This window comes from Lepus europaeus, chromosome 15 (assembly GCF_033115175.1).
Source record: "Lepus europaeus isolate LE1 chromosome 15, mLepTim1.pri, whole genome shotgun sequence".
NCBI lineage: Eukaryota > Metazoa > Chordata > Mammalia > Lagomorpha > Leporidae > Lepus > Lepus europaeus.
This window is the reverse complement of record NC_084841.1, coordinates 36,246,533-36,390,711: the sequence shown is the minus strand read 5'-3', so window position 1 is coordinate 36,390,711 and position 144,179 is coordinate 36,246,533. Positions and strand designations below refer to the sequence as shown.

The following is a 144,179-nucleotide window of genomic DNA, read 5'->3' as shown; positions in this document are numbered from 1 at the left end:
TTAAGCTCTAGCCTTCTATTTATATAGCCTGGGAGTCATGGTGAAGATGAGAGTTGATGAACTACATTGGTCACCTATCTGACATCTCCTAAAAACTATTTAGAATGTGAGTTTCCTAATGCCTATTATCTACAATTTTGAGGATTTAGCTAACACACAGTGGAAGTATGATATCCTTTTTGATCATGGACTTATTTGTATATTAGTAAATAAGAGTAGACTTAATACTATTTTAAAGCACAAAGCTCACTTTTTTTTTGCACCACTGAACTATTGCCTTAATTTTAGAATGACATTTCTGTTTAAATGAAACATGCCTCTAACTGTACTGATCCTATATGCAGGTTTTTGGTAGAACAATTTTGAAGCACTTCCAATTTTGTGAAACCCATAGTGCTTACAATTCAGAATTTTCCATCCCCAACTACTTCTTTCACGTCATAGGAGATCCATTTCATTTAAAATAAAGAAAAGATTTTAAATTAAGTCACAAAAGATCCAGAGAACACTAAATTCAACACAGTTCTTCTTTAAAACCACAAATGATTAAAAAAATTCATTTTGCTGACTTCAGTTTGTATTACATTCTTAATTTTATTTAAATGTAGGTATTTTGTAATTTCCAATTCCTTTCATGCAAAAAAAAAAAAAGATGTCTTGAGGGGATGATGAACAGAGTTTCATGAAGTTTATGAATTATGCATATCCTGCAAAAGTTGGTTTTTGAATCACACCAAACCTTTATGAACAGCATAAGGTACACCTGATCTAATATGGACGCTCAGGTAATAATCTATCATCAAGTTGTGAGTGTAAAACAGAACCCCAAGGAATTCACAGCTTTTATGGTACAAAGGCCATTATAAATGGAAGAAGAGAATAGATTTCCCACAAGAAGCCCCATAAAAATTTTAGTTTAGCACATTAGTAATCTTATTTCAGGTTTTATAGGGGATTAGTTTCCACTTTTACAACAAATCTTACAGTAAACTGAACTCTCAGTAATTGTACGTTAATTGACTTTAATATGCCATGTGGCACCTACTACATTCTGTGAGATCTCCTTTTAAATTATCAGTCCTCAGTTGATAATATATTATTTTAACCACATAATTGCTTACTGAACCCTCAGGTTTACCATCATTGCTATCATGCTAGATGGAGATGAGTAATACATACAGAAGATATTTCGGGAGAAATCTTCAGGAAATATGGAGTTCTATGTTAGAAATGAAATGATTTGTTTGTAGCCTGGTCTTATCTATGCTCCTATCTTATAACTGAGGATTTTGTAGATAGAGGATTACCTAAATAAACAGAAGTACAGGGAAGGATTTGGTTGCTGCACTAGAGATTATTCTGCCAGATTGATTAACACCTAGAGTATACTGCACAGAACCATTTGGAAGTCAGCTGAATTTATACATAAAATCAAAATCTACTGGGAAGAGAACACTGTCAAATAAAACTATAAAATATAAGTGAAGAACAGCAGCCATTATAATAAAATAAGTTATAGAGACAGTACAGAAAAAAATTCATAGTTAAAAAAGACAGAAATGAGGGTTAAAACATAGTATAATGCAAGTATAATGCAAGATAGGAGTATAGTTAGTGTAGAGATAGAGTATAATGCAAGATAGGAAAACATTAAGATTTGTTGTTTAGAACTCATGGTCGCAACAATGAAGATGAGTGCTTTTTTCAAGTAAGGACTTAGATGAAGAGATAGATGTATTCTTCAAGTCACGAAGATATAATTTTGTGTAAAGTTCTTTAGTTCTGCTTATGATACACAAAGAAAAAGCCGACTGAAGATAATAGAGTGAGAACAAAGTGAAATGGTAGAGAGAATGTTCTATAGCTTACTTACTGAAAGAAGATTTTGTTTCAGCTATTAAAACTATGAGTGAAGTCTAACATCTTTTCATTTTATCGCTGTTTATAGTCTTTGCTTGTTTTCCTGATAGACTAGGTCTTTTTACTTTTTATTTGTTGAACTCTATTTAGTGGAGTCATTAAGCATTTGACTATAATGTAAATTAAAAATATGCTATCTCAAAAAATAAATAAAATATTAAGTATATTGAAGATAAAAGTACTAGAATGAGCTTGGATCTTGGAATTGTGCCAATGAATGGTCCCAACACAGGAGTCTTGGGTTAGACCTTATTAGGAATAGTGTTTTCCTAAAAAGTTAAACTCTGTAACAGGAGGAAGAATCTGGGTCTTAGTTGAAAGGAAAACAGTTCTGAATGGCACATTTAAAAATCAAGACAAGACAAAAAAAAAAAAAAAAGAGTGGTCAGAAGCCGGAAGGATTAAAGGTGAGCTAGTGTGTTATGGAAAAGTTGGTGTCAAGTAATTAGTGATTAAAGCAACAGAGTAAGACAGTATTTGGATTACAATAGTAGGGGATGTTTAGTGCACAGGAGGTGGGTGTGGGCAGGTGGCGGTGGCAGCAGTTTGGAGTTAGCACAGATTCAGAAGGGAAGAGAAATAAAATGGTGTTGGCAACTTTCAGCTTTTCTGGAGTCTCTTAAGTCTCATTCTGCATGGGAAAAGTGGTTTGACACAATCGATGTAAATTGCAGATTTCAGAATCAAATAGTCTTCACATAAAACATGGCTCTGCAGGGTTCAATGATGTTTACAAGAATAATCTTTACACTCCTCATCTGTAGAATGGGAACTACAATAATAGTACTTATACTACTATGATGTCAGGGAGATTAAACAAGATGATAAATTTAAAGAGCTGTTCCTTACACATAATGATCCCTTTGCAAATATCAGTTTACTCTTGTCACTAATATTCAGCTTAAAGTTGATTATCTGATGAGCTCTTTATTTTGCCTTGAAGTAACTTGCTTTCTTCCAGAAGCCCATCAACTTAACTGTCAAGGAAGACTTCTTGGGAAAGTAGAAATGAGAGAATGTTTGGAGAAAGTGGTTCTGTTAGGCTGACATAGCAGTGCTTCTCTAACCCAATGTTCTTAGAAAACACTTGAAAATCTTTTTAATTTCCTCATTCTGATTCAGTTAGCTTAGCATTAGGTACAATTGTAATTGTCACTCTATAAATGCTAGTTGAATATATGAATAAAAAGGTCAATAAATTGATGAGTGATAGTGGATAGAATAGGGAAAATAATTTATAAAAACCAATTTAAATTTGTCAGATATATCAAGTAAAAGAGCAGTTCTGAAAAAAAATCATTGTTTATCTGAAAGTCAAATTTAAATTGCATGTTTATCTGGAAAATGTACAGTTAAGAGAATAAAAGAAAAACCAAAGGACAATAAATAGGAAATTATGTCTTTACAATAAAATATATAAATTTTCTTCCTGGGCTATTTTGACAGATGTAAGGAAATTAACAATGTATGTGTTTAAAAGACAAAAGAATACTTCAACAGAATAAAGGCAAATCCTCTTTTAAAATACAGTTTGGTTTTCAGAAGTCTTGCTAGACTCAGAGATGTTATGACCTATCCCATCATGTGTGTATGTGGGTGTATTTTGGGGTAAATCCTAAAACAGCTTTTAAGTGTTTGCTATATTTTGTCCTTCTGTACTTGGAGGTCATCAGGGGGGAGTTGTTGCTGTTGGTTGAAAGCCTTATGCTTTGGGTTTCATGGTGAAGTCTTAACTAATACTACATTAAAAGTAAAATAAGCACTTATTCATAGGACAACCACATCAATCAGCAATTATTTTACTTACTGAACTGAAAACCAGATACTTGGCTGTCCTCTAAATATTAACAAAATCACTCCCTACTGCAAGCTGGAGATCTCATATTGATCCTTGAATACTCAATGTTGCAATTAGCAAGTATAAAAGAAGTATTAACTGTGAGATTGCATGTCTCCTTAATGCCATAAAATTCAGAAATATTAACACCCAACCTGAACTGTTCACCTTTTATGTATCTGGAATTTAGTATGGTCATGGTATATAATGTACTCAATTATTCATTAAATGAATCCAGTTTTAGCCCAAGTGAAACAAAATTGGAGTGTGACTAAGTTTTCTGTTTTCATTGACTTCTCATTAGTTTTTCTGTTCCTTCAAACACTCTTAGGTATTACATGAATGAACAGATGAAACTCTGGTACCTAAGTTTTTTTTTTTTTTTATTTCTGGCATCACAGTGTTCTTATGAAGATTAAATGACTCAACACAGGTGCTCAGTTTGACAGCACATATACTATAAACGTGACACAGGTAAAGTGCTTGAAATAGTGTCTGGCCAATAGTAGATGTCATCCATTGTTGTAATTGTCATAATCACCTTCATCATCATCATCTGCATTAATATCTATCCTTGAACCTGTTTTCCAATAAGACTTTCAGACTTTCTGTTCTTATAATCAGTCCTCCAGGTAGAAGCCTGATCTCAAGTTGTATGGACTCTTCTTTGGAGTTTTTTTTATAGAAAGCTTTTATTTGATAAATATAAACTTCATAAGTACAACTTTTGGATTATAGCAGTTCTTTCCCCCATACCCACCCTCCCACCCCCAAACCATCCCACCTCCTACTCCCTCCCCCATCTCATTCTTCATTAAGTTTCATTTTTAATTATCTTTATATTCAGAAGATCAACTCTATACTAAGTAAAGATTTCAACAGTTTGCAACCACACAGACACACAAAGTATAAAGTACTGTTTGAAGACTAGTTTTACTGTTAATTCTCATTGTACAACACATTAAGGACAGAGGTCCTACATGGGGAGCAAGTGCACAGTGACTCCTGTTGTTGATTTAACAATTGACACTCTTATTTATGACATCAGTGATCACCCAAGGCTCTTGTCATGAGCTGCCAAGGCTATGGAAGCCTCTTGAGTCCACAAACTCTAACATTATTTAGACAGGGCTATAATCAAAGTAGAAGTTTAGAAGACACTAGACTGAAGAGTTTCCTTGAGAAGTGCTGTCTCTCACCCGTGTTTGTTTGATTGTTTATTTTTCCTCCTTTTCTCTTCTTTAGAATCCTCTTCTGATCATCAACTGTAGTCATTTAACTCTGTTTACTGGATCTCTTATGTCTCCCGATTTTTCATTTTTCTTCTAAAAGGTTACTGTGATGTCATTGTCTCAGCTGTTTTTAATCAAATTACCCCAATTGAAACTGGAAAATGATCTTACAAACTGGCTTTTACAGGCTAGATCTGTGCACAGAAAAACATAGTTTATACTATGCTGACTGTTAACAGTTATATTAAAACTCCTGTAATCTCTTGTTTGAGTACACCCAGATTAACAGACCCCGATTAAATGTTTAGGCTACGTTATGGTTTGTAATAACTAGTATACTAAGCTAGTTAACATTCTTTTGTGTATACAATATCCTTCAAACTCTGTTTGACCAGAATTACATTCATAATGATAGTTAACATAAACCCTAGAAACTTTTTTATTTATGGTTATATGAAGTTATTAAAATTTCTTCTTTCATATTGACAAAATTGCCCTCCTAAATGACTTTGCCAGTGGTTGAAGATAGCAGACTATCTCCATTGTCTGGAACACTATTGCAACTTCTGACGTCATGTTCCAAACCTGCCAGGAACCCGTGTTCTACTCCATTGCTTCCTTGCAGCCTCCTAGAATCAAGGGATGATGAGCCACCCGCCATCTGCCAACTTTACTTACTTAGCTGATCCTTCACTTTGTTTCACAAAGTATTATCACTTGCAAGGAATATATGAACATAGGTAAATATTTTTAAATATTTTTCAGTGCCAATGAAATTCACCCTTTTACACAAATAGGTAATTGAATGCATGTCATACTGCTTTTTAATGATCTAAATAATCTGACTCAATCTGGCTCTCAAGCTTCTCTCTTCAGAGTTTCAAAAATATAGATGTTAGTTTCCTCTCCAAAAGGTAAATGGAAATTTTCATGAGTGGAATTTGGAAATTACATGTTTAAGGAGACTTTATTTTTTTAAAGATTTAGTTTATTTTATTTATTTGAAAGAGTTATAGAGAGATGCAGGTAGAGAGAGAGAGAGATCTTCCATCCACTGGTTCACTCCCCAGATGGCCACAATGGCTGGAGCTCCGCCGATCCAAAGCCAGGAGCCGGGAGCTTCTTCCAGATCTCCCACGTGGGTGCAGGGACCCAAGCACTTGGGCCCTCTTCTACTGCCTTCCCAGGCCATAGCAGAGAGCTGGATCAGAAGAGGAGCAGCCAGGATTAGAACCAACGCCCATATGAGGTGCCGGTGCCTCAGGTCAGGGCTTTAACCCTCTGTGCCACAGCGCCGGCCCCTTAAGTAGACTATAAGACATACTGAGGCTCTCTTGTGAAATTCTTCCCATTTTATCTTAATTGAGATATAATTCACCAAACTAGTAATATCATTTTATTGCAGGGTGAAAATACTACTTGAAATGTACCTACGGAGAAAGTAAAACCAATGCCAAGAGAGGAAAAAGAGGTATGTATCAGTCTTACTCTATTGTATTCTGGCACATCATCTAGTAGGGACTACCTCCTTTTGGTCGCCAGGGAAGAATGGTAAAATGGTAATGTTGGAAACTTGCCTCTGGTAATTAAAATATCCTCTATGTGAGTAATATTAGACTTCTTTGCTTTTCAAATGCTTTTGGTCTTTTTTTGTCTATGAATTACGTTCTTTGAAAAGGGCCAACAAACCTAAAGCCCTATTATGTAAATAGAGTTCTTTGAGATAATTATTAGTAATAATTCTCAATGTGATGAAAAGATGTATTCATTTGAATTTTAATATACTTTAAAAATAACTTTCAGCTTAAGGAAAATGGAATATGTAACTGTAGTTTAGAAACTTTTTCTTAATCCCAAACATATTGTATACATTTCAAATAATGCTAGACAGAGATACCATATCATGATGTTTCAATTAGACATCTTAATTTTAATAAAAATCAGAGAATTTGCTAATAATATGCATCATGATTAAGCAGGTAAAGTTTCAAGCAGTTTTGGAGCCAAATTTTCAGAAGAGCCTTAGTAGGGGGGAAATATCTTTTCATGGAAAGGTTGTACTCCTAAGTTCAAATCCCTGTGACTTTGTCTCTGACTCATATAATGAACACTCAGATGTATATAGCATAATGATAACGTATAGTGGAATGTGGTCCATTGATTCCTAATATCTACTCAAATATAAGTCAATTATTCAGGAGTCTGTTTTCCAGTTTATGAATTATTTATTTTCTTCATTTTGAAGAGGTCATTATAATTGTGAAGACCAAGAGAGTAGTGACGCTCCAGAATTTGAGGATAGTGTTTGTAAGATATTTAAACATGGGATGGAGGAACTGGTTACAAAACCAAATAATTTTGTTTAAAAGAATTATGTATTGGGACCAGCACCGTGGCTCACTTGGTTAATCCTTCACCTGTGGTGCCAGCATCCCATATGGGCGCTGAGTTCTAGTCCCAGTTGCTCCTCTTCCAGTCCAGCTCTCTGCTGTGGCCCAGGAAGGCAATGGAGGATGGCCCAAGTGCTTGGGCCCTACACCCGCATGGGAGACCAGGAGGAAGCACCTGGCTCCTGGCTTCGGATCAGCGCAGCGCTGGCCATGGCAGCCATTTGGGGAGTGAACCAATGGAAAGAAGACCTTTCTGTCTGTCTCTCTCATTGTCTATAACTCTACCTGTCAAAAAAAAAAATATATGTATTTAGATTTTATTTGAGACAGGGTGAGAGTTCTCATTTGCTCATTTATTCCCCCAAATGCCTGCAATAACCAGGGCTAGATCAGTCTGAAGAAACAGAAGCCAGAACTCAATCCATGCCTCCCCGTGGGTGGAAGGATGCAAGTAGTCCAGCCATCACCTGCTGTCTCCCAGGCTGCATATTCACAGGAAGCTGCAATTGGGAGCAAAGCTGGGACTCAAACTCAATTACCCATTTACAGGATACAGACATCTTAACTTGCATTTTCATAGCTATGCCAAATTCCTGCTCCCCAAATAACACTGAATTTAATGAAAAACCAAAGCAAAATACTTCAAAATTTCAAAGACTTATTCTACATGTATTATTGAACAATAGCACAAAATGAACTCACCAATTCCCTTGTGCTTTTGGTTGGAAATGAAATATAACTGATAGATTCTTGACAACATTATATATAGAAGAGGTGCTGATATCAAGAAATGTAGTCAGAACAGTTATTAGATACCATTAAGAACCAAACCAAAGTTCTAACTATCATTATTGGATTTAGCCTCCCTGAGCTCACAGAATTTCAGTATCATTGAACTTTCTCCAGACAAATACTATGTGATTTGGCTCCCTCTGTGGATTATATTGAGACATAAGCAAGAGATGTGATAGAATTTAACCCAATATAGAATAGAAAATTCTGAACTCAGCATCAAAATACTTTCAAAAATTTGAGAAAATTTTATATCATCAAAGGGACTAAACTACTAACGATAGTCACCACTATCATCAAAACAAAATTTGTTGCTTTATAGATATAAGGCAAATAGGTAACTGTATTAATAATAAGTACCAATCCAACTCTGGAAAATTCTGTGTGGCTAAGATTTCTGTGAACAATCTTCAGCTAAAAGTTATAATTAATTCAGTTCTTTGGAGTGTTGGGAGGTTTTGGAAGATCATACTGCCACAATGGCAACAAATAATCAAATGAAGTTGTGAGATTGTATACTACCTAAGGTTTAAGACTGTTTTCATTAAGGCATCTTATTAGCGTCCTTCTGAGTTCCACTAAACATTAAGAAAGATATATAGTTTATAACCTGATTGCCAATAGAATCAATGTAATATTTATTGCAATACAATCCCACTGGACTTAATTTACATAATGGATGAAGAATAAATGAGGTCATTTCTGGGCAGCGGGGAATGGAGTGGCCAACAGCCTGCAGAACAGTATGTCCAAGTTTCACTGTGACTTCTGCGATATGTACTTCACCCATGACTCAGAAGAAGACCTCCTCCTCCACTCTCTGCTCCTCCTCCTGCACAGCGATGATCTCCCCCTCCTCCGAGTCTCGTGGGTCCTCCTCACCCTTGAATGGTGCACACACCTATAAGGGAGGCCCCTCCCACGATGCCAATGATGGGCCTCCTCCTCCTGGGATAATACCAGGGATAATACCATATCCCTCCTGGAATAATACCAAGGGGACCCGCTCCTGGAATGAGGCCACCTATGGGAGGCCATATGCCAGTGATGCGGGGACCCCAATGATGAGATCTCCTGCCCATCCCATGATGATGCCCACTCGTCAAGGAATGACTTGGCCGGACAGATCAGGGTAGATGGGAAGCCTCTTCCTAGCAGTTCTGTATCACTTGTTCTACTTCACCAGCACCATGGTGCTGGGACTCTGGGTGTTTCCTAACAGCATGACAAAGAAGACTGTTCCCCCTTCCTATCAAAGGAGGAATAGTTTGGGAGGGAAGAAGTGGAATTTTAAAAAGTGCAGTTTTCATTTGAATTGTGAAATGTGAAAATAAAATTGTCAGCTCTTTTAGTTAAAAAAGATGTTCCTTTTTTCTTCCCCTCTGTATTCTTTCTATATTATATAGAGATGAAACCTTAAAAAAAAGAATAAATGAGTAACAGTTCTATTTCAAAAACTCAACACCTCCTCCACCATCATAAGAAAACCAAGATCTTTATGGTACTTTTTAAGCATGTCCAGGTTATCTTCCAGAAATGTGGGCTGAATTGTGTGGGATTGGGCTCAGAGCACTGATATCTTTTTTCTATTATTAAAGATTTATTTTATTTATTTGAAAGAGTTACAGAGAGAGAGAGAGAGAGAGAGAGAGGTCTTCCATCCACTGGTTCATTCACCAAATGAACAAAACAGCCAGCGCTGAGCTGACCTGAAGCCAGGAGCCAGGAGCTTCTTCCAGGTCTCCCAAGGACTTGGGCCATCTTCTTTTCCAGGCCATAGCAGAAATCTGGATCAGAAGCGGAGCAGCCCTGACACCAACCGGTGCTCATATGGGATGCCGGTGCTGCAGGCCAGGACTTTAACTCGTTGCACCATAGTACCAGCCCCAGCACTAACATCTTTTAACAAGTTCCCTCGGTGATACTAATGCCTAGGTTGAGAATCTCTACTCTAAAGAAATAGATTTGTTTGTATCACTGGAAGACTATTTATGTTTTTTCAGCTTATATGTTAATTCCTATGGGCCAAGGAAGAGATTCACAATTTAAATATTTACAGATCACAGAGCTGTTTTTCAAATCCCAGAGAGCTATTTCCATACTTTGCCTTTGATCACACATGCATTTGTTAGAGAGTTAGCTGAGGTTAGGGACACATGCAGCCATTTCAGAAGACAACCTCTGAAATTATGTGTATTAGACTCTCGAGAGAAACAACATCAATAGGAATATGCTCTGTGTGTGTGTGTGTGTGTTATTAGTGAGAGGATGTATTTTAATGAATTGGAGCATGTCACTGTAGAAACTGTTAAATTCAAAACCTAGAAAGTAGACTGTTTGGTTTGATACTTGGGAAAAAGTTGATATTTAGTCTGAAGATAGTATATAGCCAGAATTCTCTTTCCGAGGACTGACTTTTTCCTCTGAGGCTTTCAACTGATTGGAAGAGGCTCATCCATATTATGAAGGGCCTCTTCTTCATTCATTACCTACTGATATAAATGTCAATCTCATCTAAAAAATTCATTCACAAAAAACATTTAGATTGATATGCGATCACATATTTGGCTGTCATGGCCTAGCCAAGTTGACACAGATTAATGACCATACAATATAAATGGTCACACAAATGAAGGATGAAGCTACTTGCTTTTTCTTTTTCTAGAACTGAATGCATAAGCAAACTTGAGTGGAGCTACTCCCTAAAACAGGCTGTCATAGAGCTGAATGTTCTCTGGAAAGACCAGCACAAGGATGATAATAACATCTTTGTTTTCTGCTGCCTGCTTAATATCTCAGTTCACACTCCTGCCAGAGTGCTTTTACACTTACTGTAAATGCTGTCTAGAACACTCATCATATGTGTGGCTCCTGCTCACTTTCACATTTCCTGACACTCACTGTTAAGGAACCCTTTTGGTTTTCCTCCCAATATCAATTTCAATATTTATCATCACACTTAATTGTCATGTCCTCTATTTACCCTACTGAAAAATAGGAACAGGCTGAAAGAGAGATTTTACTCCTTTATCTACTATTGTATCTCCATTGCCTAGCACCATGCCATAGACATAGCAGATACTCAAGTAATACTTCTGAATGCCTAAGTGACTGAATGGGTACTTCAACTTCTGCCACTTTACCACATCTGTTAGTAATAGAGTGATCTAAATGCCTTGATTCAGCTGAAGCATAGATTCTATTGCAAAATGCTAGCACTCTCAAAAAATGTTTTCAGTTGTCATCAGCACAATGCTCATTTATCCATTGATTCAAATATTTGTTGACGTCTGAATTATGCCCAATTGTAAAACAGCATAATATAAGGCATTCATTTTTAACCGATCTAAGAAACATCTTAGATCATGTTATTACTAGTATTTAAATATCATTTCCACCTCCCATCTACTCATTCAGAAACACAAATGTCTAGGGAATTCCCACTTCTTCAACACAAAGGATTTTCTTAAATGCACTACAATGTCATTTTGAACTGTATGTAACTCCTGATAATCTGCTGCTACTCCAAGATCTACCTTCACCACCATGGCTGTCTGATTATGTCACACAAGCCTCTGATCCTACATTTTTATTTGCAAAATTAATATTCTCTATCCTACAGTATCACAGTATATCAGTGGTCTTCATATTATTCCATCCCATTATATTAAACTCAATTGGAAAAAGAACACCTTTCATAACAAGATGGTTTAGGCATCTGAGATAGACTAAAAATTATACCAAGTAAACCCAAAAGTATACCAAGCTGAAATCACAGAATATTGCATGTCTATGTGACAGTACTGAGAGAACAGACTGGTGTGCAGACATCTCTATACAGGACTCAGAAAGATCAACTTTCTGCCTTCTTCAGCTTCAGACTTCCACAGTTCCCTGGACAAAAGTTCCATTATAGGCAACAAGAAGACATAAAAAAGCATAGAGGAGCATTATGTATGAGTTTTGTGAGCTAAGTCTGGAATAGCAGCATCACTTCCTGTCACATCTCACTGGAAAAAGATCAGTCATGTGACAGCATCTGATGACAAAGTGAGTTGGGAAATGTAATATTACATGGGAAGTCACTTTTCAGAAACACCTCATGAACTTTTGCTGGATAATTGGCTATGCCTGCCATAGGCCATAAGTATTTCAACATTTAGTGGAATATTCTTTCTTGTCCCTAGAATCTTCCATGTTTCTAAGGTAGATACTAGGCTGGGACTGGTTTTAGGACTTGGCACCACACCACACTCAGAAGTACCATGCTGACTTTTAGTCCACGTTTCTGAGCCTGAAAACTTCTGTTGAGGGTCTAAATTCTCCCTCTAACTTGGCTTCTAGAGTCTTCTACTGAACCACTAGTTTGTATAAAGCACAGTTTTCCACCTCCAAAGAGACTCTGCAACCATCCAAAGAAATATCTTGAGGAAAATAGATATTTTTTGGTGATAGAATTGCTTTAAACTATCTACAAGTCACACCCTACTTGAACTCCAATACATTCAGGATCTTTGTTAGGAATTTGGGATGACCATGGATATTATTTGTAATTTATACAGCTATAGAGGCTAGAGAAAAAATTCCAGATAAGAGGTGTGTCTTCAGCAAGGACAAACAGGAATTCATTCACTTATCAAATAAATATAGCTCTGAGATTCAAAGAAAAAAAAAGATACTGTAATTTATAAACTAGACATAATATTCTTTACATTAACTAGAGAGTACCTATGGTAGCCACTATTTGTTTTCTCTTAGTGATTTTCATAGAACTGATCACAAATCCTATTTCACAAAAAGTTGTGAGAATATGTCTTAGAGCTCAAATAATTGGATGCTTTAACATCCTGATTTTATTGATGAAGTTCTTTTGGGATCAAGGTCAGAAGTAAAATGAGAATAAACACAAATACATTACAAAAATTTTTGAGATGAAATCAGAAAATGAATAACTAAAAATAGGACTTAAATAAGGATAGTAGTCATTTATTTAAGAATTGAAACTATAGGAGAGAGTCCAATGCTCATAAAGCTGAGTGTTCAAAACATTGGTTAAGAAATGGCAGTTGGGAAAGTCCGTGTGTGGCAACCCTCCAATCCTTCCCTGAAGGGAAGCTGTACAGGCCTGGCCCAGCTGGCTCAAGTTGAAAGAGCTGCTTCAGAAGGTAGAAGTGCCTACTGCTTGCATCCGTGGTGCATGGCACCAGAGTCCAAATGCCAAAGTGGATTCCAAGAAGAGATGCCAAGGATCAGTTTACAGAAATGTGTCCAAATGTGCTGTCAAACCAAAAAGCTCTATAGGTGAAGACAATACATTCAAGAATCCAGAGAAAGCTATACTAAGAAACAGTTGATCACAACTGGGAACTAAAGATATAAGGACTAGGATCTGATTCCTTGAGCTCTCCTCATCTAGGTTGTGTGTAAGGTAGGGCAAGCACAGTATATTTAAAGGATTTAAAGAATCTGGTGAACAACTTGGCTTTTAAAAATTGGCTAGAATAGAAATTAATTTTAACATGGAAGATTTCTAGGAACGTGTACTATGTGGTAACAAACATAACATGAGCTTAAAGAGCTGATAGGTCTTGGCTCTTCCAAATAATATTCTTTATTGTTTTGATTTTCAAAGAGATTTTTTTAATTTCTGCCTCCAAAGGTCACTGATATACAATAAGAAATGATTTTCAGAAGATTGATGTAAAATATTAGATCCTTGGGGTCAGCATTGTGGCATATCAGGTAAAGCCTCCAGATTCCATATGGGTACCTGTTTGAGTGCTGGCTGCTCCAGTTCCAATCCAGCTCCCTGCTAATGGCCTGGAAGAGCAACAGAAGATGGTCCAAGTCCTTAGGTCCCTGCACCTACATGGGAGATCCTGGTTTTCACCTGGCCCAACCCTAGCCAGTGCAGCCATCAGGGGAGTAAACCAGGGGATGGAAGATATCTCTCTCTCTTTCTCTAACTCTGACTTTCAAATATATAAATAAATCTTAAATATATATATAAATAAATACATAAAATAAATCTTAAATATATATAAATAAATCTTAAATAAATCATATATGCATATATTATATATTACATTATATATTATATGGAATTATATATTATATATAATTCTATATATTATATATTACATGATATTTATATAATACTATAATGTAGTTTCATATAATAAATATTATATAATAAAAGTTATATAAGATTCATATAGTTATAATTATAATTATATATAATGATTATATAATTATATGTTATACATATTATATATCATATATTATTATATATTATACATCATATATTATTATATATTATACAATATATTATATATACTATCTAATGTATTATATATCATAGTATATATATCATATATTATATAGTATATATTATAGTATATATCATATATTATATAATAATATATAATATTATATATACTTATATAATTATTATATACTATATTATAATATATTACATATTATACAGATATAATATATAATTATAATCTAGTTATAAATATATGATTATATATCATGTATAACATATATATTATAAATATATGTATATATATGTAAAACCTTTGCAGATTCCCAATTTAATCAATCTCCTTTGGAAAGATTTTAATGGGTTGTCATTCTGCAAAAACAACAGAAAGTTAAAGAGTGAGGGTTTGGTTATGAAAGGTTGGGAATAATAGTTTATTTGGAACGTAATTGTTTTCAACTGAGTTTCCCTGAAAGAAACTCAGGTATAAGAATCCCTGTGTTAAGTGATTTATTATGAAGAAGGCATGTTCAGGAAAAACCAGTGTGACAGTGAGAGAACAGGAAAGAGAGGGGCCAACCCAAGCGAGGATGTGATTGAAGGCCAAGTCCCCTGCCCTGGAATATAGCTGCAACTTGATGCCAACCAGGTTTCTTGGAGTGTAGACTGCACAGGAACTCAGAGTTGTTCTGCCTCAGGGCAAGAGAGAGTTTTCATACTCCTGTGTTTCACCAGAACACCGTGAGAAGACGTAAATGCCAGACACTTCTCTCTCTTCACAAGCAAGCAAAGGTAGTCCTCTTCTGAGCAGTTGTAGGTTACAAGTTGTTGGGAGCAAAAGTACAACCATCTTTGGGTCAGGGCTTAGTAAATCAGTAAAAGGTACCTGAGGGACTCTGGCAAAAGATGCACAATGCTGGGAGTGTTATAGGTAATTTTAATTTGTATAGTTGTCTCAGTCCCTTTGGGCTGCTATAAAAATACTTTATGCAGGTTAAATTTTAAAAAGCAAATACATATTGCTTATAGGTCTGGGGGTTAAGGAGTCCAAGATGAAGATGCCAGTAGATTCTGTGCCTTTGCATCACAAATGGTGCCTTGTTGCTGCATCCTCACATGGCAGAATAGGCACCGGAACTTTGAGCCTGTTTCATAAGGGTACAGTTCCCATTCATGACGGTGGAACCCTCATGTCTTAACCACTTCCTAAAGCTCCTCGGAAAACTGTCACGTTAGGTATTAGATTCCAATATATGGATTTTGAAAAGGCACCAATATTCATTCAGACCATAGCATATGTGAACTACACTCCATTTCACAAAATCATGCAATTAAATATTCCTTTATAAGAAAATCATATTTTGGGACTGGTGCTGTGGAATAGTGAGTAAAGCCACAGCCTTCAGTGCCGGCATCACATATAGGAGTCCGTTAGAGTCTCAGCTGCTCCACTTCTGATCCAGCTCCCTGCTAATGTGCCTGGGAAGGCAGCAGAAGATGGCCCAAGTCCTTGGACACCTGTACCCACATGGGAGACCTGGAAGAAATTCCAGGCTCCCGACTTCAGATCAACCTAGCTCTGGCCATTGCACCTATTTTGGGAGTGAACTAGAGGATGAAAGATCTCTCCCTATCTCTCTGCCTCTGCCTCTACCTCTCTCTCTAACTCTGCCTTTCAAATAAATATTTTTAAAAAAGAAAGTCATATTTATTAAAACAATTATGGGAAAATGTTTAAGCCAATCAGAACAAAACTTCGAAATCAGGTAGTTTACTTGATAATTACAACCAAAATAAATCCAGAAGCCTAGAGATATAAAAATTACAAAAAGGAAATGTAATAAAAATGATCTGGAATGACATTGAATTGACCTCTCAACTTAATTTTACAGTGACCGAACAGAGTATAAATTCACCCATCACCTTCAAGACATAATGGCTTGAATTAGATTAAAAAGAAAAGTAAAACAGGTAAGATATAAGGATGGTGATTACATTATGTAAAATGCATTATTCATGGAATATTGCACAAATAAGATTTAACATTTTTTTTTTTTGACAGGCAGAGTGGATAGTGAGAGAGACAGAGAGAAAGGTCTTCCTTCCGTTGGTTCACCCCCCAAACGCACTGCGCCGATCCGAAGCCAGGAGCCAGGAGCCAGGTGCTTCCTCTTGGTCTCCCATGAGGGTGCAGGGCCCAAGCACTTGGGCCATCCTCCACTGCTTTCCTGGGCCACAGCAGAGAGCCAGACTGGAAGAGGCGCCCCAACCGGGTCTAGAACCTGGGGTGCCAGCGCCACAAAATGCTTTTATAATTAAGAAGATGTAAGACATTCAGGAAGCATTTGATAGACAGGATTTAATCTCAATTGGGTTTATCTATCTAAACAAAAGCTAAATATGACCATAATTAGAACAAAGAATACTCCCCAAATGTAATTATTGAATATATATATAAAATCTTTCACACTGAAAATATTTATCATGGCTTTATTAAAAATGAATGTTTCTAGCAAGTGTCTATTCAAAAGCAATGTGTGCTTCTCATCATAATTGAAGCAATGCAAGCACATGAATTGAAAAAAATTATAAATCTACAAATTCACCTCCACTTTTATACCCTCAATTAATCAATTTTTAATTGTTATTATTTATCCTTATGTATATACTCATTTATATAAACGAATGGACACATATATAAGATTTATTTTTGTTTATAAAAATGATAACAGTATACTCAATAGGTTTTATCTCCCCTTTCTCACTTAACACGATTACACTTAACAAGACTATTTTTCAGGTATACATATAAAATATTTATATATTTATGTAAATATAAAATATTCGTATACATATATAATATGTGGTTATATGTATGTAAATATGTACGCATATTAACATATTATGTATATGTTATCCTATTATATGAAATATTTCTACATAGCCTATATATATAATTATTTCAGTATCAAATAAAAGAAAATATTCAATGATATGAATGACACAAAATGTACTAAATTATTTCCCTATGAATGGTAGGCATGGGATTCTTTTTCTGTCACTATACAACATGCTACACTGAAAACTCTTGCACTTACGCACTTACATAGCAATGTTTTATTTCTAAAGGATAGGTACACAAAAGTAGGATTCCCAAGTCCAATAATATGTAATTTTTAAACAAATAGTAAAAAGAAATTCAATTGATGACCTAGTTTCCTGTTACATTGAGAAAATAGAAGCAATCAGAAGATAGCTTTCAGAAGTTGCCTCAGACAAAGATTCCACTGCCATACTGTCTCATATACCGTGTCCTCTCATCCATCATCAATGAACTGTCCATTCTCCTCTCGAATTCCAGTCTCTCCAGCATTACACTGTCTCATTCTTTCTTGAGGATGTTTGTATTTCAGCAGTTCTCCCCTTCCTTCTTTGTCTCCCGCACTAACTCTATTTTTGCTTTTCCTCAAGACTAAAAATTTTAGTGCCATCAGCAAATCAGGTTGATTGTACCTGAATGTATTTCCAGGGTGCCACCACTTCTAACATCACAAACTTGGGACCACGATATCATCTGTTTCTTGGAGTGTGCCCAGTTTTGGTGTTTTGTATTTGGTCTCATGGGATGTTAGGAACAATTCTCTGATATTCTATTGTCTGGAAAAGGTTGTAGAAAATTGGCATCATTTCTTGGTTTAAATGTTTAGCATAATTCAGCAGTGAACCCATCTGAACTTTCTGTTTTGCAAGCTAATTACTTATTCATTCAATCTCTTTAATAGATATAGATCTAAGAGGTTATGTAGTCTTTTTTTGCATGAGTTTAGGCACCATGATATTTTTCAAGAATTGGTTCATTTAATTTAAGTTACTGAATTGTGGGCATAGAATTGTCCATAATATTCCTTTATTTTCCTTTTAATATTCATGGGATCTATAATGATTTCTTCTTTTATTTATGATATTAACCATTATATTTGCAGAAATTTACCCATTTTTATTAATCTCTTAAAAATTATCTTTTGGGTTCATTGATTTTCACTATTGATTTCCTTCTTACAATTTCATTGATTTTTGCTCTAATTCTTACGATTTCTTTTTTTTCCACTTATTGTGAATGTAATTTACTCTTCCTTTACTAGTTTCCTAAGGTAGATGTTACATGGGTTATTGTAGATCATCCTCTTTCTCTTATATATGCATACTTTATCACTGCTTTTGCCCTATCACGTAAAGGTTGATGTTGGGCCAGCACTGTGGCATAGTAAGCTAAGCTTCCGCCTGTGGCACCAGCATCCCATGTGGGTGCCGGTTCGTGTTCTGGCTGCTCCTCTTCTGATCCAATTCTCTACAAATGGCCTGGAAAGCAGAGGAAAGCCGAAGAAGATGACCTAGATGCTTAGGCCTCTGCACCCACATAAGAGACCTGGAAGAAACTCCTAAGTTCCTGGCCATTGTAGCCATCTGGGGAGTGAACTAGTGAACCAGTGGATGGATGACCTCTCTCTCTCTCTCTCTCTCTCTCTCTCTCTCTGTAACTCTGCCTCTCAAATAAATGAATAAATATTTTTTAAAAATTTGATGTTATTTTTTAAAAAATTTATTTAACAGGTAGAGTTATAGACAGTGAGAGAGAGAGAGAGAGAGAGAGAGAGAGAGAGAGAGAGAAAGGTCTTCCTTCTATTTGTTCACTCCCCAAATGGCCGCTATGGCCAGAGCTACATCGATCCAAAGCCAGGAGCCAGGAGCTTCATTCTGGTCTCCCATATGGGTGCAGGGGTTCAAGCACCTGGGCCATCCTCCACTGCCCTCCTGGGCCACAGCAGAGAGCTGGACTGGAAGAGGAGCAACTGGGACTAGAACCTGGCGTGCATATGGGATGCAGCACCGCAAGGTGGAGGATTAACCAAGTGAGCCACAGCGCCTGCCCCTGATGTTACTTTTTAATTTTAGCATTATGTAATGTTAACTGCATATTTTTAAATATGCCATTTTTGACTAAGAAAAGCCCTTTCTAGTTTTATTTGCTGAGAATTTTTTTTAAAGATTTATTTATTTACTTGAAAGACTTACATAGAGAGAGAAGGAGAGGCAGAGAGAGAGAAAGAGAGGTCTTCCATCTGCTGGTTTACTCCCCAGATGGCAGAACGGCTGGAGCTGTACTGATCTGAAGTCGGGAGCCAGGAGCCTCTTCTGGGTCTCTCACATGAGTGCTCCGGCCATTGGGGTCATCTGGGGAGTGAACCAGCAGATGGAAGACCTCTCTCTCTGTCTCTACCTCTCTCTGTAACTCTTTTCAAATAAATAAAATAAATCTTTTTTTTAAAAAAGATAATATGTTGAGTATAGCTTTTTAAAAGTCCTTTCTATATTAATTCCAAAGTTAGGGTCATCCTGATATTGACATACACTGATTGTTCTGTTTCTTGAAAAAAGGTCAAACTTTTTTGATTCTTCATATGTTGAGTGAATTTTGATGTATACTGGACGTTGTAAATGATATATAGTGTATTCTGTCGCATTCCTCTGAATGATTAATTTGAATGGACCCTAATTGTAAACTCTATAGTAGCTCAAATCTCAGATTAATTCTTTTATCTTTAGCTGGGATTCGTTCCACTAATACATGTTTCCATGGCTAGCCAAATAATTTTAAAGAAGTTATATAAAAAGTATGGGGCTCCCATTCTCTGACTCTCTCTCTCCACTTCTAAGTATTGCCTCTCACTTCCAAGTTGTCAAGATGCCATCTGTGTTTTGGGCTAAAAAGCCTGTGGTCTTCTATCAGAGATTTAATCACCCCACTTGGCCACCAACCACAGCCTATCTTCAGGATTCTCCCTTCACAGTCTGCCACAGCTCCAGGGACATCATCTATATAACACTGTGGTTGGCCTAAGAAAAAAGACATCTCTTTACATTTCTCAGTAAAATTACCAGAAGTCTTCCCTTATAACAGAACTATGCCACATATCCATTTAAAAGTCAGTCACCAGGGGCAGGTGTAGTGGTGCCATGGGATAAGACACCTCTTTGGATATTCATATTCCATATTGGAATGCTTGGTTGAGTCCTGGATACTCTGGGCTTACTATCCAGCTTCCTGTTAATGTGCCAAGGAGGGAACAAATCATGGCCCAATTCCTTAGTTTCATGATATCTATGTAGATGTACTGGATGGAGTTGCTGGCTCCTAGCTTTGGCCTAGCTTATCCCCTGTTATGGTGAGCATTTGAGTAGTGAATAATGGATGAAAGATCTCTCTCTGTGTGTGTGTGTGTGTGATTCCACTTTTAAAATAAATAAATATTATCTTGAAAACAAACCAAAACAGAATAATCATTAGCAAAGACTGTATGTGGTATATGATGTTTGGCCCAGTAAGCTATATGGCTTTGAGAAGGATGAGTGTACTGAATAAATAAGAGACTTTGTCATAAAGGGAAAAGCTGGTAATAACTCTAACAAAAGAAGCCAATAGTCTGAATCATAAATTTCTGCATTACAAAATTTCAGGATACACTATTCACATAGACTAACACAGGAATTGTGGACCCTAGAATTGTGCAATGTATGTTGTTAAGTTAATTACTAGCTATTTTATAAAAACAGAATTGGTATATTGATTCAACTGTTCCTATCACCCAAATAAACATTCTCACAGACATTGCAGAATAGTATTTTTTTCTTTTTTTTAAAGGTTTATTTTTATTTGAAAGAAAGAGTTACAGAGAGAGGTAGAGACAGAGAGAGTTCTTCCATCCGCTGTTTCACTCCCCAGATGGCCACAATGGCCGGAGCTGGGCCAATCCGAAGTTAGGATCCAGGAGCCACTTCTGGGTCTCCCACATGGGTGCAGAGGCCCATCCTCCACTGCTATCCCAGGCCATAGCAGAGAGCTGGATCAGAAGAGGAGCAGCCGGGACTGGCGCCCATATGGGATGCCGGTGCTTCAGGCCAGGGTGTTAACCCACAGCACTGCCCCTGCAGAACAGCATTTGACCAAATACATGTATGCCTAATGGCCTAGTCAACTTTATGCATAAAATTAATCACCACAAAAACATCACCAGGTGATGATAAAAACAAAATTGTCTGTTTAAAAAAAAAGTATTTCTAGAGGAGGTCAGGACCAAAATAGACAATGACGAAGTTCAAGAGAGAGTGCTATGAGAAATGAAATCACCTTTCTACACACATGAAGGGAAGGCCCAGAAGTCTTCCCGTGGTATAAGGCCCCAGAAATTACCTAGCAAAATATTTTTTTTGTCTATTCATCCATTATTTTGACAATATCTTGTTACTCAGTTCTTACCGATGGAGAATTTCCAACTGTCAATCATTCCTATTTGATTGAGGAATCTCAGGTATTACCAGTATCAATAAATATTCAGTGTGATCTCATCCCAACGGGATTACCTACTGTTACTCTTCATTTCTTGTCTTTAACCAAGAGCTGTGGGTTTGATTTCCAACTCCTTCCCACCCTAAAATACCTAGATTTATGCCACTGTCTTTTAATAGAAATGTTCAATGTTTTTTTTAAAAAAATCTATTTAGTCTGAATTGCTCTTACATTGACTCACGAAATAACTCATAATTTTTCAGAAAAATAATTTACATTCTGTTGTCTTAAAATATTGGGACAGTTAAAATAATATTGGAAAGTAGGACATATGATTTCCAAATGGTCTGTCATCAATTAGTTGGATCATCCTGGACAAATAACTTTTCTCGTATGGATCACAGTTGCCTCATGAGCAACTGTAGGGGAAAACAAATTAAAATAGAGTTTGGTGTTAGATAGGCCCTTCAGTGCCATCATTTTGTGATTCCACGAAATAATAAAATAATAAGGCCAGGCTTTGAATGCTTAATACTTTCTATTTCTACTATTGCCATATTGATGTGTTGGTAATTATGTATGTTACTAATCTCATAGGTTAGAGAATTTTAGAGCCAAAAGCTAACTACCCCATTGCCTAAGTATTATCTATAGGCTACACTCTTATTACTGTCAGAACCAGAAAAACAATGTAGGCTTCCTAATTTCGGGATCTAGTTCTCTTCCTTCCTTTATATTTATCTGAAAATGTAACAATTACATTATTTAAGCTTGATAGATATTTTGAATTTTATTCATTTTCAATTTGAACATTACAGAAGAGCCTTTTAATACAGGCAACTCAAGCAAAGGAGGCACTGATTATTTCCCATCTCACTTGCTTCCTGGAGACACTGAATACATTCTTCAGAACATGAGAATCTAACAAATGAAGATGGAGAAGTTGTACATTCTCCTCTAAGAAATAGTCCCAGGAAATATTTTTTTTTTTTTTTTTTTTGGACAGTCAGAGTGGACAGTGAGAGAGAGACAGAGAGAAAGGTCTTCCTTTTTGCCGTTGATTCACCCTCCAATGGCCGCCGCGGTAGGCGCGCTGCGGCCGGCACACCGCGCTGTTCCGATGGCAGGAGCCAGGTGCTTCTCCTGGTCTCCCGTGGGGAGGTGCAGGGCCCAAGAACTTGGGCCATCCTCCACTGCACTCCCTGGCCACAGCAGAGAGCTGGCCTGGAAGAGGGGCAACCGGGACAGAATCCGGTGCCCCGACAGGGACTAGAACCTGGTGTGCTGGCACCGCAAGGCGGAGGATTACCCTGTTGAGCCATGGCGCCGGCCTAGGAAATATTTCTTTTTAAGAGAATAAACCCAAAATAATATCCAGCAGCACATAATATGCACAATATTTATTAGGGCACTCACTAACTTACTTCAAAATGTTATTCAATTTTTTTTTTTGTGACAGGCAGAGTGGACAGTGAGAGAGAGAGACAGAGAGAAAGGTCTTCCTTTTGCCATTGGTTCACCCTCCAATGGCTGCCAGGGCCGGCTTGCTGCAGCCAGTGCACTGCGCTGATCCCAAGGCAGGAGCCGGGTGCTTCCTCCTGGTCTCCCATGGGGTGCAGAACCCAAACACTTGGGCCATCCTCCCGGGCCACAGCAGAGAACTGGCCTGGAAGAGGGGCAACCGGGACAGAATCCGGCGCCCCGACCAGGACTAGAACCCGGTGTGCAGGTGCCGCAGGCAGAGGATTAGCCTATTGAGCCACGGCGCTGGCCTCAAAATGTTATTCAATTTAAAACACATTATTTTCACAGTCTATGCATTAAGACATTTTATTATGGAAAAATTCATAAGAAATCTACTAATTAAAGATTCTATCTCCTAAACAAAGACATATTAGTTTTCCTAACTTTGACGGCATCTGCAGGACAGCACTGGAAGTAAAACATTACAAAAACAAATTAAGTGATACATTAGCAAGTGATCTTGAGGGTGTCACTTTTGGAAAATGTGCTGAAGAGGGTCACCCGCTCCCTTCTGTCATGGTCTTTCCTATCTCCTCTCGGGAACGTTGTGCTTCTGCAGCTGTGACCAGTGCCACATCCACGTCTCTCCGACAGAGGCAGGTGCTTGGTTGAGCTGTTAGTCTTACAGCTGTTTTGAGCAAAGGCAGAGTTGTGGATGGAGCCCTTCAGCTTGCTGGGGGAGAGCTCTCTTCATCTCCCCTTTCCTAAGCCCTTATAAGGAGCAGCAGCCCTATGACAAACATTCCAGCTTCCCTCAGCCCCTGCCAACCTGACTGCTGATTTCCACCTTCTGCTCTTCCTGGTGGAAACTGGGAGATATAGTGCTTTCTCTTTCCTCTCCACCAGCATAGTGTCCACCACAAATTTTCAATTTTCTCTGTCACACACCCTTCCTCAGTAGTGTAGTTTTGGAAAATTCATTTTGTAACAATGACAATTCAATCAGGGAAAATAAATATTCCCTCCCAAATGTTTTTGACACCAGAAAATGACATAAAATGAAAATGGCTCCACATCTTCATACAGCAATCAATTTCTTCCTAGAACATTTATCTACTGTCAAGTGGATATAGTTGTGTGTTATTTTCAGTAGGCCTAAAAGGATAGTGTTTATCAATAAAACGTTCCTAAGTACCAAAACTAATTATACTTTCTATTGCTAAATCTGGAAGTTGCTTTACTTTAAAAAAAAAACTGAGGTTTCTATCTTTACCAAATATGTGGCTTCCTTACTGTCTGCATTTCATTTCCCTTGCTTATTTACCAAAAGATAAACTAGTCACATTTTCCCCCTGGCTTTGCTCAATCATAATTTTTTTAACCTCACAATTTTATTTTGGACTTTGATAATAGGAAAGCCTGTCTTCAGGTTACTACATTTGTTCTAATTTAAAATTTTGCTTAAGTTAAAAATATATAAACTAAAATTCAGCTGACAATCTCAAAATATGAAAACAGAATTGGAAATGGCAGTAGAGTTTGTTACCTAAAATTCTAACTCTTAACTAATATTTTTACCTCACAGCTTCCTTTATTCTCAAAAAAATAAAAATGAATTGGAATCATGCCTCAGGTTTTCAGTGCTCAGACTGGGGATCTTGCTATAAAAATCTCTATGGAGAGGGCATTTGGAGCAGCGGTTTTAACAGTGTTTTCTGTGTTGCCCCCACCCCATATCAGAGTACCTGCATTTGACTTGTAACTCTGCTCTCCTTCCTGATAATGCAGACCTGGAATGCAGCAGATTATGGTTCAAGTACTTGGGTCCTTACCACCCATGGGAGAGACCCGGATGGAGTTCCTGGCTCCTGGCTTTGGCCTGACTCAGCCCTTGTTGTGGGCATTTGGGGACGGAATCATTAGACGGGAGACTGCTCTACCTCTCTGTCTTTCAAATAAAATAAATGAATAAATAATAAGAAACATTCTTCACTGAAGGGAGCTTCAAAGGCTCACGGAGATTGTGCTCAGTTAGCATGGACAGTTTGTTCTCTACTAATTACACAGAGCCCACGTGCAGCCATCCGGCTTTATGTTTCTAAGGAAAACAACCAAATTATTTTTTCAACTTGGTGCAAAATTATCCCAGGAGTTGGGTCTGTGCATTAAGAGAGAGAAGGCTAACTTGTCACGAAGAGCACAGATGCATGTCGGGGGCGAGGCTCCCTCCACTGTTACTGCTGTAGGGACAATACTCCAGCAGAGGAGTCAGTGGTGCAGAACAAACCTCTGCATTTGGGAGCAGAACCGAGAAGTGGAGGATCTGTTCTTATGCGTTCAGAACCCAAACCTTTCTGGAATAAGCAATAAATCAAGCACCTGAAAGGGAAAATTGTAATGCAAAGATCCACTCTCCTAACCTCATAGTCTCCCAACACTGATAGCCCCTAAATTTACCAACTGGTACATGTATTTGTGAAGTTCAAAATACTTAATCTAAGTACCTGGAGTTCTACTGGGTGTTCCCCAATAAACCCTTTCCCTTACTCCAGTGTTCGGTGTGTTTTGTGATGGCTAACATTAATCTGTAACAGCTCCCAGGATTGTGTTGGAAGATGGGGATAAATGCTAACTCTGCCGCTTGGGCATATTGCAAGTTCCAGGACCTGAACTTACAAATGTAAGGTCTGTGACCCTCTCTACCTCCCCACATCTTGACTAGAGAGCAAAGAATTCACATTATCTGCCCTTATAACACTGAAATGTTTTTATTATATCAAATATTCATAGTAGCATTCCACTGATAATGGACTATTTTGTTCTAGTAAGCAATTCTTTCACTAGGATTACTTCTGTTAATCTAGAAGTCGACCACTGAAGCAGACAGAATCTACCACCAATTCATATTGATAATATTTATCTGTTATGGGTAAAGATCAAACAGTGCAAAGGTGGTCTATCTGTGTCTTGGTACTTCATTATTATTCTTTTCAATCTGATCTCGAAGACTTTGTTTTCCAAAGATGCTAAATAAAACTAGACATTGAATAAAAATCCTTAAAAGTGTGTGTGAACAATACCACCTAAGTAAGTAAACAAATAAATCCAGGAATTATTATCTAGTGCTGTAAAACAGGAAGAATAAACCCAAATCTACATACAAGTGAGCTTGGCTTCCTTGGTTAAAGGCAAAAGAATATTTCTTTCCCACAAGATATTCAAATAGTTCTAAGTCCTTTTATCCCCCTGCCAATAAAAATTCAAATGTTAAGCCAAAATATCCAAACCTCTACTGATAACTGAAATAAGAATTTGAAAATCAAAATTTAGAAGCAATGGTGTAGGCAGGAAGGAGTCATTGCAGATTATTGAGTAGAAATGAATTTGAAAAATGGCGTGTTTTTGAAACATTAACCTGAGAGTTGCATCCTGATGCTTTAGCTCGGATTCAAGGGATTTACATAGCCCAGTATGTTCTCAGCTATAAGGATATGATCCCCTAAAGGTACTCAGTGGAATAAACCTTCAGAGTGTTCCTAACATCACATGCCTAATGTCCCAGAAACTTACGTTTCCTTTCTGCCTTCCTCAGGATGAGCCACTATTACTCTTGAAAGTGGATTATATCCTTTCAGCCTGTTAGGGCCAAAACCTTTGTCATTTGTTAGCTAAGTGAGTAGGGAGCAGATTATCACTATGGGACTTGCCATCTTAGGCTATAAATGTTCAAAATCCTGCAATTGCTCAAAGTGTTAAGATGATCTGAACCTTGTGAACTCCAGGTTATTCTGATTTTTGTAACAAGCCATGAATCTGTAAAAGTTGTGTCCAGACAGTGATCAACCCACAAGGGTTTTGTGGTTTTGACTTAACCACATACACATATGTGTATGTGTATTTTATCTTGAGATTTTTATAAAACATAGATTTCATGCAAAACACAGAATTCAGGTTTGCTGACTTCTCTATTTTAAAGAACTTGTCTTGAAATGAAAACAAAAGATTCAAACAATACTTCTCAATGGGCTAGAAAACTTATCTCCTTTTCTAAGCCACACTATAAGCAAAGGTTAGCATGTTTACTCAAATAAAAAGATGATTTTAAAGATTCATTTTAGAAAATCTTTAGGTTTATTGAAACCTTTTTCTAAAATTATTTATGTAAAAGTATCCCATTGAACACTCAGCAATCAAAATGCTTTACTCTTCAATTTTAGACTTCAGAATCATTAAATACAGAGCTTTGCAGAAATCAATGCAATACTTGATCGTGTCATATGGCATTCTGTTTTGTACAGTTGAAAGAATCTAACATATCACCAAGCAAGCATTAACTGTTTCATAATGCACTTTGTGTTAAATTGCACTTCCCTGATGCTCTGCATACATACAAAAATCACATTATTATGCACTGGTTTCTTTCTGCAGCAAAGATGTGTACAACAGTCTGCAGTCAGGGTCCTAATTGGGACAGAATTCATCCCAGTTGATTGAAGCAAAGAGTTTTAATGAAGTCACGAGTCACAGAGGTGTAGGAGCAGTTAAAGAAACAAGTGAGGGATGATGACGAGAGACTGGGAAGAAAGGGACTGTTGGCATTCATTGAGCTTAAGAGATGAGGGGAGGAAATATAATTTTTAGAGTCTCCAGTGCTGGAGTCCTGGAGGAAAAGTCAGCCAGAAAAATGACCCTGAAGCAAAGAGGGGTGGAAGAAATACCCATAATTCTCTATTATGGGTATTCTCTCTTCTGAAGATCCCATTTTCCAATTCATAAAACCAATTACCTGTCATTTGCCAAAGGACATTGGTGATGTGCAAATGCCAGCACAGAATCAAGTGAAGAGGGAAGAAAATGGATCTGGGGTCAGTCCAAGAAAAACAATAGTACAGCAAATACTGCAACCCCAAATTAGATATTTCTGTTAATACTAATTCATAGAAAATACATCTTCTTTGTCAAAACCTACTTAACAGAGACAATACCTGTCAAAAAGAATGGGTATGAGGTCATAACAAATATTAGATAACATGTATGTTTTAAAAGGAAGTGCAAAGGACAACAGGTGGATTAGAGAACTTTGATTGACAAGTCATTAAAATTATCAAGTAGAAAGTATAAAAATGCATCAGAGAGTCTGGAAGCAGAAGAAAAGGAGAGGAACTCATACTGAGTTGACTGAAAGGATACAGCCAAAATCCCTAGCCACTGCAAGAAATCTAGAGGGAGGAATTCTTCCAGGGACACAAAACAGGAAAAAAATCAAGTCTTGATCCTTTATGAAATCAATGTAAAGAAGTCACAAATTTCCTTAGCAATTTTTTGTAGGGAAGGACAAACAAAAAGAGCCTTCAGGGGCTCTTCTTTCCTCCTCTCTCTTTTTAAAAGATTTATTTTATTTATTTGAAAGACGGAGTTACAGATAGAGGTAAAGACAGAGAGAGAGGTCTTCCATCTGCTGGTTCACTCCCCAGATGGCCACAACGGCTGGAGCTGCACTGATCTGAAGGCAGGAGCCCCTCTTTCCTCCTCTCAAGTCTCTCCATATGCTTTCTGAGTCCTACCTTGTCCATCATTAATGATAAAGTATCTAAAATCATTCGTTCATTCATCTTTAGAGTGAGGTGTTCTGTCTTGCTTATTAAAAACAAAACACTATACCACTCACAGTGCTTAGGTACCACATAATAGATACTCAATGAATATTAGTTGAATAAAAGCCAATTAAGTGAATGAATGAAGAAAAGAACACATTACAAATGCTGATCATGACAAAAAGTAAAACTTCAAAAGAAACATTATAATATGCCCATTAATTCACAAGCATAGATGATATTAAAATATTTAAGATTGTGACATAGGTAATAGGACCAAGAGGGTTTGAAACAGAAGGAGGCACAGTCTACAAAGGGACAGCCTGAAACACAGAAAACAAACAGAACTCTTCAGAGACGTCACATCTCTGTCAAAGGAAGGTTCTGTTTACCATCAGGTTGGAGGGAACAAATAGCAGCTTTGTGGCAATATGTTGGTTGTGTTTGGTACCAAGAAGCAGAGTTCAGTTTCCAGGGATGTTTGATGACTTATTGTATATTTTAAAAATTCTTATAAAGGTTTCTTTTTCTTTCAAAAGATCACTTTCACCATCTTGGACATGTTACCTTCCCAATAACAGATCATTAAGTCTGTTTGAAGATGAGGGAATAGAAAAATACTGTGGTTTCAAACTTTGAAAGAAAAATTATATAAGCAAATATGTATATTTTGAAATCTTTTGCTGCTTTTTATGGAAACAATATTAGAACACAGAAAGCTGAATCAAATTACATACAACTGCTTTCCTAGAAGGTGCATCAATTTCCTGAAGGAGAACTTGTCACTTCAGATTTACATATTTACACATATAAAAATAAAACCTTAGCTATTCTTAAAATACAAGGTATGCATTGCTATATAATTATCTTTATTTCAAAAGCTTTGATAAAATATTCTCTTTGCCATATATGTATATCAATATTTATTTTGGCTAATCAGTTGGAAATTTAACACTAAACTATTTTATTACTTTTCTCTGGGTAATCTATTGCAACAAAGATACACTGATTTACCATAAGGAAAGCCTTCTAACCTTTCTTATCACCTCCATTCTGGCATCTCAGACATAATGGAGTGATGAGTGGTCAATGATAAGGAAAGGAGCAACAGGGAGGGATAAAGGAGAAGGTGTTGTAAAACATTAGGGTAATTGCCTAAAATCTGTAATAGGAGTTCCAAATTCTCTTCTACCACTGCATGACTTGGAGAAGAGTTTATTCACCCATGCAATGCAAGATTTGGATTCAGTTTCATGATGAACATCCCTAGTCCAAAACCTAAAATTCTTCAAACCCTGAAAGCCTTTGAGTGCCAATGTGGCACCATGGATCTAATGCAATAGGTCACAAACAAAAGACAGGTACACTATGTACAAAGCATAAATCAACTTCAGGATCAGAATGGGCCCCCATCTCCAAGACATCTCCTTAAGTACCTGAAAATATTCCCAAATGAAAACAGTCCTAAATCTGAAACACTTGTGATCCAACGCATTTCAGATAAGGGCTACAGAAACCTGTGTTCCTAAGATTTCGATGTTTGCTCTGAAGTACTGCACTACTCTCTGTGAAGTAATACTTCTTTTTCTTTTGCCCGGAGCTCCTAGTTTAAAAATAATAAGAAGCAATCACAACTTTATGTGCCTCAAATGTCTCTGATTATGGGCAGCGTTTCTAAGTTGCAGCCTGGGAAGACCACAAGCCCTAACAATGCCTTCCCACTGGCATCTCCTGTATCCAAAAGGGAAAATGGGCTGGAACACAAACTCCTAAGGGCCGCACCACAGGCTTCAAAAATGAGGACTGCACATGTCTAAATTGCCGACCAGCCCGGCTGACTTTTGACCTGACTTAGCATTATTTGAAGCAGCTCACTGACACTGCCAATAACATCACACATAGTGTAACACACATCTTGTAACTGAACCACAGACTGCTGAATAACATAAAGAATCCAGGAAATGCATACTTAAAATGTAAACTGCTCACACAGAATAGCTACTGAAGGATCTGGTGCTACACACACAGATTGCTTTTCTGAGGTTCAGGAGCCATGGATTACGATTCTTCAGGGGCTATTGCCATGGTCTTGCCTTAAAAAGCCTCAATGATTTCTCAAGACTTCACATTTAACAAAAGGCCACATCTATCTTTCTCAATAAAGACCTAGCCTAACATTACTGAGTATGTTTAGGAAATAGAAATAAAGCCTTAGCCTAATACTACTGAATATGTTTAGGTAACAGAAATAGAGCATGCCTTCCAGAAGCTGTATAAAAGAGAAAAACAGCCTTTTAGAATTGGTAGGTACCACTCTGATCTGAAGCTTGTACTGGTCTTTTCAATCCTCGCAGAGAAACAATTAATAAAGGAACCCATTAAGACCTGATTATTGCTGCTAAAAAAGGAAGGTAGAATTTCAGTCCTTTGAAGTAACTGAGAATGATTCAGGCCTCATTACAGAGATATAATCTACATTCATACATTTATGTTAGTGATTCAAATCTATTGGGAGAGATTGAATTCCGTTAAATAGTGCATCTTTCCTGTGGAACTTTTCTCAGGCTTTCTCAGGCTAACCTAAGAGATGACCTAACAATGCAGAGTAGTGGGGTATTTAGGGATTCAACTGTGCTATAAAAGAAAGGCTGTGCAGAAAAGAAAAAGAAGAATGAGATATAATCTAAAAAGCTATGTCAGCTTTTCCTTTGGGCTGTTTTATAAATGCCTTTCCTGTCATCATGTTGTACAGAAAGAGTGGCGAAAGGACTCTAGAACTTTCCAACACTGCACCTGCTGCAAACAGATTTTAATATGAAAGTTTTGAAGAGGTGTTTCCCCCATGTTAGAAAGAAATAAAACTTCTAACTAAAAATTGGAACAGCTTCTTCTACTGGAGCAGAAAGTTGCGAGATTTGTGTGTGTGTGTGTGTGTTTGCGGTGGGGAGAAGACGCTAGGTTTGGGTTGGGAGGGTGTCTTTTGTGGGTTAAAAATTTTTTTAAAACCCAAGCTGGCATCAATAGTGTTGGTTCCCAGTGTAGAAAAACCCCAGAATAATAACTTCCTGTGTTTTGTAACTTTTCACAGCAGAATCTTCATTTTATGGTTTCATCAAGCATTCTTTTTTAAACACCATGTAGTTTTAATTACTTGTCAGTTCAGACATTTGAATTCTCCTAAAGTATTGGGCTGAAAATTTAAATCCTTTAGAAACAGTCCCTTCTAGTTGGCATTTGTTTACTCAGGTATAAAAGTGTGAGCTAGGAAATTGAAATCAGCACTGTGGGTACATTTTTTAATATCCATGTTTTAATTAAAGAGCAAGACTTGTTTGACGCATGCCCTTTATTTGCTTAACTTTCCAATTAATAGCTACAGTAATCAGGGCTAATTATATTAAATATAAAAATCTACTGTGATGTTTACCACAAGGTTGAAATTAATAAATAAGCTTTGCAATGAGTTATAAATAATGCGATTAATGTCCTGATTCTAGTATTAAATGGTTCTATTTCAAATGCACAGGAAACTATAAGAGCTTACATGTAAAGCTATTTTTTAAGTTACTCAATCAAATGCGTACTCCCACCTCTAAAAGTACAATTTTAATTTTAATTCCTTTGTATTTTCTTCAGTTCACAATGAAATGCACATTATAAGGAATTTGGTTTGTATGTCATAAGCTCTTATGGCTAATTCCTTCCAAGTAACAGTAGCAATTGTTTAACTCTCAAGTTCACCTTGAATCTCGGTCTTAGATTGGCAGGCAATTAGTTTGAAACATAGGAAACTGCTACTTTCACAGGTGTTCCAACAAAACGCAACTGTCCAACTGCCCTCCATAACATATATGCTTTGGACCAATATGTGTTTAGGCATTCCTTCCAGTGAAATTTCCCCAGGTTAGAGTCATTCTTAGAAGAAGTGGTCCCGGAGCAATTGTCCCTTACTTCGATTGTAATGGGTTCTCGCAGTATTCCCTTCTTTGTGCCTCTAAACTCTTGGCAAAGTTTCGGAGCCTTGGACTTAGTTCTATCCATACCTGGGTTGTGAGTGAGTTCCTGCGAGCAACGCAGCTTCCGGAAGAGTGAGAAGGAGTGAGCTGATGGTGCAGTAATATTGTCAAGTAGGACCCTTTAAGCATTGCGTCCGAAGATAGAAAAAAACCAGGCCCTTTATGGTAAAGTGCAAAGGAAATTGCACAGAAAAGAAAACAGACAGCAGGGTATTTGGCAAAATTGTATGATAAAAACCTTTGGGATCTCAATCAAGTGCGTTCGCTTTGAAGTGCACGCGCGATTCAGTCGGGGACTCATGTTAGCAATTAGAAATCGGTCGTTTGGGTCCCTGATTTCATTTGCGCCAAGAGAGAGGCGACTTTTAAGGGTGACGATAAATCTCCCTGAGCTTAAAAGGCTGAGAGGGCCAAAGTGTGAACTTTTTACTTCAGCAACGGAAGCGAGAAATCAGTGATTCATTAAAGCGGAGACCTCCTTGGAAGCGGGCAGCCGAGAAGGCAAGGAAGCTCATTAAGTCTCCCTTTGCCGTGCTCGCTCCCACCGGTTTAGAATCTGCTGTTTGGGAGGGTTTATCCTCAGCATCTTCTGCTTTCTCCGCAGCCCTCCCTCCTCGGGGAAGCCAGAGGGGTTGGGGAAGAAGGAGGGGAAAAAAAAAAAAAAAGTCAGTAAGCACCAGGCTCCAGGTGGCTCTCAAGAACTTCACTGCCAAAAGGAAACAGAACAACAACAACAACAGCGCAGGAAAACAAGTGAGAAAGGGGCTCCCGAGAGGGGATTGGTTCAGGCTGCTAGACGGCACCACGGGCGACGCTGGAGGACGCCGCTCGCGCGGGCGGCCGGCGCGGAGAGCGCAGGGCGCTGGGGCAGCGAGAGGCGTCGGAGGCGGCCGCCGAGGCTGCGGCGGCGGGGCCGGGACGCGGAGCCCCCGAGCTCCGGGCGCAGGCGGCGCGCTCTCCCCGGGCTCCCCCCGCCGGCCCCCTCCCTCCACCCCCCCACCCCCGCCCCGGCGTTCCCAGCAGCCGAGGGTTTCAGATGTCCCACCGCCTTTTGACCCCCTCCCCCCGCCCCTCCACCCCTGCAAATGAGGTTTGACCAGCAGAGGCAGAGCCCACCTCTGGCTCGGAACCACCACTGACATTTAGACTCTGAGCTTCAACCTGTTTACAAGCGGACTTTCCAAAGGAAGGGGGGTGGGGGAGAGGGCCCAAACAAAAACACCAGCCGCCACCCCCCTCCCCCCCAAAAAGGAGCGACTTTCTGGAGGCTTCACATCAGCAGGCACCACCAAAAAGAGCAAGGAAGACGGGGAAGAAAACAACGGAACAACGGCGACCGGGCAGCTGCCTGCAGGGCTGACATCCCCAAAGGGACGCGCGCTCTGCAGCGGCCAGCAGGCTGAGGCTCTGCGGAGGGGGACCAGGAGGTGCCAACCGCGGAGGGGCGCAGGGATCTCCCCCTCCCCCTCCCCACCCCCCTTAGGTTTTGTTCACCGTGCTGTCATCTGTTTTTCAGACCTTTTTTGCATCTAACATGGTGAAGAAGGGAGTGAAGAAGAGAACAAAGTGACTCCTGGGGGAGCGAAGAGCGCCGGTGACCCACAGCGCCGGCTCCCGCCGCTGCGGCCACCCACGTCCACGGTGCCCGGGCAGACCCCGCGAGGCGCAGGCAGCGGATCCGCGGACGGAGCGAGCCCAGGCAGCCGGCCCTCCGGAGGAGTTATGGATGTTGGTGCATTCACTTCTGGCCAAATCCGCACCCGGAGGGAGCTAACCAGCAGCCGCCACCTCCAGCTGTCTCCTTGCCTTGCACCAGGTCTCACCCTTCCAGTATGTTCCTTCTGATGAGACAATTTCCAGTGCCGAGAGTTTCAGTACAATGTGGAAATGGATACTGACACATTGTGCCTCAGCCTTGCCCCACCTGCCCGGCGGCTGCTGCTGGTGCTTCTTGTTGCTGTTCTTGGTGTCTTCCGTCCCTGTCACCTGCCAAGCCCTTGGTCAAGACATGGTGTCACCAGAGGCCACCAACTCTTCCTCCTCCTCCTCTTCCTCCTCCTCCTCCTCTTCCTCCTCCTCCTTCTCCTCTCCTTCCAGTGCCGGGAGGCATGTGCGGAGCTACAATCACCTCCAAGGAGATGTGCGCTGGAGAAAGCTGTTCTCTTTCACCAAGTACTTTCTCAAGATTGAGAAGAACGGGAAGGTCAGCGGGACCAAGAAAGAGAACTGCCCGTACAGTAAGTAACAACCGCGTGCTCCCCTCCTGCCAATTATCCACCCCCACCCCACGCGGGGGGGAAATCCGTTCCAGATGTGGCCGGCTAAATATTTACGTCGCCAACCCCTGTAAAATGATTAAGTGGAATACTTTCACACTAAATCACCCCCCCCCCCCCGTGTATACATTGTGCGGCCGCATCCCCTCCCCTAGGCCCGCTCCCTGCACGCCCCCCACCCTGCGCCACCCTCTCTGTCTCTTCTCCGGGGCTTGTCACTCGCTGGACCGCGCAGGGCGCTCGCGAGTTGTGCAGGGCACTGATGCCCCTCTCTGTCTGCACCGCCCTTCCCCATCGCGTCCGAAGGTCCCCTCTCTCCCTCCCTTCTGGAAGTGGCTCAAGTAAACACATTTTGTTTCTTTTCCTTGGCAATCTTGTGAAAAGTTTTGGGACAGGCTCCCCAAGCTGAAAATAATTATCCCCTGTCAGTTATAGGGGCTTTATGGGAACTTTATTTAAGAAAGAAAAGTCATTTCCACTGGCTGCCTAACACGGAGATAGGAGTGAAAAGCCCTTTTCTGGTTTTGATTTTTTTTTTTTTTTGGTCCCTCCTGTTGTTGTGAGCAATTGCAGTCCGTGAAGTGAGCTTTTCAGGCAACTCCGCTGCTATTTGTCTTCTGCCTGCCTTCTCTCTTGGTAACATGATGCTCATGTCTGCATTGTCAATAGCATATGAGCTGCTTTGTGGTGTCCTGTTGTACTGTTTGGTCTGAAACCTCTCATATTGCAGAGCCCTACTACTACAGCATTGTAAACATCTGGGGCTGGATTCACACAGACCTCACACAAATTTCATTGTCATCCTTTTATTTTTCAAAGTAAGAGTCATACGTCTGTTTCCATGGCTATAGTTTATCCCATAGGATGAGGCTTCCTGCTAAAGACAGTTGATGCCAGGGTCCCTGGATTTCTCTCTCACCTTTTCCCTTGTTTTCCCTCTTTCTTTCTTGCAGGGGTGTGGGCTGGGCAGGGGGAGGGGACACAGGACAGGGGGGTGGATATTGTGTCTTTTCTTGAATCCACTCAGCAAAGCCAGATTATTCTGTTGGCTTCCTTTCCTAGCTACTTTCAAGTGGTGAGGCTTATTCATTCTCTATTGATTGTTATTTGAAAGGTTCTCAAGGCTATGTAATGGCACATTGAAGACAGTAGACAATGCCATTTAAACATCTTTTAATGACCATTTAACATTATGCCAATGGTAAATTCCCAGGAACCTCTTAAGAGGGCTTTGTTGGTGTCGGTTGTTTGGGGATTTCAACCACATGTTTGCTAATTTTAATAGATGCATCACACATTTCAGGATTCCTTGGCCTAGAAAGTATCAGGTACTAAGGGGAATGATAATTTATTGGAATTTATAGCATTTTATTTTAAAATACAAGTCTACAGGGAGTAAGATTGTTTTCTTCTTTGGGACTCACAGGCATTCCACATTGACTTGTGTTCCTCTTCAGCCACTGTGCATTTTTACTAAAATTGGCCATATATCTACAAGTCATAAACATTTATAGAAGCGTTTCAAAGTACCCCATTATGTATTTAGCACTAGAATTAATAAATACTCTGTTACCTGTTTTTTTTTTTCCCATTCTGATTCATAGAGACTGACTGAGCTAATGTCTTCAATAATGGTTCTTTATGCCTGAATATCATTTGCTATTTGAATTTATTAGATTTCACATGTTCCTTTCATGATTGCTGATTAAAATTTTTAATGCTTTTGTTTACTTAGAAAACAAAGTAGTGATGTGACCCAGTTAGGAGGCTGGGGAAGATGCTATATAAGTACTGGCCCAGAGTGTGCTGAGAATTAATAAAAAATTACATGGACTGGATTTCTTTGTATTTTTAGTTCATGGAGAATACTCAAAGGAATATAGTAAAATTTCAGAGTATTATCCTTGAGAAAATTTACTCTTTTAAAAATGTTTGACACTAACTTGATTTTGCTGTTATAGTTTAAGTGTGTTTATGATGTGAAGTAAGGACCAATCTGCATTATTTTAGTTTATGCAACTTATGCTACTGTTTTCTAAGCTAATGATCACTGTGTGATTGACTGTTTAGGAAGATGATTTCTAGGGTATACAATGAATTTTATTTTTTCAATAGGAATTATCTGAAAAATATGCAATTTTTATCTTATAAAACAAGTGTGGGAAATTTTCATCCTATCTAAAATGTATTAATCTCTCTTCTGTGTTTTTAAATATACCATTAGTCTTTGTTAAAATTACAAGCTAGATGTCCTACATAGTAAAAAAAAAAAAAATCAATGATTTAAAATCAAAGTGGGAGGGGCTTCCTCTGCCAAACATTGTCAAACCATAAAGCAATTCAGGCTTCTAAGAACATCTGTATCAAAACACAGCAAGTGAACAGTTGAGGTTAAAAAAAGCCTTAATTTCACATATGGCACAGTAATCAGAATGCTGTTACCATTCCCAGCTGGACTGATTCAGCTGAACTACATGGTATCATTAAGATATTGTCTGGATGTTGCATAATTACACGTGAACAAACTTTTGCCAGTGCCTACAGGGTAGCCAGCCAGATAACTCACCAAATGGTAGCCTGTTAAATATAAAGATATCTGACCTCTGAAGAGTGTCAGTTCCTTGTCCAAAAACCACATTTCAGTAACATTTTCCTAAACAAGTTATTAATTATTCTCAATACACAAAGCAGTTCTTTTGAGGTTTGTTTATTTGAAGATTAATTTTCTTTGTTACTTCTGACCCTACTATTATTGCTGGTAAAATACAGTCACAGCTTATCTAGAGGTTATATGTTTGTGATGTCCTGGGCAATTAAGCAACTGTTTTACTGGCTTTTTGCCAGCAAAATATTAACGGAAAGGAAGTAAGGAAATCACCCATAAGTATTGCAAAATCATTTTTAACTTCTATATCCAGAGCTAGTTTCCAGAAACAGACGGTTTCAAGAATACTCCATATGCTAAAGAAATTCTTCTCAATTGGGGTGATTATGATAACTTCTTTTGTAAGGGGGAGGGATTTATTTTTCACTTGCTGTTTGCCATTATATGGGAGTAGACTAAAGAGAGCAGAGATGAATTATGTTTCTCCTGCTAGAAGTCTGAGAAAGCTTGAATAATTTAGCATAGCTGTGGTGTATCTGTCACTAGATATGTGCAGGCTCATTTAGGTTTTGTTTTATCATTCTTTATATCTAGAGCTTTGCCCTTGAAACATTAGCACTCAGCTCCGGTTTTGACCTCCTAGAAAGCTGGTTACAGCTGTTAGGTACCCTTGCCACTGGGACTGGTTGACTTATTTCTGGACATGAGTAAAACAGCTGTGGGTTTCTCCTATGGTTGTCACTTACAGAAAAGAGAAATCTAATGAAAAGATAATATATCCCTAAATTTGAGACAACCAAGGATAGATATTCCCAAAACAGAGAATCTTAGTACTCATGGGTCTTTCTGGAAAAGGAGTGGCAGGTGTTGGGGGAGGAGGAAGGTGAGGGTACTGGCAATAGAGTAAATCATGTGTACCATGTATGTGGTATGTGCCTTATCTTGTCTCATATATATATATATATATATATATAGATAGATAGATACATATAGCATATATATACACACGCACGATTTAATATTCGCAGTAGTGCAGTGATTTAGATATAACTATCCACACTTTTCAAATGTGAATACAAATGCTGGAGAAAGCAAATTATCCAGGGTCATCAGTTAGAAATTGACAGCGCCAGGATTCAAGACTGAGCCTATTGGTTGTAACTCTCCTTGTTATATGCTGTATCATTCCATTACTTCTAACATTGATACTGCCTTAGTAGAATTAGACACCCCCAAATCAGTAAAAAAAACAAAAAACAAATTATATAAAATCTTGCTTGCTTTTTATTGGGAATACCAATGGTTCTTTAGAATTAAATTGGAATGAAAGTAAAATGACCATGGGGCAGAAACAAAATATGTTTAGCAACATCATTATAGGTGGCCGCATGATATCAGACAATGTTCATGTAGTCTCTAGGTAAAACCCGTCTTTTGATATTGTGTTTGGGAATATAATTGCCTATAGACACACACAAAGTACACATACATCAATCTCACTTATGTTAACAGAGGTCATTAGGAATACATGACTATTTAAGAAAAATCCATGAATGTCATTGTGTATAGTAATTGTTTACAGCTGAGGGCCAAATGTTTAATTGTTCCCATGTGTAATAAAATAATTTGATTGTAAATACCCAGGGGAAATTGGGCTATTGCAGGAACTTCTGATATATGACTTTAAAAAAGGGGCATTATCTTAGAGACCTAAAGCTATTTGTAGTAAGAAAGCTTTCAAATGAATCTGTAAATAAAAAAAAAGTACTTCACCGCATAAAAATGACAGGTTATTATGTAGGATTACAAGTTTGCTTTATTTCTTTTTAATTTTTTAATCAGGACTAGAGTTTATTGTAGGAAGTTAAATAAAGTGAGAAAAATAATTGCTGAGGAAGTAGGGACTCAAATATTATCTCCTAATAAGTAAACAAGAGTTTTCTGGGAAGAAAAACCTGTAGACAATTTATGCCCTACACTGGTGTCTTATTTAAGTTGTGGTGGTTACTAGAATTTTGTTGCATAATTTATAACCGGCAGCATTTAATCATGAGCATAAGGATTTATGAAGGTGGAAGGCACTGTATTTAATGTTTATGTGACACTGTCCTGTTACCTTTACTGCATTCCTACCATATGGACCCTCCACATTGATGGCTTTATCATAAATCCATTAAAAATACACAATTTGAGAGTTTTCTCTTTATAAACTTGATTTATAACCACCTATTAGAAGAAAACAGTTGGCAGCAATCATATGCCAGTGTTGGCATAAGAGAATTGGAGACATCAATCTCTACGTCTTGGATATTTTGTCAACTTAATATTCAAAATATAGAACATTCTTTAGAAGCAGGTGTTTTCAAAATGATGTTTAAGCACAAAAATTTAGAACAAGGAGGATGATGAAAAAGGAGAAGAAAGAGGAAGAAGAGAAGAAGGAGTATAAGGAGAAGAGAAGGATTTGGAGGAGGAGGAGGAAGAGGGAAATTGTGTGTTACAGAATCAAAGAAATTGCACTGTATTTATATTCTACATTCTTACTACCCAGTTCAGAGCAAAAGCCTTACTGCACTGCATTTCTTTAGCAATTAAAGAACTTACCTAGAACATGAATGAGCACTTTAAAACTCCTGTACAGGTACCTTGATGTTCAGAGGCAAACTATTTATTATCCAAATGTCTGATTTTCCGCAAGCCAAAAAAGTTGACAGCTCATTTGAAATGGAACTAATGTTCCTCACATTTATGAGCTGTCCATGAATATCTACATCTTTCCTAAGCCTGAAATATCTTTATGCTTATCGAAAATTGCAGTGCAAGTGATATTTCTTTATTAGGTTTCAGAAAGAAGAGTAGTACATGTGTATTAGTTCAAAGTGATTTTAATCTATCTTAACATTAATTCTGTGAACTCTGCAAGGAAGAGTAATTCAGATGACAGTTTTAGTATTATTGTTCCAACACTTGTCAACATTAATAGCTGATGTTTGCTTAATATAAGTAAGTAAAATATTAGTATTTTCCTCCCAGAAATTAAAGACCTCTTTAAATTTTGAAGTAAAGTGAGGTATAAAATGCAGGCTTACATAATTTTGGTATAGCTTTTTCACAGTCTAGTGATGTAATGAACTTAAAGCAGTTTTGAGTCCTTTATGCAGAAGTATCTTATTCGTCCATACCATATTTCAGTGACTTAAGCTCATTTACATTTGCCACTTACCCAGTGGCATTTGTTACTTGGTTTTGCTTGCTTGCCTTTACAAATTGCCACTCTTGTTGTTCAGTGCACATGAACTTTACCTGATCTAGTAAGTCAGTATAACATAGAATAAACTAGAAATGTGCCTTTAAAATCATGGAAAGAAATGCACCTGCATCTTGGGAATTCACCAGGGCCAAGTTGACACTGAATTAATGAATTCAAAATGTGGATGCTTTACAGAAGCACTTTAAAAACTAGTAAGTAATTTGTACAGATTTTACACAAATAGAAAATTTCACAATTTCTAAAAGGGATCCAAGTCACCCCAAAACTAATGGCCTTAAGGGCTTCGTTGCTTTTAAATCAGGTCAGTTGTGTTCTTTCTTTGAACGCTATGTTCTAATTGGGACAATAAATCAAAGAAGACACTCAGAGTAGATTCCCATGTAAGGTGGACAACTGGACAGTGACTTTTTACTGCTGCTAACACGTGCATCCAATTACCATTTGATAGATTCATAGTGCTGGCAGTAAAGCATTGCCTCATTTTATAGTTCACCTAATAATTCTTCAACCTAAATCTGTCTACTTTTACCTATACCTAATCTGTCAGTATGGGTGTTATCATTAATGAGGAATTTTCAAATGTTTGGCATGTTCCCTACAATGAATGATGTCATTGAATCATCCAAGTGAACCTCACAGAAAGCAAAGTTTTGATTAAGTTGATGCGCCCCAAACTTCAAACAATTGTCAACACAGCAAAGCTAACAAGGGCAGCCTAATTCTGAAGGGGAGGGGGGTGTAAATTGCAAGATTAAGAACTTTTTTTTAAAGTTTTTTAATACTCTTTCTATAATTACTTTTAGTTTCTTTTGGGGGGCCTTTGTTAAGATACTTTACTGATAAGCATACATGCTATTTCATCCTTAACTTTTTGTGAGCATTGCTTCTGTATTGAGTACAATTTAACCTCATTATAGAGTCTTTACAATTCAAGACTTCATTCTAGTAGTTACGTTTTGAGGTAGTTTCTGATAATCCTAATCTTGAGCATTGTGAATTTCTGATACTTCACACACTTCATTACCCCTTCCCCATATCATTTTTTTCTCCTCCTTGGTTTTTTGTTTATTTAAAAAAAAATTCATTCAAAAGTGATCCTTTATATTCTATGCAAAATAACTTTAACAATGTAAATTCAGCACAGTCCTACAGGAGTCTCTTCTCCTTCTAAATTTCTAGTGCAGTATTCCTTATCATAGCACCCAAAGACAATTTCTTTCTTTCTTTTTTAAAGATTGATTTATTTGGGGGCCAGCGCTGTGGTGTTGCGGGTAAAGCTGCTGCCACCTGCAGTGTGGACATCCCATATGGGTGCCAGTTTGAGTCCTGGCTGCTCCATTTCCGATCCAGCTCTCTGCTATGGCCTGGGAAAGCAGTGGAAGATGGAGAGAGAGAGAGAGAGAGAGAGAGAGAGAGAGAGAGAGAGAGAGAGAAGAGAGAGAGAAAGAGATTCCACCTGCTGGTTCACTCCACAAATAGCTGCAATGGCCAGAGCTTCTTCCTGGTCTCCCACAGGGGTAGAGGGCCGAAGCACTTGTGCTGTCTCCTACTGTTTTCCCTTTTGCTGTAACAGGGAGCTGGATAGGAAGTGGAGCAGTGGGGAATCAGGATGCAGGCACTGCAGGTGGTGACTTTGGTCCCAGGCAGTTTCTTTCAGTTGCTGCCTTTAGTTAAGAGGGCAAACCCCTGCGAAGCAATCTTCTGAGAATGGATGCTGATTGTCCTATTGCTAGGTCATCAGCCAGCACTTTCCCTCCAGGTTAAATGCCTGCTCTCTTGACTCTCTCTGAAGGTTCATTTTAGCTTTCCTTACTTTTTTTTTTTTTTTTTTTAAACACAATACTTACTGGGTACTTTGTCATGTTCTTTCTCTTTGGTCTTTTGTCTGGACTTCTGTAAGAGAAAAAAAGTGAAATTGAGTAACTATTTTTCCTCTGCATTAATAATCTTTGTTTCAAAGAAGGTAATGCTGATTTACAGATCTTTGTCAGTGTCAGTTTTCGAAATGTCACAAAGATTATCAAACTTTTCTGTATAACTTGCCAAATGTATGTAGCTTTTTAAAACAAAACCCATCTTCTCATTCACACTGAGTATCATTGGGGAAACAATGTAAACTATTGTAGCAGATGTACTTCAGGTTGACCAAATACAGAAATGCACACGTCTTTATTAGGAATATTTTAAAACACTGACAAGAGTCAGAATCTGAGTTAATACCATAAGTGTTCTTCCATACTTCTTCAAGAGCATTGGTTGCTGAATTAGATTTATTTTTGTTATATGCAGAATACTATTGTTTACATACACTTACTCTGTTACTCTAGTAATAATGAAAATACAAACTTCCAGTTGTTTAAATTTCAATTTAGGACATTCATTGATAAAATTATTAAAAGAAAGGGAAAATGTTAACACTTGGCACCAATTTACATACTATTTATGAATTAAAATACATTTATCATTATATTAATAGCAATAATCCCTAGATTTCTCAGGCTTATATGGAAATATCTGTGTAAAGATATAGGATTCCATAAATATGAAAAAAGAAGTACTAGAGATTTTAATCAGATTGAAATGTAGAAACTTGATGCAAAAAAACACAAAAAAAACCCTAAGTGTTCTAAAACTCGAATGTGCCAATATCCCAGAAGCAAGAAGGAATATGAAGAAGCATTGCATGAGTATGGTGGAAGGCAGAGGAAAGGTAGAACAGCAGAAGAGGCCATGGAGCATTTAGACACACACTGTGAAAGGAGGGCGAAATGCTGTGCTGGAGTGATGAAGACAAGGGTCTTGAACTCCCAGGAAAGAGATCAAGCTAATGAGTAGCACAGCAGAAGGCCTGACATGACAAGAAAGGTGTGAGCGAAATATAACCCAAGCCCTGGCATTCAACTGGATGTTAAATTAACTGAAATGAGAACATGTGATCCAAAAGGAATCTCACAGAAGTAATCGCAGTCTGATAGAGTGATTAAAAGTGTGAGCTTTGATTCAAAGTGGTGAGAAGTATGGGCCTGGAGGGCTTTGAAGCCACAGATTTGGATGCAAATTGCTAGACAAGAGTGTATCATTTTGGGCAAGTTATCATCAGTAAAAACAGGATATGAACAAAACCTCTTTCCTGCATGATGAAGATCAAATGAGATCATGTATTCATTCACGACTCCTTCAACAGAAATTTGAGTGTCTGCTTGTGTCAGATACTAATGTGAGGGTTTGAGTAAATATTGTGATGCAAAATGTGGGTTTTTGTGCTCTCATGGAAGGTACACTCTACAGAGATTGCTGAAGATAGCCAAAGCGAAGAGATAATGTGATGGAAAACTGAGTTGAGAGACCAACTGGGAACTGTACCAAACAGTGTGTCTCAAGAAGCCTTTGGAAGAGATAAGAGGAAGGGAATCACATGGGGGGAGTTTGGTGCCTCCTCCAGGAAGTGTAGAGATGGCGCATTGAGGCAGGACTTGGTAGAGGTTTGCAGAAATCAGAGATGCAGATCAACGTTTTAGTGGTGCCTGACACATGTTCAGTAGACTTTCATCAGGTTACATGATATATAGACAAAGTAAATGTGATGCTTCCTCTTGTTTCAGGAGAAAGCATCAAGAAAGCAACTGATAATATTATTTGATGAAGTGGGAATTAACAGCAGAGGAATTGAGGAGGTAGGCATGAATGAGGAACATATCTGGCTATGTAAAGAAGGAAAATATTTGAACTATCTAAAATTTGATTTGGAATGATGGTATCCATAATGTTCTGAAGTTTGGGAGAAAGATTGGAGGCCTGGTTCTTTAAGAACAAGATATTTGAAAATTGAAGATAAAGTGAAGAAAGAGCAAGGATCTGACAATAAAGAACAGAAGATAGAAAAAATGTTCAAGACTCAAACTATAAAAGAACAAAAGAAAAATAAAACAAGAATAACCACAAAACAGGTAACCATGGAGATGAAAAGATTGATTGTAGGATGAAAAGGCAAGAAAAGAAGAGTAACTCTTAATTCTTAAATATTTCAAAATAAATCTCTTTCTGACCAATGATATGGTGCTGAACCAAGATTCATAGAGATGCTCAGCTCTAAGTAAAATCTGTAGTTGGCTTCCCGTTTCTCATTCCATTAGCGAGGCTTTTTTTTTTTTTTTTTTTTTTTTGCTCGTCTCATAGCCTCAAAGAGTTTATGATCTAGAGCTAGAAAGAAGAGATCTTCACAGAGAAGATTCTATTAGGCAGTTCATATTCAATGCCAGGAAGCAGGGCAGAATTTAAGTAAACAGCAACCTTGAACTGAGGAAGGGGTGGGTGACATCAGGAGGTTGCACTGCGGACAAAGACCCCTGCTAGAATGGACTTAGGAAAGAGAATGGAATAAGAATATTCCAAAAGAAGACACAGGAGCATTAGGGTGGAGAACCAAACATGAAGTTTGCAGGAAACAAGGGCAGGCCACAGATTGGGACTGGGTGGGCTGGTGGGCATCTTATAACAAACAAGAGTGCATCAAACTGTGCTATCATGTGAGAAGGAAGTATGTCATTATCCTTGTAATTGAGGACCTGACAAAGTATTACATTAACATGGTTTTCATTTAAAATAGGCCTTACTTACCTTATATTATTAACCTTTGTTTTACATTTTGAAGTAAAAATAGAAAGAAAATAAGAATAAGAAAATCTAATTGAACTAATCTAAAAATTATAATTATAGCATATTCAAAATTATATATAAGTGACATGAAAAGGAAGAAGTTTTTCTGATCTTAAGGAAATGACATCATGTGTAGCATTTTTGATCTGCCAAATGATAATTCATTTTAAATTTAAAATAATCTCACTTCAAGAGTGGGCATTTGGCCTACTCAACTGAGGGAGGGATGTATGACATAAGGACGCCACACCTGAAGGTCTGGGTTCAAGTCCCAGTTCTGCTTCTGACTCCAACTTCCTGCTAATGTGAACCCTGGGAGGCAACAGGTGATGCTTCAAGTGCTTGGTTCACAGCCACGCATGTGGGAGACCTGGGTTGATTTCCAGCTCTTGTCTTCAGCCTAGCCCAACCCTGGCTATTACAGGTCTTTGAGGAGTGAACCAGCAGGTGGGAGTGTGATGTCTCTCTGCCTTTGAAATTAGTGAAATAAATAATTAATAAGAATAATCCATACTTCAAAAGTTCATATTATGCATATATCCATGAGGTGTTTTATAATTTCTAGCAAATTACCACAGAAAACTTTTGATACATTAATATTGTTTCTCCAATTTATTTTTTCTTGTCATTCCCATTCTAAATTTGGTTAGATTTTCTTGGTTTTGGTGATAATAAAAAGAAACAAAATAAACTACAACTCTTTTTTTCTTGCCAAAAAGTATACGTAAGTATTTTTTAAACAAACTAAGGAGCAGGATACAGACAGCACTTATACACTACAGTAACTAGTGAGACCATGAGCATTGAAGTCAGACTTCTTGGTGAAGAATTTGGGTACCAAAACTTCATAGCTGTGTGACCTTGACCCCAATTACTGCTTGAGGTGGTTTCTCTACATTTCTTAACTTAAAATCATATCACCCACGTCATCATTGTTAGGAGGATAAATTCATGAATTTGCAATGAAACTATAAATTATGAAGTCATAAATATAGATTCTGGTATATTTTAGTGACTCAAAGATATAACCTGTCATTACTCTCACATTGTAACTATTTGTATTATTAATTACCCCCATATCTATAAAAATCTCTATATTATGGAATAATGGAAAAAACTTAGGCATAAAATCAATAACATACTACATAACATTTTATAGTTTTTAAAATATTTAATATTTTCATCAATTGATTCTCAGAAAATGCTATTACATGGGTAAGATAGTCTTTGTTATCACATCCTGTCTTTAGATGAGAACCTACAAGTTACAGTGCCAGACTGAAGTTGTATAGTTAGCATAAGTGAGTCAGAATGCAAACCTAGGCCAGTCTTAGTGACGGTGAGTTTCTGTCTTGGGTTGCCTGGAACAGTCCTAGTACATAGCTCTTGTTCCAGCATATTTATCAATAGCATCTAGTTCAGGCTCAAAGTGCCCTGATCTACATAAGGCACACATCTATACAAGCCAGTTCCTTAACAGATTCTTCAATTTCTTCCCAGTAGCCTCAGAATAATATCTACCTTCCCTTATACATCACATAAGGCTTTCATAACTTGCTTCTTTATCAACTCACTGGTTTCATTTCTTACTTATCTCCTATTATAAAGATTCCAAGTTGATTTTAGTTCCAGAACACACCTTGTCTCCTAATTTTCATCCTTGAAGACATTTCAGGTTTGCCTGGAATGCTGTCCCTTCCCCCAATTCCCAGCTCTTCTTCCTCTTAGATTTTAGGAGGATGTCATCTTCATTAAACCTTTATGATCACTCTGCTCTCCTTGAAAACATTGCCCTTCCTCAAAACCCTATACCTACCTTTTTAACACAATTCTACACTTGGTTGATTGACAGCTTTCCCATCTGGTTTTCCTCAAAACCGAAATTTGTTGATGTTGCAGACCATATTTCATTGACTTTTGCATGCAAGGATTTACTCCAGTATCTGGCATATAGTAAGTCCTCCAGCTATATATTTTCAGGGAATTACTGCTTCTCACCACATGAGCTTGGTCAAGTCACTCAGACTTTCTTTGGTTCATTTATCTGCTTTGGAAAGTGTGACTAATACACTACCTACCTGAAAAGAAGTAGTTGAAGTAAATGAACTCTCAAAATTCCATCCAGTTCTAAGTTCTATAATTTTGAAAAATTGGAAAATAAGTTAATAGGGACATTATTGCTTCACTGACCATTAAGTACTTAAAATAATTCAAATTTCTGAATAAAAATTGTGTAATTAAGAAACAGATCCTTGTTCCTATTTCTCTAATTTTTAAAATTTACTGTTGGTTACATGTTTATTCCTCTTGAAAAATCCCTGCTGACTGTGAGATAGTTAATTATGGTTTCAGAGTTCTGTTTGGGTTCTTGGATAGTCTGGTGATAATTAAGAAATGAACAATTCTTTTTAAAAAAATTGTTTTCTCTCTGCTTTCATTTTATTTGAAAGGCAGGAGGGGTAGAAGAAAGTAAGGAAGGAATACAGGGAAGGAGAGGAGGAGAGAGAGGAAGAGAGGGAGAAAAGGAAAGAAGGAAGGAGGGAAGGGAGAGAGAGAAGAATGGAAAGACCTCCCGTCTCTGGTTCACTCCCAAGTGTCCTTGGTAGCTGAGTCTGGTCCAGGCTGCAGTTAGGAGCCCAGAACTCAGTCTAGGCCTTCCAAAATGGATGGCTATAACCCAAGTACTTGAGGCATCACCTACTGCCTTCCAGGGTGCACATTAGTAGGGAGCAGGAATCAGAAGCAGACCTGAGATTCAGTCTCAGGCATTTTGGTGTAGAATGCTGGCTTTCCAAGTGGGATCTTAACCACTGCAGCTAATGTCTAGCCCAAGAAATGAGCTACTATTGTTAGTTGCTTTAGAGAAGAATCATAATATTACAAAGAGTGGGAGTAAAAGAATATGTTTTGTAGTCTTGGCTGAATCAGAGCATTAATTATGCGATGTTAAGCAGGTCATTTGCTTTATATTGGACTTAGTCTATGAAGTGAGTGTATTGAACTAAATTATTATTAATTTTATTTTAATATGGACACTTTACAGATTAAAAACCATATTCTAATGAATATAATAGCTATCATATGCTGAATTATGCCCACCAAAGACATTAAGTTCTAATCCCTAAAACCTGTGAATGTGGCTTTATGAGAGTATGGTGAAGTTTTTGCAGATGAGGTTAACTTAAGGATCTTAAGATAAAGAGATTATCTTGCATCACTCAGGTGGGCCTTGGTTGTCATCACAAGTGTCTTTATCATAATAGAGAGAAAGTTGGAGATTTGACAAGGGAAATTAAAATATTTAAACACACAATGCTTTTGGCTTTGAAGATAAATGAGAAGGGCCAGGAACTAGAAATATGGCTCTAGAAGCTGGAGGAGGAGAGGAACAGGTTTCCCCTCTAGAACATGGAGAGAAACTTAGTCTACTGACACTTTGATTTAGGCCCAGAAATTGAACTGGGAAAGAATAAATTATTTTAAGACACCAACTTTCTGATAATTTATTACAGAAGCCATAGAATGTTAATATAGATACCAGTTTTCAAAGTGGGGCGCTGCTTTAACAAAGATCTAAAATGTGAAATTGGCTTGGGACTTGGATAACAGATAAAGACTGGAAAGATTTGAGTCACATTATACAAAAAAAAAAAAACAGACTTCTTTAAACAGACTTCTGGTACGACTGTGGACATTGATAGTGCTCTGACTGAGAAGTAGGTGAGGGGCACAGCAGAGAAAGTCTACATCAACTACAGACTATGTATATCATTGTAAACAATACTGGGGGTAGGTGTACGGTGTAGCAGTTGACACCTGCATCTCAGACTGCTGTGCATGAGATCCTGTCCCATCTCTGCTCCTGAATCCAGCTGCCAACTGATGTGTGCCGTGGGAGGCAGCAGGTGATGCCTCAGGTACTTGCGTTGCTGCCATCCATGTGGGAGGCATGGAATGAGTTGTGGCTCCTGGCTTCTACTTGGCCAAGACTCAGCTGTTCCAAGAATTTGGGAAGTGAATCAATGGATGGGAGGTCACCCTCTGCTTCTCTCTCTCTCTCTCTCTCTCATTCTGTGGGTATGAGTAGGTATCTGCCTTTCAAATAAAATAAAAAAAATTGATATTGATAAAAATATGAATATTAGGGATTCTGGTGAGGACTCAAAGAAATGAGAAACATGTTATTTTAAAAACTGGAGGAAAGGCAATCCTTGATATATAAGGACAGAGATTTAGTTGAACTATGTCTTACAATTATGTGAAAAGCAGAACTTGAAAGTGGAAAGTGATAAATTAGTTGAGGAAATTTATAAGCAAGTAGTAGCCTTGTTTCTTCTTGTTGCATATAATAAAAGACAGCATAAAGGAGGTAAATGAAGAAAGAACTGTTAAGCAAAATGGAAATAGCATTTGATGACTTAGAAGTTCCCAACTTATCCACTTTGTAGCAGGTGCTAAATGACTTGGTTCACTGTTAGCTAAGCCTGTTCTGAAGAGAAGGCCAAAGGTGTGGCTGGACAACTTCATGCTAGTGCTGAAGATATGAGACTTGTGATTGACAGATCCCCCAGCCATCTCAACAGAAGCTACGAAAAGAGATGAGAGTACCCAGCAAAGCTCTGTGGAGGACTCTGGTGGCAGGAACCTCATGACAAATACAGGAGGTCCTCACATTTTTTGAGAATGTTGTATCAGCAGCAACACTACTACCTTGAACCGAAGGGTCAAAGAGAATGATGTCTGTTGTATTCCCAGAGTTCTATAGATAGGAAAAGACTCAGAATCTCATTTAGATTTAGGTTATGAGGCTTGAGATGTTTTGAGCTGATGATATTCAAATGAGGTTTTGGATTTTAATGTATGCTATAATAGCTAGACAGTTTGGGGGTGGCATGAATGGAGTTTGCATAGGGGTTTTGTGTGGATTTGTGGGCACCAAGTGGTAGAAAGTAGAAATTTGGATAATGGGCACTTGAATATATCAACTTCCAATCCCTGCAACCTGTGAATGTTATTTTTTTAAAAGATTTATTTATTTATTTGAGAGTCAGAGTTACATAGAGAGAGGAGAAGCAGAGAGAGAGAGAGAGAGAGAGAGAGGTCTTCCATCGCTGGTTCACTCCCCAATTGGCTGCAATGGCTGGAACTGCGCGGATCTGAAGCCAGGAGCCAGGAGCCAGGACCTTCTTCCAGCTCTCTCACGTGGGTGCAGGGGCCCAAGGATTTGGGTCATCTTCTACTGCTTTCCCAGGCCATAGCAGAGAGCTGGATTGGAAGTGGAATAGCTGGGTCTTGAACCAGCGCGCATATGGGATGCCAGCACTTCAGGCCAGGGCGTTAACCCACTGCACCAAATATTATCTTTTATGGTAAAGTTTTGCAGATGTGATTAAGTGAAAATGAAAAGACTATTCTGCACTATCCAGGTGGACCCTAAATGCCATCAGAAATGTCTGTATGAGAGAAGCAAAGGGAGATCAGGTGTTCATAGAAAGGCAGAAGGTGATTTGATGATGGAAGTAGAGATCTGAAGATGCTACATTGCTGGCTTTTGTTATAGTGAAAGGGCCATGGGCCAAGAAACTGAAAGAGGCAAAGAAAGGAGAGATTCTCAAGGGATTGTGTGTCTGCCAACAACTTGATTTCATCCCAGGGAAACTAATACAGGACTTCTGGTCTCCAGAACTCTGTCATTTTAAACCACCAACTTTGTGACCATTTGCTGTTACTGCCCTAGGAAGCTAAATAGTAACCTATGACATCCTTGTGTGGCCCAAACAGTGATTTGACAAAAACAACGCAATATTTTATTTTATAAAATACTAAGCATAGACTTAATTAGATGTAAGTACCAACACTTTATTCACCTCTTAAATAGCTGTATGACTGAGATAAATCTTTATATTTATGTTTCCTTATTTCATCTGTGAGGATTCAACACAATAATTTACGTAAAAATATCTAGCAAACTATCACAAGATTAAACGACTACAGTGTCTGTCAGACATTTTTTTTTTTTTTTTTTTTTAAATTTTTGACAGGCAGAGTGGACAGTGAGAGACAGAGACAGAGAGAAAGGTCTTCCTTTTTGCCGTTGGTTCACCCTCCAATGGCCGCCGCGGTAGCGCGCTGCGGCCGGCGCACCGCGCTGTTCCGATGGCAGGAGCCAGGTGCTTCTCCTGGTCTCCCATGGGGTGCAGGGCCCAAGGGCTTGGGCCATCCTCCACTGCACTCCCTGGCCACAGCAGAGAGCTGGCCTGGAAGAGGGGCAACCGGGACAGGATCGGTGCCCCGACCGGGACTAGAACCCGGTGTGCCGGCGCCGCTAGGCGGAGGATTAGCCTATTGAGCCGCGGCGCCGGCCTGTCAGACATTTTTAATAGCTTACTTGCTCACATCACCTTGACTGTTAGGAACTACAGGATTATAAGACTTTGACTGATGTAGAAGCTGGCTGTAAAAGTTGGTCTATTTTTCCAGTGGGTGATAAATTCAAGTTGACCTTATTAATGGTTGTCTCCTGCACTGGTCCAAGTGTCCCTATCCTGAAGACACATGCACAACTCATGGAAACCTTTCCCATTTAAAGAGACCCTTTTATTGTTAAAGGTGACAGAAGGCTAATGTTAAGCAATGGATAATTAATACAATTAAAATGTCAATAAGTAGTCCTCTCTGAAGAATGTTTTTAAATTTTAAAAACTTTGAAGTTGGTGTACATTTATGCTGTCTGAAATTGGTGTCTTCCATCAACTGTCATCCCCCACTATGGATAGAATTCATTTAACATCTTAAAAGTAAGTCTCTCACATCTCAAAATGTTTCCATAATAGTGTAATTCTCCTAAAATTTATTATCAAGTCTGCTTATTTAACTTGAATTTTTAGGGCCTGGAATAAAGTACAATTCTAAAATTGGCATTTCCTTTTGCAGAAAGTTAATTTCCTTCATATTAATAGGGGACATGAGGTTATAAACAGCAGATAAATGTGTTGTCAAATCTTAGCATATTGGGGATTTTGCCAAGCTGAGGCTGACTGTGACAGCTCCTGGAGGGTTCTGGAGCTCACTGCTTTTCTCCTTAGCAGTTACTGTCAACTGAGTGCTGGGGCTATAGTAATCTGAGAAGGCAGAGAATGACAGCCATACTTGGAAAAGTGGGTTCAATTAGGAAAGAGCTCTGCAGAGCAACTGGGTAAGAGCTATGATCCAGGATTACCTAGAGTACAGTGAGCTCAACACTACCAACCATGGTGACATTCAACAAGCTTTACTTATATTACTGGGACCAAGCAAATACCATAGGTCCCCTCAAATTTCTAGGAGGGTTCTGAAACTTTCATAGTGATAGAATGGCCACAAAGACATTGGTGCTTTCTGACTTGAGAGCTAGCCTATTTCTCATAATAAAGATAAGATTCCTCCCACTACACAATTAGAAAAGAACTTTGGAGCAGAAGGAAAGAAATGCCAGATTGGAAATAGGCAATAATAATACTAAACAATAATATATATTTGTTAAACTTGGATCTGTGAACCACAAGATCAGAATGACCTAGTTTGCTGGCGCAAAATGCCAATTGTGAGTCTAATTTCAGAAGTAGTGCACTGGGGGCAGAGATGCAAATAAAGCATTCAGGCATAGGAATCTGAAATTCAATAAACAGCTTCAAGTGATTTTTAATGCCAAAAAACCTATAAGAAACTGTAAAATTAAGAGTGACATTAAGCTAAATGTGGAGATGATGAGAAGAAAGGGCAAAGGTGTTTTGAGACTGGGATACTGTGAAATATTTGGCAGAATGAATTTCATGCACATATTCCATGTTTACACATTTTCCATTTTTGCACATATTCTGGAAAGGGAGAAAGTGCCAGTATATTCTCTAAAAAGGAAGTAATTTTTAGAGTAAGTTAAAACATATGCTTAAGTTTAAATTCTGCCTGGTTGGTGGGAGAGATTTGCTGATAAATCTGAGATTAGCTCAGTTTTCAGTTTGCTGTTACGTCTGAGTGCATGTGTGCTACAACTGGAGAGGAGAGAAGACATAGCTGTCCCTTGTAGCTGGCTGTCTCCTTCTCTCTCTGTGTACCACGTCAGATTGCTCCCCCACTGCTCCTTTAGAGGTAGAGCTGTGGATGCTGCACCAAATGACAACTGTGTAAACAAACTCTTAGAGATTCAGGGCTCCTCCCTGTTTCTTCTTCTTCTTCCTTTTCTTTTTCAAGCCACAAGAATCTGTGCAGCAGCGCCTCTCACCCCCAGGGTTGGCAGGAATCTAGCTCTCAATGTGATCACTTTAATTCAGAGTACAGCCTCCCCAGGCTGAAGCAATGAAGAAGGAATATTGATGAGATCTTGTGGTTTCCTTGGGATTTTTTTGAACTCGCATCTCCTTAATGATCTATGTTTTACTGAGAGGAATTCCTCTTTATTATAAGGAATTCTTTCTGTTGGTTGTGAACATTATTTCAGTTTCATTCCTGTATGGGATCCATTTCTCAGATGATTGAGACTGGCATTAAAATAAAAGCTGTGACCAGGTCCACCCTGGGTGTTCCATGAGTATGCAAATTGTAGGTTCGACTTTTGCTGTCAAAGACTTTTCTTTATGCCTACAAAAGATATCAGAAGAGATTTAAATCCTGTGTAGCTCACAGAATATCTCTTGCAAAGTTGTAAAGAATATGAATCTGGAGGTGTTATTAAAGAATTGACAACACGTAACATACCACAGGTACATCTTTTTTTCTCTACATATTTATTAAAATTGATTTTTCTTTTATCTCAGGCTTCAAAGTCATTTAATAAGCTTAATCAGATATATTCAACTGAGTTTAGCACTGTAGAGCTATTCACATTAGTCTGTAATCGTTATTGAACTGACCAACCTAAAGTAGTGTGGGCCGGCGCCGTGGCTCAACAGGCTAATCCTCCGCCTTGCGGCACCGGCACACCGGGTTCTAGTCCCGGTCGGGGCACCGATCCTGTCCCGGTTGCCCCTCTTCCAGGCCAGCTCTCTGCTGTGGCCAGGGAGTGCAGTGGAGGATGGCCCAAGTGTTTGGGCCCTGCACCCCATGGGAGACCAGGAGAAGCACCTGGCTCCTGCCATCGGAACAGCGTGGTGCGCCGGCCGCAGCACGCTACCGCGGCGGCCATTGGAGGGTGAACCAACGGCAAAAGGAAGACCTTTCTCTCTGTCTCTCTCTCATTGTCCACTCTGCCTGTCAAAAATAAATAAATAAATAAAAAATAAAGTAGTGTGGTTGGATTTTTCATGATCCCCAAAGACTGCATGGGGGGGTTCAAGTGATTTGTTGTATCCTTCTGTGCTATGTCTTATGAGGCACTTGGCCAAAGGCATTTTTATCATAATGTTTTGTGCTCCAAAGAAGGCATAAATTATTTCTATTATTAAACAATCACAAGCATTCTCTGCCAATTTTAACCACCAGAAAAATGCCATATACCAATTGTAATTTTATGTATTATTTCTCCTTTGGGTAGCAGTGATTATGGAATAAAAATACACCGGGCCCTAAACTATCTTGTCTTCACATGTCCCTACTCTGTGACTGACACTCCAACTAAATAAACTTTTTAATTAGTAACAGTGACATGTTAGGATGAAGTAGAGAAAAGAGAAAAGATGTTAGAGTAATTTGTGATATTAAATTCATTATCATTTTAAACATGAATGAAAAATTCAATAATTTTTGAATTCCTTTGAAGCAGCTCAGTGTCATTCAACATATGAGTTCTCCGTGTGCCTTTTTTTTTTTTTTAAAAAAAGGATTTATTTGTTTATTTGAAAGTGAGAGTTACACACAGAGAGAAGGAGAGGCCAAGAGAAAAAAGAGAGAGAGAGAGAGAGAGGTCTTCCATCTGTTGGTTCACTCCCAAATTGGCGGCGATAGTGAGAGCTGCGCCGATCTGAAGCCAGGATCCAGAAGCTTCTTTTGGGTCTCTGACATGGGTGCAGTGGTCCAAAGATTTGGGCCATCTTCTACTTCTTTCCCAGGCCATAGGAGAGAGCTGGATTGGAAGTGGAGCAGCCAGGACACAGAACTGGCACCCATGTGGGATGCCGGCACCTTAGGCAGCAGCTCTACCCACTACGCCACAGCGCCGGCCACTCCATGTGACTTTTTTAAAATCTTTTTTATATCATTAGGATCCTTTTACTAACCAGGTAGATTTTTTGAAACAATAATAGTGTACAATAATTTTATTGGGCAGAGTTAAAAAACTGACACAAATTGGGTGAGTGGTCTTTATTATAGCTATTGACTTCTGGTTTTGATAGTGTTTAAGTTCTGTTTTTTTAGAATAAGATAAAATTATAAGAGTTTATAGTATTGATTGCCTAGTTCACTCCATGTACTTTACATGAGTGCTCATTTAATCTACAAAATGACCCTTGAGTGTAGATACTGGGTCATCCCATTTTTCTGATGAGAAAATTTGAAGCCACTAAGAGACAGTAAACATCACTGGCATCTTACAGTTGATAGTGGGGCTACAATTTGAACCCAGGCACTGTGGCCTTGATTCACATGTACTTTATCACTATGCTATTGTGCCCTTCAGTGAAGTACAGCTGGTGTTATTTGAAACCCTGCAGCCAAATAGAGGCAAATGATGCACTCTGGTGTAAAAGCAAATTAGACTTTATAGCTGGTGCAAACTTACAGTGTTCTGTTCTTTCTGTACTGGGTTTTGTTTACATAAAGACCAAAAAATACCCCCTCTTGCCATCTACAAATTTTTACCTGCAGCTGCAAAAGTCTGGCTCCTGACCACTTTTGCGTCGATATTCTTGATGGCTAAAAATGGAACTGAGTGGAAGATAGATATATTTTTCCAGTAGTCACTTTTTCAATGAATGATAAACTTGAAATGTTTTAAAATAGTATGATAAAGAATTTAATTTTTCTATCAGTTCCTTCAACTTGAAATTCCTTATGTCATTTATTTAATATGAAAGATTTTTGATCTCACATATGAAGCAAAATATTTATTTTGTTTCCTTGCAGTTTGAGAAATATTTGTCCGGATGCCAAACTGCCTGAAGACATACTCTTTCACTAAGAAAGCAAACTTTTAAGAGACATTTACTCAGGATTGCTGATATTTTCCCTTTTATTTAATATCCCCAGAGTTTCCAAGTTCAATACTTGAAGAATTCTCTTTATTGAAGAAAGTCATTCATATTAAATTCCCACATCTACATGTAGCCTTTTCTAAGTTAAAAGGATAATTTAAAAATGATCCGAACACTGGATCAAATAAGAGATTTATTTCCCCATCTTAGCAAATGCCTTTCCTAATGAATTTCAACCGAACTAACCTTAGAATCAGCTTTTGGCAGAGCTCATGCTAATGGTAGATTTGCTTTTTGCTTTTGAAGGCGAATTGATATTCACAAATCATATGTCACAAGCCACTAAAAGTGTCAGAATCCCACAGCAGGCCCTTGGTGGCTTGTTAATCTCTCCTGTTTAAAGGAAACAGACTAATTCACTTAAATATAATGAAAGCCATGCCTGCTCTAGCCCAGTCCCTCCAAGAGCGCCAGCCCATGCAAGTCCTGCCTTCTTTCTACACCTCCTTCTTTCCTGGCTCTGACAATTAGACATGAAACTAAGAAGCAGTGATTTCCTTAATGTTGCCATGTCTGAGTTTTTTCAGATGTCACATATGTGAAAAATGTTGGATGTCTTTTATTTTGTATTGAAAATATATACAAGGGAGTATTCTAGTCCACCTTCCACCAGTGGTCCCAACAAAGCATAGAAGATAAACCAGGGATGTTAAATGCAGGGGCCAGATGTATACATAACCTTTTGCCCTCATTATTCTAATTGGTTTCCATTAGGGGAGGGAGAGAAAAATAAAAATAGCACAAAACAAGAAACAATTGATGCAAAGGTAAGAGAGGAAGCTCTTAATGTCAAATTGGCTCAGGTCTGGGAATCTTATCATCAGAAAGCAATTTCATTGGATCAAATCTAAAAATTAGAAGGGTCAATTTCAATGGATCAAATCAGTGATGATTGTTATAATTCTAGTAGGAGGGAGGAAAATAATTTATTTAATTCTGTGAGCCCAAAATTGTCCAACTGTGATCAGTTGTGCCAAGCTATATTATTTTTAACACTTCTCATGTTTACATTTATTTTTATACTTTGATGGAAGAGCCAAACGTTCATTGACTTTTATTGAGCAGATTCACAGAGTCACACTTGTGGAAAATTATATTTATAGTTAGCTCTCCCTTGTCAAACCTTGTGTATTTTACCCCCTTAATAGCATTAGCTATTTATGGTTCCCCACCCTGAAACCTACTGCAATGTGTGGTCAGGTTAGATCTTCCTACCAAGTACCTCAGTGACAAAGGAAGGGACCTTAGATTGGGCGATGAGTACAGATTCTTACTTTCATCATATATCTTAATCAAGGGTTAGAGTTATAACGGTGAAAAATCTGGAGTTAGGGCATTTTTTAGGGGGGTAATTTTCATTGCAAGCATACTGTATATATTAGTCATGGCTCAGAATGGAGTAGGAATTTTATGGAGCAAGAAGGGGGGAGGTGCAAGAAGAAGGTTTTGAATTTCCTTCCAAATGTATTTTTAAATAGCATTACAGAATCAGGGTTTATGAAGAAAGAAACAATAACAAAAAGAGAGCATTTTTGTCAATTATTTAAGAACAGAATTGACTACCAGAAAAAAAGCATGAAGAGACCAAAAGGAGATGATTGATGAAAGAGCTCCCGAATGTGGCAACGTCTGGAGTCTTACAAGACAACTTGCCAGAGCCTGTTGACAGCTAATTTTGGGGTGTAAAATCTGAGTGGAGGTTTTAGATATGGAAGGAGCTTTCAGAGGTCATTTAAGTCACTTCAGTCCCTTTCCACAAACCACCCTCTTTGTCATTTAAGACTTTTCCCACACACACTTATACTTGGCAAAATAATTGGAAAATCTATAGTACTCATTAATATCCAGTTCTAGCATTTAGTTATCATATCTGGAGATATGAATGTGTATTAATTTTTAACTTATACCTCCAATCCTCTAATTTTAGTTCATTTTGGTTTCTGGTTTTTTTTTTAAAGATTTATTTTATTTATTTGGAAGGCAGAGTTACAGTGAAAGAGCAAGGTCTTCCACCTGCCAGCTCATTGCCCAAATGGTGCAACAGCTGGGGTTGAGCCAGGCTGAAGCCAGGAGCTTCTTCCATGTCTCCCACATGGGTGCAGGGGACTAAGCTCTTGTGCCATCTTCTGCTGCTTACCCAAGTACATTAGCAAGGAGCTGGATTGGAAGTAGAGCAGATGGGACTTGAACGGGCACCCATATGAGATTCTGATGCTGCAGGCGGTGGCTTAACCCACTACGCCAAGATACTGGCCCCAGCTCATATGTTTTGGCTCCTCCTAAGTGAGCATGAACAAAAGATCTCAAAAACTTACTTAAAATCTTTACATTTTCTATATAAAACCATCTAGAGAAATTATATTACCTGATTTCTATCTTTGTAGAAAAATATATGTCTACCTTAGGCAGAGTGGGTAGTTATTTCATCATTATGTTTGTGAGAAAACTCATCAGATTGTATTTAAACTGAAATACTCTTCCTTTGATTTCTTATGAATGTTTTTCCACTGTATTATTTCTCTTTGATCAGAGCTTGTTAGCAATAGTACATTTTGAATGAGCTATTTCTTTAGTATAAGAGATTGCCCAGCATACTGTTAAAAATGCTTAATAGCATCTGAAGCCTCTATCCATTGGATGGCAGTAGTACTATCCTTCCAGTTAAGACAACTAAAATTTATTATTGTCATAAACCATGAGCTGAGGCATTGGTAACTTTAACATATCTTGAGAATACCTATATTCAATTACTGATGGTAGCAGGAGATTCCCTAAATGTCAGATGTACATCTTCCAATGAACATGCATAGGATTTTTGAGTCGCCTGTCCACTCATAGAGGATATAATCTATTATCTTTCGTTAATACTTCTAAGGTTTTAAATAATCTTCTACCTTTCTTTTGAAGATCCACAATAAGAAATGTAATTTCTTTTTCCTTTCTTAAAAGTTTAAATTGCAAAAGAAGAAAACATAAGCTCAGATGAATTTCAAAAGTCTCATAGCCACCTGAGTCTTGAGTTACAGTCAAGATCTAAGCCCTAAAGTTTTCTTTCTTTTTTTACGCTGCTCCATCAGTTAAAGATTCTGAAATATATAGTGAATGCTACCATGTAAGTTAAACATAAAAAGCCAGGAATACTACCAGTTGCTGATTTGTTGCCTCATTAATATGTGGTCTAGGGCTGTCTTATTTGTGTAGTCGGAATTGTATGTGAGGTCTGGAGAGGCACAAATTGTGGAAATATACCCAGGATGACCAAGGAAATAAATAATAATAAAAAAAAGATTTCCATGGATCAAAAGTGTATGTAAAATTATGAGTGATTTCAAGTGACATTCCACCCTCTAACTTAAAAATAAACTAATGACATTGACAAATGCTAGGTTGCTGAAAATTACTTTCATCATATTTTAAAGAGTCTTTCAATGAGGAAAGATACTGTCAATGACCTTAATGAAAAGTCATATTTAAAGTGAGTGAATTAATTAATTCTTCATGTTCTAGCTTCACATTCCAACAAATATTGTTTTTTCGTGCTTCTTGGAAATACAATAATTTTGTGTGAAATTCCAAACTGTGTGAAACTTGCTTGGTTCAGTATTATCAACAAAATATTCAGAGTAGTCATACTGTAATTGAAATGTCTTTCAGTCTTCTGATCTATATTTTAAACTTGCTATTGCTTTCTAGAATGCCTAAAGGCTGAGTCTTTCTGTTTCACAGTAAGTATAATTGTATTCCCTTATGAAAGATCAAAATTCCCATTCCATTAACTTTTGTTTATCTGAATTTCCAGGTGACATTTATGATTAGTTATTAAAAGAGAATTACCTTAGCTGAGATTCACCAGTTGCTTTAATACAAGATTTCAAGCAAAGAGCCATTATCTTTTACCTGTTACACCACAGCATGGGCCTCAGAGCCACTGTCTTTTGAATTGCGAACTCAAACTTGTATTATCAGTGCCTAAAATGATGGAAATTTAGTGACTGAAAATAGTGAACACTTATTATGACATGTAATTTTTAGATAAATTATATAATCTTATTTTTCCTCAAAGTAAAATCAAGAAAAAATTGATATTTTCATGAAACATTGGAAGAGTTAAAGAGCACATTTATTCAGAAGTATGTTCATTAGTCAACAAATATTTATTGAGTACTTACTGTATTTCAGACTCTGTGAAATATTTTAGGGACAACAAAGTTAGTAAATTCTGACTCCTATATGGGAATACCCATAAACACAGAGAAAAACACAGAAATGCATAATCCAGTAGTACAGCAAGTGCTAGAATAACAGGACATGCAAAGCACAAAAAAGAGGGAAAAGTTAACCCTGCCTAGGTCTGAGTGTTTGGTGTGGGAACACTCTTAGATGAACTATGTCAGTTCCAGTTTCTCCAAGAGAAATCTTTAGCAGAGGGAAAAAATATAAAAGATCAGCAAGACATTAGTGACATGAAGGCAGAGGGAAGGGGTGTTTTCAAGGGGGCTTCTTAAAGAACATGGAGCGAAAGAGGTTGTAAAGCAAAGAGTTAAGTCTCGACTTGTTACTCCCACATCCCATCTCTGAATGCTAGTTCAAGTTTGGACTGCACTTCTGCTAGTTGATCTTCCAGCTAATGTCTGCTAGGAGGCAGCAGGTGATGGCCCAGTAATTGGGTCCCTGCCATCTACATGGGAGACCTGGATAGAGTTCCAGACACCTCCTGGCTTTGGTCTGGCCCAGCCCTGGCTGTGGGGAGCATTTGAGGATTGATCTAGTAGACGAAAGATTGTCCCTCTGTCTCTCTTTCTCTCTTTCCTTCTCTCTCTCTGTTGCTCTCCCTTTAGAGAAAATTAAAATAAATAAAACATTTTTAACAAGTTAATGGAAAAATGGAATTAAAAGATACTTGAATTTTCCATGAAGTTTTTGAAGCCCCATTATATAAGGGAAAATAAGATTAAAACTAAAATTTGTAGTGACCGGGAAAGCAAAAAATGTTAATATTTTTCTCCAGTGTATATACATAGTATCCATTTATAGTCTATGATATATCTACTTAGGATGGAAAATATGACTAAATATATGTGGAATCAGCTACTGTGAATATTACTGATATTGGCAAATATGCGGGAATATGATAGGTGCTGTCTACTGTGTTCTAGGAACCTTCTCTATGTCCTAGTTAATTATATCAAAATAATATGGAGCAAATAGTGTTACTTCCATTTTTCAGAAGAATTAACAAAAACGTGTTCAAGTTGAAAACGACAGTAAGTAAGAGAGTCATGCCAAACTAGGTGTGCTGGCATCCAGTCATTGTGGACTATCATCCCTCTTCTACATGTTTTATCTGGTTTAGCAGACTTTTTAGAGAGTATAGACCTTCAGGAATGGAAGAGGGAAACATAATGGGAAAAATAAATACAGATCACCTTTCTGGAAATGGGGCAATTGATATAGTGGTAGGAGGTGGCTTTTTGTTTATGTGTTTTTAAGAGGAAGACTTTTTACAAATGCAGAGAAATGGGAAAGAGAATTGTATCTAGGTGCTTAAGAAATGAATACTACAAAACTGCTAAGCAAACCAAAATCAGTTAAAAGTTTCAAGCCAACATACAGAAAATGTCAAATGCAGATTGATTACATGCAACATAAAAATGAGTTTGTAAGGCACAATGAATCTGTAAGAGCCCAATGATTCTAAGTCTTGCCAAACTACACAAGACAGACTTATCTTGACTGCTTGGCTCAGGTCCTAAATAGAACTATTATCTGGAGAGATAATTCCAGATGTTCTGACCCCTTCCAAGTTATTATTTGATGATCAGTCATCTGGAGCAGAACTCTTACTCCCCACTGAATTTTCAGAGTGACGTACCAAACTTTGCTCTCTTAATTAACAAATGGATCACCCCCGTGCACCAAGTAGTTCTTAGAGTCTGGACTCTCAGATTCAAGTCTATGCCATTGGCCCTGGGGAGGACAGGGTTGTGTGGACCCTTTCAGTGGCCTTCAAATGCCTCAGCATTAAAATAGAAGGCTCTCATGAGTGTCTGAAACATCTCAGCTGTTATTTCTCCAAGTTGAAATTTTTTGAACTCAGAAAGCAATAAACCACAAGCTAAGAAGACCTAGCAAGCTTCCGTGGGGCAGCAGAAGCTGCTTTTAGCTGAACTAGTAAACCCTATGATTGTCATCATTCCAGTCAAGATTTCAACACTCAAGCATAATCTTGACACAGAGTTGCTGCTGCAAGTCAACTCCTTCCATTTAAAAATTTTATTATTGCTTGTAAGTATACAGAGTACCTTTTAACATAGACATCTCTGGGCACTTTGGGCTGTGTTCTATAATCAACCAATGAGATAACAAGAAGGACATTCATTCAAAAAAGTTGGAAGTTGAAGTTAGGAAAATTAGGAAATTCACCTATGTTTTTAACAGCAGCAAGCCTCCTTAGAAGATTCAAATCTCAAAATATCATTAAGGCAGAATATTTTCTAGATAAAGCCATTCCTTTAATATTCTTTATAAATCATTCAATTGATTATTGGGTTGCTGGAGGTGTCTTCTTTGGTGGTAGCAGTAATGATAATTGTTGTCATGCACTGCAAATATTCTTTAAGTAACTGCAGGCATAAGATAAAAAGACCTAAAACTCCATCCACCATCCTTAAGAGTTTTCATACTTAATTTAGGAGTCAAGGCAAGTAGTGTAATAAGTACTTGTACAAATTTCTAGTTGTTGAATATGAATGGGGTAGCATATAAAATCAATACACATATAGATATGAAGAAGTCATGGAGGTAGATATTCAAGAGGTGCTCTTTGAGAAGTCCAGATGAGTAGCTTCAGGGAATTCAAAGTGATAACACTGGTTTAAATTTGACATGTAGCTTGTAGGTTCAGGGATCAAGGACTAGACAGATGCCTGTGACTGAATGAATGGTTGTGCTAGAAGAGAGAGTGTTGGAGATTAGTAGGGATATCAAAAGCCATCAGAGAATCTCTCATGCAGGCTAAGTAGGAAAACTTGATTAACACATTAAATCTCTTGCCCTATAGAACTATTTTTTGATGGAATATATTTTAAATAATTAAGTAATAACTTTTAATTAAATATTTTTCTGATATGGTTAAGATGTCGTTTTTTTACAGTGGCGTAATTAATTATAACATTTGGATTTCAAAATTCTCCAAGTGAACCTTAGCAAAAGCTATTCCATGAAGTCATGATTTGTATAAACCAAAGCATTGAATAAGTGCTGGGTTCACAGAGATTACAGATATTCCAAGAAGGTCACTCAGTCCAAGAGGGTGGCATTTTCTAAACAACCACAAGCATATATTTATATATTTTTTCAGGATGAAACTATTTTCTAGTCTAGTAAAATCAGACTGCCATTATGTAGTCAGCTACCTATGTTATTTTATTTTCTGTTACTATAATGAAATACTAGAAGTTGGGTACTTTACAATGAAAAGAGGCTTATTTAGCTCACAGTTCTAGAAGTTAAATGGCATTAGAGTGGTTTCTCCTGAGCTAGCATGAAGGCATCATAGCAAATGGCATCATAGTGGTTGAAGTATATGCAAGAAGGAGAGATCAAATAGTGAGATAAGAAGCCAAGGAATGATTCCATGATCAGGCTTGTTCTCTATGCTAACTTCCTCATAAAACTAATTAGAATCAAATGAAAATTAAATCAATTTCTTATGAGGGCAAAGACCTAAGGTTTTCATTAGGTTTTACATATTGAAGATTACATACCATTTTCTGTCATCACCAATGATGATCAAGCTTCCAACACATAAATTCCTGGGAGACCATATCAAACCATATCCAAATCATATCACTACCTAGGAGGCAAACTAGACAAGTGTTAAAGAATGTCTGTAACATGCAAATGATGTAAAGGTACTATTGTATGCATCCCTACAATAAACCATTGAAGAAAATGAAATTATCCCCATTTTATAATTAGGAAAACTAAAATTTTGAGCTGGTAAGTCAATTTACTTAAGTTACCCCAGCAATAAATTTATAACTTTAGCCCATTGTCTTTGATTGAGTAGTTCAATGTACAGCATCCTTCTTCCAATTCAATCTGCAAGATCAGCCCAGGAGAGATTAGTCTAATAAACTTCCTTCTCCCAGTCAATGTGGAAGTCTTTGCAATTCAGCGACTTTTGAAAAGCTGCACAATGACAAATACCAGGTTGAATAATTAAAGATCATTGTTCTTCTAAGATCCAGAATATTACAAGGAAGTATCTTTGAATGAGCATCTGATTTTTGCAAAGCTTTCTATGCAATATGTGTCAGCATAATGTTTCCTAATGAAATCCAATATGCAGACGTATGCAAATTCAGAGCACACTAAGGAGTGGGACAGAAATCTTCAAAACTTTATTAGCATATATAGTCAATATAAGGTCTTTTTAAGGTGCTATGAGTAGTTCAAAAGTTGAGAAAGATTGTACCCTGTCTCCATGGAACTTGGAGGCTTGTGAGGAGGCTTTGCCGGGGGTACAAGGTTGCACATAGTCAGCTGCTAAAAGGTTTGAGCATTTGTGCACACTTAGGTTTGAGTTTGTGTCTATTACATCACACAAAGAACAAATGGGTCTTTTGTCAAGAATATTATACTAAGATTTTTATTTTCACAGGCTAAGCCTTTAATTACATAATTTCCATTTTTTCTTGGCTTTTTAATATAGATATATCAATTTAAGATAAAATGTACTGACTTTTAGTGTTGTCATGGGTAGAGCATGTACCATTAAAACTGATGTGTGGAGATAATATGCACCACATGGTTTCTTACTGTCTATATGTCTGGCTTTAATCACAGATTCTTCATGATATGTTGCAATACTGGGGTGAGCTAGCTGTTAGATTCTTCTGGGGTACAGGCTGGGCTGTGGATTATAGGTGAAACTGCATTATGAGGCTACTGAGGTTAATTATGCCTGAGAGTTTCCAGTACAATCTGCATCATTTGACACTCTGTGCATACTACATAAACAGTCTGGAGCGGACCTTTATTAGCAGAGCAAGAAAGCTGCTAGCTGTCTGTGTTCTATAATGTCCTTTTATTTTTTAGAGCTTCTGACTCAAATAGCCCTTCTGTTTTATTTAATGTATGCTTAATCACGTGTGCACTTATTAAGCCAAATAATTAAGAGCCAAGAAGACCAAATCTTGAATACAATTTTTCTATATTTGGGAGCAGTTCTTAATTTAAGAGTGTGTACCCCAGGGAGCAGCCTGTTGCACTTTAGGGAAAGCATGCCAGTGTTTACCCATAATTTCGAAGTACATGGGGAAGTGTTTGAAGCCATGCTAAGTTGCAGAAGTTTTCTAAAGAAATTAGCCAATGAGCAAAAGTTAAGGGGCTTCTTGGCTGACTATATTGTGTCTTATCTAGCAGACCTTGTGCTATGTAGAATCTTCTTCATTTTCAATGAACCATAATCTTACCTGTAACACTCTCTCTTTTCTTAAATGAAGGAAGGATGGAAAAACACTGGGGATCCTGTAGTCTAAACTAATCCAGAATTGCCTTTGCCCTCCATCAAGCCTCCTGACTTGCTTGCCATTGGTTAGCCTCTGATGTATGCCAGTTCCTTTTTCTTTATAGGAGTTCTGCTTTACCATCCAAACAATGTAGTGGATGTGGTAAGTTTTGGGGGCAATAGAGGGAAATGTACAATTTCCATGGTGTTTCTAAAACCCACACTGCAGAAAAGATTGGGAAGTTTTAGGGTCCTGATAACCTTGTAAGTGCAAAGATAATTACTGAGCTATAAAGGGAAGTCTGTATTTATCAAGATGTTAAGAAAGCAGGAGAAGGGCAAGCATTTGACCTAGTGGTTAAGCTACTGGTTGGAATGCAGGCATCTCATATTGGAGTCCCTAGGTTCTAGTTTCCATTTCCAAGGTCAGCTTCCTGCTAATGTACACCCTGAAAAACAGCGGAGGATGGCTCAAGTAGTTGGGCCTCTGCCACCCATGTGGGAGGCCCAGGTTGAGTCCAGGGCTTCTGGCTTTGGCCTGGCCAAGGCTCAGCCATTGCAGGCATTTGGGGAATGAACCAACATATGGAAGCTCTCTGTCTCTCAATTAATTTTTAAAAAATTGTTTAAAAAAATAGAAAGTGGGAGAAGTTTGCCCCAAGTCAGCATCTTTGTTACTAAATTATCCAAGCATCTCATAAAGAGAGGCAAACTAGCATAATGATTAAGATCAAGGACAGTTGATTAGACACTGAATTTGAAACCTGGCTTTACTGGTCAAATCACCGAACCTCAGGTATGTGTCTTACCTCTGAGTAAAATGTGGGTACTAATAATGTGTTACTCAGGGACCTTATGGTAGTAAATGCTTGATATGTGTTAGCTGGTAAGTGTCAAGCAAACTTTCATTGGAAATTCTCAATTCCACATAGTATCCCTAATACCAGGTTCATTATTAGTCATTTATCTTTAGATTAACTTTCATGCCTGTGAACTAATGGGGGAAAACAACCCACAAGTAAAAACATATTTTTGCCTTGGGTCTCAGCAAGCTGTGACTTTGCACAATTACTTGATGTTTTGGGGTTTGAATTTGCACAGCTGCAAAACAAAGGGGATGATGTAAATTACATTTATGGCCCTTTTCACGTCAAACACCCACTTACTCTAACTATAGGATTTTATTGTTACTAAGCCAAAATAACTACATGTTTCCAAATTGCATTAGAATGTTTTTTTCATAAAATCTAGGAAATAACAGGTAGTGTCGGTGATCTAAATGGCATCCCTTACCTACACATACATATATTTTCTTTGTAACAGTCTTTTTACTAACAGTTTTGGCAGTTGAAACAGGAAGAAGTGAAACATTAGATTTTTGAAAGCAAAGTATATCAGAAGAAAAGAGACATAAGGTCACCCGGTTTGTCTGAGTGTGTAATTCTTTTCTCTCTCACCTCATTCCTGATTCTTCAGCATGGTCGTTGGGTAATACTGCATCTGTTTGATAAGGGTCCCTTGCCCTTCTTAACAGCTAAAACCATCCTAGACACCTTTGCATGGACGCTCCCTCCATTAAAGCATCAGAGAACTTTAGAACTGCTTTTTGAAGTAGCAGATAATTAATGATTTTCCTGAGTAATACATTTGAGTACAAGAGTCTGAGAGACATATTTGATAACATGATGTGTAAGATCTGTAGACTGAATAAAGATGTGGAGTTTGTGATCCTCCTGAAACATGCTCACAAAATAGCCTTGGGACACTGATATTAAAAAAGGAACAGGCACGAAAACCCCATTGCATTTGGCTGCCAGTAAAGAGTTCATTTTGTTTACATTATGGCTCTCCAAAGAAGACAAGATGAGATTGTCATTATCCAAATGTTGTTCAGTGTTTTCCAACTCAGTTCCTGCACTAAAGTAAAGGATTGCCAAAAATCATGTTTACAACACTGAATGCATTGTGTAATAAAGTGTTAGGTAGATCAGCTAATAAAATTACTTATTTTAGACTTACATCTAAGTTGAATTTGGGTTTAATTTGCTTCCCCATTAGGGACAAAGAGACTTGATTTTCTGATAAACTGAAACATACCCAACTTTTTGTTGATAAAATGGGGCGAGATACTTTATCTACATGTCACCCATGGGAACACTCCCTTTCAGTGGGAGAAGTTGGCCCATCTTGACTAAATTGCTAATGGTTGTCTGTTTAATTGATTTTGATTCCCAAATTTGCTAAAATGCAGTTGGCAAGGAATATTTTTCTATCTTCCCTGTTGGCTGACCTATGGACTGTAAGCTGCAGTGGAGTTGGTGAAAGTAGGAATAGAGCTGAAATTAAATCCTTAGATTCCCATAATTTATTTCCTAGGGGAGATTGTAACAACTTCACCTCCCTCTCTTTCCTGACACTGAGTGTTGTATGATCAGCATTTTCTTATTAAAAAATTAGTGGACTAATGTTCTTGGGATAGACAGTGATGTGTTTTGAACATTTGACTCAATGTACTACTTAGGATAATTTACTTCAATTTACTCTACTTATAAAATGTAAAATAGGAAAATTGAATCATGTTGCTTACAACATAAATGCACCTTGCTTTCAAAATAGCCATGTAGTCACGCATAAAGTGTGCTTTTGAAAGTCAGTGTGACAGAGAGAAGAGAGAAAGATACATCCTCTGTCCATGGGTTCATTCTGCAAATGGCTGCACCAGCCATGAGCGGGCCTCCTCAGCTGCATTAGCAGGAACGTTGGTTTTGGAAGTGAAGTCGTCAGCATCATAGCAGTGGTTTAATCAGCTGTGCCACAATACTGGGCCCCCAAATTCTTCTATGGGGCATTATACTTTACTGTTAGCATCTTGGTTTTGCTAATGTATTACATAAAAATATGGACCATTATATTCTCATTGTTTTTAGGGTATCAACTGTACACCAAAACCCAATTAGTCTTCTTTTGTTTTGCACTCAAGAATCTGAAATGCTTTTTAGTTCTCTGTTTTCTTAGTAGAGATACAAGATAATGTAGATTGTAAATATAAAATAGGATATACCTACACTCGGAGTTCTCAACAATCTTTCTATTCTACTTGAGCCTTCATTTAAATCTTTTCTTTTATCATGTCCACAACAAAGACACTATTCCACAGAAATATTCATGTTTAATATTAGATTGGGGCTACCATACACCATACATGAAGCTTTACACATTCTGAAATGTTCAGGAAACAGCAGCTGTGCTTGATGAATTGTGTTCTTTTTTACCCCAATTTTCTCCAATTCTAATGGATGTTCTTGTAAGTTCTATTTTCCATTCAGGCCATTTAGGCCACAGCTTTAGAATTTCAGTATGGACACAGAATTTGGAGAGTGGGTATATGCAAGGACGATTAAAGGCAGTGCTTTCCTAAGATTTGAGTTTACGTCAACATCACCTAGCCAGATAACAAGCCTAATGAATGGATAAGGGAACTGGTATTACAACAGCAGTGAATTGTGAAAGCTAATAAAACCAAGACTCAACCAAAGCTGCATCTGGGAGTGAGGTTTTAAGTAGCAGGCAGGAATGTGCACTAATTATCAGATTGTTAATATGTTACATGTGTTTTGGAGAGGAGATAGTGTGACTCAGGGCAGGCAGTAGCTGAACCAGTACCTGGGTTTTATCCATCACAGGTTAGGTATTAAAACTCCAGCTGCATTGTAACTTTTCTAAAAGAACGAATTCCCATACATGACCTGCTGCTACACCCAAACATACACCACCCTTTTAGAGATGGTAACCTTTCTAAGAGGATTGAGGTTTATTTGACATCTTGTGAGCAGGATGGGAAGTCTAGATAAATGTGTTAAGTGATGTTCACAGTTTTGCTGTAACAATGAACAAAATGTGGTGACTGTCAAGGTCTTCAGATGCTATTAGATTTCAGAATAAATTGATTATTTGGTTTAAAAACCAACATAAAAATGTCTTTTGGTATGAGGTCGTTGGAGAGTCAAGAAGATAAAATATTGAATATAATTGGTACAGATCATTTTATATCTGATTATTTTAGAACACTTATAATTTTAAAATATACATTCCTCTTAGTTAATATGAGAAAAGCTATTAATTACAGTCACAGGGGAACATATATGCTAGACAAAAACATTTTCATAAGCACAAGAATTCTCAGCATTTAACATTCCATTCTTATGATACTTTTATTTAAGAGTTTTACTTGAAAAGGAGTTATTAGAGATACAACTTAAGAATCTAGTATGGGGGGGCCAGCGCCATGGCTCACTTGGTTAATCCTCCACCTGCAGCACCGGCATCCCATATGTGCCCAGGTTCTAGTCCCTGTTGCTCCTCTTCCAGTCCAGCTCTCTGCTGTGGCCCCGGGAGGGCAGTGGAGGATGGCCCAAGTGCTTGGGTCCTGCACCCGCATGGGAGACCAGGAAGAAGCACCTGGCTCCTGGCTTTGGATTGGCGCAGTGTCGGCCATAGTGGCCATTAGGGGAGTGAACCAACAGAAGGAAGACCTTTCTCTCTGTTTCTCTCTCACTGTCTAACTCTGTCCAAAAAAAAAAAGACAAGAACTCCAGAGAGATACAGCTGATTGATTACTTATCATCTTCCTCTACGCTTTACATTATTAGCTGTTTTGTTTACTGGTATGGGAGACAAAAATAGGGGAAACAAAATCTTGGAATGAGTTACTTGGATAAAAATAAAAATATTCTTCCACACCTAGCTACACTATAGCAGGAAAACACGCCTTTTTCTCATGATAAATGACTGAGTTTGCTCCCTGAATAATAACATAATAGATGGTTCATTTAATCTTTTCTTTAAGATTTATGTATTTATTTGAAAGGTGGAGTTACAGAGTGGGAGAGGGAAAAGACAGAGAGAAAAGTCTTCTATCCACTGGTACACTCCCCAGATGGCTACAACAGCCAGGGCTGGGCCAGATGGAAGCCAGGAGCGAGGAGCTGTATCCAAGTCCAGGAGCCCAAGCACTTGGACCATGTTCCATTTCTTTCCCAGGTGCATTATCACTGAGCTGGATCAGAAGTGGAGCAATCTGGACTTTAACCGGTACCATTTGGGATGCCAGTGTTGCAGGCAGAGGCTTAACCTGCTAGGCCACAGCAACAACCCCAGTTCATTGATGCTACTAGGAAAAGATTGTAGATCCTCTATTAGTTTTTGTACCAAACTTTTTTTCCCTAAGAAAAGATTTTTAAGCATATTACAGTTTTACTAAGAAAATCTTCCAATATATCAAAGCAGCTCTTCTGATATGTGGAAGGTACCCTCAGGATTATTTTATGTATTATTTCTACATAATTATCAAAGATTTTGGTACAAGTTAAAATAAAAATACAAAGCCAAAATGAAACCATTAAATAAAGAAATGAGGATAAAAGTTAAATAGTGAGGATTTAGTTGGACTAGTTTGACTGGAAACCATACTAGGGGTAACTGTTAAGCACTGAAGTTTGTTGAAATGTAAAGAAACAAGAAAAAGCAAAACAAAGCATATAGTTCTCAACAAAACACAAAAAACAAAACCACAAAACAAACAATAGCAGCAGGTTACTTGAACAACAAAGAATATGTTGTGGCATTGGAGTCTTATTTGAATACTCAGTAAATAGGAGTATGGATAATAGATATGGAAACTAATATAACTAATAAGAAATGACTGACAAGGTGCTGGTCTAGGTTCTTTACCTGCATAATTTAATTCATGGTCATTACAAGGGTGCAATGAAATGAGTGGTATTTTCTCAAGAAAGTTGAACACAGAGACTATGTAGTTTCCTCCCATCTACATGTGACATAATATTAAAAGGATTTTTTTTTTTAAATCTCAAAACATTTTCCCAGGAAAATATCTCAACCATTCTTTTATTTTTGAATATTTATTTATCTACTTATTTGAAAAACAGAGTCACAGAAAAGAAGAGATCTTCCACCTGCTGGTTCACTCCCCAAATGGCTGCAAAGGTCAGGGCTGGGATGGGCTGAAGCCAAGATGCAAGAGCTTCTTCCCAGTCTCCCATGTGCCTGTAGGAGCCAGGTACTCGTACCATCTTCCGCTGCTTTTCCAGGCACATTAGCAGAAAGCTGGATTGGAAGTGGAGCAGCCAGGACTTGAACCAGCTCCCAGCCATCCTTGAGACAAGCCTAGGATATAATATTGTTAGATGCCTAAAAGTTTGCTTTTAATAATAACAAAAAGAGTTATGTTAGCATTTATTGAGTATATACTATGTAATTCAAACCTTAGAAATTTCTTTTTTATATATAATTAATATACCTAGTTTACTAATGAGGAAAAAGAATCACAGAGAAAATGCTGAGAGTAATTTTCAAATGCCATAATGGAGCTTCTTCAGTATCTTCAAAACTGGATTCTCTTGGAAAAATTGCAAAGTAGTTGGGAATTTTTTGTCCTTTTGTCTGGCAAAGATTTCTGGATTCCCTTAATTACAGGACCTAGAAATTTCCCAGTGTATATCTAAATCATATATTCTTTTTTTAAAAAAAGATTTATTTATTTATTTGAAAGAGTTTCAGAGAGGCCGAGGCACAGGGAGAAAAAGAGAGAGAGAGAGAGAGAGAGAGAGAGAGAGAGAGAGAGGTCTTCCATCCAGTAGTTCACTCCCAATTGACCGCAATGGCTGGAGCTGTGCAGATCTGAAGCCAGGAGCCAAGAGCTTCTTCTGAGTCTCCCACGCGGGTGCAGGAGCCCAAGGACTTGGGCCATCTTCCCACTGCTTTCTCAGGCCATAGCAGAGAGCTAGATTGGAAATGGAGCAGCCAGGTCTTGAACCAGCGCCCATATGGGATGAAGCTTCTGGCTCCTGGCTTTGCATCAGCACAGCTCCAGCTATTGCGGTCATTTGGTGAGTGAACCAGTGGATAGAAGACCTTTCTCTCTGTCTCTCCCTTTAACTGTCTGTAACTCTACATCTCAAATAAATAAATAAAATCTTTAAAAAAATACTGGGGCAGAAGGCAGGAATGGAGGGCAATTGGCCTATTGTTTAAGAGGCTGGTTAAGACACCTCCATCACTCATCTGTGTTCCAGGGGGCAATTCCTGCCTCTGGCGCCTGCCAATACAAGCCCTAGGAGACAGTGGTGATGGCTAAAGTAATCTGGTTCCTGCCACCCATCTGGGACGCCTGTATTGAGTTCCTGGCTCCTGGCTTTAGCTGTGGACCAGACCCAGCCACTACAGGTCTTTGGGGAGCAAATCAGGGGATAGGAGCTTTCTGTGTTTGTCTGTCTGCCAAACCAAACCAAACCAACCGACCAACCAACTGAACCAACCCAAAACACTTAACACAAATGTAGTTCTTGGAATACCTTATTGGATATTCTTGTATGTTAGATTTCCTCTCTAAAATTAGTTGGCTCAGAGGTTTTTGTTTTTGTTTTTGTTTTGTTTTGTTTTTGCCATGAACTGAGTAGAAGATACATTTCCTGATATGCACAGTTGATGTTTTGTTTCTCAAATATAAGAACACAGTTTGTAAAAAGTTCCAGGTAAGGGTTATGTCATGTCCTGGTGCTGCCTTTGGAGGTAGGGAAGACCAGGCATGAGTTCTTTCTGTTGCAGCTTTTATGTTTATCCAAGCTGATCTTTAACGGAATGACTGAGCTGTGACAATAGATTTTAACAGCACCCTACCCTTCTACATGCAAAACATCAGAAAAGTCCCTCAAAGCCCTTACTCTGCTGATTGGATCAGTGTCATGATGGTCTCTCTCTTTTTTTAAAAAAGATTTATTTTTACTTATTTTAAAGAGTTACAGAGAGAGGTAGAGACACACACACACACACACACAGAGGTCTTCCATCCATTGGTTCACTCTGATCCAAAGTCAGGAGCCAGGAGCCAGGAGCTTCTTCCAGGTTTCCCACATGGGTGCAGGGACCCAAAGACTTGGCCCATCCTCTACTGCTTTCCCAGGCCATAGCAGAGAGCTGGATCGGAAAAGGAGCAGCGGGGACTAGCACCGGTGTCCATATGGGATGCCAGTGCTTCAGCGCCAAGCCCCCCCCCCTTTTTTTTTATCAGCCCTGATGTAGCCTGTTACTGGATGACAGTATACTGCCTACCTGTCAGTGAATCCCCATATGTACCCCTCTTTTATGTACTATGCTTGTAATTAATATTTGGTTCTCCTTACTATGAGATGGAATCCCTAATAATAGCATAACTGATTGATTTTTAATATCTATTAGCTTTTACTCCTGACCACTCTGTTCAAATTAAAACACTGTTCCCACTTGTAAAATCCAGACTTCAAAGTAAAAGATCCAGATAAGTCAGTAAATTCTTAGAGCTAGATTGTGTGTTTGTATGTGTGTTGTTAACTTGAAGAGAGGAACTTGCCTATTGTATATCTTTGGTATAAATTATTACATCAGATCATATACTAACAACTATACTTCTGCAAATCTATCCTAAAAAATGTAAATTTCACATGGTTCAACCCCATGCTAGCAGCTAAATACAAATAGAAATGTTAGCATAGAGATTAGTTGAAGGTAATCTGGAAGTTTTCCTCTTTTAAGCAAATAAGATGCCAATATTGAGGATGCTTTGAAAAATATGCATTTCTGAGTTTCAGAGGAAAAAATTCACATTGTAACATGTTTCTCTGTTAAATTAAACAAACATTTTTTGATTGATAGTTTTAATATGGGCTAAGCAGAATTAGCTTGTTTTTCTAACTTAAGCTTCACTTAAAGCTCTCAAATTCTCAGAGATTTTTCTGTTTTCAAATCTTTGGAAAACCACCAAACTGTTAAAAAGGAAATTAGGTCATATCAAATGGGATAAATCATAGAACACAATCTTTTACTGAGCAATCTCTAATTATCAGGAATATGAGAACTAATCATTGATGTATTCTGTTGTTCACCTATTGTCAGATGTTCAATTTAAGCAACTCCTGTATATAAGAAAATTGATAGACATTCTCATTTCTTTTTAAACTTTTTAAATTTGAGAGACAGAGACAGGCAGAGAAATAGAACTCCTATCATCTGACTCACTCTTCCAGGTTCTTCAATGGCTGGGTTAGCACTGAGTCAAAGCTGCAAGCCAGGAACTCCCTCCACGTCTCTCCCACAGGAGTGACAGGGATGCAGTCACTTGAGCCATCAATTGTTGTCTCCCAAGGTTTCATTATCAGGAAATTGGAATTGGGAACCAGAGCCAGAAGTTCAACCCAGGCTCGGATATGGGATGCAGGTGTCCTGACAGGTTAGCAACTAAATCAAGCACTCCACTTTGTCACGTGTCTAAAGCGTTCCTTGTGTGGCTGATTATGGTATCTGAATGAAATACATAAGAAATTCATGTAATAAGGTTATCACATTCTGCTTAAAGAAGGAGGGTGGGGTTATTTTAGATCCAGGAGAAGTGGAATTTTGATGAGGGCTAAACAGAATTAACTATTTTTATTCATTTAACAATGCCAAAGTAAGCAGTCTGGTTGGAGAAAATCAATTTCAACTAAAAGATATTTATCTACTTTAAATAATTTTTTAAATTTAGATATATGCAATATAATAATAAAATTTCTATATTGGCAAATTTATTGTTATATATTTATGATTATATAATTCTATATTATATGGATACTCTGAGTGGATACAATGTTGTATACAATATATTCTGTTTGATTATAGTTTTTATTTCTTGTGGATTACTTTAAATTTGATTAAAATATCAATTTAAAATTCTTACAATATTCTTACTTATACCCATATTGTACTTTCAGTAATCATTTATGCATATAATATATGTCCATTGTATATAGTTAGGAGATACACATATTGCTGGTTAAACTAATAACAATAATCCTATTAATTTACTATTCTTATTATCTCACTTTTCAAATAAACAAATGAGACAGATTTTCAATGGCTACTAAGTGGTAAAAGTAGAATTTGAACCCAATTCCGTATGATTCTAAAGTCTATGACCTTAACCACTCAGCATCATTGTCTTCAAATGTTTTTCTAAAAGTCAACATTTTAGGACAAAGAGTATTAGAAGTTTTAAAGTTATTAGCAGATATTCCTAAACAGATGTTCAGTTTTATTTCTAAAGATGTTTAACTACAGCAAAATTAGAATGTCAAACTATTTTTACAACAAAATATGACTCAAACTCACTAGGCCAAAACTAACATTGATTTCAAAATTAAGAGCTATATTCAAACAACAGAAACAAAATAACTTCATCAACATTGTTGAAATACATATAGTTTAGAAATGCTGATATATATATGATATATATATATATATATCTCCTAGTGTTTCTGAATATATGAAAAGGAAATGTTTTTCCCTTGTCTTAAGGAAGAACGATCACTGTTAAAAAATTAAGGACATGAAGACCTTAATTTGTGAAGCGGTGGTGAAAAAGAAGAGATAGCTAAATTGCTTTGCATGTGAACTTAATAGACCTCTGGATGCTGAGGCAAGTAGAAAGAGAAAAGATTGAAGAAATGAAAAAGGGAGTGAAACAAGACAGAAGGAGGCAGAAGATTGTGGAAACAAGTAGTGCAGAATTTGCTCATCTTAGGAAAGTGAGAGCAGCCCGGCAAGTATGATCAAAGTACTCTGCAAAGTAGGCACATCTTTCATTTAATCTTAAAGTATTCATACTCGCATGATCTTAAGGTAGTCATACTCGCATTATCTATATCTCCTCTGTAGTTACGAATGTTAAAGTCTGCTAATTCAACAAAGCGACAAATGAGTTTTGGGGGGAACACTGCAGAAAATAAGCCTTGTTTCACAACTAACACGGAACATTAAAGAAGAGAAGAGTCAAGGAAAGTGAGAATAAAAGTTTAGTTTACACTTAAAACTGAGCATTTAGGTTAAGCGAGAACTTAGAGCCAAAAGTGATGAGGAGAAGTGTAAGTCACCACCTCCCAGCATCCTCCTCATTTAGGGTTGTCAGATAAAGAGACAGAACTTTCAGATGAATATGGATTTCAGATAAACAATGAATGATTTTAGTGTAAATATGTCTTAAATATTGCATAGAACATACATGCACTTAAAATATAAAACCATGTTTTGTTTATCTGAATTTCACATTTCATTGGGCATTCTGTGTTTTTATACACTGAATCTGGCAATCTGCTCCTTGGAGCAGAGATAATGGGAAGGACCACAGGTTCCATCTTATCTGGGATGGGAGTGATAGAAACTTGCACTGAACTTTCTTTACAGCTCAGAGGGTCTGGTGAACACAAATATGCACAATTAGTGTCAGAAGGATTATAAAATCCAGATCCCATGTTAAGTGCCCTTTCTTCTATCCCTAGTTCTGCTTCCATTTATGGCAAGACCATTCCATTAGTAAGTTTTATTAGCATTAACTTTGTTTAATACTTATAGAATATTTCATCCCACTATTGCCAGTGGTTTCATAAAAGAAAATTATGTTTTCGATAACTCATGGCTAGCCCATCTTTAAATGCATAGGTCTTCAGAACAGCAAAGACATTTTCTTAAAGAATGGCTGCACGTCTATTACTGCCTTATTAACCATGTTGTGATTGGTATAGCTAGAAAGCAGGTGGAGTCTTTTGGAACTTCTGTTAACCATCCTCATATTTATTAAATATTTTCACTCAGGAATGTTCTCTTTGCTTTCCATACCGAATTATGATAGTATAAAATGACATACCACAGAATTATTGCATGGAAGACATCTTCTAAATTAAATAAAAATATAACATCGTCCCAACATAAAAGTTATATTACTCAGACACTAAAATTTTTTCTATGAAGGAAAATGGAAGAAAATAAATTTTTTATAAGATCAATACATATCTTGAACCAGTACAATAGAATCCTGCTATAAGGGCATGAGCTGAGTTTAATTGGCAATTACTGATTGGGCACTTACTATTTGCTACAACTAGACCTTTTGCTCAGTGTTAAGGTTAGAAAGTAAGTCACAGTGTCTACAATCAATATTATTTATTCTGACAGCAAACAATGTATAGGCAAGGTACAAAAAATGTTCATAACATTCTTAGATAAGGAATACTGACCCACAAAGAATCATCACACAGAACAGTCCTTTAGATTTATGAAAGATAGAAAAGAGTTTGCCAAACATGAAGGGAGGTATTGTTCACACTGGCTGAAAATCTGTGAAAAACTGTGTTTACATCAATATTACAGAAGAGTACAAATATGATACAGGTTGAGCCAGGCAAAGCAGAAGTTGCCATATGATAAAGGTATGTTCACACTTCCTCATGAGAATGACATAAAGATCCAAGTGTTTCAAATAGGACAGTGTGCCTTGGTCACAGGTGTAACTCAGAATGATCACTTCAGCAGTGGCAGGAAGGAGCTTTGAGTGAAGCGAGAGAGGACTAAATCAGAGATACTATTAAATAAACAATGCTAACTTCACCTTGCCATGGTGGGATGGATCATACACTCATTCATTAATTCATTTTATCCACAAATATTTACTAAGTAACTACTAATTGTATTTTAAGTGCTTAATAGTCACATAACTTAAAACATTATTTATGTCAGATCACTTATTTATGGGGAGATGATATTTGCATTGAGAGCTGAATGATGGGGTTGAGCAAGCCATATCACAATCAAGAAAAGAAAACTCACACATGGTCCTTGAGACCTGAAGAATGAAGTTGATCTGTTTAGGAACAAAGGAGGAACATCAGCTGGGTTGGAGAGCGTTGTGTGAGGATACAAAGAGGTGGGAGAAGTGTAAAAAGTAGACTGTATAAAAAGTAGGCCATTCTCGGCAATCTGACACTTACTCTAACATAATGGGAAGCCAATGAAGGGACTGATGTAGGTGATTGGCATGATATAATTTAAGTTTATTTCAAAATAAAATCAAAGCATTATGCAGGTGAAAAAATTGATGCTGTCGGATAGCACTAACAGTGGCGCTATAGAGAAGAGGTAGAGTCAAGACACATTGTAGAGTTGCAATAAGTCTTCATACCTGCCTGAAAATGGCAGTGGGCGGTACAGAAGGAGAGAAGGAGAAGCAGTGAATGATATTTGTTTTGTGCATAGTTGAAGAAACCAATAGGACAACAAACAGCTTCAGCAGGACAAATCAGCTAATCTGAGGGATATTTAAGCTCATGATTAAAATTGCAATGACGGCTGGCGCCATGGCCCACTAGGCTAATCCTCCGCCTGCGGCGCCAGCACCCTGGGTTCTAGTCCCAGTCGGGGTGCTAGATTCTGTCCCGGTTGCTCCTCTTCCAGTCCAGCTCTTTGCTGTGGCCCGGGAAGGCAGTGGAGGATGGCCCAAGTGCTTGGGCCCTGCACCCGCATGGGAGACCAGGAGGAAGCACCTGGCTCCTGGCTTCGGATCGATGCAGTGCACCGGCCACAACATGCAGGCTGTAGCGGCCACTTGGGGGGTGAACCAACGGAAAAAGGAAGACCTTTCACTCTGTCTCTCTCTCTCTCTCACTGTCTAACTCTGCCTGTCAAAAAAAAATTGCAACGACAATTTTTAAGTAGCTGGAGATTTATAAATTAGGGAAGAGTCATTCATGTATGCATAGAATTAAAGTCATGAAACAGAAGTCCTGTGGAGACAACAGAGCACTTGGGCCTGAGTCCAGAATCAACCCAGCATTTCCATGTGGAGGAGAGCTGGGAAATATGATAGAAAAATGACTGAGAAGGAGTACCAAAGTTTAGTAGCAAAGTCAAAAAAGTGTGTGGTACCTCTGAAGACAGGTGAGAAAACTGTTTGCAGATGCATGGAGAATCAACCATCCCAAGTGCCACTGAAAGGAAGAGGAAGATGGACAAAGATCACTGGAATTGAGCAACATGGGAATTTTTGATGCCTAATGAAAGGGAAGTGGAGTCCAACTTTATGAAGAAAAGATTGAAAAGTGAGACAAGGGAGATTTCACATGTTTTTCTGAAATAGGGAGCAAAAAACAAAAATGGGCAGAAACTTGGAGAAAAACTTGAGGTCAAAGGAAATTTGTTTCTAAGATGAGAGACAGCCAACCATGTTCCAGAGAATGATCCCGCATTTGGACAGATCTTTAGATGTGGCAGTGATCGTACACTTAGGCTAAATAAATGTAATCCCAACAATAATGGGAAATCTTACAAAGAAAAGAATAATAAAATCTAGTTGATATCTGACAGTCTCAGGAAACACTGTTTTAGTTCACTATTTATTTATTTTTAAAATGTTTATTTATTTGAAAGTCAGAGTTAGAGTGAGAGAGGGAGAAAGAGAGATCTTTCATTTGCTGGTTTACTCCACAGGTGGCCCCAACAGCCAGGGCGGGACCAGGCTAAAGCCAGGAGCCAGGAGCTTCTTCCAAGTCTCCTGCATGAGTTGCAGGGGCCCACTCACTTTGGCCATCTTTGGCTGCTATTGCCAGGCCATTAACAGGGAACTGGATGGGAAATGGAACAGCTGGGTTTTGAACTTGGGCCCACATAGGATGCACGCATCACAGGTGGAGCTTTAATCCACTACACCACAGCACTCACCCCAGTGCACTTTTACTTTACTTTCCACTGCCCTTCAGGTATCTTCAAATCAGATCATCCCATTTTCTCATCCTATCGTTGTTTACTTTCCACTAAAGCAAACAATATACTCATCCTATCATTGATTACTTTATAATAAAGTAAACAATATGTTGACCATAATTCACAGTCTTTTGGAATTTGAAGTCTATTTTTTTAAATCTTTCTTTTTTTTTTTTTTTTTTGACAGGCAGAGTGGATAGTGAGAGAGAGAGACAGAGAGGAAGGTCTTCCTTTTTGCCGTTGGTTCACCCTCCAATGGCCACTGCGGCCAGCGCATCTCGCTGATCCGAAGCCAGGAGCCAGGTGCTTCTCCTGGTCTCCCATGCGGATACAGGGCCCAAGGACTTGGGCCATCCCTCCACTGCCTTCCCGGGCCATAGCAGAGAGCTGGCCTGGAAGAGGGGCAACCGGGATAGAATCCGGTGCCCCAACCAGGACTAGAACCCGGTGTGTCGGCGCCACAAGGCGGAGGATTAGCCTGTTAAGCCAGGGCGCCGGCTGAAGTCTATTTTTAAGATTAAGTTATTTTCTTCTTCTTCTTCTTTTTTTTTTTTTTTAATTTTTTGACAGGCAGAGTGGACAGAGAGAGAGAGAGAGAAAGGTCTTCCTTTTCCATTGGTTCACCCTCCAATGGCCGCCGCGGCTGGCATGCTGCGGCCAGCGCACCGGGCTGAACCAATGGCAGGAGCCAGGTGCTTCTCCTGGTCTTCCGTGGGGTGCAGGGCCCAAGGACTTGGGCCATCCTCCACTGCACTCCCAGGCCACAGCAGAGAGCTGGCCTGGAAGAGGGGCAACCGGGATAGAATCCGGCGCCCCGACCGGGACTAGAACCTGGTGTGCTGGCGCCGCAAGGTGGAGGATTAGCCTGTTGAGCCACGGCGCTGGCCAAGATTAAGTTATTTTGCAGACTCCCATATGGAGTCCCACAATGAGCATGGATGTTTCAAAGTAAACTATTATTTTATTATTGACAAATATCCATGTGTATTTGAAGCATAGTGTGTACATGTAAGATATGCTCTTTTAAGTTGTAGACAAAGTATGGCTATCCATCGTAGTAACCGAAATATTTTGGGTACCCAAATACCACAGATGGGTGGGCCATATACAATATGAAAAAAAGAGTCCGCAGACAATCGTATTTACCTTATGAAGCCTGAATTAGGGAATTTCCTAAGAATGTACCAGTGCTTTCACCCAAAGTCAAAAAGTTATTTTTCAAACGAAATCCTTTGAAAATCCAAACACTTCCTTTCCTTTATTGACCCCTAGAAACCACTGACCCAGTGCATACCATAAACTCAGAACAATGCTGAAGCTTACTGTTATTATTAGCAAATGTTCCACAGCAAATGATCTTGAAGGAAGGCTTGCACTCTCTCAATCCCAAGTGTTGGAAATACAAAATATTTGTCTCTGGAAGCATAAATGGGTGAGAGTTGTTTAAAAATTCAGTAAATCCCTAATTTGGGTTAAACAGAGGTTTAACTTTTGCCCAAATTATAATTCAGCTCAAATCTGACATTTTTACTGTATGTTTGAAATTTAGAAAAGAAAAAAAGTCTCATTTAATGTTTTCAGTAATTGTCAAATGATAAATTTTATGGTTTTATAGCAACTTAGTGACAAGTGCAATTGCTACAAATGCAATTCTCCTAACAGTTTATCTTTAATCAAACTTGGGTCATTATGTGCTGGAATTTATCCCCATGCAGGCATGAAGTTCAGTACGCCCTAAAGTTAGTTTATGGCAATGGATGCACTGAAGTATTAGAAGCTGGAAAGTAGCTTGCCTTTGAGCTGATAGTTTTTCTGCATTTTCAGTCTCACCTGTCTCACTCTTCTCTATGGATTCCCTTTGCTCTCCTGACTGCTCTTTGGCCATTCAGTTTGCTTTGTTCTTGTGTATGAATTCACATCTGTCCACCTCTTTGGTTTCAGCTGTGCCTTCATCTGTCTGGATGCAGTATGCATTTTTATTGTCCAGTCATTCAAATGACCTTGCTGCACATTTTGTCATATCTGGCCACTATCCTCTTATGTACCAAGTGTTATTCTTTAAATTTACTCATTTTAACTTTAAAAAATTGCCATTATCATATCACTCTCATAAATGGAAAGCCAATATTTTACCGCAAATAATTAAATTTATTGAAAATAAATAAATAAGACTGCTATTAAATTCTAGCTATATGCTGTGCTTTAGCAAAAGGATCTGAATTTGAGGCGTCAGATTTCATTTGGTATAATGTTTCCAAGATATATTAGCACTAAACTGAGACTTTCCTTGACATAATCAGCAGTAAGTGCTGGAATGTCTTTGCATGTCATGTCTAGGTGTTACCTCAGAAGCATCTCTTGTACCCTGTCATCTATCATGTAACATTTAGAACGTCATGTGTCCTAAATTTTAGGAGATAGTGTTTTAATATAAAATTTCCAAGCAGAGAGTTTGTGTTAAACGTGGATAAACTGGAGAATATCATCAACTATTGCAGGACCTTCTGTTGTGTTTTTTGTGACTTAGCAGGGGCAATAGGAGTAGACAGAAAGGATCTTTAGACTTTAAGGATCCAATGGAAGTGATGATTGTGTTGGTTCTTCTTTCCTTTGTCAGCTCATAAGATTGTATAAGGCTTTGTAACATCCATTAGAATGAGCAATAAGTATTTTGTACATAGCCTATATTATATAAAGTAAAGCTTTAAATGGAAAAATTCATTTTTAAGTAGAGCCTTTAAATGAAAAAAATCTTGTAATGAAAACTCCTATTATTAAATCTAACCTCTAGACTAGTTGCTTTTATTTGCTCATGTAAATGTATCACACTCCACCTGCCTCATGTGAATCTGTATTTATTTCTGGAGATGTTTCTTCCTTGCCTTTGGGAAGGAAATTATTATCAAGCTAATGAGATGTTACCAAATTGTGTGATGTCCTTGGGGAAGAAGATGAGTGCCTTAGGGCTAGTACATAAAGTAGAAAAGCTGGAGACTCTTCAGCATGCTAGAATTGGCTTGATGTTCTAGATTCCACTTACACATTGAAAAGAGAGAGAGAGATTGACATCTACAAGTTTGGCAATGTCCATGGACTCTTGTGGGTGTAGCATTCCCAAACGCAGATCTCTGAAATGTCAAAGCTTGTCAGTGATTACAAGAAGGGTAGATAGACTTCAGAGTGGACAAGGTTATAAGGAATTTCCAGAATATTTTCGTTCCCTTCACTGCTGAAGTCCCGTGGCTCCCTCAAACACTACAATGCTTGGCCTGTAGCTGGCAGTCAGTAAATATTTGGAATAATGAATTCTGTTTTTTCCCATAAATCCTTAACTTTCCAACTCCAAAGTTCCTGGTTCTTTGAACTCCTGTAGAAGTTATTATTTATACAACTTATTTGGTAATGGATATATGACATTAATTCAGGACCTCTATATCAAATATTTAGTAATTTTTCCCAAATTGTTTTGTCCTTTGACAAAATGTGTCTAACACAATGTTTTATGAATTTCAGTAGCTGAATTCAGAACATGGTCTAGATGCTAGAGTGACTTTTACATATTCCTATTCTTTAGTAAATAATACGTAAGTGGCACCTCATAAGTGGCCTTTGATTCATCTATGATGCTCATGAAGATTAAGTAGCAAAAGGTAGCATGAACTAAAAATATAAATTCTCTGAATTCAAGAAAGTTTTAAGTTTACAAATATTGATGATATAATGGGCTTATTACAAGTTACATACATGGGGCTAGCATTGTGGCTTAGCAGGTTAAGCCGCCACCTGCAGTGCTGGCATCCCATATGAGCACAGGCTCGAGTCCTGGCTGCTCCACTTCCAATCCAGCTCCCTGCTAATGCACCTGGGAGAGCAGAGGAAGATGGCCCAAGTCTTTAGGCCCCTGTACCCATGTGAGAGACCTGGATGGAACTCCTGGCTGAAGCCTGCCAGTTAGAACATAAAAATGAGTAGGCAGCATTTATTGAACACTTTGCATACATTAAATAAATTATTCCTTATATAATCCTTATTTTTTTTTTTTAATTTTTGACAGGCAGAGTGGACAGTGAGAGAGAGAGAGACAGAGAGAAAGGTCTTCCTTTGCCATTGGTTCACCCTCCAATGGCCGCTGTGGTAGGCGCGCTGTGGCCGGCGCACCGCGCTGATCCGATGGCAGGAGCCAGGTGCTTCTCCTGGTCTCCCATGGGGTGCAGGGCCCAAGCACTTGGGCCATCCTCCACTGCACTCCCTGGCCACAGCAGAGCGCTGGCCTGGAAGAGGGGCAACCGGGACAGGATCGGTGCCCCGACCGGGACTAGAACCCGGTGTGCCGGCGCCGCAAGGCGGAGGATTAGCCTAGTGAGCCGCGGCGCCGGCCTATATAATCCTTATTAAGTGGGTTTGTTCAAAATCACCCAAAAGAGTAAAAGGAAGTCTACCCAACTTAAACTTTGTTGTCAATCCACTGTCCCATGATTTTTCCTTAATTATTGTAGGTCTTATTTAGGAATGTTTTTGTTCTTACTTTTAGATCCTATAGCAGTGCTAAACACAATAGCAGTTCCATAGTAGATTTAGGTCTTCAATATGGCAGTCTACAATAGGGCCATTATAGAAATTTCATTATTCTCCTTCAAAGAGTAAGTTAAAAGAATGCACTTACTTGAAAATTCAGATAAAATATATGTTCTTGTTTAATGATGGAGAATTGATGGAGTCAATTTGCAAACATTTACTGTCATCTCTTTCATCTAGTACTTGTGTACAAACTTAGTCTGGAACTTAGAAATCAGACAGACTCCAGAGATGCTGAAAAACTTGAACACAGAAAGACTTGGTTAGATTATATTTTCCTTTTATTTCATAGAAAGTGTATTTCAAGTTACCATGTAAACCACTTCTTAACTTAGAGTGCTTCTCAGGTTAATTACTAAAATTTACATAAGAAAATATCATTGAAGGATGGTCATCCTACCTTTAATTGCCAGTTCTTTCCCTTTTAAGTAAAAGAGAATTAACCAATTCTCCTTTCTTTTTTTTTTTTTCTTTTTCTTTTTTTTTTGACAGGCAGAGTGGACAGTGAGAGAGAGAGACAGAAAGAAAGGTCTTCCTTTGCCGTTGGTTCACCCTCCAATGGCCACCACGGTTGGCGCGCTGCGGCCGGCGCACTGCGCTGATCCGATGGCAGGAGCCAGGTGCTCCCATGCGGGTGCAGGACCCAAGCACTTGGGCCATCCTCCACTGCACTCCCACAGCAGAGAGCTGGCCTGGAAGAGGGGCAACCGGGACAGAATCCGGCACCCCGACCGGGACTAGAACCCGGTGTGCTGGCGCCCCAAGGCGGAGGATTAGCCTAGTGAGCCGCGGCGCCGGCCTCTCCTTTCTTTTTAATGTTCATGAATTCATTTAAAGTACTAGATTATAAATCCTAGAAAGAAGGCTAGCTGTGTGTCAACAAAAGCTATTCCAGTAGAGCCTAAATTCTCAAAAGGTATTTTCTTTCAGAGTTTCCTGTTTGGTAACAATCTCCCCATCCTGAAGTGAATACTGCAGGCTATCAGTTGTTTATGCTAATATTGTCCTAATAATGAAAAGTAAAATTATCACATTTACAAAGACAATACCCATAGACATCATGATAAAGAAATATTAAACTATGTCCTGAGATTAACACTTCCAATTTTAATGCCTGAATGTATTATGTTCTTATCTTTCAAATATTTAGTAGGTCTCTTAATATTTTGCTTTTAGGTCAATGCTTTTTTTGAAAGAGATAAAGGGGAACACGTTAAAAAAGTAAAAGATGGCACTTGATGGTTGCAAGAGTAGATTCCAAAGTGATTTTAACTCATGTTTGTAACTCTTTGGCAATTCTTGAAGAGACTAGGAAACAAGGAAGACCAAGAAATGTTATTCCCATTCCTCGGGCCACTTCCCATTTTCAGCCTCCAAATTGTATCACCTGCTACTGTGATTTTCATGTATTCCTTTCTTCATTGAAACCTTTCCTCCTATGTTGTTCAAATTGGTATACATGTGTGAAATGAAAAATTTTGTGGCTGCTTTGGCAGTGATAGCAACTGGTGAATGCGCAAAGAGATATGACTACATTTTAAATTTCCTGATTCCTGGTCTCCTGTATGTCCTGATTTCTTAACATTTTCCATGCTATTCATCAAATAGTGTTGCAAGAAATTAGACGTTAGGGAAAATGAGCAAGGTTGCACCCTATCTAGGAGTGGTATATTAGACTAGAGACCTAAGTTTTCAGATGCAGAGACTGGTGTTCATAGGAACATGAAAAGAACAGGGGCAGATGGCCTGAAGTGCCAGTCCTTTGTTTGAGATAATGAGGATCCTGTAAGAGAAGAAGAATTTAGTCAAAAGTGGGAAGGTGAAGAGCTGAGGAGCAAAGAGCAGAAAGCATGACATTAAAGATAAGGGTCAAATGACAAGAGGAAACTTCAGATAAGAAGACACTATTCAAAGAATTTCCAAGTGGAAAAAGAAGTGGAAATTTCTCAGCATGGGCCTAATAGGCTACTGTTCCACATACAGAGTGTTGATGGGAGGTTATCATTGCATTTTAGATCATTTGCAGATACAGAACAAGGAAAATGGTCTTGCTGTGCCAGAACAAAGCCCATTCATATAAAGAAAGATAATTTCCTTAATACTCATAAGTGGCTCTGTACTAAATAGTTTAAATTTTCTATTTTGTTTTTCTATAACTCTTAACCTATTAAAGTTTCTTTACTGTACTGTCAGGATAATATTATCATATATTATCATTTGCACATTTAATGTTAAAAATCAATGAAAATAATATGTGTAACATTTTTTGAAAGGTGGGTGAATCTACCTTTATTTGCATTACTGAACTCCAAAATAATTTGAATGTTCACTTCCTCTCTTTACAACATTGGGAACCTAAGATGTACAAAGTTTAAAGAAATATTTAAATAAACATACTCTTTGCACTTGGATTTTAATCTCTTCATTTAAAGACAGATTTTATATTTTAAAAATTTTCATAAAATACTCTCTTTAAGTCATGTTCATTGTGTGTTTTGATCACTTTTAAAAAGAAAAATAGTAAAGGGAAAGGCGCTTGCAAAATTAAATAATTCTAAATGAACAGGAAGTTGGATTCATTGAATTGGCTTTACATGAATGTCTATCCACATTCTAACTGTAACATACTTTAATGCATTAAGTAGCTGGTTAGTTAATCTAAATTTAGATATAGCTCACCTTTCTAATCCTGTATGTTACTTATTTTCCTCACTGAATAACAATAAAATGTCTCTGTTCTTTTGTCTTTGATACTTGGAACAAATTACATTGATCAATAACAGCTGATGGAAATTAATAGAGCACTTTAACTTAGCTGTTGGAGCATTTCTGATAAAGTTATATGGAACACTTACCTTAAAATTCAAAGGTAGGTAGAGGATTTAGTTACCATTTAGCCTCTTAGTAAGAAATGTTTCTTTGTACTTGGGCTGCAATGAGGAGACCAGGGGAAAGCTTTGCTGATCTTTTAAACACATCAAAGCCTTAGAAAGCTAAACATGCTGGACAAACGCTTTTGTTGGTCTGAATGGTCTCTGTGCAGCATCTTTCAATGAAGATATGGCCTTTATCTCCTTTAAATGACAGAAAAGAGTTCCCACCACTGCAGGGACTCTGGCCTAGAAGGTCTACAGAGAGTTTCATAATTTCTGTTTCTTTTGATATGCATCAACTTTGATTGTTAAGTCATCTTTTCTGAAAATCAATTTTGTATTCTGAAAGAATAGTTTTAAATACTGGTTGTAGAAAATGTAGGAGGCCAGCGCCATGGCTCAATAGGCTAATCCTCCGCCTGCGGCGCCAGCACACCAGGTTCTAGTCCTGGTCGGGGCGCCGGATTCTGTCCCGGTTGCCCCTCTTCCAGGCCAGCTCTCTGCTGTGGGAGTGCAGTGGAGGATGGCCCAAGTGCTTGGGCCCTGCACCCGCATGGGAGACCAGGAGAAGCACCTGGCTCCTGGCTTCCGATCAGCATGATGCGCCAGCCGCAGCGCACCAGCCGCGGTGGCTATTGGAGGGTGAACCAATGGCAAAAGGAAGACCTTTCTGTCTCTCTCTCTCACTGTCCACTCTGCCTGTCAAAAACAAACAAACAAACAACAACAACAACAACAAAAGAAAATGTAGGAGAGTATAAAGTAAATAAGAATCACCAACAATGCCATCTCTCGGAAGTACTTACTGATGTTTTAAATTCTCTTCCTCCACTCTGATATATAAAAGCCACAGAGGAATATAATATGAGGATGCAATCATTTCAATATATATTTTGATTTAGAAATCTGTCTTTTTCATATCTCTGACCATTGTATTTTCTAATTTTGATTGGCACACAGACTATCAATTTAAAATATCCTGTATGAAACCAATTTAAACAGCAGTTAAGAGTTTCAGTAGATTACTTTTGTATTTTAGTTAGATAATGCTGTCATACGATCATTTTTCAATGATTATCTAATTTTTCTTCAGTGCTACATAGCATTGACCTTAATTTTTTGTTACTGCTAGTAACAAAAAATGTAGTTAATGCTAGTAACAAAAAATATAGCTAGCAGTGTTGTTGTGTGGAATTTACCATTTTACTTTGGGAACTATAGCTATTTTTTATCATAATAGTATCTTCCTGTAGTATACTGTTGAATTCAAATAATTTGTGTTTTATTTAGAAAAAAAAGTAGCTTTCTTTTTATGTTATCTTTATCATATTTCAGTACTAGAGTGGTGACATTTTTTGCAAAATAGATTGAGATTGCTAATATAGCATTGCTTACCTGTTTTAGGAAATTCAATAAAAATTCACAAGCAATACCATTAGACCCTAGAGCTTTCTTTTGCTTTGCTTTTCTTTTTTTAGGATCGAAGAAGTGGTTTCATAATAGTAGTAATACTAACGATGATGCTGTATCCTGTTTAAAAGAGTTCCCTGTCTCAGTTTGAAATGAGAGTTGAGAGATGTAAGATTTAAGAAAACGTGAGGCTTACCTTTGGTTATTTTCCTGGCTTACCATTCTGCCTGTCCATATTCTCCTCCCTAAATTAGCTAATAAGCTCTGTGCTTTTTCCTCTATCTAGACTTCACATAGATGGAACATGATTCAGACAAATTTTCTGACTTCTGAACTAGGCAAAACAGCTCATTGGGCAATGTCAAGCAAAGTGTTCCACCTTCTCTTAGCGTTACCTTCTCAGGTGGCAGATACTCTGCCACAATGTAATTTTGCTGGAGCTAATAGAAAGGTTAGGCTGGGATGAAAATACTGGAGTTTGAAATTTCACCTAAACTAATCACCAATTGTGTTGGCCTAGATACCCACTTAACCAGTGAGCACATATGGTGTCCAATCCACATTGGTGACATTCATAACCATGGCCTCTAAAGCCATTGCCATCCTTATGCTTCTGAGGCAATTCTGAGTTGTTTATCCTGCATGAAGTGACTCTACTCCCACTAGGATGAGAAGGGGGCTGGCATTTTTTAAGTAAACTTGGAAAATCTTTATATTGGTATTGGCTTTTCAAGACATCTTTATAGAACAGACCTAAGAATAATCCAGACACAAACCTATAATATTCTAGAAGGGCTAGAAAAAAACACAGTTCTTTCAAACAGATGCTGCAGAGTATAGGCATAATATGGTCAAGGAGGAAAATATGGGCATTTGATCCTCACTCAAAATGATGGTGATGGTGATGATGATGGTGGTGATAAATGTGGGGCATCACAATTTCAAGACTATTTAGGCTTACCCGGAAGCAGAAAAGTAGGAAGATAAATTGATGTGCCACTGAAAGAGTGGCATACCAATGAAGAGATGCTGAGATCCAGATTCACATCTTCTGTTATTCAGGAGCAGCTGTTAAGAATGTGGAAATGAAATCACACAGCGAAGTTACCCCTTCATTAGTTACTTAGCATTTTGGAAATTAACAGAATTATAGCCTGATCTAGTAGTTAAGGGCCAACACATTGGTGTTGTTTGGATCTTAACTCTAAACTCAGTTTCAGCTCCTTCATGTAGGTATGGACCCATCACCATAATAGCAACAGTGTGCCTGCCCAAGCACCAGTGATACTCTGTAAATGGGAGCTATTATTCATCTCCCATGACTTTGGCCACATTTTAAGTAATTATATGTTTATTTTGTTTTTCCCTTCATCTCTGTAAAATGAACCTGTGACAAAGTAACAGCTATTGGCCTCCTTATGTGGTTTATACATTCAGTACAAAGCACAGTGTTTTGAATATATTATTCATTGTTGCTAAACTTAGATAATTTTGTTATCTCAAAAGATCTTGAACTCCCACTATGTACAAGTTCGGTGCATCTAGCTATATATACTCATTGTCCCATTAGTACAGCTTATTCTTTAATAAATACACCAAAATGGTGAAAAACTTTGTCTAGATGGGGTTTAATGTATATTTTTACATAATTAAAGGATTCTGATTCTGGTTCAACTTGGATAAAATTGTTTTGTGAAGATAGTTTTTAAATTAATATTTACTAAAATAATAAACTATAAGCGGAACACTACATAAATTCTAATGTATGGTCTGTTGCATTAAGCCTAGACTTAACAAATGTTCCAGAGATTGGCAACAATCAAGAACAATATGGCTTTGCCACATGAACCTTTGAATTTGGTGGATTTAATTCTTTCTTTTCCTGTCCCTTCCTGTTCTACTCCTCTTCCACTTGCTTTTTCTCCTTTCTCCCCCACCCCCATTCTTCTCTGCTTTCCCTTTTTTCCCTCTTCATGTTTTGCAAATTAGAAACTTATTTCATAACACATGCCGAATGTTTCCTTCCTTACTTGAACCACTTATGCACCAAGGAACATTAATCACTTAAATTCATGCTACTCTAAGTGTGGTCCTAGGGCTAGCAGCAGTGAAGCTGCCTGAGAGTTTGTAATACAGGCAATAAGGTCTTACCCTAGGTGATCTATGCAGATCAAGTTTGAGAAGTGCCATCTTAACCAATTTTGAGGGTGATCTAGGGAGATATGGTTTCACCCACTAGAGGGCAGTAGGACATATGTACCACCGGGCAATGCATTTAATTCTCAAGTATGATTAAAAGTTGTTTTAAGAACCACCTGCAGTTGCCAAAGGATAGTGTGCTTAGTTCCTTTAAAGGAAAACCAACAAAGTCAAAGCAGGTTACACAGAGAAATTCAACATGTGAGATTAATTAAATAAGCAGTTCCATGGCACTAGCCTAGTATAAAATCAGGTGCCAAATCCTAAATTGTAATTTTGGCTGTTGTTCCTAGATCACAGAATTGTAAAGCTAGAAAAGGCTTTGATAATCACCTCTGGGGCAACCTCTTTATTTTACAGATGAGGAAGGAGACTCCAAGAGGTTAACTGACTCCTCCAAAATCATACAACTTACAGTTTGCCAAGCCAAAGCTGGAACTACTATTAAGAGTCCCTACCAAAAGCAAAAAGAGATTTTAACAAGATGCTAAACACTTTTTTGTATATTCCATTATGAAAATTGGGTTCATACGTGCATTTTACACATCTGATGGGTTCAATACTCTTAGTTGTTGTTTCTGATGAAGGGAAAAGGGGAGGGAGGAATTTGTAGGGTTATTTTTTTCCCCTTCAGGTTATTTATATTCAACTGCACTGCCATCAGAACACAGCTTGGATGTCTCCATCTCAAGCCCAAAGTGTCCACATGTAAATATCAACCAATCACCAAATATTGAGTAAGCATAATATTCATGGCACGCTTTCACATTCCTTTTAGCACGATGCTAGCATGATTCCTGCTCTTGGTGGTCTTCGGCTATGTGTCTTATAATGGTTTGGTTGGTAAATGTTCTTAATTCTCAATCCCATATGTTTTTTTGCATGCAAAACAAGATCAACAAAATTGTGTCAGATGCAGAGATATAAAAGGTCCTGAAAACTCAGCTGGTGGATCTTCATTCATCTACAAAACTGGCAAGGCTTTACAGAGAAAAGAATCCTAATTGTACATACAACACCCTGAGTACAACTTACCCACATGTCTTCAAAGTGACCTTTTAAGGAATGTTGTAAATGTCAATTCTTCTTTTAGAAAACATTGAACCAAACACAGAAACTGCTGGAGAAAAATTTCTGAGTCTCTACTTAGAGGCAAAAAAACCCTAAAGTTTCGATTTCCTCTTCTTTCTCTTACTTCTCAATGCAATTATTGAATGAAAACTAAAATCACATAGTTTATGAGCATAAGCATTTGGGTATTGATAAATATGTTACAAACAGTTTCTAAGAGTTTATGAAGCTCCAAAGTGAAAAATGTAATGAAGCAAAATCTTAGTGGAGTAACCTCGGCAAAAAAGAGCTCCTCAAATAAGTGAATAAAGTTTAAGGACCACCCCATATAGCTTAATTTCTACCTTAGCAAAGACAGGAGGATTGTGAGAAATTCAAACTTAACCCCCAAATTTTTCAGTCATGTCTTCAAACCACAGAATTGCATATCCCATTCTCTCATCTTTCCTTTTACCACTAACTCTCATGTGTAAATGAAATCATAACCAGTTGTCATGTTTTACCAGGAATAATTGTTCTTGATTTCCCCTCGAGTTCACCTTTAATCATCAAGAATATGAATGCCAAATTCAGTCACTAAGATTAAGTCAGGGTCTCAAGAGAACATCTATGTTGTGTTTTTCTGTTTTATATAAATAGTAAATAATCTTGCAAAAAAATGGTGTTTTGATAATTGATCTAGTAATCCTTAATTTGTAATTTGAACAGTTTAATTTAGAGTTTTGATATTTTCCTAAGGGATAAAATAGTTTTTATACTATTTATACTGGGTATGTGTTTTCTCTACTTTAATAACAGTGTAATCACCATGAAGTAAAACAGTAGCACTTAAATGCTTAATTTCTAGCATTCACCAAAAATACATATGCATTCTTGTAGATGAAAAGTATTACCTTTTAGATTTTCCCTATTTATTTCATTTGCCATTATGTTTCTCCCACATTATAATAAAAGAATAGCTCTCAATATTGCCAGTAATATTAATGCTATAATCATATTTTTATCACAAATATGCTTTTAATTTTCTTAAACACAGGCAAATTGCTGGTGATTTCTTAATGTTTTAAGGTAACTGATGCCAAAAGGCTTGGACTTGATCTTAAACTGAATATTTCCCAGATGTGTGGTAGGGTGAAAGGTGGAAGCACTAGCTGAAACTAACTTCCTATCCTTATTGGACTTAACTAAAGTGAATTTTAAGTAAAAATTAATTAGATAATGAGAGCTTATGAGCAGTCAACTTCACAGCTCCTGGAGATAAAAGTTGAGGATTTGCTCAATGGTAACATAACCCATATGTTGAGAAAGAAAATATCAACTGCCACTGTCTCCTTGCACCTTGTTTATAATTCTCCTTGAACCAACTTTCTTTTGAAAATGCAATACATTTAGATATGTTGAAAAGTTATTTACTGAAGGATTAAACAACTTACAGTTTTGAGTAAATATTAGATAAACGTTAAAGTAGCAAAAATGTTTTCAAAATATTTAACTCATAGGTATGAGCTCATAAAAATAAAAGGACAGTTCAAGAATGACAAGGGAGACTGCTGTGAATGTGGTTTATCCTAGACCAGCTTAATACTGGTAGATTCCCTGAGAAGTCTTTGTTTCTGTAAAAAGCCAGGCTGCCTATTATAGGAAGAGAAATGTGGTGCAAATTCACAATTGTTTGCCCATATTCAGCGGAGACTGAGATGAGTTGCAACAAGGTCTTGCCTATGATCCATTCTTAAGGGTTGAGTGCTTTGGTTTGACAAGATTTTGCCACCTGAAACAGATGTTTTGTGTTGGAGACTAGATAGTAATTTTTCCTGACCTATTCTGAGCCATAAATTTCAAAGCAAATATTTTGACATTGAATGCATGCTCACTTTGTGATATTTTCATCTCAGTTATCATGTGCATATGAATTCTGGTTAAATCATCATGTACATACAAGATATTGATGAAATAGAAAACAGTGATGGCAAGTTAAAGGTTATGATCCAAACATGTGAGCCGATTAGGGAGTAATCTGTTTCTACAGACAATTAAAAAAAATACACAGTAAAGCAAAAAAAAAAAAAAAAAGTCCATGAGATGTACCTCTTTTCTAACAGTAAAAGCAAAAAGTCTGTGTCAGGGGCCAGCATTGTGATGCAGTGGGTTAAGCCAACTCCTGTGTCACCAGTATCCCATATAGACGCTCTTTCAAGACCCGGCTGCTCCACTTCCAATCAAGCTCCCTGCTAATGTGCCTGGGAAACATCAGAGGATGGCCTGAGTGCTTGGGTTCCTGCACCCACATGAGACCCACAAGAAGCTCCAGGCTCCTGGCTTTGGCATGGCACAGCTCCAGCCATTGCAACTACTTAGGGAGTGAACCAATGGATGAAAGATTCTCTCATCTCACCCTCTCCATAACACTGCCTCTCAAATAAATAATAACTAAATCATTAAGCAAAAAACCCTCTATGTCAATAATTGACCAAATACAAAGGTCTTCAAGTTTCATGGAAAATGCACATTATCTTTTAATTCCATTTTCCATGAACTTTTTTGAAGAACCTTCAGGTGACAATCAATTATTCTGGATAAGAACCCATTTGAAATAGTTTTCTTTGTGTGGTGTTCCTCTTTTTAGACTTTTAAAAAGTATTTTATGAACAAAGATGAGACTAGATTAAAGATTAAGAAAAATGTACAGAATGTGTCTGAGCAAATATCTTGTTAAGAAAATAACTGATCATAGAGGTTTTCTCCCATAATGAATTTGTCATCAAATTCTGCTATGAAGAGTTTGAGTGTGAATATTTTTGCTTCAATTTCAAAGTAAAAAATATCCCTGACATTCCAGTGTGGTCACCTTACTTAGTGGTTAGCTTCCAAGGGCAACTAAGAAAAGAAAACTGTCAGATTCCAGTGAGTGCCATGACATGTATGCCAATATTTTTGAAGGGTTTAAATTAAGGAGGAAGGGAAAAAAATGAAAACAGTTTTCAAGTACAACTATTTTACAGTATATTGTTCAGCGCCCTTGACGTTTCTGAGTGGGGAGACACTCGCAGAAATATATCTGAAGCTTTCTTTTTGGAAATCAAGTGTATGGCACTGGACAAGACACATGACACAGCCTGTGCAATTAGATCACATAGCCGGTACCACAAACACAATTATGAGTGGCTGCTCCGGGTCTACTGGCAAGTTGGAAAAATAATAAAAAGGGGAGCTGATGATGATGAAAGAGGAAGGGTGTGAAATGGTTGCAACTCTTCCTAAAAGTGTTTGTCTCCACCTAAGGAAAGGACTGTCAGCCTCTGCAGAGTTAAAATGTTGACTGAGCAGACAAAGAGGGATGAGAAGGCTGTTTGATGGTTGGAGGAGGAACTCAAAGATCTCCCATTACGTCAGAAAGTTGTTACGCACTCAAGATGAAAATATTCATCAGAATTTCAGGGTCAACAAGCAATTGTTCCTATCTGGACAGTTGAAGCAGACCTCATTACCTTAACATCCTTGGAGAAATGGGTGTGGACTGAGATATTAGGCTTTGTGGTTAGGGGACTTTTTAAAAACAGCTTCTTATGACCATACAGGTGTGGAAGGAAAGGAAACAAAGTGGTCATTTTCGATTTTGTGTGTTTGTGTGTGTGTGTGTGTATGTATGTGTGATTAAAGTGAGTGGAGTTTTTGGAAAAGATTGTGCAGAATAATTCTAGTTTATACTTTGGCTTCTATTTTACTTTTTCCCTTCTTATAGCATGTACATCACTGTACCTCTTTCTACTCAGTAGATGGCTATTATATGCAGTAAGCATCCAATATGCAGATATTTCAAAAATTTGCAGAAAATGACATTAGAAGATAAATTGTGAACAAAGAGTTTCAAAATTCACACAGATTTTTTTTTCTTTTCTTTTCTTTTTTTTTTATTTATTTGAAAGAGCTACAGAGTGAGGTAGAGCCAGAGAGAGAGAGAGAGAGAGAGAGAGAGAGAGAGAGATCTTCCATCCACTGGTTAACTCCGCAAATGACTGCAACGGCCAGAGCTGAGCTGATCTGAAGCCAGGAGCCAGTAGCCTCCTCCAGGTCTCCCACGCGGGTGCAGGCGCCCAAGGACTTGGGCCATCCTCTGCTGCCCTCCCAGGCTATAGCAGAGAGCTGGATCGGAAGTAGAGCATCCAGGACTCGAACCGGCACCCACATGGGGTGCCAGCGCTGCAGGCCGCGGCCCTAACACGCTGTGCTGCAGCACCAGCCCCAACACACAGATTTTTTCATAACGCATATTTTCTATGATGTTTTTGAAGATGAGCTGTTCATAGAGTTATATTTGGCAGTCAGAACTTCACCTTCAGAGTACTCATTCATTGCTTTGAGTAGAATACACACATACAAAATACTGTGAAAACTCAGTCTCTATGTTAGAGACCTTGCTGAGAATGGAAGAGAAATTGGGCCAGTGAGAGTCGAGAGAAGTGGTGTGCCGATCCATACTCCTGGCTACCTGGCTGGGAAGAGCATTTGATTTTGCACTACTGAGTATTCTGGGGATAGTTGGCACACAGCTAAGAGAGACCCCTGCAATAGGAAGTAGCTTTCCTCTTGGCAGTGTCCCCTTTCAGCTTGAGCATTGAAACATGGGGAACAGAAAAAAAGCACTCATCCCGTTCTTTTCTTCTTTCTGGAAGAAAGTTACCATAGTTGAAATGAGTACTTACATATGAGCTTCTTCAGATAGATTCATTCATTAATTTGTTCCATGATTATTTACTGCACACCTGTTTTGGGCCAGGTGCTAATAGGACAGCATCAACAAAGAGACAGATGAAGCACAAAAAGAGAAACAAAAGTCTTGTTTTCATTAAGCTCAAAGAGAAGTTGGATCTCTTCCTACCTCCAGCTAAATTTTCCTTCCTCTTTCTTCATCATATTGTCATTCTGCCATGGGATCAAAGATCAAAATTTTGAAAGAATCTGAAAACTGCATAATGATTATTTCTCTTTTAAATGAAAATATGCCTGACTGTTGTATTAGTGCATAATGATATAAATTTAGCTCTTCAGTAGCTTTAACCTAAGCAGAAGTTATAATCTGAAGATCCATTTCCATGATTGTCATAGTTAATTTTTCAAGCTTTTTAAGGACATGCCCATTTTCATTTGTTTTGTTAGGCTGTAAATTTTTTATTTAATTTTTTTACGTTTTTTTCCTATGTATTCATCGATCTACTTATCTACTGGATAACAACGACTATTAAATCAAAGCCATACCATGGGCCTGAATTTTAATATATTTTGATAAAATATAGACACTTCGAGTATATCTTCTTCTAAAATTAAATTATCACACTAAATTTGACATCTATTTGGACATCATTTGTAAGGTTCATATATGAAAACAAGTAGGGTTTACTTTGAATCTTACCCAAGAATAATCTGCACTGAAATATTTCAGTATATTTACTAAATTTAATTAGATTGTAGTTTTTTTCCTGATATTCTAGAATTAGCGGAAAAGAGGAAACATTTGCAATAAAAATCAAATAATATGAAACTATTGGATGTCAGGCATTCTTCTTTACAGTTGTTTCTAATAATTTATTACCCTGACTTATTAAAAAGCCAAGCACTTTACCTAGAATTATGTTTTTCCACTGTGATGACAATTTGTCCAGTCTTTTCTAGCTTATGTTTTCCCCATGCCTTATCCATGCACCAAAAGTTTAATCATTGTACATTATTATGAATTATTTTATTTAAGTTGAATTTGATAATTAGAACTGGCAATGCTTTATAAACTAGTCAGGAATGAGCAATACCATTCAAATTGATTTTTTGTAATTTTTTATATGTAAAAATATATTTTAGAAGGAAATGCTCTCAGATTTTGAAAAAGAAATGGAAACATTTCTTGACAAAACAATATTATGAGTTTTTATCTAGGTAAATCTTTATACAACGCAAGGAAATTAAAGATAACTATTCTTTTTTCTTATAAATTTTTTTAAATGAACAGCTTTGGAAAAAATTTGAATTGAGCTAAGATTTTAATAATTAGCACAGTTTTGATACATTTTTAGTTATGAAAATACAGAATCAAGTCAGTCCACTAAGCTTATTTCAGTGTTTTTTCTCCATTAACTTAGTTTTTGTCTTCCTCTGTTTCATCTTCTAATATGGATCCCAGAAATGTGTATATGCATGAAAACTCAAATATATAGTAGTTGTAATCTATCATCTTCTTTTGAAGTTTCAACATAATGAATTTTGTTTTTCACAGTTGCTAAGATATGCATCAAGATGAATATGAAATAACGTATGTGTGTGTGTGCATAACTAGATACACAGCTTATTCCGGACTCAGCTCTTTCTGTTTTTAAAGCTCTCCTAAGCTTTTTTTGTTGATTATTTGGGACCAACACATACATAAAATGTTCTCTTTATCCAAATCAACTTTCACTTTTAAGCTTAGATCAGCTAAATTGTATTTCTTCTTAAAGAACATATGAGCTTTCTCAAGGACACACTACTTTAAAACAATTTAAGCCTTGTTTTTTAAATGAAATGTGGTACTGAGATAATTCTAGGCTTTGCTCACCATATAGAAATAAGCCATGATGTGTCAAGTAGAACTCATTCTATCTTGGAATCTCTTCATAGATAGTTTATCAACTCAAGACTTATGAAAACAACAAAAGTATTCACCACACATTACACAAATCTTATCCAATATTCCACTTTCTATATATAATTTAAAAAATCAATAAAACATGTAAGTTGGATTCTAGTATCTACCTGATGTTGCATCTCATTGAAAAAGGAGTAGTGTTCTCTCTCCACATGTGGATAAGGTAATAATAGTTTTAGGATGTATCTGAACTCAAATTGCTTTACCCAAGTTGCCTGTGCTTGAAGGTCAACCCTTCCAATTTTGATCTTTGTTTTGAAACTTCCTCAAAATAATATTTTTTAGTATCAGGAGACCTCTCTACATTAATTTCTATAAAATCACTCTTTTCAATGTGCTGTCCAAACTGCTAGCTGTATACTTTACTGATGGGCAGAAATGAGTGTGTGTTGCTATCTTCTTCTGCGTCTTATCTAAGCATTGTGTTTTCTTTGCCAGCTCTGTGTTGTGGCATACACAGCATATCCACAATCTCTGGGTATAAAGACTCACTTCAGTCTTGATGTGCAGCCCACAGTACAATCTAGTCCAGAGAGCCACGTTCTTCCTGAGAACATGAGTATCTTGATTAAGTATTCCTTTTACAACAGAATCCAGAATTCCTTATTGCCAATATTACAAATCATAGAAATCCATAGTTATATACAGAAAATGAATCAGTGTTACAGTTTGTCAGTGTACATAAGTAAATCATCTTTTGCATGGCCAAACCAAAATAATCCCTATACCATATAGTAGTGTTTGTATTCCTTAGTAAATATTATAATTACTCACTATCTATGTAATTGTGGAAAGAGTCTTTGAAAGTGTTAAAAAACTAATTATATATTATTCCATACCTTGTTGGAAGATTGTCAAATTTACAATAAACATGTTATGTCCAAATTGAGCCTTGGGGTTGAATCTCTCAAACTTGTTCCACATTAAGCATTTCAAATTACTTAGGGCTGTTCACACTTTAGCTAATCTGTGAATATTTCAGTGAGTTAGGTAAGATTTTTTCTTGTGAGAAACGTAATACCAAGATGTGCTCTACTGACCCATTTTATTATTTTCATTAACTTAGGACAAAGATACATTATACTATAAATAGTTTTTTAAAGAAATTCATAAGAACTACAGGAAATGGGGTAGACATATTATAGCAATATCCTTAGGGTAAATATCTATATTAATATGGTGATCATGAATTGAAATATGTGATGTAGTAATTCTTCTAATGCTTTATGTTGGCTTTAAAATTTTTCTCCATTTATAATAATATGCAATGTTCAAGCTCAAATAGAATGGATTGTTTCTGTGTAATGAACAAGATAAATTAGTCTATAAAACATTAAGTCAATATAAAACCTTTGTCTGGCTGCCAGCAGTTTGTAAATGTTTATAGGAGCTTCATGGTGTGGTAGAAAGAACATGGACTAAGTATTTATTTCAGGCTCTAAGTAACCTTCTACCGGTGCTTGGATAAGCCTTTCAATCTCCCTTGATCTCCCAGTGTCATCTGTTGTAGCAGAGAATCAGATATAAAGCAGGCAATTTCTAGATTTCCTCAAGCTCTTCTCTGACACTACAATTGGCTAAGATGTGGCTTTTTCTTAAGCTTTAAATGATCTGAACTTTCTCAGGAAAAAGTATTCTTCTAAAAAAATTTTGTATAATTTTCATTCATTTTGAGGTTTTGAAGTCCACACTTTAAATTAGATGGATCAGAGGTTTTGACTACACGGAGATTTCTTAAAATAATCAGAAATGAATTAGCTTTGGGGGGAAATTATTACAAATGCCATGCTTACCAAAGCCTACTTGTTACAATAGATCTAATTTAGGGAGTCAACTGATTTTTTTCTAGTACATAACACACTTCAAATATTATTTTGCATTCTCTACAGACTTTTCTAGGAGCAATGACATTGAAATGATTGTCCCTTGGTTTTACATGATTCGTATATGGAATTTTCCTACACAGAATGCCAGACTTTTCTTCTTTCCAATGTTCAGTGAGGAGATCCAAGTCACATTATGATTTCCTTAATTTTTCCCCCAAACATGTGCAGGAGACACAATAAATCTATGCCTTAACATAGGTGTGGTCAGATGCACTGGCAAGACTCCAGGATTTCTAACTTTCTGGAATTTTTGAAGGGTTTATTTACCTAATAAATTAATTGTTGATCAGGGGGTAGGAGGAGAGAAAAATAGCTTCGGAACTGTGTTCAACTTTCAGGAAGAAATATTTTCATAAATTCCTCTACACCTGGCACATGGCTTCGTCATCATTCAGATGAATTGTGCCAGTTTTCTGAGGTTATGTTCAATTCTAAACTCTTCTGTTTTGTGCTGTTTTCCACTGTTTGTCCTGTTGCATAATAGGACGAAATGTCTATTATTTTAGGTCACAGCAAATGACTCAAACATGTAAATGTTTCTTTTTTTCTCTCTGAGTTGCTGTAGTTGGTAACAGAGATTCTTTTGTGCAGGGTCACACAAGCTTCTCCACGTGCTTATCCAAGACTAGCTAGCTGTAGAATCGTTTCTCACTTTGTGGGTTAAGTTTATGTCAGCAGTTATGATGGACAATTCTTAGGAATTCTAAATAATTCCTTTGCTAGAAACGTGACATTTTTGTCCCACTGTGAATATATCCTGAGAACATAGAATAATATAAACACAGTCCTAATACAATAGAGAAAATAATTATCTATTTTCTGACACATTTACATAAATATAAGTAGAAAGATGAATCTCTGCTAATAAAGAAAAATACTAGAAAGGAAATGTTGTTTATTCTATCTGTTGTACTGGCACAGTGATGTGAACAAGGCACATAAGGTGACCATCTGCAAATATTTGTTGACTGGTGATCAGTATGGAAGACCCAGATTCATGTGTAGTAAAAACACAGTAAGAAATTGATCTTTAATGTGTTTTTAATAATTAATCTACAGCTTTGGGCTATTGCTCCTAGATTGCATTGTAAGTTTCTTGTATTTTTAATATTAGATCAGTGATAGTAGTTAAATGCAATATGGGTTCATTAACATTGCCTTGCATTGAGAATTGTCATATAATTTGCCATCGCAAATTATAAAAACTCATTATTAAGTTTTATTATTTACATTATTAATTATAAAAACTCATTAATAAGGTCAAGGTAATCATTACATTTATCCTATGACTTGTACCAAATATTAATGTAAGAGGTCATTTTGGTGTTTACCAAATTGGTAAGGATGGTAAGGATTTTCTGCCAATTCAGATACATTTCTATTTATAATTCTAAATGGATGTCAAGGGTATATGAAACAACCAAGGCAGGCAGAGGAAACCAAATATCACTGCTCCATGATGCTCTAAAGGCTGCCAGAGTCTATATCAGACGAAGTGGAATAGACCTAGATTAAGGATTAGCCCTGCTATTCTGCTGTTACATGTGATGAGCTCATTCTAGAGCAAGTGTGTGCTTTCAACACTTTGTGGCACGAGGGGAATAAAGTGAATTCTCAATGCATTGAGATCATTTCTTGGCCATGTGCATAACTGTACAGGAGCCATAGGGATCTTTAATTCTTAAGAGTCCCGACACAGTCCCTTAAGAATCCCTAAAGGAGGGCTCTTCAATGAGCAGAAGAAAGCCCCTTTATTTCTTTCTGCATTTAAACATTTATTTCTGGGCCAACCATGCCTCTGCCTGTGACACCAGCATCCCATGTGTGCACTGATTTGAGTCCTGGATGCTACACTTCTGATCCAGCTCCCTGTTAATGCGCTGGGCAAAGCAGCAGATGATGGCCCAAATACTAGGAACCCTGCCATTCACATAGGAGACCTACATGGAGTTCCAGGCTCCTGGCTTTGGCCTGGTCCTACCCTGGATATTACAGTCATTTGGGGCATGAACCAGCAAATGGAAGATCTCTTTAATATGGTTTAATATGAGATTTAAATTAACAGACACAATCATAATTCTGTTACCCTGCATAGCTAGGTATCTTCCTTAGCCAGTCTTCAAAAACCCCTTCTTGTCTTCCTTTTTGCATTAATTACCTAGGAACTATTTTTCTCGATACCTGCCACCCATGAATTCCATGACAGTGTAGTTCCATAATCTCTGTGAGATTTGTTTAATCTCACAGATTTGACAAAGAGACGAAAGCAACACTGGACACTTGTTGAAGGGAACAAGACAGATGATCTTCAGACAACTGCAGTAGGGGAGAGAAACTCCAGTGTAAACTGAGCTTAGTACCTGAGTTCAATTCCTGGCTCTGGCTCCTTATTCCAGCTTCCTACTAATACAGACCCTCCAGAGGAAGCAGCAGTGATGACGTAAATAAAAGGGTTCTTGCCAGCCAGATGGGGAGACCTGGGTTCCATTCCTAGCTCCCATCTTCAGCTCCAGAGTGAACCAGCACTCTGTCTCTCTTTCTCTCTGCCTCTCTGCATTGGTGTGTATATGTGTCTATCTGTATCTGCCTCCCAAATCAATGTTAAAAATGACATAATACAAATAAACTGAGCTCCACTCTTAATACAAAATTGGCTGATGTTTTTAAAGAAAGAACACAAAGGGAATGTTTTAATCTGTTATCTGTTGCTACAACAAAATACCCCAGACCAGGTAATTTACAAAGAATAAAAGTTTATTTAGCTCATCATGCTAGAGGCTGTGAAGTCCAGGACCATGGTGCCAGTATCTGCTGAGGGCCTCCTGGCAGCAGGACAACATGGCAGAAGGCATACCATGGTGAGACGGAGCAAGCCTGCTACCTCGAGTCTTTCCTCCTTCTGTAATGCCACTAATCCCATCATGGGGGCCCTAGCTCAGGACCTCATCTGACCCTAATTATCTCCCAAAGGCTTCAGTTCCATATGCCATTAACATATGAATTTGAGATTTAAATTTCCAGGGCTTAAACTTTTGGGGAACCCATTCAAGTCAGAAGAAGAGACAAAAAATGCTTACAATAGGGGAATAAAAAAAGAGAACTAAACGGGATTAGGAGCTATGTGGAAATGGCAAATTTAAGAAGAAGCCAAGAGGAGAATTGCTGAAAATGCTTTGGCAGGGTCAGTTGAGGCAATGCACATTTTGCAGTTTGGTAAACTTTTTGCTTTTTTTTTTTAAAGTCTTTTTCTTTAAGAATTATTTTTATTTATTTGAAAGACAGAGAAGACAGAGTTAAAGGGATAGGTAGAGCCAGAGAGAGAGAGGTCTTCCATTCCCTTGGTTCACCCCCCCAAATTACCAGAACAGCCAGAGCTGTGCTAATCCAAAGCCAGGAGCCAGGAGCTTCTTCCAGGTCTCCCACGCGGGTGCAGAGGCCCAAGGACTTGCGCCATCTTCCACTGCTTTCCCAGGCCATGGCAGAGAGCTGGATTGGAAGAGAAGCAGCCTGGACTTGAACTGGTGCCCATATTGGATGCCAGCGCTGCAGGCTGGGGCTGTAACCCACTATGCCACAGTGTCACCCCCAACTTTTTTGCTTTCTTAAGTAGTCTCAGCAGGGGACCTGGGAAGTCGCCTTCAGTGATACTACCTAGTGCAGGTGGAAGTCAGGCTAAAGTGGAATTAAGTCTCTCAGCACAGTATTCAGGCAGGTCCTTTGTTGTGTAAGAGGTCCCAGTTCCCATAACGTTTTCATGTTTCACTTAAGTTCCTTCTATTTAAAAAGAGATGAGTGGGTCAGGTATTTAGTCTAGCAGTTAAGATAACCAAGATGTCCGACACCAGAGAACTTGGGTTTGATACACAGCTCTGGCTTCTGATTCCAGCTTCCTGCTAATGTGCATCCTGCAAATCAGCGGGTGATGGCCCAAGTGAGTGGAATCTTGCCACCCATATGGGAGACCTGGATTAAATTACCAGCTCCCAGCTTCAGCCTCAGCCCAGGGATAGCTCTTGGGAACACTTGTGAAGTGAATCAGTATAAAGGAACTGTCTCTCTCTGTCTCTCTGCATCTCAAAAAACAAACAAAGGAAAAAATACCTGGAAACATTTTAAATTAAAATGTACTTACTTATTATAATAAAAATTATTTAGATTTTGAAATTATAGATATTAAAAAGTATATTTTTTGTGTGCATGATCATAGAGACTGAGAGTCTATTGGACATTCTGGAAGTAAAGTAACATAGTATTGTTTAGAACCACAAGTAGGGGCCAGCGCTGTGGCGCAGCAGGTTAACACCCTGACCTGAGGCAATGGCATCCCATATGGGTGCTGGTTCAAAACCCGGCTGCTCCACTTCCTATGGGGCTCTCTGCTGTGGCCTGGGAAAGCAGTGGAGGATGGCTCAGGTCCTTGGGCCCCTACACTCGCGTCGGAGTCATGGAAGAGGCTCCTGGCTTCGGATGGGCACAGCTCCAGCCATTGCGGCCAGCATGGGAGTGAACCAGCGGATAGAAGACCTCTCTTTCTCTCTCTCTCTCTCTCTCTCTCTCTCTTTCTGCCTCTCCTCTCTGTGTAACTCTGACTTGCAAATAAATATATCTTTAAAAAAAAAAAAAACAAGTGAAATCTCAGTTTCAACAAATTCAATACTTTAATGAACTAATATCCACCTGAAATACTAATTGCTATGCAATTTTTTCAACTCTAGTGTTTATGAAACAAACACATAGTAAATTAGGTTATTTGCTAATTATAAGTATTCCAACCTGAGGAAAAAGTTACAAAAATAAAATTGTAGCATAAAAGACATTTATGAGTCTCCCAGAATTATAACATCACATGTGTATAAATTTTCCTCTTTATTACAACTGAGAACCTATCAAAAAACAGATGCTAGAGTTTCTATATAAAAGCTCATGTCCTAGCCTCAACAAAGATCGCCAAACCCTGCTTATATTTTTGACTCGACTCGAACAGGCTTACATATTAATTAAACAGCTTATTTTAATGTAATTACTCATGAGTTCCTGAGAGCATTCTACTTTCACAGCAGAAAATGTCATCATAGCTAATAATGATGACCCTAACTCATCAAGAAAAAACAGTAAATTTAGCTTAGTAATCTCCATATATGAAAGCAGTAGCTTGAACACTTAGGTGCAAAAATTAGTTTTTAAGTGAATAAACTCTGAAGGCTGGAAAACTTCAGAAAAACAGTCCTATATGGAAGTAACTCTTCTGTGTTGACAGAGTGGTATGTTTCTCTACAATGTTTTTGAAGCATAGCTATGAAATGCTTGCTAAGACATAGAGAAAAGCATCTAAAACTTTACCATTGCTTTTATTGTTTTGCTATTGTCAACTTCATTCATTGAAGCCTGATGTACTATATTGGAAAGATAATGAAGCTTGATCTAAACATGAAATTCAGTGTACTCAAATTGCTACTTGTTTGCCAGTTTACTTACTTTCTCACCCAGGCGAGTTATAAACTGCATAGAACAAAATGATTACTTGTCGTATATTTTGTGAAAATGAATTGAGATACGAATGAGATACAGCAGTAAATGACGCTTGATAATCAATCCTAGTCAGATCCTGATTTTTGTCTTATATACTATCTCTAAACTCAATTTACCCCAAATGGCGTTTTTCTTAAACTTGAATGAACGTTTCCTTGACCAGGGACCTCACACTGTAAATATTATCCCGGATTCCTGTTAAGACTCCTTTTCTCAAAATAGCAATAATGAATAGTTGCAGAGCTATACATATGTAGTTTAGCAAACTTAAAGGATGTTCAGATTTATGATAGTTTACCTGTAACTGATATCAAATATATTTTATAATTTATTGACTTCCACTTTGAATCATACTATATTTTGATGTTTCCTTTTTCTTACATTTTTGTTTTATTTGGATATTGAATTATTAATTCATCTCAAGCTTTCATAAATATGACCCTACTGTCAAAAGAAAAATATTCTGTTAATGCATACCCAGTTTTCATCCAATCAGTCAATGGACTGACCACTCACTCATTCATTTTGTTCATTCTATAAATATATATTAAGCACTTGGCTGGCGCCGTGGCTTAATAGGCTAATCCTCCGCCCTGCGGCGCCGGCACACCGGATTCTAGTCCCGGTTGGGGAGCCGGATTCTATCCCGGTTGCCCCTCTTCCAGGCCAGCTCTCTGCTATGGCCCGTGAAGGCAGTGGAGGATGGCCCAAGTCCTTGGGCCCTGCACCCCCATGGGAGACCAGGAGAAGCACCTGGCTCCTGGCTTCGGATCGGCACGATGCGCCGGCCGCAGCGGCCATTGGAGGGTGAACCAACGGCAAAAGGAAGACCTTTCTCTCTGCCTCTCTCTCTCTCTCACTATCCACTCTGCCTGTCAAAAAAAAAAAAAAAAGAAGTAAAAAAAAAATATATATATATATATATTAAGCACATAATATGAACTATGCCCTTTTCTAGTTAAAAAAAAGAAAGAAAAAGAAAAATCTCTCTCACTATCCACTCTGCCTGTCAAAAAAAAAAAAAAAAAAAAAGAAAGAAAGAAAGAAAGAAAAAGAAAAAAAAAAAACACTTCTGTGATTACTGTGGTTGTTTGACAAAGATACCAAATCAAAAGACCACAATTGGAGTCATTTAGTCTCACTCTACTGAATGTGACCAGATAATCACTGAAGCTTATAATATAAATGTGATAACAGCCCCAATGAGCTCCAAAGTCTTTTGAAGCTAGGATATGGTAGATCAACTTAGGAAACTGATAATAATTTATGAGAAAGTAAAACAGATTAGTATTTGTGTATTCCATTATACTAACCATGCTACATATCAACACATTGACTAAAACTGATATCGGAAATGACCCTCTAAAATCTATATGAAAATGTGGTCCCTTAGAGTTCCTCAGGAGCGCCATCTGGGATGCCACATATGTTACCAGAATTTGTGGTGCCATACGATATCACCATATGCTTATTAATAAATCCCCAATATTAATAAGCCCGAGAGGGTTCTTGCCTAATATTTAGAGAAGAATTCTAAATACTGGTATCAATAAATGAGGCAGCATGGTACATTTTCAGCTTTTATTTAGTGCGAAAGATGCATAGGAGAGTGAGAGCTTTATCTAAGAGAGAGAGGTAAATCTGGGTTCATATCAAGCACCAGGAACCCACCACGTGGAGGAGCACCTATGCCAGGAAGCCTAGGGCAGGTGGCCCGAAGGCCACGCGCCTTGAAGGTGCAGGGCTACAGCAAGCCCCCACCTGGCTAGAAGCCAGGGCAAAGAAGAGAGGGCAGGACACACTGTGTCCTAGGCTTTTAACCCACTTCCAAAGGGGACTGGTTAATTAACCTGATTGGCTGATGGGCCACCCAGGTGTGGCCAGGTAGGGGCATGAGGTCACACAGGGGCGTGGTGAAGGCGTGGTCTTCCAGCTCACAAACCTAATTGATTTTAACCTGTATGTCTGGCTACTTAAAAAAAACTATTAAGCTACATACATAAAATTATAATCTATTTTGAGTTAAAATGTTTAGAGAAAAACAGCAGACATAACTGATTCTGAATTCATGGGGCTCTGACATCTATTGAGCTGTTTCTCAGTTTCATAATAATATTTTCCTGAAAAGTACGTTTCTCACCCAAGAAAGCACTACTACTCAATGAGACAGAACCCCATGCTTTTAGCTAAGTGAGCACAACAAGTGCAGGGGGGTGGGTTAGTGGAAATGTGGCTCCAGCACCTGCTGAGCCCTTGCCCCTTTCCCTGCCTTTCTTCACATAGGCAAACTGCTCTGCCTGAAATTCTACCTCCTGACCTCCCGGAAGCGTCACCTCAAACACCAGCTGTTTTCTGGGACTATTTCTCTAACACAACTTTACTCTTGAAAGCCAAGACTATGTTTTATTTCTTACATAGCACTTAGTATATTTTACTGTAGTTAATTATTTGTGTCTTTATCTTACCTAGTTTCAAAACTCTTTGAAAGCAAAGACTGTGTCCTGTTGGCCTTTCCATTCTTCGTTATTAGACCTAACACCAGAGCTACACATTGGTTCTTAATACGTTTTAGCCAAATTATTTTACTGAATAAATAGAATTCCTTTATATGTTAATGTTCTGCTTACCTAGGAGAGGATAATAAGATTTTACATTAATTTTTTTTGCATCCAGCTTTCCTTCTGTGTATATCCATTCTGTTAAAGAAGTTGAATTTATCTTTTTTTCTCTGTTGATGTATAAGAAAAAACATTTAGAAAGAAAGTTACATGCAAGTCAATAGCTTGCTTATTCCCCTGGCTCCCAAACAGTACTTGTGCTGACTCAAGTAGTCTTTTCTCCGGAGAAAAGTGAGACATACAATCTGAGAATGCTACTTGTGAATGGCTGCTTCCTCAGATTAACTGCTCAGTGATTCATCTAAACATAACCATCCTAGCAATTATACACTCATGTCTTGCAAGTTAAAGCAAAAGATGATTTACGTGGAAATTGTGACCTTTAGGTTATTTCCAAGCATAATGCATCAGTTTATAAAATCCTCCCAATTACTATGTTGATGATACTTCGCTACACTAAGAAGCATTTGCTAATTAATAAGAGTTGATTTTTGTGACTATAATTTTTGTAATATTGTGATGTTAATTATAAAAACCTGCTCTGTAAGATTTCAAATATAATACAAAGCAAATTGTATTGGTTGCTACTATTTATTTTAAAAATGTGTTAAAAGTTGCTTAAACACATATACTTTAGGTAAAACACTTTCTAGTTGCTAAATTCTTAGCATCTACAATAACCTGAATCTAATATAACTCCCCAACTCCCCTTTTCACAACTTTCTGTGTTTTTCTTGAACTCTACTGGGTAAAGCAAATCGTTTATGATTTTTCCTTTTTTATAGGATTTCTTAATTTGAAAAGTAGAATGACTGAGTGACTGAGATAGAGTGAAAGATGGGGGAGAGAGACAGAGAGAGAGAGGATATCTTTCATCCTCAGGTTCACTCCGCAAGTGGCAGCAATGGCTAGGGTTGGGCAGGCTACTACATTTGGGACAAGAACCAAGTACAAGTCTCTCACATGGGTGGCAGCCCCAAGCCCTTGGCCATCATCCATTGCCTTCCCAGGTGTATTGGATTGGAAGTGGAGCAGCTGGCACTCTAATATGGGATGCTAGCATCACAAGCAGGAACTTAACTGGCAATACCACAACACTAGGCATCTCTCGGGATTTTTCTGAAAGTACCATCCTATTTCACCTTAACAATTTTTGTCTTCCCACTCTTACCCTGGATACTTCTTACTCAACCTTCAAAATGCATTTACGGGCTTATCTGCAGAGGGAAGTGTACCTTGGAGCCCCAGCTAGAATAAACCGCGTTCCTCTTTGTTCTATAATGCTCCTGGCTTCATCTGAGTACTTACTATCACATAGTATTTTTATTATAATTACCTGTGTATTTTTCTTTTATTTCTAGTAGAAAATAGACTTTTCAGGGGAAGATCCACAACTTATTTTTCTGGTTCTATTTCCTAAAGGAGCGCCCTTTTTCTCTTATATCTTCCTAAGTGTTTAACTCAGCTATCTGGAGGCCCTGAAATAAATTTATAATACCACCTAAGATACTTATCTTTAGAGGGGGCACCAAAACCTATATGGTTACGATTTAATATAAATAACAGAATTTCACTACCAGAATGTCTTTAAATGTACAAACATCTGACTTAAATAAATGAGAAATGCAATTTGTATTTCCTTTTGTTGATGATAATATTTATGTTTTTCCTTTGTCCAATCCAGCCTGTTAACTGTAACTTAATGCCACTATTTCTCATTCATCTTCAAAAATCTTATTCTTTGCTAATAATGTCCTTCATTCCTCTTTGCTCTGTTTCTGGTTTCAAAAGCATACATAAGGAATACCTTACAGTTTACTGACAGTACTTTTTTCCCTGTTGGGTAGGCAAAGTTAACAGCAGCCTAAATATTTTGCCCCGGAATTCTATCTGCTGCCTTGCTCTATATTTTCTGCTTCTGACATCATTAGGTTTTCAAAATTTTCTGTTTCTGGCATCATTAAATTTTTAAAATTTTGTTCTTTGAATACCAGGTGGTCTCCTCTGTGGCACGCAAATATTCTTGGGAGGAATAGCACAGTCTGTCATTAAAAACTTATGTTGCTGATTCCCTTTGTCACATGTTTTCAAACAACAGTACCTTGTGAGACTGGGAAATAGGAGGAAGAGGTGATAAATAAACAAAATAGTCAGATGGAGAGCAAGTCAGTGCAACAGACTCAGGTGTTGATTCTCTTAGCATTGACTTGAGTCACCATGTCAACTTGTGTGAGTTCTATAACCACACTGAGTTCTACTTTTTGATCTGTAATAGAGAATAACAGTAATTCATCAAGAGCTGTTGGGTCAATTTCATAATAATTACAATTAAGTCCTTTTTAAAAAAAGATTTATTTCTATTTATTTGAAAAACAGAGTCTCAGAGAGGCAGTGACAGAGACAGGGGTCTTCCATCCACTGGTTCACTCTCCAAATGGTTGCAATGGTTGGGACTGGGCCAGGCTGAAGGCAAGAGCCAGGAGCGTCTTCCAGGTCTCCACGCGGGTGCAGGGACCCAAGGACTTGGGCCATCTTCCAGTGCTTTCCCAGGCCATAGCAGAGAGCTGGATTGGAAAAGGAGCAGCTGGGAATAGAACCTGACACCCATGTGGGATGCTGGCGCTCTAGGCCGTGGCTTTAACCTGCTGTGCCACAGTGTCAGCCCAAAAAAGTACTTTTTAAAATGTGCCAAGGGGTACCTTGAGGAAAACTACCAACTTAAAGGAAAGGAGTGTTAAAAATACTGATATTTTCTCCTTAAATCTTCATAATCTTTCTTTGATTTAGGCTTGCAAATTGAATGAGACCCATCTCACTCTATTAATGAGGAAGTGGGCTGTGTCTTGTCAGAGTCTTCCTGCAGAATACATGGACAGAATGATCTGTAGTATGTATTCTGGCCAACTCTGAGCTAGCTCTGTGATGAAGGGGCCTCAAACATTTCTGTTAGCCCCCATGAGGTTAATCAGTGAAGGAAAAGGAGGAAAGAAGACATCATGTTTTGAGAATAAGCCACTCTATTCTTATGGAAAGAATATAGACACAATTTAGGGTGGTCTTTCTGATGATAGGTGACACATGATAAATGACACGTTGCTTTCAGATTTTATGGGCTAAGCCAATGGTAATTTGTATGTTCTCTTTACAATTATGTAGCCCATTGGAGAAGTCCTAAAATCCAGAACTACTGGAGAAGTTCCCAATAGTAACAATTAAGGAAATATAAGCTTTAGGCAAAATAATTGTTTTACATGCACTCTCTCATTTACTCTTCTCAAGAAGATTAAGAATAAAAATGGATTAGGTTTCCTTTTATGTAAATGACATTGAGACATAAGACACTTTTGGTGACTTCTCCTTCACCAATAGATGCAGAACCAAGAGTCAATCCCACTCTGATTGCAAACTGCATGGTAATCACAATGCTTCAAAGTTGTAGCATAAGTAGTTATATATTTCCTGAGGTCTTCTTAACCTGGTATGGGTGAGGACTTGTTGAATAGCAACTGTGCTACTTATAGCTACCTGAAAAACTTTTCAGAAAAAATTATCTGTAGTTTCACCAAGTGCAAAGATTGCTTGATGATCAGTTACTAATTTCTTCAGGTTTTCACTCTTTATAGAAAAAAAAAAACATTTAAAATATTGATGGGTTTTCCTCCCCACCAGCTGTTTGTGCTATTTTTAAGGCAATGTGGATTTCTGTATCTCAGAATGTCAACACATTTGCCAAAAATGAATTTATCAGTTAAATGTAGCTAAGAGATTTCGTTTATCTTGGTGTTCTACAAAGAAGAAATAGTTTGCCACTGTTTATACAGATTGAAGTAAATCTGACATATTACTGACATATGCTATAGATTTAATTTAATACCATAGTACAGATATGTGCTCTGATAAGGTTTTGTGAAATCTAGGTTAAGATGAGGAGAGTTGTTTCAATGTTTATGAAGCTGAAGATGCAGTTAGCAAAAGAAGCCTGGTAATTAAAACAATATTTTCCTATAAAATGATATTTTCCTATAAACGCTGAGTAAAATGGGGAGGAATTCTAAAGCCATGTTCAGTTTTGGGACACACGGAAGAGAATTGGCTATGTTCGTTTGTTTATTTCAATTTCTTTGTGTTTTGCTTTTAGAACCATGAAAACATAAAATCAATGGCTTCATTTGATTTTGTTTTCTTTCAAAAACATTTATGTGACCGTTTACCTTTAACTCTCTTTACTTATATGTTTTAGGTATCCTGGAGATAACATCAGTGGAGATTGGAGTTGTTGCTGTCAAAGCCATTAACAGCAACTATTACTTAGCCATGAACAAGAAGGGGAAACTCTATGGCTCAGTAAGTTTTCTGCTTTTGTTTTCAAAATCCACTGCAGAATATCATTGCCACGGGTTTTTTGGGATGTTTTCAGACACTGAATAGCTTTATTTTTGTGCTATTGCTAGTACATAGAGCCACAGAGGGCTGGTCACCAGAGTTTGCAGGCCTGCAAAGCAGCTTCTCCAACTCCTTGTTGCTGGCCCATTAGTCTACCACACAGGCTGTTGCTGGCATTTGTCTGAGAATGTTCTGAACTGCACCCAGTCTGACTCTGACGGAAGCATCTGGTCAGATTGGCATGAGAGCTGCAGACAACTTGGATAAGAACCATTAAAAACAAAGATCATGAACTGAATAGAATACATTACATGTGTGTTCCTGCTGAAGATATAACATAGCTTAGTTGTTTTGTATTTTGTTAAATTATGAAGTGAACAAACATGTGAAGAAATCATTGTTTGCTGTCTAATCAATTCTATAATATTGTTTACCTGCACCGTAGTCATTAATCCAAATTATGTCTGAGCGTCACACACACAAACACACACACACTTATGATATTCCTTGCAGCAGAGTCCTTGTGGAGTTGGTGTTAAGTCAATGGTTTGGATATTTCCATAATTTTATTCCATGCCATGCCAAGGGTTATGTATCCTGATTATCACCTCTTCAACCTTGGGTCAAACTCATTTAGATTCATTTTCTTAGCTAAGGTCTCACTTATAAAAGCCAATACTTATTTTAGAATTATAATTAAATTACTAACAATGTAACAGTCTATCCTGTTTAGGTTTTTAGAATATGTCAGTCAAACATATGAACATCTAAATGCTGGATACTGTTTGACAGATTAGAGAAATTTGAAAGAAATACAAAAAATGGGCCTTAATTTCAAATAATTTCTGATGTATTTAGGGAAAAATGTTAGCAAATATGAAATGATTACAGAACAATTAGTTTTCAAATGAAAGGAAGGACTAGGACTAGTAGAGTAAGCCCATGATAAAGTCAGAAACTAAATTTTCACCTCCTGGTTGCCATTGAATGATGCCGGGAGTAGGTCAGTTTAAGAATGCAGATTCATTTCTCATGCCTTTCTCAGAGGTAGATCAAGGAATTGCTAACTGAATTAAAATTTCTAGATTCCATTCTAAGAAAATACATGATCTTAAAAATTTTAATTGAAAACAATTAATTGTATTTTTGGAGGACATGTAATATGTATGACTAGAAATAAAACCTGTGAGACAAAGATCATTTTTTCCTACCAATATTTGTGTCATTTTTCAATTTTTCAAGTACGACAGAAGAGTTTCATTGTAAATAAGCTTTTTTTTTTTTTTTTTGGTTAGGATAATTGTGTTGACCCATCCTAGAGCTAACAGCTCTGAGACTTGAGAGGATACATCAGAATCAAAGGGGGGGTTTATTAAAACACAGAATGGCATTCAAGTGTGTGTGTATGTATTATATCACCTTTTCTTTACACATTCATCTAACGATGAACAAGTTGTTTGATTCTATATTTTGGCTATTGTGAGCTGTGCTCCTATAAACGTGGTAAAGTGTGTTCATATCTTTTTGGTATATATCTATGCTGGATCATATGGCAAGTCTATTTCTAATTTTTAAGGAAATCTCCATACTGTTTCCCACAGTGGCTGCACTAATATTTATTCCTATCAACAGCATGAAAGTCCCCTTTTCCCACTTCCTCACCAGTGTTTGTTGCTCCCTGTCTTTTGGATCATAGCCATTCTGACTGGGGTGAGGTGATAGCTCATTGCGATTTTGATTTGCACTTCCCTGATAACTAGTAATGTTGAGCATTTTTTCATATACTTGTTGGCCATTTGTATTTATTCTTTTGAGAACTGTCTATTGAGGCTCTTTGCCTATTTCTTAACGTTATTCAATGTTTTTGCTGTTGTTGAGTTTGTTGCATTACCTACACATTCTGGGTATTAATCCTTTGTCAGATAAGCAGCTTACAAATAGTTTTCCCATTCTGTTGGATGCCTCTTCACTCTCTTGATTGTTTCCTTTGATGTGCAAAAGCTTCTGAATCTGATATAATTTCATTTGTCTACCTTTACTTTTTTTTCTTGTGCTTTGGGGGTCTTATCCAAGAAGTCATCACGTACAGCAGTGTCTTGAAATGTTTCCTACAGATGTGATGTTTTGTCAAACTTTGTTTGAAATCTTTGTCAAATTGTTAAGAATGATACACTACTATAGTTTTAATGATCTGTGACTATTTTAAAATTCACTGTATATGAATAAAATAGTCATCTTTTCATTTGATTGTTGTTTATAGCTCTTGTTATACTTCTGCTGAATTAAGGTCTTTTCACTTTTTATTTATTTAACTCTTTATTTAATAGAGCAGTAAGCTTTGACTGTAATGTAAATTGAAAATATGTTATCTCAAAAAGCAAACACAGAATGAAGCTATGCATGCCCAGAGTTTGTCATTCAGTGTGTGTTAGGGTTTAAGAATTGGCATATCGGAGCTGGCGCCGTGGCTCACTTGGTTAATTCTCCACCTGCGGCGCCAGCATCCCATATGGGTGCTGGGTTCTAGTCCCGGTTGCTCCTCTTCCAGTCCAGCTCTCTGCTGTGGCCCGGGAAGGCAGTGGAGGATGGCCCAAGTGCGGCACCCGCATGGGAGACCAGGAAGAAGCACCTGGCTCCTGGCTTCGGATCAGCACAGCGCCCGCCGTGACGGCCATTTGGGGAGTGAACCAGCAGAGGGAAGACATTTCTCTCTGTCTCTCTCTCACTGTCTATAACTCTACTTATCAAAGAAATTTTTAAAAAATTAAAATTAAAAAAAAATTGGCATTTCTATAATGGCTCCAAGTGTTCCTGATGTTCCTGGTTCAGTAACTCCAAGTTGAGAACCACTGATCTGGACTTAGAATAGTCTTGTATTTTATTCTTATCATCCACTTTCAGCTTTTTAGTCAGGAATTCTTTGGGTTGGTCACTTTAGCTAGGGTTAATGTTTTTTTGCATGGAGGTCATAAGAATTTTAGCTAAATTTTTCTACTCTACATGCCTCCACTAATGGACCTAGAAAAGTAAGGAATCATTTCAAAAAGTTTTTACGTTTAGAGGTTCACATCATAATCACTTTTGAGTCATTGTTTTTCTTTTCATTAAATATGCTCAGGTATCCCTTTAATCTATTATATCAGAATTACTAAGAGAGAGGAACAGGTTTATATTCTTTGAAAAGATACTTATAAACACATTTAGTAAAAAACCAATGGTTTAAAATAAAGCCAGAAAATTTCTCTAATTCTCTCATTACACAAGGTATACCTGTATAGAAATGTCACTTTGTATCTCCTAAATACATACATAAAATTATGTGTCCTTCAAAATTTGAATAACCAAGAATACAAAATGAAAAGTAAAGCCAGCTAACACTAATTTAAAGAAGAAAACATAAATAATTTTAATTGAAATAAAACATTAAAATACTTTTAACTGATAAACTGTACTTATTCAAAACGTGGAGAGTAGCCATTCTACCTGTTGATTAAAATGCCCATGTCTTATATTGGAGTGGCTAGGTTTGTTTTCCAGCTCTGGCTCCTTGCTAATGCAGATTCTGCTTTGTAGGCAACAGTCATGGCTCAAGTAATTAGCTTCCTGCTACACTTGTGGAAGACCTGGACTGTGCCTTTGCAGGCATTTGGGGAGTAAAAAAATCAGAGAAGATAATCCCCTTTCTCTCTCTCTCTTTCCCTCTCCCTCTCTCCCCTCTATCTATTTATCCTTCTTTGTGTATCTCCATCTCTGCCTCTCAAATGAATGACAAATTTTTAGGTGACATTAAGGGGAAATTGTTAGCTCTCAAATGAACTATGAGGTAGAATTTTTAATACTCTCCTTGCCATGTCCCAACTTTTTTCTTCCATACCAACACAGCTAAAGTACTGTTCCTATGGTTCTTCTTGAGCTCTAAGCTCAGTGAATCGTTTCAGTCCATCTCTTTATCTAGAGTAAGTGCCCAGATGCTTTCTGTCACATCACACCATTGTAATTATTTGCAATGGCTCTTATCTGATATTTCTCTCACTAAGGTGTTTATTGTTGACTGTCTTCCCCCAGCAGATTGTTATCTTAAGGAGACCAGAAGCAGCCTTCTCTCCCATTCTATGTTCAGCACTTGGAACAATACAGAGCATAGAGTTGTAGGATGCATAAACCTAACTACCTCTCCTAGCAGCACAGCCCATTAGAGAACATAAATTCTCCTTTTGTTTTTGGATTTTGCATTTCTACAAGGAATAGTGAAAATTGTGCCTTATTCAAATTATGAAAAATCTTCTTAAATTGAATGTCCTATTCAAGTGGAATAGGGCTAACAATTTTGCATCTAAAGATAAATTATTAAAATTCATGAGCACATACCTAATCTAGGTCTGTATACCAGGTGACAACTCCTTTTACTTACAAGTTGCATTGATTCCCTAAGTCTCCCTGCAAATTTCAAATATGCAAACACCCAAAATGATTGATTAAACCAGCTCTGTGCCTATTCTCTTTTGAATAGTTTCCTCTATTTCTTTTTGGAAAATGTTGATCTTTGTTATACTTTCAGAACAATACATTTATTGCATTCCAAATTTTCTCCTGATTGATAGAATTAGGTACATAAACAATAAAACAATTAAATGGAATGGATCCTCACACAGTCAGATTCAAAGACCAAAGCAATTTCCTATGTAATTGGATAAATTTAAAACTGTTTTTCTAAACTACCAAAACTCTGCTTTTGAGAACTTACTCTAGCCTATATTCTTTTTAAATAATAGAGTTTATTGATTCACTGAGATAAAGTAAACAACATAGATTCATGGACTTCTTTTCCAGAGCTTTCAATACATTTGAATTATGGTCCAAATGTCAGTATATCTAAAATGAGGAGGTTCATACACATGTATTTCACTTTAAGAGACATTACTCTATAAATTCATTTATGGGACAAAAAATAGCTAGAGCTACTCTCACTTTTCTACACACAGCTGTGCCTCAAATATGAGATCATCTGAAATAATTTCAATTATTTATGGAAAAGAAATAATTTCAACTATTCATTGAAAGATATAGTTATCCATATAAAAAATCCCTCTGCTCTGAATATTACATAGTCTTAGACTGAGACAAATTTAAGGAGATAAATAATAAGTCAGTAATATGTATTTAAATTTCTTTCTTTCTTTTTTTTTTTTTTTTGACAGGCAGAGTGGACAGTGAGAGAGAGAGACAGAGAGAAAGGTCTTCCTTTGCTGTTGGTTCACCCTCCAATGGCCGCCGCGGTTGGCGCGCTGCGGCCGGCGCACCGTGCTGATCCGATGGCAGGAGCCAGGTGCTTCTCCTGGTCTCCCATGCGGGTGCAGGGCCCAAGGACTTGGGCCATCCTCCACTGCACTCCCTGGCCACAGCAGAGAGCTGGCCTGGAAGAGGGGCAACCGGGACAGGATCGGTGCCCCGACCGGGACTAGAACCCGGTGTGCCGGCGCCGCAAGGCGGAGGATTAGCCTAGTGAGCCACGGCGCCGGCCTAAATTTCTTTCTAATATAGGTTTCTTGGTTTTGACTAGAACCCTTGCCTTAAATAATGTACCTTTCTTTCTTAGTTTTAGCTAATTAAGTCATATTTGAATGTTATACTTAAATATTAGAAGAGAAGCACTTAGGACTAACAATTCTAGGAAAGGAAATATGAACTGGTTATATCCACATAAAATATAGCTGCTTGTGATGGTTATGATAATGTGCAAAAGAATGACTTATAACATAGGAACATAGATATGTTTATACATACAGTTAAGAATTTGGAATTTAGTAGAAGCTTCAAAAGCCCCTAGGTGTGAGAAAGTTCTTAGTCAAGACCCCTCAAAATGTGTCCACAATGCCGTTGCTTGGATGGAGAAGTTGGAATCAGAGGGGCAAGAGCTGAATCCCATAGCATCTTAACTGGTTTGAGTTTGAGTTTGAGTTTGAGAGAAAAAAGATGTTTCTGAAGTGAAAGTCTTGAGACCAGTGAGGACGCTCCTCTTTGTTATGACCTCTAGAGTAAGATCATGCATTCATGGAGTGAATGAGAGGCAAGCCTTATCCCAGTAGCTCTCCTTAAAAACCACTTGACTACTTTCAGCAAAGCCAAAGAGCTATGCCTGTAGAGAAGGGTTCCCATGGTCACAGTCTCCAGGTTTATGTAATACAGATATTGTTACTCATCATGCTTTTATAATTTATTTGATATGGCAATTCACAAAACTTTCTGTGCCATACTTTTCAGTCATTCTTAGAGTTCAGAACAAAATCTGCCACAGTTACAAGTTATGGAAAATTTATAAATAAATAACAGCAAAACTGAGAAATTTTGTAGTTGGAAGAGAGAAAGACAACTATCATTTTTAACTTTATTGTCCTACAGAGGTTTTATGATAAGATCTGATTTCTTTTCAATGTGTGTTTACTTATTGTGGGTTTATAGGTAGAACAAGTTTGCAAACTTGGCAAACCTATTTTTTTTGTGTAGTTTTATTTTTCACATGGTTATCAGTATGAAAGAAGGATTTTAATACACTTTTCTTTATTATTAGCCCATCACAATTATTGGTAGTGAGATGTCTCCTTCATGGCAATCATTCTAGGCACTTAAACCATGTTATCTTAAGGTACATTAGCTTTTAGAAAGAGTTCCTGGATGTGGCTATGATGATCAGTTAAAGTGAATCATGTTCTTTCAGTCGTAGAGTCTACTTTATGGTTGTAAGTTCCAGTTTTCTGTTGACATTACTTATTGAGTATAAAACTGGCATTCATAACACAGAACTTTTGAAATTCTCTAGGTGCTTTGTGTCAAATGGAATCAAGTATCATCACCACAGGAATAAAAGATTATGTGTTTCCTTTGCAGAAAGAATTTAACAATGACTGTAAGCTGAAGGAGAGAATAGAGGAAAATGGATACAATACCTATGCATCCTTTAACTGGCAGCACAATGGAAGACAAATGTATGTGGCATTGAATGGAAAAGGAGCTCCAAGGAGAGGACAGAAAACACGAAGGAAAAACACCTCAGCTCATTTTCTTCCCATGGTGGTCCACTCATAGAGGAAGGCACTGTTCATGGATGTGGTGGCACCAAAGGCTATTTTGCCAAGGATAGTTGGAATTCTTCATGAAGACAGTAGCTCGAAAGGCAAAGACACATGGCAGAGTCTGCTTGCTTAGACGAAATGAAGCCTTTCAAGGTTTTTGTACTCACTGCTGACATATGATGTTGTTTAAATTAGTTCTGTGTCATGCCTTATAATCAAGATATAGGCAGATCAAATGGGATGGAAGTTATCCCAAGTGAACAATATTGTGGCTGGGTTTTTTGGTTGTTGTTAAGTTTTTGTTTTTATTTTTGAACCTCTGAGATAGAACTTAAAGGACATGAAACAATCTGTTGAATGATCTTTGGGAGTTATTTATGGAATATGAACTCATATCAAAGACTATCAATGCTCATTCAAGCCTAATGATTCAATGAGCAGTAAGACATGCAAGCATTTACTGGAAAGCACTTGGGTCATATCACATGCACAACCAAAGGAGCTTTGGGTGTGGCACCGTGGAAGAGTCGGATAGGATGAAAAAGTATAAACATGTTAGTTGAAGTTGTTCTAACACTACAAATAGTATGGTATGCTTGTGCATTCTGCCTTCTACCCTTTCTATTTCTTTCTAAGTTATTTATTTAATAGGATGTTAAATATCTGTTGGGGTTTTAAAAAATATCCTCAGAAGCTGCCCTCTGGTTTCCCTTTTCTTTGTCTTGAGCACATCACATGCATGTTCATAACAAAGTATTTTTAAAACCTGGCAAATACTTCAAAAACAGATGAAATTAGGAAAGCAGTATGAGTGCCCCATGTACTATCAGGTGACTTGATTTGCACTTGTGCAACAAGAACCATCAACCATAAAGATGGCAAAGCTGTGCCATGGCTATAACTGAGAGATGTCTACCATTGTTTAAAAGTACACATTACTCCAGAGGCTTCCTTTTCCATGAAATAGAGCAGAAGGCCAAATCCTTCTCATCAATCTAATTAATTAATCTCATTAATCTCCAAGAAGCTACTAAAAGAAGAAAATTAATTGTTAAGTGCATTTTAGTAGCCGAGCCTCGTTGTTTACTAATGATTTCCTGCCATATGTCAGAGTGGTAAATGATGAAGAGGCTTTCTGCACATGGAAGAAACCTTCGTATGCCACATAATGCATCTCCCCCAAAGGAACCATCAAGAAATTTGGTTTGAAGTGCAACTGTCCCAGGGGCTGAAACTGAGCAAATATATCCTGGCATATGTTTAATCATTTATTGAAACCTGTTCAAGCTGTATGATCTAGTCTTTACATTACCAAATAAAACTTATTTTCTGTAAATTTAAAGAGCTTTAGAAGGTTCCATAACGTAACTGTATTGAAATTCATTTTGTTAGAGCAGGTATAGAAAACAACGCATAAGAGTTTATCGGTCATCATCACATTGTATTCCACTAAATAAATACATAAGCCTTATTTGCAGTGTCTGTAGTGATTTTAAAAAATGTAGAAAAATATTATTTGTTCTAAATACTTTAAGTGATGACTATAAGATTATATTGATGCTGCAGTTTTATCTTTATATTTCTTGTTTTGAAAAGTTTGCTTATTTTTATTGTCTGGACCCAGTATTTTGGTAGAAGGAAAAAAAAACTCACTGAATGTGTCTTTTTACTAAAATATAAGTTCTAGAAAGGTTGGTGTTTTGTGATTCTAACTTATTTGTGTCAATGCTTAACCAGCACTACCAGTAAACCTGTTATTTAAAACTTTGTTTTATTAAGACATTTTCTCATTAAATACTCATTCCTTCAAAAAGTAGCTACTTCAAAAGAAATGCATTTTGAGGTACAGTATTTTGGCTTATGGCTATAGTTGCATTTCATGGTAATTTGTTTCCAACTTGCTTTTTGACAAATGGGGTTCTAAAACTGCTTAATTGTTGTGGTTGGAACTATATGCTAAAATTTAGTTGGTAACTAAATCTGGGAACTATAATGTAATGCATTCCTATCGGAACCAGATAACGTCTTTCTTTTATTTTGAAATAAAAATGGCACCTGACACATGAACATGGACCACCCATAATCAAAATTAAATGTTTTGTGAGACAAATATAGTATTAGATGACCACATTAACAGTAAATAGGGCACAGACTGGATTCTGATTTCACAGAACCATTTAGATTACCAAAGAGACCATGTGTTAACAGTCTTCATTATAGGACTCAAGACACTAAAACATCTTCTAACGGACGTCTCAAAGCTCACAGAGGCCAAAAATAGAAAACAATTCCCCCCTTTCTCCTGACCCCCACTATCCCACAAACACGCCAACAGATAAAGACAGTAATTAGTGTGGTAGGGAGTAATGAGAACCCTCTTCATTTAAAGATGGCATCCTTGCTAAATATTGAGCTATAATTCTAGTCCCCTTTGCAACTACAGAAAGAAGAGCAGCTCCAGCCCTGACTGTTGTAGGTATAAAAAAAACAATAGTGATCTTTAAGGAGCTCTGCCTCTGTAGGAACCATGGGCCTTGGCCTGTCAAGTTAAGGTGCGTCAGCCACAAAAAGGTGTCCATCTGGGTGAAAGTCTGAGGAGAGTCCTCATACAGATCTAGAATCACTTCTTCTCCTACCTCCCAAAAGGCCGAACGGTATATAGTATGTTACATTTAAAGAAACATAATAAAAATGCTGGGAAAAGAAAACAAAAATATTGTCCTTGTTTGTTTTATTAGCCTAAAATTTTACCTGACGACCGCAAGAGAAGCTCAAGGGTTGTATGCACAATGGGGCGTGGTAAAATACCCCACAGCACAAACAACAACAACAGGAAAAAAACCTGCTCAAACATTTGTAAGGTTTCTTTAATGTTTTACATGTGTGAGTTGTCTGTCCTTACTCTAATAACAACCAAATGCTTTCGATTTTTCCTAAGTATTCAGGTCCACCTAGTTTACACAGTGGATAAAGAAGAATGAATTGAAAACAAGTATGGCTTGTGAAACAATGGAAGTTTTTTGGAGGAAAGCCAGGAGCCCACAAAATCTGATTTCAAGGGGAGGGAGTAGACCAATGAATTAGATTTGAAAAGGAGAGAGGGAAAAAAATACATCATAACACAAGTTGATTCCAAGGCTCAATAAACTTTGTGGACACAGTTTTAAGTGGACCAGAATTAATGTTGCACCTTTCTAAAAATTTGAATGTTCATTGTGGGTTTATGATTAATCAGCATAGTAAAATTTACCTTTTCCACATCAGTGAAGTCTTTAGCAGGTATGCATTTTGTCTAAATAATACATAAAGGAACTTCAAAATAATGTGGAAAATTGAAATAAAGGAAGTTTCTTTCAGTGCAGAACAATTTGAAATCTATGGATGGTATTCCATAAAATTAATTTTCCATGAACTTTTTACTATACCATGAAATATGTAGGAAACTTAAAATTAAAATACTTAGTACATTATACATGGTATCTATTTAAGATAGATGATAGATAGATAGATAGATAGTAGATAGACAAGTACCATGTTGAATAAAAGTTCTTGTCTCTTGCATCAGGCAGGGCTTTTGCAACTTAAGCTAAGCAGTAAGGACAGAGAAGAGGCAGATCTTACAAGGATATTATGGAAGAAGCAATTCCAAGTTCTACAGAACTGAGAAATGAAGCAATGATGCTCTGCTTTTTCTCAGACACTCATTTCTGTCCATCTCAGATTGGCTTTGTTTGATTGGCTGATGTTTGCTTCTAATATACTTCTTTCCAACTCCAAAACCTAACATTCCTTTTTCTCTAGATCCAAAATTGGAAGCATTCCTAGATATCACCCTTCCTGTTCAAACTTGAGTAACAAAACAACTTTTAGACCCGTCAATATAACAATAGATTTGGGACTTGTGGTTGATCAGTTTTCAGTTACATGACCACAAAGAGGCAAGGTCCAGATTTTACTATCCCACATGATTGCAGCTAGTGAGGAACTGGGCGCTAAGGAAAGAGCAGTAGTGGTAAGCAGGTGCAAAACCAAAATGTTGGTAAATACATCTATTTAAATGAGAGTACAGATTTAAACATGTTTCTTTTATTCCTATATTTTTCACTAATTCCAGTTATTCACAAATTTGTTCAAATCAGAGAAATCTCAGGATATTTTTATTTCATAAATGTTTAAAAATGGAAATACGATATTTGTTTTGGTTTAAGCAAATAGTAGAGCTCTAGAGATAGCCAGGCTCACTGTGGTTTTGCAAACTTGATAGAATGATAGGATAGACAGACACACGTTTTCACTGAGTAAATAGCTGGTCCTCCTATTAAATATCAACCTACACCACAACATGATATTATACCTATTTCTTTAAATTTATCCCTAGAATGTATACTAGTATTTTCAAGTATATCAACATAAAGGAAAATATCCTGAAACTCTGATGCCATTTATTTTTAAATTGTAAAATAATACAGAAAAAAGAAAAGCAAAACCTACTTTGTTTCTTTTACTATGTATTATGCACATTTCAAATGAGTTTAAGGAAAATTTTGTAACATATTTCTCCTTCCTTTTGAGGATTAGAGTAAAAAATGATACAAAATGAGATTTCAAATGAATAACCTACTGAAAACATCTTCGTAAACCTCATGTATTAAAAGTGGGATAATCGGCCAGCGCCATGGCTCACTTGGCTAATCCTCTGCCTGTGGCGCCAGCACCCCCGGTTCTAGTCCTAGTTGGAGCACCGGATTCTGTCCCGGTTGCTCCTCTTCCAGTCCAGCTCTCTGCTGTGGCTCAAGAAGGTAGTGGAGGATGGCCCAAGTGCTTGGGCCCTGCACCCACATGGGAGACCAGGAGGAAGCACCTGGCTCCTGGCTTCAGATCGGCGCAGCACGGCAACCGTAGCGGCCACTTGGGAGGTGAACCAACAGAAAAAGGAAGATCTTTCTCTCTGTCTCTCTGTCTGTCAAAAAAATAAAAAAGGATAATCATGATCAAATTAATGAGATCAAAGAAACTGGTTTCATTCCTCAGTGACCAACAATGAACAGTTCCCTGAGCCTGCTCCATCACAGGAACTAAAGGCAACAAGTCCCTGCCGAGAGAAAGGCAAATACCACTGTCCATGCATGTGCAAGCATTATTTTACAGTTTTATTATCTGCCACAAAAGAACCCTATGTTCATTTTTAATATAGGCAATTGCATCCTCTAGAGATGAGCACAGCAAATGAAGAATCAAAGCATCCCATGTTCCTCATTACAATCATAAATTGAACATATGCCTTCATACAACTTAGGCAGTGACCCCAGCTGTAGAATAACTAACTACAAGTATGGCCTTAACCCTCATGAAGTTTGGTTTTAATTACCTTATACACATCTTAAATGCCTAAATCATCTTACAATTTTCTAAATTATTTAGTTATCATTTCTGTGGTCAATTTAAGCTGCTGACAATGCAAATATTCTTTGAGAAGTCTTTCAAGGAGAAGTAAATTAAAACCAGTGTTTCATGAGGTATTATAAACTTTAAAAAGACTGCATATATGGTTATGAGAAACATTAGGGTTAGGGGTCACTTATCAATTCAATTCAGCATTAAAAACGTTTTAACATCTGCTATTAAACCACCAGTTTTCCCAATGGCTCTTTTTTTTAAAGTGTCATTATCAATATCTTTAGATATCAGTGGTATTTAATCCAATATTTGTAAAAATGACATATCTGTTTTTAGAGTGTTTTCAACTAAGAGAAACACAGAATGATAATGAAATGTATTTTGCAATCCAAGCTTACTCTGAATCACAAAAAAATTAAACAGGATTTTTAAGTCAATATCAGCAATCATTCCTCCTAATCTCACTCAAGCAAATCTCTATATTCCTTTTTCCAGGATGTCCTAAGAAATAGTCAAACTGACATATTTCAACTTCAAGTTAGTTTATGTTTCTCCTTCTCAATTGCAGTTCCAACTGATGTTAAGTAGCTATGTAAAATGCATTTCCTTATTAAACCCAGAAGACAAAGTCAGACTTTATTTGGACCAATCATCTTTAGCTGCATCAAATGAATAAAGACTTCATAGTAACAATAGAGATTATCGAAGGCAATTAGTACCTACTGGGAACCTAGACTTACTGTTATATTGTACTTTATAGGTGTTTTTAAAAGATTTTTCTGTTTCTTTCCATATATATAGATATTCCTTAGTGATAACGTGAATGATCTCTAAATTATTTAAACCAAATACAAGGGGAGAAAAAGCTGAAATTTAAATATGGGACTTGCTACGTCTCAGCACCTTATTGTAATGCAGCTTTATTTGGAAACCGGGTGGTTGCAGATGTAATTAGTTAAGATGATGTCAGATTAGAGTATGGTGACCCCTACTCTAATATGAATGGTATTTCTGTAAATACAGGAAATTCAGACACAGTGGTTTACATAGGGACAGTTGCCTTAGTCTGTTCAGGCTGATTTAACAAAATACCATGAACTGGGAAGCTTTTATTAAATAAAGAAGAAAAATACCTAGAAACTTATTTCTCATAGTTCTGGAGGGAAAGGCTGAAGTGAGTTTGCAAGTGTGGTTGAGTCCAGGTTAGGACCCACTTCCTGGTTCATAGAAATCTACCTTCTCACTTGAAGAAGCTCTCTGGGATCTCTTCTATAAAGCCACCAGCCCCATTCATGAAGGCCTTGCCCAAATGACAAAAATCACCTTTCAAGGCTCACATGCAAACACTAACACATTGAGGGTTGAGTTTTAACATAGGAATTGCGTGAAGACACAAACTCAGCAATAACACCATATGAGCAGAAAGGCAGAGACTGGGATGATGAGTCATCAAGCCAGAGAACACCAGTGATTGCCACAAACCACCAGGAGTTCGGAGGGAGGCTTGACACATATTCTCTCTTCCAACCCTCAAACGGAATCAACTCTGCTCACACCTTGACTTAAGTCTTCCAGCCTTCAGAACTGCAAGATGGTAAATTCCTGTGTTGGACCTCTCAGTTGCAGAGATGCCCACTTGCTCGGGAGGACGCCCAAAGATCCAGACCAGTTGATGCAAAAAGCACGAGGTTTTTATTGAACGTTTGCGCAAACGGGCCCCCACCTCAGGCAGTGAGGAGCCCTGAGCGGCAGTTTCACACAGGTTATATAGGCAACGAATTAGCATATGGAATACAGAGGTGGCACGGGATTGGCTGGTTCGGAGGGACAATTAGCATACCGGAGAATGCTGAGGAGAGTGCTGAGGGAACCAGCTGAGGAGAGTGCTGAGGAGAGTGCTGAGGGAACCAGCTGAGGAGAGTGCTGAGGGAACCAGCTGAGGAGAGTGCTGAGGAGAGTGCTGAGGGAACCAGCTGAGGAGAGTACTGAGGAGAGTGCTGAGATTCTCTGAAGGGGAGTGGCAGCTCTGCTCTGGGCATGCCTAGAGGTTATCTGAAGGGGATTGACTTTTCCTTCCCAGAGAACGTCCTGCCCGCTGGACTCTGGGGAACATCTAACCTCTTAAGAAGCCCCTGATATCTGCCCAGGCCTAGTTTCTTGTCCCTCTCCCCCATAAGGGTCCTTCACCTGTTGTTTAAAACAGCCAGTTTGTGGTATTTTGGCTTCCATACCAGGCCTTTAACTTAAGACTACATACCTTGCTGGTGCCGCAGCTCAATAGGCTAATCCTCCGCCTGTGGCACTGGCATACTGGGTTCTAGTCCTGGTCAAGGTGCTGCATTCTATCCCAGTTGCTCCTCTTCCAGTCCAGCTCTCTGCTGTGGCCGGGGAATGCAGTGGAGGATGACCCAGGACCTTGGGCCCTGCACCCGCATGGGAGACCAGGAGAAGGTGCCTGGTTCCTGGCTTTGGATCAGAGCGGTGCGCTGGCTGTGGCGGCCATTGGAGGGTGAACCAACGGAGAAAAGGAAGACCTTTCTCTCTGTCTCTCTCACTGTCCACTCTGCCTGTCAAAAAAAAAAAAAAAAACTACATAACTCATAGATAGGAAGTTGACACATCTGGAATCATAAGACTCATTTAATGCAACAGAATTGTTTGACAACAACCTTCACATCAACAAAGCGATCTTATCAAGCTCCTAAGGCATGTCACTGAAAAGCCTCACAAATAGTTTTGTTCAGTAAATTTTTATTTAACTAATAGATTTTTGCAGTGTCTATATAATCATGTCACACCTCCTGCCTCCAATTTTTTGTATATTATACAGAATGTTTCCAAACATGGCAGAGTTAAAGAACTACATTTAACCCATGTGTCAATATGCAAGTTTGATGGGTTTAAAGCAGGCCAGAGAGTTTAGTGAGGAAAAGACATCCCATTGAGAGTTTTGATTTTTCAAAAATCTTGATTACTAGAAAATAAAAAAATATACATAGTCTAATTAATACATGCAATATAAATCTTTGGTAGATTTCATTATTGCTTGATAATTTATGACAATATATTTTTTCTTTTTAAAATATTTTAATTATTATTTTTGAGATAACATTTTAAATTACAATATAGTCAAAGGCTCCACTAGAGTTCAAGTAATAAAAAGTTAAAAAATATATATAGTCCAGCAGGCAAATAGGCATAGACTATGCACATTAATAGAAGGAGGATTTTCAACTTCCCTCATAAAAGTAAATTTTAAAATATTTATAAAAACATTGAAACTATAGTAGTAGATAATTCCTATCAATTTGTTTGACAAGTATTTAAAGCAAAGTTTGAAAAAATACTCTAATTGCAGCAAAATTGGTACAATCAGGCCTTTCTTTCTTCCTTTGTTTTAATTTTAGCTCCCACATGTCAGGGAGAACATGTGGTAATTTTTTTTTTCTCTCTCTGGCTATTTCCCTCAACATGAAGTCTTCTAGTTCCAATTATTTTGCTGCAAAAGATAGAGTTTCATTCTTTTTTACAGTTGAATAATATTCCAGCATATATATGTATATGTGTATGTGTATATATATATATATATGTATATACTGCATTTTCTTTATCCATTCATCTGATGGACACCTTGATTGATTCCATATTTTGTCTATTGTGAACAGTGCTGCTATAAACATGGTGGAGGAGGTATCTCTTTGATACAATGAGTTCTATTATGATACCTATATAAAATATTGGAAATTGTGCTATTAAGGAGACACACTGTATAATAATTGGATTGGCTAACATATCTATATCTATATCTATATCTATATCTATATCTATATCTATATCATCTATATCTCTGTATATCCAAATACAGCCACCTTCAGATTAGAACATCAGAAGCTTCATATATATTAACAGTCTTTCATCTTAGAATTCAGATACTCTCTTAACCAACTACAATTTCCCTTGAAGATGTGTTTTGATATAAGTGACATTTTTTCCTATCCAAGACAAATTACACCAGGAATAGTTAGGCACCTGGACTCACAATAAATTACAATCGTAGTTTCTGTCTCTTTTAGTCTTACTTTTCCCAGTAGAATGGCAGAATCAACTTTTAAGTCCAAATATATTACTGAATGGATTTCTCTCCTATGATCCTACTATGTGCAACCACAAGATGGGTAAATGTAAGGGTTCTTTATTCCAAACACTAATAAATTCATCCAGAACCAACTACATAAAAAACAAAGGAAGACTTATGTTATATAGTCAAATCCTATAAGAAACTTTTGTAAATATGATAATATTAGACAAACTTTCTCTTGTAATTCATTTATATACTTAAAATGTTAATGAACCATTCCCACCTTTGTAGGATTAAGTACTGTAAATCTTTAATAATTATGCAATGTGTCACATACTTTTAAATCCATAATTCCTTTGACAAACACAAAAATTTAAAATCATCCTTTAGTGCTGCAGGAATTTAGCATATTAATTAAAAACATAACAAATGGGCTAATATTTTCAAACTACACTTACCTATACCAGATTCTATGTTAGAGATCTTCTCTGTTAAAGACATTATAGAAGGTAAGGTTTTCTCAGATTCTGCACTGTTGACATTTTTATGCTAGACTATCCTGTGCATTGTAGAATGCTTGAATGCCAGTAGTGACACAACAGTTGACAATCAAAACTCATTAATTTGGGGTAAATAAGCATTTTTATATTCAGTTTTCACCAAGTACATACTAGGTCTATATCTTTTCATCAACTTAAGCCTTACTATATGGTCTGTTCATTTCTCATTAAGTTTATTGCTAAGTATTTTATTATCATTATAATTTTCATTTTTGTTTTGGTTGTCACCTTTTTTCATTACATGTTATGGGCAACTACAAGTTCATGTTGTTTTAAGTTCACACAAATAGTTATCTTGTAGGGTAGATATTTGGGACTAAAATTCATCTTTCTTTAATTCACAGGTGAACCTATTAATATTCAGCATTCCTATAATTCTTCCTCTTTCATTCTCCTCTCTTTAGCATCTGAATCCTCGTCTTTTCTCTACCAGTAGTTAAACAAGTAAGAAACTTACAGATCTTTAGCAAGAGACCTCTGCTAGAGAAATAAAATTACACTGGGATAATGCAAAGCTAAATTAATCCTGTAGTGACAGGAGTATTCAACTTTCAAGATACCACAGATATACGTCACCAGAAAAACTTGTTCAAGATTTGCTTGTTATCAAATTGCATCAAATTATTTGAAGTGCTTATCTCTGCTTTAATACTATTAATTCTATGCCAATATCCTAATTTAATATATGAGAAAACTGAAGTTAATTTTCTTTCTCAGAGCTCACCAGCAGTGAAGCAGGTCTTCTGACTCTAAAAAGCGCCATTCTGATATTATATGGGCACTCTACCAAAGCAAAACAAAAAAGTCATCCTTTATAACTCAACATTCAATGTTTCAGAAACGTAACTCTAGGGACAATTAATGTGCTTGATTTTAATGACACATCTCTGTGGGTACTTTTTGTGGGAGGAATAGCATGTACTTTTTGAATCAGAGAAACATAAATTTTAATCTTAGCTCAGCCAGTTTCCAGCAATAAACTTAGAAAAGTTACTTCATTTAAGGTACAAATGAGTAAACCAAAAACTTGGGTAATGATTCGTAACACTTGGGAAGGTTGTAAGGATTGAATGTTATTATATTTATTAACTATCTTCCTTAATGCCTGTCAAGCAATGAGGGCTCCATACATGTTGATTTTCTCTCCTTTCTGGTCAATTGTAAACATTTCTAAAAAATTTCCTTATGTGGTAAAATAATAACTGGGTCATCTTCAAAATCTCCACATAAACTCAAAAGATTAGTTCATCACATAGATTTCAAGTTTAATTTGTGCATATTTCTTTCTCCTCTAGAAAACCTTTATCTGACTATTGACTGGTCCATCATTTTATATTAAAGTCATTCTTCTCTGAGCACGGTGGATTATGGGCACTGGATCAGTTTGTGAGGAGGTACTGTTTCTGTGTCACAATTTTCCTTGGGGGAAGATAGGTTTTCTGAGGCAAAGACAGTGAAAAAACACTGAAGCATAGACAGTTTTCCTACTTCAGATAAGGAGGTGGGAAGTTTGGCTTCTAAAACATCTATATATGTCTTGGTAAAACAGTTGTTTAACAATAATTCAGTTTTCCCCCTAACTAATACAGGTATGGCTTTTGTAGAAAGTGAAAATGGATGGGAGTTGGGAGTTGGCCGGATGGCATAGCGGGTAAAGCCACAGCTTGGGACCCTGCCACATGAATTGTTGTTGTTGTTTTTTATTCTGGTCTCTGCCATCATGCAAGTGACCCATATTGAGTTCCTAGCTCCCAGCTCCCAGCTCCCAGCTCCCAGCTTAGACTTGACCCAGCATAAGGAATCCCAGGCAATCTGGGGAATGAACAAGGAGATGGGCACTCTCTCTGTCTCTGTCTCTTTCTCTCTTGTTTCTCTCTACCTCTCAACTAAATGAAAACTGAAAACAAAGAAAGAAGCAGAAGTTCCCAAAGTCACCAATGTGTGATTGAGAGAGGCAAATTGCATGTGTAGCCTCAAGCCCTTTAATAGTCAGCATCAATCCTTTATAAGACAGGCTCCCTTATGACCTAAACATCTCCCATTCGATCCCACTTCCAACCATTGTTGCTGTGGGGATTAAGTTCCCAACACATGAACTTTGAGGGACATAGCAGGGACTATTTGAGAAAACTGTAGCAAAGATCCATGCCTTCTTCTGAATTATAGTTTCCTCAATTTTAACTTAAATACCATATCAGTTTAATAAGCCCACTGGAGAAATGTAAAAGCACACAACATTTTGTAGGAGCAAATTGATGAGGGAAATAGCAATTTTTGAACTAGCTTAGAGGGAGAGAACAGCATCGGCGAGTAAAAATGGATTTACCGGGGGCCGGTGCCGTGGCTCACTTGGTTAATCCTCCGCCTTGCGGCACCGGCATCCCATATGGATGCCGGGTTCTAGTCCCGGCTGCTCCTCTTCCAGTCCATCTCTCTACTGTGGCCAGGGAGTGCAGTGGAGGATGGCCCAAGTGGGAGACCAGGAGGAAGCACCTGGCTCCTGGCTTCAAATCGGCGCAGTGCCTGCCATAGCGGCCATTTTGGGGGGTGAACCAACGGAAGGAAGACCTTTCTCTCTGTCTCTCTCTCTCATTATCTATAACTCTACCTGTCAAATAAATAAATAAATAAATGGATTTACCAAGCTAGTTCCAGGATATGAACAACAGATACACGGGTACTACACTACACGCCAAAATGAGGCAGAGGCAAATGGCAATTCTCTTGTTTTTGTTTTTTTTTTTTTTTTTTTTGATGGGCCAACCAGAAGAAGGCACCTATCTTTCAGAAAAGTATACGCAAATATTCCAAAACGAGCATTCTAGAACAATTCTTTACAGAAAACAAAAGTGCTCTGAAGGGAAAATGAGATGTGTGTAGCTTTATAACTTCATGGTATGAGAGTTCATTTGAATTTACCTTAAATTCAAAAGTCAAAAGGGCCAGTGTTGTGGCACAGTGGGTTAACGCCCTGGCCTGAAGCGCCACCATCCCATATGGGCACTGGTTCTAGTCCCTGCTGCCCCTCTAACGATCCAGCTCTCTGCTGTGGCCTGGGAAAGCAGCGGAGTCCTTGGGCCCCTGCAACCGAGTGGGAGACCTGGAAGAAGCTCCTGGCTTCTGGCTTCGGATCGGCTCAGCTCTGGCCATTACGGCCCTCTGGGGAGTGGACCAGCTGATGGAAGACCTCTCTCTCTGTCTCTACCTCTCTCTGTAACTCTGTCTTTCAAATAAATAAAACAAATCTTAAAAAAAAGGCAACATTCTCAAAACTAAGAAAAGTACAGAGAAGCTCTCCAAACAGTTTCTGGGACCTATCTACAGATTTGCGTTTCTGTAATGAAAATAGCTGATAACAATTTGCTATTATTTTTTTCCCCAATGTTCTGTGTTGAAATTCCATTACTGACAGCCTCAAATATCATTATGCAGGACAATTCCCTATTATTATGTTGGAAATGGAACTTAATTTTAGGTTTCCAATTCCAAGTCCCAAGTGGGAACTAAATGTCACAGAACAAAATGTCACGCAATCCGATCGGATACTAAAATATGTGACAGTAACCAGATGTTTCCCTACCAATTACCACACAGCAAAAGTCAGTCAAAGAAATGAGGTACAATGCTTCTCATAAGTCAAATGGCTCTCCACATTGTTATTTAACATGGTAGTATTCACCAGTTTATGTTATATTCACCAGGCACACCCTGGATGCCTCTGAAGAAATACAGAATCAAACACAAAATATGGTTATTACTATGAGACATTTTCAAGGAAAGTTTATTCTCATAAGTTCCAAATAGAAAACTCATATTGTCAAAAACACAATCCAACTTCTAATTAAAATACAAAGGAGAGGGCAACAGCTCCTAGATTATTCTGCTAAAACCTCATTACATTCATCTCTACCCTCCAAAGCACCTACAGTAAGCACTTTGCCATCAGCAGAGCATGCAAAAAGGCAAAAATAAGAAAAATGGGAAATCTGAGACATGCTCAGTTTAGAGATAAAGAAACAAAACTAGATCAGACCAGAGAACAAGCACACTACTCCCTTCCATCTTGGACACTGTTGATGAAAATGATCCCTGCATCTTACTCTATGGATTTGTTCCTCAAAGTTAACATCAAGTTTCCAGTCTAAGAAAGTGAATGATTTGTTACAGGACAGATATCCCCTTTACTTCTTGATATCCAGTTTCACCATGAATGGATGAAGTTTCTAGTTTCTGGCTTCAGCCTGGCTCAGCCCTGACCATTTAGGTCATTTGGGGAGTGATATTTGGACAGAAGATATCTCTCTCTCTCTCTCTCTGTCTCTATCTCCCCATCTCTTCATCTTTCTCTCTCTGTTATTCTTTCAAATAACTAAAAAAAAAATCTTTTAAAAAAGCCAAATAACAAAATGTTAACAAAGATAAAACCTTATAATATTTGCAACACAGATTAATATTGAAGAATATGTCTAGAACACCACAAACTCCTAGAAAATATAACAACAATAAGAGACCACTTCTTACTTTTCAGATTAGGAAAAGCTAGAAATTCTGATAGCACCAAGTGTTGGAGAAGATTTGGAGAAACGGAAGATCTCATATAGTGCTGATATCTTGACAAAGAGAAGACAGTCAGCTTTTTTCTCTTCTTTACCAAAACTTCCCCAAAAGCTTTCTGTTCCTTTTCTATTCTACGTGAGTTTGCAGATCAATTTATCTTGTTCCTCTAAAGTTGTTTTTGTTTACCTGGTTGGGTTTTCTGTTATCAACTATCTGTAGTCATTAGTCTCAATAAATAGATTTCCTTTATCATGACGTCACAGCCTGATTGCTTAGGAGAGCACTGACAAATTTAAGTTTTTGGTAATACTGCTTTGCCGCGCAATGAATAAACATACCAGAGAATATTGGGTGCCAAGACTGATTTAGCAGAATGATAATAGAAGTGTGTTGTGAGTAAGTTGTGTTGCCTCAAGGTGTCCCCTAATAACACGATGCTCACTGTTTTAAAGCAAATTTTAGTTCTGAGCTACTTGTATATCCACATATTCTTTTATTTTAAATATTTATTTTATTTATTTGAAAGGCAGAGTTACGGGGGGGGGGGGGAGGGAGAGAGCAGATCTTCTATCCATTAGTTTCCTTCTTAGATGGTCCCAACAACTAGGGCTGAGCCAGGCTGAAGCCAGAGCCTGGAGCTTCTTCAGGGTCTTCCATTGGGAATAGGGGTCCAAACACTTGGGCCATCCTCCACCACTGTCCTGGGTGTACTGGAAATAAAACAGCCGGGATTCGAACCAGCGCCCATTTGAGATGCCAGCACTGCTGGCTGCAGCTTAATCCTCTAGGCCACAGTGGCAAACCCATCCACATATTCTTTTAAGAAATAATACAGGGGCCGGCGCTGTGACTGGTTAATGTCCTGGCCTGCAGCGCCGGCATCCCATATGGGCACCAGTTTGAGACCCAGCTGCTTCACTTCTGATCCAGCTCTCTGCTGTGGCCTGGGAAAGCAGTGGAAGATGGCCCAAGTCCTTGGACCCCTGCACCCATGTGGGAGACCCAGAAGAAGCTTCTGGCTCCTGGCTTCTAATCAGTACAGCTCCAGCCGTTGTGGCCAATTGGGGAGTGAAACAGTGGATGGAAGATCTCCCTCTCCCTCTGCCTCTCCTTCTTTCTCTGTGTAACTCTAACTTTCAAATAAATAAATAAATCTTAAAAAAAAAAAACAATACAGAGGGGCACTGTGTACGCTTTATCTGATTTATTTCAGTAACATCTTGAAAAAACTGATGTACGGTATCACAAACAAGATATTGGAATTAACAGTCAAGTTATAGGACATACTCATCACTGAAGATATTACACACTACACTTTGATAGCCAGGGTCACTTCCTCTCTACTCCCACCCTCACCTAGAAAACTCCAGTCTGTTTTCCATTTCTGATTTCAAGAATTTATATAAATGAGATCATGCAGCATGTAAACTTTTGGGAGGGGAGAAGAGTACAGGTGAAGGAAAGCAAGAGTGGAGAGAAGGAAAGGGAAAGCAAGCAAAGGCAACGCAAGGCAAGGAGAGGAAAGAGAAGAGAAACTGAAAACATCACTCTAAGCATTTTGATTGAATTGTTCAAAATGCATAGCTTAATTAAGGAATAATCATTTTCCTCACTTGTCTCCTTGTCTTATTAAAATAAGCTTTCTGTGGCTGGTGTTGTGGCATAGCGGGTAACAAAGCCACCTGTGATGCCTGTATCTTGGCTGTTCCACTTCTTCTTTTTTTTTTTTTAAAGATTTATTTATTTGAAAGGCAGAGCTAGAGAGAGGCAGAGAGAGAGAGAGAAGGAGAGAGAGTGTGTGTGTTCTTCCATCTGCCGGTTCACTTCCTAAATGGCTACAACAGCTGGAGCTGAGCCAGGAGCTTCCTGCAGGTCTCCCAAGAGGGTACAAGGACTCAAGGACTTGAGCCACCCTCCACTGCTTTCCCAGGCCATAGCAGAGAGCTGGATCAGAAATTGAGCAGCCAGGACTTCAACTGGCACTCATATGGGATGCCGGTACTGCAGGCAGCAGCTTTACCCACTACACCACAGTGCCGGCCACAGCTGCTCCACTTCTGATCCACCTCCCTGATAGTGCACTTGGGAAAGTAGCAGAGCATAGCCCAAGTGCTTGGACCTCTGCACCCATGTGGGAGATACGGAAGAAGCTCCTACCTCCAGCTTTGGCCTAGCCTAGTCCTAAGATTGCTGCCATTTGGGGAGTGAACCAACCCATGGGCAACTCTCTCTCTCGTTCTCACTCTCACCTTTTGTGTGTGTGTATTTGTGTGCATGCACGTATCTTCCTGTCACCCTTTCTGTAACTCTGCTTTTGAAATAAATAAATCTTAAAAAAAAAATCTTTCCATTTCTCCTCGTTGGTACAGGTATCCTCCTTTTAAATGACATTTCTAGCCATTGTCAACAAATTTGGTGAAGGGCAAACTCTGCAACTCTAGACTCAAACAGCAGAGGTCTTTCCATTGTAGCATGGCAGCTATTCCATTGAATGCACTGATTACTATTTCTTTCTATAAATATGGACTCCTAATGCAAGAATTGTATTTGTTTCTTACAAATATTCTGAACATGTCTTTTACCATTTTTCCTTGTGCTCACTATTCTCATTGCTTCTCAAACCCACAAGCATGAGGACACCTTAGAACTTCTGTACATGCTGATATTTTTGTGCTATTCCGTACAAATATTTTCTTATATGGTTCATTTTTCCAACATGTCAATACATTCTAACATATTATGCATTCATCTATTTATTTCCTCCTGGAGTTTTAGATCCAAATTGTTGGGGTATTATTATGATTATTTTTTTTAAAAGGCAGAGTGATAGAAAAACATAGAGAGGAGAGACAGAGAGATTTCATCCACTAATTCTCTCCCCCAAATGGTGACAATAATCAGGGATGAACCAGCTGGAAGCCTGGAGCCACAAAGCCCATCCAGGTCTCCCACATGGGTGTCAGGGGCACTAGTACTTGGGCCATTCTCCACTGCTTGCCCAGGTGCACCTGCAGGGAGCTGGGTCAGAACTGAAGCAACCAGGACTCCAACCTATGTCAGTGTGGCAGATGATGACTTAACTCACTGGATCACAACACAGCCCCAAATAACAGTTTTGTTCACAATCCCCAGAACTTAAATTTCCTCTCAGGTTTTTGCTGAATGAATGAATAAATGAATGGCAAAAGGAATTTTCTTGATTATAAAATGCTAGTACATTTATAATCACTGGGCATGGTCAGATTTTGCTGCTAGATATTTTTAGGTAAGAAAATTCTGGGAAAATGTTTGAAAACAATTCTAGAATCAATGACAAAGCAAAGGAGAATATCCAAACCTCAGGACCCAGAGCGTAATACTCCACTTGTCACCTCTCTGAAGCCTTCAAGAACTCCCTACTTTTGTTGTTACCTAAATGTGTTTTATCATCTGAAATTGTTGATCTGTTCAACCCACTGGAAATATAACAGAAAGTTTTTTCAACATGAAATTTATAGTAACATTTATAGTAACAGATGAGGTCTAAATTACCCCAAAACCAACTCTTCCCTGTAGTATTTTGGCATTTCCCCTCCTGGCTCCAGTCAGATCCCCAAAGCTTAAAGGTGTTCCAAAGTGAAAAGTAACAGGAAAGAAAAATTAACCAAACTCCTGGAGCTTCCAAAATGATTGGTTTCAAGTTTCTTTTGCATTTTGATGTGGATGAATCACAATAGGGAAGGGTTATTATTTTATTCAATCTAGGCATTCAGGTTTGAGTTATTTCCTCTTTGTTAAACTTTTCTTGGAGTTCCTTTCTTTGTTTAAATCTCTGCTGGTTTTTGCTGACAATTCATTTTTAACAAGCTTATCCTTCATGTATATTTAGGGAATTTTCTTAACAGGAGCCAGAACACATTTAACATAATCAGGATGGTCCTAATTAAATAGGGGACAGATGGTGATCTTTCCATAATACATGGAAATCTTTAAGATTTCTTTTTAATTGAGCATGAAATATGCAACAGATTTGTTGCCACCTAGGTAGAATTACAGATTCAAGAATAAATATACATGATGATGTACATACACACAATAGTTCTCAAACATTCAGGAAAACAAAAAATAAACACCTGTAGAAAATATCTTACACGTTACTCATCGTGCAGGTCAGCTTGCTTTAGAAACCAAACTTACTGGCTGAGATTGAGAAAGAAAAGTATCTTCCAGACCTTTCAGTAATACAACAATATATTGAACCATGACAAAATCATGATTATTCCTTGTCTCTTCTAATTATTGCCTGTACCCTCAAGGTATAGTAACAAATACATTTTTTTTTAATCATCTTTTCACTGGTGTATCGAAGAACTCTCCTCAACAATCAAGAATCCAATTGGACATTGGAGTCAGTCCTGAATTCAGGTCCTGGCTCAGTCACTTATTAGCCAGCTATTGATGGTAAAATAGGATTTATATTTTGTCCTTGAAGGTTTTTGTAAATATTTGAAACACATGAAGCTCGTATCACATTTCCTGCTGGCCCATGAGAAAATGCTCAATAAGCACAGAATCAGTGGCACTATGAAGAGACAAATCGAAAAGAGTTTCTTACTGATACTCGGCTTCAAAAGAAATCATGATTTGGCCTCTAAATTGTCCAGACACATGCCTTATATGATGTTTATGCTGGCAGGAATGTTAGAGGTGAACCAGTTCAATAACTCATTTGAGGAGTGATGAAACAGAGGGCCTGAGGAATTAAGTGACGACGGGATGAGACCTCGTGTAGCCCGGCTTTGAATGTGATGTTCTTCCCAAAGCTCCCCCAGATTTTGTGTTCTCTACTGGCTTGTCATGGGTACTTACTCTCCCCATGAGAATTACTTCTGGATGTTTCCATTTCCTACAGGGAGTTCAACATACACTTGTATTTCATTTGAGATACTATACTTTCCATTTTTTAAAAAAAAAACAAAGTAATAAGCAAACGTGCATAAAAATGAAATCTATAATTCCATGATCCTGTGCTTTCATTTTTCTGGTCCTGTTCTGTCCATCTCTTTGCATATGATATTTCTTGTCATGTGATTATAGCCTAAACATTACGCTTACTTATTATATGATTTAAGAAGTGGGAAAAAGAGAAAAAGATTTGAAGAAAACACAGAAAAGAATATTGTGTTTGAGAAACTAATGTTTTTTGATGGTCTTAACTTTTGACTATTCAATTATCTTCACATTTATGCCCATTCAAATAGAACTTGCTTTTCCTTTATATCACAGTAAAAGATGCTTATTTCACATTATGATCCTCGCCTAGGGAGAACAGAGAGGAAGTCATATGTAGGTTATGATTTTGAAAGTTTCTTGGATGTTCTTCCTCTTCTTACCCTCCACTGACAATCACTAGATTAATTTATAGGATCCCAAAAAGAGGATGTGCAAACACACAAAATAATCTGTATGCCACAGGAAAATGATTTTGTTTTGTAGGTGAAAAGGAAAAGCGAGATGGAAACTAAGCTTTCCCAATATCTAACAAACACCCAGATCCTGTTGCCTTTTGAGGTGACCCTCATGAGCAAACACAGCAGGGGTGGGAGCCCAGGGGACGAGAAAGTGCACCTCCAGTTTGTTTGATTTTGACAGAATAGCACACACTGGATTTACACATGGTCAGCTAAGTGGGTTTACAGTAATGCTGACTATCCTAATCAAATCAACCTTTATGTGTTTTAATATTATCAACAGAATCCAAGAAGCCAGGATTTGACAGGTAGAGTTATAGATAGTGAGAGAGAGAGACAGAGAGAAAATCTTCCTTCTGTTGGTTCACTCCCAAAATGGCCGCTACAGCCAGAACTGCGCTGATCCGAAACCAGGAGCCAGGTGCTTCCTCCTGGTCTCCCATGCGGGTGCAGGGCCCAAGAACTTGGGCCATCCTCCACTGCCTTCCCAGGCCACAGCAGAGACCTGGACTGGAAGAGGAGCAACTGGGACTAGAACCAGAGTCCAAATGAGATGCCGGCGCTGCAGGCAGAGGATTAACCAAGTGAGCTATGGTGCCGGTCCCAATGTTTTTCTTTCTAAATATATATATATATATATACACACACACACACACACATATATGTACACACATATACATATACATATATGTATAAATTTCAATCTGACTAATATTTCTTTTTTTTAACATTTATTTAATGAATATAAATTTCCAAAGTATAACTTTTGGATTATAGCAATTTTCTCCCCATAACCTCCCTCCAACCCACAACCATCCCATCTCTCACTCCCTCTTCCATCTCATTCTCCATCAAGATCCATTTTCAATTATCTTTATATGCAGAAGACCTACTTAGTATTTACTAAGTAAAGAATTCAACAGTTAGCACCCACACAGACACACAAAGTATAGAGTACTGTTTTAGTAGTAGTTTTACTGTTAATTCACATAGTACAACACATTAAGGACAAAGATCCTACATGGGGAGTGACTCCTGTTGTTGATTTAACAATTGACACTCTTATTTATGATGTCAATAATCACCTGAGGCTCTTGTCATGAGCTGCCAAGGCTATGGAAGCCTCTTGAGTTTACCAACTCCTATCTTATTTAGATAAGGCCATAGTTAAAGTGGAAGTTCTCTCCTCCCTTCAGAGAAAGGTATCTCCTTCTTTGATGGCCCATTCTTTCCGCTGGGATCTCACTCACAGAGATTGTTCATTTAGGTCATTTTTTTTTCCAGGGTGTCTTGGCTTTCCATGTGCCTGAAATACTCTCATGGGCGTTTTAGCCAGATCTGAATGCCTTAAGGGCTGATTCTGAGGCCAGAGTGCTGTTTAGGACATCTACCATTCTATGAGTCTGCTGTGTATCCTGTAAAGATATATTTTAAAATCAAATTAATGATACATTCATCAGAATCTCATTTGTTCTTTTCATTTTTAGTATTGGGGAAAATTGTTTTCCTACTGCTAAAAATTCAATATTCTCATTATTTGATTTAATCTCCTTTGAGTATTTCTACCATATTAAATCTAAACAGTTCAATAAAGAAGGGAAATTCATTGGATTTCATCACTTCAATTAAGGTAGTAAAAATAATTGGTAACTTTTAGAAGTGAAGTTAAAGAATCAAGTCCATAGAATTGTGCTGGCATGAAATTATATTTTTACTAACCAAGTATGAACATATCTAATTCTTTACATACAAATGAAACTGCTGTTCTAAGGCCAATGATATTCCAATGGGAAATAAGTTCTTTCCCTCCATAAAACAGAGTGTAAGATTCCTTAGAGCCAATCTATTTGTTTTGGTTTTGCTTTGCTTCCTATTTGAAATAGTGTCACTTGCCACATTTTAGACCTTTTTAATCTATTTTAATCTAGAGATTTTAATATTAGATAAAATGCTATTTTGCAATGACTTGTATTTATATGTTATTTTCAACTTTATTCTCTAAGTATTGTTCTGGGTATAAAAGAAAGATAATTTCTGCATACCAGTGGCAGCTTCTTTCCCTAGACCATAAAGTAGACTGGCAGACCTCTTTGTATTTTCATCAACTGACCCACTTTTAGAGCTATGGTTCTCATCATGTCATGGAAATTACTATCTTTGCTCTCCCTGAGATACCCACCAGTCATTCTAGAAAAGGAGCTGCAACTAAGCCTTCCATCTGTTCCTAGAATACCAAGGTTCTCTTCACCCTAAAGTGTTTTCTGTGATGAATAACTCAGGTATTTTGAAAACATGGTATTTTAGTCACAAGTAAAGAAAGTAGAGATGAGAAGTACGAGTCCCTTGCCTGAGTTTCTAATGTGAACTGCTGGTGCATTGCATTGATGATTTTTCAAACTGACAATGCTTATATCTTTTTTTTTTTTTTTTTTTTTGACAGGCAGAGTGGATAGTGAGAGAGAGAGACAGAGAGAAAGGTCTTCCTTTTTTCCATTGGGTCACCCTCCAATGGCTGCCGCAGCTGGCGCACTGTGGCCGGTGCACCGCGCTGATCCGAAGCCAAGAGCCAGGTGCTTCTCCTGGTCTCCCATGCGGGTGCAGGGCCCAATCACTTGGGCCATCCTCCACTGCACTCCCAGGCCACAGCAGAGAGCTGGACAGGAAGAGGAGCGACCGGGACAGAATCCAGCGCCCTGACCGGGACTAGAACCCGGTGTGCTGGCACCGCAAGGTTGAGGATTAGCCCATTGAGCCGCGGAGCCGGCCCGACAATGCTTATATCTTCTTACAGTATCAATATATTTGGCATCTTCCTTAAATTTAATATATTAAAACAATCATTTTAGCCTAATTTTAGCATCCTTTAAAATAGGTCATTATTTCAAGTTT

General features: G+C 37.8%; 1 protein-coding gene across 2 annotated transcripts; it reads left to right on the top strand.

Moving 5' to 3' along the window:
• The first annotated feature begins 33,489 nt into the window (after window positions 1-33,489).
• FGF10 (fibroblast growth factor 10) lies at window positions 33,490-123,941 on the top strand. Of its 2 annotated transcripts, none has more exons than XM_062212229.1 (4): window positions 33,490-33,608; window positions 34,372-35,092; window positions 114,036-114,139; window positions 121,064-123,941. In XM_062212229.1, exons 2-4 carry the CDS (start codon window positions 34,735-34,737, stop codon window positions 121,259-121,261), a joined length of 660 nt encoding a protein of 219 aa, XP_062068213.1. In that variant the 5' UTR covers window positions 33,490-33,608; window positions 34,372-34,734; the 3' UTR covers window positions 121,262-123,941. The 2 variants fall into 2 exon arrangements, with proteins under 2 accessions (XP_062068213.1, XP_062068212.1); XM_062212228.1 differs by lacking the exon at window positions 33,490-33,608 and adding an exon at window positions 33,958-34,282.
• The last annotated feature ends 20,238 nt before the right edge of the window (window positions 123,942-144,179 follow it).

Bases quoted from the DNA above. Each gene is read 5' to 3' on its own strand.
- FGF10 (XM_062212229.1), top strand. From the start codon at position 34,735: ATGTGGAAATGGATACTGACACATTGTGCCTCAGCCTTGCCCCACCTG. The intron at 35,093-114,035 runs GTAAGTAACAAC...TATATGTTTTAG, and splicing joins GAAAGAGAACTGCCCGTACA to GTATCCTGGAGATAACATCA. The intron at 114,140-121,063 runs GTAAGTTTTCTG...TTTCCTTTGCAG, and splicing joins AGGGGAAACTCTATGGCTCA to AAAGAATTTAACAATGACTG.